The sequence below is a fragment of the Lutra lutra genome, chromosome 4 (genome assembly GCF_902655055.1).
Source record: "Lutra lutra chromosome 4, mLutLut1.2, whole genome shotgun sequence".
Lineage (NCBI taxonomy): Eukaryota > Metazoa > Chordata > Mammalia > Carnivora > Mustelidae > Lutra > Lutra lutra.
Genome location: NC_062281.1, coordinates 60,293,555 through 60,424,539, shown reverse-complemented (window position 1 = coordinate 60,424,539; position 130,985 = coordinate 60,293,555). Strand labels below are relative to the sequence as shown.

Genomic DNA, 130,985 nt, shown 5'->3' with positions numbered 1-130,985 from the left:
GCAGGTTTTTTTTTTTTTAAGATTTTATTTATTTATTTGACAGACAGAGATCACAAGTAGGCAGAGAGGCAGGCAGAAAGAGAGAGAGGGAAGCAGGCTCCCTGCCGAGCAGAGAGCCCGAAGTGGAACTCGATCCCAGGACCCTGAGATCATGACCTGAGCAGAAGGCAGAGGCTTAACCCACTGAGCCACCAAGGCCCCCCCTAAAGCAGGTTTTTATGGTTTTCCTCTTCCATTGTATTTCCTCTGCCTCCACTAAGGAAACATTCTGGCTGGAATTCTTTACCAAGTGGGGTGGCCTAAACTCCTGGTGATCCTGGTGATCTTGTCTTCATGGAGTTGCAGTAATCTTTCATTAACATTGATGCTGGATCTAAGGAATCTCCAAGGGATCAATTTATATTCCTTGTCTGAAACAATGATGTGTGAGGCAAGAATTAGCTCTCCCCAGAGTATATTTCCTAGGTATAAAGGAGTCCCTGCTTCAGAACATTGTGGTAGATTTAGTTGTCAAGAAGGGTCATGAGGGATTAGAAACTATCCCTATTTAATTTGGGGGGTTCCTACTCTTTTCTTAATCAATATCTTAAATTTTACATAGTAGACATGTAGCCACAGTGACCAACTCAACTGACATTTTATTTTTATTAAATTAAACTAATTATTTTTAGAGGGAGAGAGTTTGTAAGCTGGGGGTGGGGCAGAGGGGGAGAGGGATGGAGGGCTTGATCTCACAACCCTGAGCCAAAATCAAGAATTAAAGTCTTAACCGACTGAGCCACCCAGGCACCCTTCAACTAACATTTTATTTATTTTTTTTAAATTTTATTTATTTATTTGACAGGGACAGATCACAAGTAGGCAGAGAGGCAGGCAGACAGAGAGAGAGGGAAGCAGGCTCCCAGCTGAGCAGAGAGCCTGAGGCGGGACTTGATCCCAGGACCCTGAGATCATGACCTGAGCCGAAGGTAGCGGCCCAACCCACTGAGCCACCCAGGTGCCCTCAACTAACATTTTAATTCAGCAATTTATTGAGTCAATCTTCAAATTTAGTTTTACAAGGATCAAAAAGCTGCATGTGGCTGAAGAACAGAATACTAGAAATTTCCTAGAATTCTAACTGCCTTGAAACAAAACAGATTTGAGGTTATCCTCTTTTTTCAAGCTATTCATTACTATTAAAAGCGATCCTTCCACCTCTCAGGCTATACTTTCACACTGTTAATTCTTTATGTCTTCCATTTTCTTCTTTGATAAGCGCTTTGCGAGCATTCAAAGCCCTGTCCTCAATGGGCAAGAAATAACTTGAATAGCTATTTAACCTCCCTGGGCTCTTGATTTTCAGATTACCATTTATCAATACTATAGAATTGTCACTCCTTTGACCCTACCTAGCCAAGGTAATTTTTAAAAAAATCAGATTCCCCCATTTTTCCTAAGAGTTTATTACCCTTAACCTACCTTTAACATCAATTTCTGTAAGACACATAGTCTTCAACTGAAGCCAAGGTAGAAAATAAAAAGCAAGTATTGGAAGGATGAGGGTTCCTTGATCACATCCCATTGCATGGGTGGTCAGGAAGCTGGGAAGAAGTTTCTTTTTGGCTTCTCAAGTAGGACGTTGGGAGCTCCACTTTCACTTGTATTTAGATGATGGGTATTTTCCAAATCCAGGATGGGAACTTGTATGATATACAGCTAAAACAAAAGTAAACAAACAAAACATCCCACAAAAATGTCCATTGCATTTTCAACTTCTTTCTTCTAGACTTCAGAATTTTTCAGTTGACACTTTGAAGACTTTCTGTGAAACATCACATTGCCTACACACATTATTGTCTGTTTTTTTCTCCAGTATTTATACCTAATTAAAAAAATTACAACTTTCTGGAAATTTCCAAGAAATAGTAGTGTGTTGATAGCAAGTATTCTTATGTTGGTTCTCTCTCTCTCTCTCTTTTTTTTGAGTGATGCAATTGACATAAACACCATATTAGTTGGTTTCAGGTGTACAACATGACTTGATATTTGTATATATTGCAAAATGGTCATCACAATAAGTCCAGTTAATATCTGTCACATACATAGTTAGAAAAAAAACCTCTTACGATGAGAACTTTTAAAATCAACTCTCAGCAACTTTAAAATATGCAACACAGTATTATTAACTACAGTCGTCATACTGTATATTACCTTCCCATGACTTATTTAATCAGGAAATTTGTACCTTTTGATCTCTTTTACTTATTTCAGTCCCCCACCTTCCACCTCTGGCAATGACCATCTATCTGTTCTCTGTATCTATGAGCTTGATTTGTGTTGTTTTGGTTTGGTCTGTAGGTTCCACGTATAAGTGAGATTGTATGGTACTCGTCTTCCTCTTTCTGACTTATTACACTTAGCATAATGCTTTCAAGGTCCATCATGTTGTTGCAAATGGCAAAATTTCATTCTTTTTAATGGCTGAATAGTATTCCATTCTCTGTGTGTGTGTTTAAGTGTATATACATATGTGTGTGTATATATGTATATATATGGCATTTTCTTCATTCATTCACTGATGAATACTTAGATTATTTGCATATCTTAGCTATTGTAAATAATGCTACAATGAACATGGGCAGAGTGGGAGGTGGCATATATCTTTTCAAGTTAGTGCTTTTGTTTTCTTCGGATAAATATCCAGAAGTGTGATGGTTGAATCATATGATAGTTTTATTTTTAATTTTGTAAGGAAACTCCATACTGCTTTCCATGGTGACCACACCAATTTACATTCCCACCAACAGTGCACAAGAGCTCCCTTTTCTCCAAACACTCACCAACACTTGTTATTTTGTCCTCTTTTTTAATGAAAAGTCCTCTGATGAATATTTTAAGTTCAGTGTGATAACTATTGGCTTGATATTGTTTTAAAATAATGTATGATATATTCTGTTCCTAGTGCATTAGGTTAAAATCAGGAGTAGAAATAGTATTTTACCAAATGACTTTTAAATGTCTATTGAGATGATCTTTTTTCTTACTTTTTTCCTTTGGTAAATTTATATCAATACATTTTCTTCCCTTCATCTATCTTTGCTTAGAATAAATCTCAATTATGGTGTAGTATTCTTTGACTATAGTCTGGATTTGATCTGCTATTATTTCATTTAGAATTTTTGCCTCTATATGCCTGTGGAAGAGGCTTCTGTGAATATCTTTCTTTTTTTTTTTTCCTTTTCTTTCTTTTTTTAGGAGGGGATGTTTGGTCAGAGATTGATTTCAAGATACAGTTTTATAAGAGTTACTTGGAAATTTGCCATCTTTTTCTATATGCTAAAATAATTTTCTAAGGGAATTATGTTTCTTAAATATTAAAAAACCAAACATTTAACTGTAAAAATAATCTAGTCTTATACCTCTTTGGGAGAAATACCTTGACAATTACTTCATTTTCTTCCATGGTTCATTGGCCAACTTAGATTTTACCTTGGTTTAGTTTTCATAATTTATATTTGCCTAAAAAGTCAATCACAATTCAAAAAATTATTGGAATCATTTTTTGTGTATAACTTTTCTCATAACAAATAATGGGCATTGTTTTTTCATTTGATTTTATCTGTGCATTTTTGCCTTCCCATTTTTCTCTCCGTATGTCCCATAAATTTGTCTATTTTGAATCATCTCATATTTATAAATGTCCTTATAATCTACTAATTCCTATTTTCTGTTTCTAGTTTTGTTAATTCTTTTTTTTTAAGGTTTTATTTACTTATTTGTCAGAGAGTGAGAGAGAGCACAAGCAGGCAGAGTGGCATGCAGAGGCAGAGGGAGAAGCAGGCTCCCCGCCAAGCAAGGAGCCGAATGCGGGACTCGATCCCGGGACTCCAGGATCATGACCTGAGCCAAGGCAGCCACTCAACCAACTGAGCCACCCAGGCATCCCATAGTTTTGCTAATTCTTTCATCCTACTTTCCTTGGCATTTTTTTCAAATGTTTTAAATTTAATGCTTTATTTGTTTTCTCATTCTGTCATATATAATAGAGACTATGAATTTCCTTAAGATAGATAGTTGCCCCTCAAAAAATTTTACTCTTTTTTGGAAGAGTATCTTGTAACCATAACTATTTTTTCCCCCTTCAGCTAGCTATTTTGATGTTTAAAATTTCATTAGGAATTTTGAGTATTTATCTAGGAATGTAAATGCTGAGTCATATGATAATTCTGTTTAACTTTTTAAACAGTTTTTAAAATTTAAATATAGTTGACACAAAATGTTACATTAGTTTCAGGTGTACAGCTTAGTGATTTGGCAAGTTTATACATTATGCTTTGTTCACCACAAGTATAGTTACCATCTGTCCTATTATATCACCATTATAACATCATTGACTATATTCCTTATGCTGTGCTTTTTATTCTGATAACTTATATATCCCATAAATGGAGGCCTGTATCTCTTTCTGCTCTTCACCCATTTTACCCAACCTCCTACCCGCCTTCCTTCTGGCAACCATCAATTTGTTCTCTGTATTTATAGTTCTGATTTGTTTATTCCTCTTTTAAAGTTCCATTTATGAGTGGAGTCATATGGTAGGTATTTGTCTTTCTCAGTCTTATTTCACCTAGCATAATAGCCTCTAGGTCCATCAGTGTTGTCTCAAATGACATGATCTCAACCTTTTTATAGCTGAGTAATATTCCGTTGTGTGTGTGTACCACATTTTCCTTATCCATCTATCTATTGATGAACACAGATTGTTTCCATTTCTTGGATATTATAAATAATGCTGCAATAAACAGGGGTAGGTATAACTTCTGTTTTTTTTTTCCCCTGGGTAAATAACCAATAGTGCAATTACTAGATCATATGGTATTTCTATTTTTATTTTTTAGAGTTTATATATATATATTTTGGAGGGGGAGGTGCAGAGGGAGAGAAAAAGAGAATCCCAAGCAAACTCCACACTGAGCACAGAACCTGATGTGGAGCTCTGTCTCACAACTCTGAGATCACAATCTGAGCCAAAACCAAGAGTTGGACACTCAAATGACTGCACTACCCAGATGCTTCTCATATTTCTATTTTTAATTTTTTGAGGAAACTCTGATTCTGTTTCTCACAGTGGCTATAGCAATTTACATTCCCACCAACAATGCACAAAGTTTCCTTTTTCTCCACATCCTTGCCAACATTTGTTGTTTCTTGTCTTCTTGATTTTAGTTATTCTAACAGGTGTGGAGTGGTATCTCATTGTGGTTTTGATTTGCATTTCCCTAATGCTTAGTGGTATTGAGCATTTTTCATATGTCTGTTGGCCATCTGTATGTCTATGTGTCTACTCAGGTCCCCTGACCAGTTTTTAATTGGATTGTTTGCAGTTTTGATGTTGTTCGGCTTCTTTAGAATTGTATACATTTTTTTAAAAGATTTTCTTCAGTTATTTATCTGAGAATAGAGAGTGAGCAGGGGGAGAAACAGAGAGAGAGGGATAAGAAGTGACAATTTAACTTTTTCTTTACCAATATGGATGCCTCTTATTTCTTTTTCTTGTCTAATTACTATGGCTAGGATATCTAGTACTATGTTGAATCAAAGTGGTAAGAATAGACATTCTTGTCTTGTTCCTTACCTCAGAGGGAAAGCTCTCAATATTCCCCCATTGAGTATCATGTTCACTGTGGGGTTTTCATATATGACCTTTATTATGTTGAAGTGTGTTCCTTCTAACTTTATTTTGTTGTTTTTGTCATGAGTGGATGTTGAATCTTGTTAACTGTTTTTTTGTTTGTTTGTTTGTTTGTTTTGTTTTGTTTTGTTTTGCATTTATTGAGATCATAAGATTTTATCCTTTTGTTGATGTGGTATATGACATTGATTTGCAACCTTCCTTATATCCCAAGAATAAGTTTCACCAATCATGGTGAATAATCTTTTTAATATATTATTATATGTGGTTAGCTAATATTTTGTTGAGGAGTTTTGCATGTACATCAGGGATTTTGGCCTATAGTTTTTTTGTGAGTGTGTGTCTTTGTCTGGTTTTGCTATAAGGGTAATTCTGGTCTTATGGAATGCATTTGGAAGCTTCCCTTCCTCTTCTCTTTTGGAATAGTTTGAAGAAAATAGTTGTTTTTTTTGTTGTTGTTTATGTTTTAAGATTTATTTATTTATTTGATAGAGATATAGACAGAGCCAGAGAGCACAAGTGTGGAGGGAATGTCAGAAGGAGGGGGGAGAAGCAGGCTCTGCGCTCAGCAGGGAGGTCAATGTGGGGCTCAACCCCAGGACCCTGGGATCATGACCTGAGCTGAAGTCAGACGCTTAACCAACCATCTGAGCCACCCAGCCGCCCCTAAAGAGAGTAAATTTTAACTCTTCTTTAAATGTCTGGTAGAATTCACTTGAGAATCTGTGTGGTCCTGGACTTCTATTTTTTTGATAGTTTTTTGATGATCAATTCAATTTCATTACTCGTAATTTGTTGTTAAGATTTTCTATTTCCTTTAAAAATAGAGCTTCCCTGTGATCCTGCAATTGCACTGCTGGGTATTTACCCCAAAGATATAGATGTAGTGAAAAGAAGGGCCATCTGTACCCTAATGTTCATAGCAGCAACGGCTACAGTCGCCAAACTGTGGAAAGAACCAAGATGCCCTTCAACGGACGAATGGATAAGGAAGATATGGTCATATACACTATGGAGTATTATGCCTCCATCAGAAAGGATGAATACCCAACTTTTGTATCAACAAGGACGGGACTGGAAGAGATTATGCTGAGTGAAATAAGTCAAGCAGAGAGAGTCAATTATCATATGGTTTCGCTTATTTGTGGAGCATAAGAAATAACACGGAGGACATGGGGAGATGGAGAGGAGAAGGGAGTTGGGGGACATTGGAGGGGAAGACGAATCATGAGAGACTCTGAAAAACAATCTGAGGGTTTTGGAGGGGTGCGGTGGGGGAGGTTGGGTGAGTCTGGTGGTGGGTATTATGGAGGGCACATATTGCATGGAGCACTGGGTGTGGTGCATAAACAATGAATTCTGGAACAGTTAAAAGAAATTCAAAAATAAATAAAACCTTTTAAAAAGATTTTCTATTTCTTCCTGTTTCAGTTTTGAAAGATTGTGTTTCTAGGAATTTATCCATTTAAAAATTTTTTTTTTCATAGTATTCTCTTATAATCCTTTGTATTTTTGTTAGTTGTTACTTCTCTCTCTTTCCTGATTTTATTTATTTAAATCCTTTCTCTTTTTTCTTTTTTTTTATTTTAAAGATTTTATTTATTCATTTGAGAGAGAAAGAGCACAAGCACACACGAACATGAGCAGAGGGGAGAGGAAGAGGGAGAGGAAGCAGACTCCCCACTGAGCAGGGAGCCTGACACAGAGCTGTTCCCAGGACCCTAAGATCATGACCTGAGCTGAAGGCAGATGCTTAACCATCTGAGCCACCCACATGCCCCCTCTCTTTTTTCCTGATGAGTCCTAGCTAAGGGTTAGTCAATTTTATTTTTTTCTATTTTATCTTTATTTTTCTATGCTTTTCTAGTCTCTATATTATTTATTTCTGTCCTGACCTTTGTTCTTTCCTTTCTTCTACTTACCTTGGGTTTCTGTTTATTCTTTTTCTAGTTCCTTTAGGCACAGTTGAGATTGAGCTTATCTTTTTTTTTTTTTTTTAAGATACTAATTTTAAGTAATCTCTACACCCAACACAGGGCTGGAACCCACAACCTCAAGATCAATAGTTGCGTGCCTCTGATGACATGGCCAGCCAGGCACACCTGTTTGAGTTTTTTCTATTTCTTGAGGCAGACCTGAACTGCTGCAAACTTCCCTCTTAGAACTGCTTTTCACTGTGTCCCAGAGATTTTGGACCATTTTGTTTTTTTTCATTTGTGTCCATGTATTATTATTTTTTTTATTTCTTTGATTGCTTCATTGACCTGTTGGTTGTTTAGTATCATTTTTAGTCTCCATGTGTTTGTGTTTTTTCCAATGTTTTTCTTGTGAATTATTTCTAGTTTCATACTATTTTCATTGGAAGAGAAGCCTGGTATGATTCAGTCTTCTTAAATTTATTGAATCTTGTTTTATGGCCTAATATGTGATCTATTCTGGAGAATGTCCCATGTGCCCTTGAAAGAATGTGTATTCTTTTGTTTTTGGATGTAATGTTTTCTATATATCTGTTTTGTCCATCTGATCCAATGTGTCATTTAAAGACATTGTTTCCTTATTGATTTTCTGTCTGGATGACCTATCATTGATGTGAGTGGAGTAGTAAAGTCCCCTACTATTATTGCATTACTATCAGTTTCTCTATGTTTATTAATATTTGCCTTGTGTATTTAGGTGCTCCCAGTGTTGGTTGTGTAGATATTTACAATTGTTATATCCTCTTGTTGGATTGATTCCTTTACCATAATGGAATGCCCTTCTTTGTCTCTTGTTACAGTCTTTATTTTAAAGTCTATTTTGTCTGATAAAGGTATTGCTGCCCTGGCTTTTTTTGTTTCCATTTGCATAGTGAATGTTTTTCCATCCCTTCACCTTTATTTTTTTTTATTTTTTTTAAAGATATTTATTTATTTATTTATTTATTTATTTGACAGAGAGATAACAAGTAGGCAGAGAGGCAGGCAGAAAGAGAGAGAGGGAAGCAGGCTCCCTGCTAAGCAGAGAGCCCGACGCGGGGCTCGATCCCAGGACCCTAGGATCATCACCTGAGCCGAAGACAGAGGCTTTAACCCACTGAGCCACCAGGCACCGCCATCCCTTCACCTTTAGTCTGTGTGCAACTTTAGGTCTGAAGGGAGTCTCTTCTAGGAACATGCAGATAGGTGTTGTTTTTTTTTAGCCTTTCTGCCATTCTGTGTCTTTTGATTGTATCATTTAGGTCATTTACATTTAGGCCATTTACATTTAGGCATGTACTTATTGCTATTTTAAAAACTTGTTTTCTGGTTGTTTTTGTAGTTCTTTGTTCTCTTCTGTTCTCTGTGATTGAGGAGTATCTGCAGTGTTTTGTTTGGCTTTCTTTTTATTTTTTGTGTATCTATCATAGGTTTGTGGTTATCATGAGGTCCATATTAATTCAATGGTCATTGAAGTCCAAACACATTTTTTTTAAAAAGGGAAAAAATATTCTTTCCCCCTCTATCTTCCCTTTTTACCTCTTTCCCCACACTTTATGTATATTTTATCATATTTTACATTTAAAAAAAAATTTTATTTATTTGACAGACAGCAATCATGAGTAGGCAGAGAGACAGGCAGAGAGAGCGGGGAAGCAGGCTCCCAGCTGAGCAGACAGCCTGATGTGGGGCTCGATCCCAGGACCCTGGGATCATGACCTGAGCCAAAGACAGAGGTTTTAACTTACTGAGTCACCCAGGCACCCCTAATTATGGCCATTTCTTTTCCACTTAAAGAAGTCCCATTTTTTTGTTAGTTTTTTTTGTAAGGTTAGTTTTATGGTGATAAACTCCTTTATCTTTTGTTTGTCTGGGAAAATCTTTATCTTTCCTTCGTATTTGAATGACAACCTTATTGAGTATTTTTGTTGTTAATTTTTTCCTTCTGGCACTTTGAATATATCATGTCCCTCTCTTATGGCTTGCCGTTTCTGCTAAAAAAAATCAACTGATAGTCTTATAAGTTTTCCCTTGTAGGTAACTTTTTTCTTGCTTTTGATTCTTTTTGTTTTCTTTTTCTTTCTTTCTTTCTTTTTTTTTTTTTTTAAGATTTTATTTATTTGACAGACAGAGATCACAAGTAGGCAGAGAGGCAGGCAAAGAGAGAGGAGGAAGCAGGCTCACCACTGAGCAGAGACCCCAGCATGGGCCTTGATCCCAGGACCCTGGGATCATGACCAGAGCTGAAGGCAGAGGCTTTAACCCACTGAGCCACGCATGTGCCCCCTTTTTTTGTTTTCTTTCTGCTTTTAGGAGTCTCTATATCTTGTTTGAACTTTCTGTGCTTCTTGGACTTGGATGTCTTTTTCCTACTCTAAGTTAGGAAATTTTACAGTTATTTGTTCAAATAAATTTTCTACACCTTTTTCTCTCTCTTCTTCTGGGACCCCTATAATACAAATATTTGTTTGATTGATGTTGTCCAAGAGATCGCTTAAGTTATTCTCATTTTTTTCTCTTTTTCCTGTTCAGTTTGTATGCTATTATTCTTTCAGATCCTGATATGTTCTTTTGCATCTTCTGATCTAGGGTTGATTCTCTCTAGTGTGTTTTTTACTTATTGTATTCTTCAACTTTGATTCTGTTTAATATTTTCTATCTCTTTATTGAAGGTCTCACTGAGTTCTCCAATTATTTTCTCCAACTCAGTATCTTTGTGATCATTACTTTAAATTCCTTATCAGGCATTTTGCTTGTCTGTTCCATTTTCTTTTTCTTAGTTTTTGTTCTTTCTCTTGGAACGTGTTCCTATCTCTCCATTTGCTTGATTTTCTTTTTATTTCTGTCAATTAGGTGAAATGGCTACTTCTAAAGTTGAAGCGATGGTCTTGTGTATGGTGTCCCCTATGCAGATTATGTGTGTTTAGTGACTTTTGCTGGCTACCTGGATATACCAGTTACTCTTTCGAACTGTGGCGTGTCTCCATTTCTCTTGCTATTCTTTGTTTTCAGTAGCTGTTCAGTCAGTCTGTTATTCCTCAGGAGCAATTGTTCTGTTAATAGACGTAATCTGGCATGCTCTCTGGAGGAGGTGAGTTCAATCTTCCACATCACCATCTTGAACTGGAACCCCTCCTTTTAATTTTTTGAAGTGCCAAACTGTTGTCTATAGCAGCTGTTACATTTTATGTTCACACCTGCAACTTTTAAGTTGCAAGTTTTTACACATCTGGGCCAACATTTATTTTTGTTCTTTAAAAAAATAGCTATCATAAATATCTTATTGTGGTTTCTTATTTCCCTAAAGACTTATGACATGAGGTTTGCACTTATTGTTGGTTACTTCTGTATCTTCTTTAGAATAATGTTTATTTAGAGATTACTATTTTTCGAGAACATCAAGAAGCTGGATCATTAACAATGTTCTTGAACCAAGCTTTCCTGCCTTTCCATTCAGTACTCCTCCCTCCAAGTGGCAGACTAGATGATGTGCAGATATCTCCAGTTGGCTTCAGACTAATCTTTTATTTCAATAATTATGTATCAGTAATTAAGACATAAAACTTAAGGTTGCAGTGGAACATGACTGAGACACTACCTTTACACACCAGCGGGTTTGCTTCAACTCAACATTTACTGAATGCTTGCAATGTAAAGGTACTGTGCTGGGTACCAGGAAAGATAACAGAGCAACACCCCTAAAAAATAAAAATAAATAAATAAATAAATAAATAATAAAAAATAAAATAAATAATAAAACAAAACAAAATAAATAAATAAATAAATAATAAAATAATAATAAAAAATAAAATAATTCTACCCCTTCATTCCTACTGTCTTACAATCTAGTTTTTAGAAGATGTGCATAAGGCAAAAATTGCCACTAGGAAAAGAATGGTAATAATTGCATTAAAAAACAAATAACATAAATTGTTTTAGTTTCACAAGCTTTTGGCCTTTTATAACTTTCGTACAGCCATTTCACTAGTCAGTGAAACTTCCTGGATTCAAATCTTTAGGAATAGGTTTTCATTAGAGTAACTTCAGTGTTAAAAAATGGTATGGTGGGGTGCCCGGGTGGCTCAGTGGGTTAAGCCTCTGCCTTCGGCTCAGGTCATGATCCCAGGGTTCTGGGATTGAGCCCCGCATCGGGCTCTCTGCTCAGCGGGCAGCCTGCTTCCTCCTCTCTCTCTCTCTGCCTGCCTCTGTGCCTGCTTGTGATCTCTGTCTGTCAAATAAATAAATAAATTCTTTAAAAAAAAAATGGCATGGTACTTTACCAGATAGAGCCTGTTCTTGCCTAGAACAGGAATAGTCTTTCATTGTGATGTTGGAAAAAACCAACATTAAAAAATGTTGGAAGCACAATGCTTAAACCCTGTCTACTTTGAGCAAAGTAACGGAGATGTGCTACATTGTAAGAGAGCAATTTCATAAAACCCATTTGAATTACAACTTTGATGCTGCTACATTCTTCTTTTTGGTTTTTGTGACATGCCATGATACCTAAACTAGATTAGTGGCTACATGAGAAAGCTACTCTAATTCTTTAGTTATACACCTTCTTCCAGAACGAGCCTGGCCATTTACCTTTATTCAGTAGGTTTAGATTAAAAAAACAAAACAAAACAAAACAAAACAAAAACACACCAAAAAACATTTACTGGTTATTGCAAAACATTTAAAGAAAAGCATCTCACACTAATGAGGCTATTCAAAAGAACACTTATTATAAGCTCTAAAGTCTGGAAACATTTTGAGCAACAATAGCCCTAAGTGAAGGATAATGTTCATTTGGATAGCAATGTTATATATTTAAGCATTTACTATTTCATAGGCACACCTCATGCATTACCTCCCTATCTCAATGCTGCCATTTCAATATTCTGTATATTGTTTATGTCAATATTCTAACAAACATGACTTCCTTTTCTGGATGTAGCTGTCATAGTTCATGTCTAGAATCTAAGCACCTTGTTTATTCTAATTTGAACTATAATCTGAATCTAGAACCTCACCATAAATTAGCTTGTGACTTTCTTGGACTATAGACTTAAATCTTCATCAAAATAAAAACCAAATGGCAAAAGGCAACATATTGGTTGATCCAAATGATGGCTATAAGAAACTAAAGAAACATGCATTTTCAAAAGTGGATGAATTATGGAAAGACAAAAAAAAATCTTTAATAGTCTGAAGAAAATGTACTTTCCAATTCAAAATTATACTTGACATGGGATTCACAGAAATGACACTACACTGACTCTAAAAGCAAAATATATTTGATAAATCTGCACCAAAACTTAACATGCCTTATAGTTAAAAATCCTAGTGATATATTACAAAAAATCCAACAGTGGAACTAGAGCAGTTGATATGCATAGATATAATTAATCACAAGCCTTACTTCATGATGTAAAAGGCTGATTAAAAGATTTTAGACCATTCTGATTGAATAAAGTCATGAAATTTGAATTTTTCATATCCTAAGCTATCATCATATACATGCTTCTCTAAATAATGAAGCAATAGATCTTACCACAAATAAAGGCCTTAACATATAAACTTATATCTAGGTAAATATTGTAAGACACTTTTATATTAAAAATGACTCTAAGCATCTAGTACTACAGAAGGGTAAAAAAAATCTAATTCTGATGGCCCTGGTCCTATATAAGAGTAACAACAAACATAAAACTTATTGAACAATTTGATGATTAAGATGAAAGTTCTATCTTAAAGCAACTTTAAAATTTTCAACAAGGGTACCAAGGCCATTAAATGGGGGAAAAGAATAGTCTCTTTAAACAAATGGTACTGGGATGCCCACACAAGAAAGAATGAGGCTGGATCATTACCTCACACCATATACAAAATTTAACTTAAAATCAAAGGCCTAAATGCAAAAGCTAAAATCATAAACTGTTAAAAGAAAATATTTGCAAATGACTTGGGGGCATGGAGGGACCAATTAAGGGAAACAATATTCCAACAGGGCATTGGAGGGGGGAAACTTGTTTTAATCTAGAAATACACGAAGTAAGCAATTTACACATGTATCTGTTTCAGCGTAAATTACTGATTTAGGGTATGAATGAAAAATGAGTTTTGGGTTGAGCTTGCATTACATAACACTGGTTTGAAAACAGTCAATATTCCCTTTATATTAATAATTATTGATAACCAAAACTAAAATTGGATTTTCTTTATGTAGCAGGCAATAGAAAACTACAAGGATTCTAAATTAATTCTAATTGTTAATATATGTAGTACTGATGTATGGTATTTAATAATCAAAAGCAGCAAAACTAAAAAAAAAAACAGCAAAACTGAAATTTAGTTTTGGTTTTTTTTTTTAAAGATTTTATTTATTTGACAGAGAGAGATCACAAGTAGACAGAGAGGCAGGCAGAGAGAGAGGGAGGGAAGCAGGCTCCCTGCTGAGCAGAGAGCCCGATGCGGGACTCGATCCCAGGACCCTGAGATCATGACCTGAGCCGAAGGCAGCGGCTTAACCCACTGAGCCACCCAGGCGCCCCCTGAAATTTAGTTTTAAGAGATGTAACAACAAAGCCATTTTCTCTCACTTGTAATCCTAATCTTATCATCTGTATTGTTTGCAATCTTGGATTTAAGCAATATCCACAATCTTGTTTGTTCATTAAAAAAATTAATGTGGTAAACATTATCACCCTATTAATGTGTAGTCTCCTAATTTTCTAAATATGAAATTAAGGCCCAGTAATTTGTTCAAGATCACACGGCTAATTAACACAAGATTCCAGACTTTAACTCCCAGTTTTCTGCTCTACCATACCAAAAATACTTCTGAGTTAATAAATATTTGCTTAAACCAAGAAATCATTAGGTACAATATTTAAGAGTTTAACTTAATAGAAATGTAAAATCTTGGCACATATATGATTGGAATTAAAACATTTATATATTGCAAATAAAATGCGATATAAAAATCAATGGCATTTACTGATTTCCAGATCTTAAATGTTTTATCAAACTCAGAGATAACCAATCAAAAGCTCAACTTAGCACTACTAAGTCTGGATACATCCAAATTTCGTTAAGTTGTATGAAATTTATTTATAGAAAATTATATAGACAGGAATTTCTAGGGTTAAATACCCGTCAGTCTTTAACAGCAGTTTTTTTTTTTTTAAGATTTTATTTATTTATTTGACAGAGAGAGATCACAAGTAGGCAGAGAGGCAGGCAGAGAGAGAGGAGGAAGCAGGCTCTCTGTCAAGCAGAGAGCCCAGTGCGGAACTCGATCCCAGGACCCTGAGATCATGACCTAAGCCGAAGGCAGAGGCTTAACCTACTGAACCACTCAGGCACCCATAACAGCAGTTTTATATTATTTCTCAGAATATTTGAACTATTTTGAAAGAACTGGTAAATTTAGCAATACGGCTCACACTAAGATGACCATTCCATGCACAGCAAGATGTCTCTAAATGTATTTCTCTTTTAACATGAGCTGAATTTGTATTTCTTGGTATCAAGAAGACTTTAAAAGTAAGGAGACTGTCATTTGTCAATTACATGAAAGATAACCAACCTAAAAATCATAAAGTAATCTTAGTATAGAAACAAAATATTAACTGAATTAAACAGAATTTTGTGGTAATAGTTTGTGTGTAGAAAAAAAAAGGGTTGGGCAGATTTGCCCATAATTTGGCAAGAAAACTAATTACCAAGTGTCAGAAAACTGTTTTCAATGCTATATAAAAGGATCTCTTTGATTTAACCAAATAAAAATTCTTGCTATTAAATCATATGGCAAGATGTCCTTAAGCAAGTAGTTTCATGAATTCTCAGGAGAACGAGAAAATTAAAGTTAAAAAGATCAAACACCAAGTGTTCATCAAACCTTTCAGTCAAGAGCCTTTATTAACATGCAAGTATCATTTGCCGCAAGATATACAGTTTTTCCTAATCTTTCAGTTCTATTTCAGTATTTTAAACTTAAGGCTACTTCTGGATCTCATACATAAAGTAACCTACTAAAATTGGTCAAAGTCAAATTTTTTTCTAGTTGTCACTTTGACCTTTAAGATCATCATTTAGGTTTTTGACATTATTTGTCAGCAAGTAGCAGAATATAATTCTTGTACTTGATAATCTATACTAAAATATGTACCAGTATGTCTTGAGAAGTTACTAAAATATATGCAATTAACATATTTAATTGCTTTCAGTAAGCTGGAAAGTACAATGTTAGGTCTTCTATGAGGAAAAATTACTTTTATAGATCTTGGTTGCTTATGTTCTTGGCAGGTTCCAGAAAAACTGGTCCATATTAAACCAGTCTCAAAGACCTAAGCTGAAGGCTTAACTATGTATCTCCTATAATGACAGCATTATTGAACTACTAAGATAGAGATAATAATAAACCCTACTCCAGTGCTCCTTTTCCCATGCCTAAGCAGAGGTGCTCTGTCAAGTTTTTCAAATTTCTTGTGTGTTTAGTATAAAAGCTGAATGACCTAAGTCTGATTTAAGTAGAAGACCCACAGATTATGGGTATCATACTTATTGGGACATATTTTAATTAACAGAAGATAATTCATATACTATATCAAAGTGCATCATAAGATTTGCACTGCATCTCTCAATGTTTTAAAATTTTTTATAACATTTCAGTTGGTTGGAGGAAGACTGGAATAGTTCAGAAAAGTCTAGCTTTTAAGAGGTAAATAAAGTCTGTAATGAATCCTTTAAAACATATTTAAATAATCAAAAGTGCAGTCACAACAAGGGACTATGTAAGAATGAATATTGCGAAGGAAGCTTTATAGTCAGTGAAATACAGTACTTTGGATTGGCCAAAATGCACAATGCACATGAAATCAGTCATGTAGTTTACTTGTTGACCATGTGGCTACAGTTCAAAAAGTGATTGCTCCAAAAGCTATTCCTAGTAATCTTCCAAAATTGCTTTTTTAAATAAAGTTCTTAAATTGTAGCAATAAACAAAAAGACAAGATACACTTAATACTGCAGTTTATCAAAAGACACCTAAGAAATGTCAACTCTTATGTCTTTGACAATTATAAAAATCAATGTTCTGGCTAAGTTATAAACATGTTTATAATGCAATTATTTGCATATCTCTAGTAATGCTAACAACAGTTATAAGATCAGAATAGGTTTAAAAAAAAACACTAAAAACACAAAAATACGTAGCCCCATTATTTACCTGTAGAATGTGTTCATTTATGCTTAAATTTCAGTATTTACTATTTCACCACTGCTCTAATTTTAAAAATCACATCCAAAGGATAAGGCAAAACCACCTACGAATTGGCATATTTGTTTATTTCTCAATTTGTGAAAATGTCCTTAATTTGTTGATGTAGCAAACAAATTCAACTCTGATTGCTATGCAAAAGAACAGAAGATAATCTGCTTTGCAATGAACTTTAAAGTTCAACTGCACACAGGCAACATGCTAAATATGAAAAAATTACTAACTGAACTACAGGTATTAAATACTGAAAAAAGTTAACAGTTTATTATAATTTATTTTATTTAACAATCTAGGAAGTTCGCAGCCATCAGCAGTTCCAGTGCAATTTCAGGTGCAATTGGGAATTCAGGAATCTCTGTGGAGCTGTTAGTGTAGCGAACCTTGTAGGTAAAATACATGCATACTTTTGATAGCACGTGTGAAGGTATCTCTCTAAAATTGACTTCATTAGTTTCGTTCTCAGCAAACTGACCTGTAAAAGAAAAGGAGTATGTTTGTTACAGGATGAATGAATTCACATGTTGGGAAGTCCTAACTCTCAGTACTTCCAAAAGTGACCATATTTGGAGATAGGCGCTTCCTCCTCCCTGCCTTTTATTTTCTGTTCAGAAAACATTTTAAAAATACAGAATGTTTCACAAATTTGTGTATCATCCTTGCATAGGGGCAATACTAATCTTCTCTATATTATTCCAGTTTATAGTATAGATGCTGCTTAATGATTCATGGATGGGGTCTTTGAAGAGGTAATTAAGACAAAAAACAGGATTATTAGAATGGACCCTAATCTACTACGACTGGTATCCTTGTAAGAACAGGAGGTTAAGTCAAAGCCATACAGAGGGAAAACAGTGTGAAGAACACAGGGAGAAGTCAGCCATCAGAGCAAGAAAGAGAGGCCTCGGAAGAAACCCTACCAATACCCTGATCTCAAATTCCTACCCTTCAGAATTATGAGAAAGTAAACTTCTATTGTTTAAATCACTCAGTCCAAGGTACTTTGTTACAGCAGTCTTAGTAAACTAATACAATGTGAAAAGAATGAACTCAACTAGCATCAAAAGAAAGACGTAATTGATTTGAGTATAAATATAAAAAAAACTTTATTAAGATTGCAAATGAGATTAATCAAGACTGAATTTTAAAAATTCTAATGTTCTTCCAGGACTTTGGACACTTTAGCTTTTCCTAAGAATCATGGTGGCATGATTAAGTGAGGGTGAACAGGATACAAAAAAGGACAAATCTTTTAGAAGATTCAGTTTAAGGAATCAAATCTTTATGGATCATTAGGAGCCCTATGCTTTATGGAGTTGCCATGTAAAAACAGATAATAAATGTAATACTATTTAAAAAAAAAATAAAAGCATTTTTTAAAAGATTTTATTTATTTATTTGACAGACAGCGATCGCAAGTAGGCAGAGGGGCAGATAGAAAGAAAGGGAGAAGCAGGCTCCCTGCTGAGCAGAGAGCACCGATGTGGGACTCGATCCCAGGACCCTGGGATCATGACCTGAACCGAAGGCAGAGGCTTTAACCCACTGAGCCACCCAGGCGCCCCTAAAAGCATTTTCTTAAGAAAGCAAACCTACTGTGTCCCCTTTTAGTTTTCAAAATTTTGATTATTTTAGTGAGAGCTCCTCATAAGCTACTTCTCTTTTAGTAACACTTTATAAACTCTTTTAATGATCTCAAAATTTCTTTAGCTATATAGAGATTATAGCATTTAGCATTTACAGGAATAAAACAATTTCTTAGCAGTCTAGGACTAGCATTGTGTAGTCAATATAAAAGGGAAAAAATGCTTTCTGAGAATGTAGTTTTTTTTTTTTTTAAAGTTTTCTAATAACGGTCTACTGGTTGGGGGGTGGGGTGAGAAGAAAGGAGAGCAAGACTGAATGAAGAATTCATAGCAATGAGGTAAATTTTGGTTTGTCAATGACCAAAACTCTCTTTCTTGAATACGTGCATGAAATATTACCAACAAACAGTTAGTAAGCTTTTATTATTTTTAATTTTTAAAATTTATTTGAGGAAGAGAGAGATTTCAGAGGGAGAGGGAGAAGTAGACTTGCCACTGAGCAGAGAACCTGATGTGGGATCTCGATCCCAGGACTCTGAGATTATGACCTGAGCCGAAGGCAGACGCTTAACTGACTGAGCCATCCAGGAGCCCAGTAAGCTTTTTTTTTTTTCTTTTTTCTTTTTTTAAAATATTTTATTTTATTCATTTGACAGAGAGAGAGAGAGATCATAAGTAGGCAGAGCAGCAGGCAGAGAGGGGGAAGCAGGCTCCCTGCTGAGCAGAGAGCCCAATGTGGGGCTTGATCCCAGGACCCTGAGATCACGACCTGAGCTGAAGGCAGAGGCTTAACCCACTGAGCCATCCAGGTGCCCTGTAAGCTTTTGATATTAAATAAACATTAGGGTTTTTTGAGGTGAAATTCATATAACATAAAAATCATTTTAGAGTATACAATTCAGTGTACGTTCATGATACTGTGCAACCACCACTGCTATCCAGTTTCAAAACATTCTCATCATCCCAACATAAAACCCCATACCCTCTAAGCAGTTCCTGTCCATTTTCCCATCCCCAGCCTCTGGCAAATGCCAATCTTTCTGTCTCTATGGATTTGTTCTGGATATTTTATACAAGTGGAATCATATAAATGCAACCTTTTATATCTGGCTCCTTTCACTTATATTTTGAAGGTTGCATGTATCAGTACTTCATTCCTTTTTATGTAAGCATTAGTTTTGGGCTGCAGATAAACTAAAGGAGATCAAGCTTACAAAAAGCAAATATCTTTTAATTTTATTATTAACTAAAATTTATTGACATCCATGACCTTGGTTTTCTAAGTACATCCAAGCTCTATCCAGTATAGAAGTCCAAAAGTAATTCAACCTATGAGCAATGAGTACTGCTAGCAACCAAACTGGCGTTCCTAAGTACTATTTTCCACTACAAGAAAACAGCTCTTTGGAAAAAAGTCTGTTTTCAGGATTAGAGAATAATTTTTTTAAAAAAGATTTTATTTATTCATTTGACAGAGATCAAAGGTAGGCAGAGAGACAGGCAGAGAGAGAGGAAGGGAAGCAGGCTCCCCGCTGAGCAGAGAGCCCGATGCGGGGCTCGATCCCAGGACCCTGGGATCGCGACCTGAGCCGAAGGCAGAGGCTTTTTTTTTTTTTTTTTTTTTTTAAAGATTTTATTTATTTATTTGAGAGAGAGACAGTGAGAGAGAGCATGAGCGAGGAGAAGGTCAGAGGGAGAAGCAGACTCCCCATGGAGCTGGGAGCCCGATGCGGGACTCGATCCCGGGACTCCAGGATCATGACCTGAGCCGAAGGCAGTCGTCCAACCAACTGAGCCACCCAGGCGTCCCACGAAGGCAGAGGCTTTAACCCACTGAGCCACTCAGGTGCCCCAGGATTAGAGAATAATCTATCAAATGAGCTTGACAGGGGTGTCTGGGTGGCTCTGACCATTTAGCAGCTGCCTTTGGCTCAGGTCATGATCCCAGAGTTCTGGGATGGAGCCCCATGTCAGGCTCCCTGCTCCACGGGGAGCCTGCTTTTTCCTCTCCCTCTGCCTGCTGCTACACCTGCTTGTATTCTCTCTCTCTCTTTCAAATAAATAAAATCTTTAAAAAAAATAAAAACAAAAAAAAAAATGAGCCTGAGAAATCTTGTTATTATAGAAAGTAGTACAGCTATCTAAGACTACCAGAGCCATGTCAAAAGGACACGAGAGCCAACCTGATGTGGCTCCTTCTGGCATAAAAATGGAGCAAACGGTACAATTTGAACACCAGTGAGAAGGACTGCACTAGATTAAAAAACATCAAATAATAAAAAGTCACAAGTTGAAAATGATACACAAAAAAATCCAAACAAAAACCAAAATACTCTTTGCTACTACAGGATGCTGAAGAATCATTTCATTACACTGAAAAATTATATGTAAAGGGAAAAAAAAAAGCATTTATCTTTTCTTTGCTATACAGAGTTATATTTCAGGATAACCAAATAGTTCTTTATAATAAGAATTCTAATTAATAAATGCAGAAGAAATTATAAGAATTAGAAAAGCACTGTTTTGGGCACCTGGGTGGCTCAGTGGGTTAAGCCGCTGCCTTCGGCTCAGGTCATGATCTCAGGGTCCTGGGATCGAGTCCTGCATCGGGCTCTTTGCTCAGCAGGGAGCCTGCTTCCCTCTCTCCCTCTCTGCCTGCCTCTCTGTCTACTTGTGATCTCTCTCTGTCAAATAAATAAATAAAATCTTAAAAAAAAAAAAAAAGAAAAAGAAAAGCACTGTTTTCTAATTCCAAATGAAGTAAATCTCAGCAATAATTACAATGAACACTAAAAGCATTATATGGAAATCTGACTGCAGATTGTTCATAGATGAATCAGCTTGCTAACCCTGGAACTCACATATCAGTCTCAACATCACTAAAAGATTGAGACAACAGGAATAGAGTGGTACCACCTATAAAGTATTTGCCTAGAAAAATGAACTGGATTCTAATCAAGCCTCTAGAGTTGTAATTATAAGCTTACAAGATGAAATATTAAGTCTAATTTAAATGTGGACAATTTACAAATAACCGTGTTTCTCCATAAAATTCATGGTCTGAAAAAAAGGGAGAGTAAGGGGAACTATCATAGATTTTGCAAGTCAAATGACACTAGCAGGGAATAATCAGCCTGAAATACTCATAAAAAAATGATAATAGATGAAATAAGATTGGCAAAACATTGATAAAATTGAAGGTGGATGATGGGTACATGGAAATGTATTATACTATTCTACTTTTGTGTGTGTTTTAAAATCTCCATAGTAGGGGCGCCTGGGTGGCTCAGTGGGTTAAGCCGCTGCCTTCGGCTCAGGTCATGATCCCAGGGTCCTGGGATCGAGTCCCGCATCGGGCTAGCTGCTCAGCAGGAAGCCTGCTTCCCTTCCTCTCTCTCTGCCTGCCTCTCTGCCTACTTGTGATCTCTCTCTGTCAAATAAATAAATAAAATCTTTAAAATAAAATAAAATAAAATAAAATCTCCATAGTAAAAAATACAGACAAGGAATTACAAGTGACCTCAAATAAAAACAACCAACAAAACTAAAAGGCAACATATGGAATAGAAGATACTTGTAAATGACATACCTGACAAAGGTGAGTAACCAAAATATATAAAGGACTTATAAAACTCAACACCCAAAAAACTGAATAATCTAATTAAAAAATGGACAGAAGACATGAATAGACATTTTCCCAAAGAAGACACAGATGGGGGCGTCTGGGTGGCTCAGTGGGTTATGCCTCTGCCTTTGGCTCAGGTCATGATACCAGGGTTTTGGATCAAGCCCTGCGTCAGGCTCTCTGCTCTGTGGGGAGCCTGCTTCCTCCTCTCTCTGCCTGCATCTCTGCCTACTTGTGATCTCTCTGTCAAATAAATAAATAAGAATCTTAAAAAAAAAAAAAAAGACATAGATGGACAACAGACACATGAAAAGATACTCAGTATCTCTCATTATAAGGGAAATGCAAATCAAAACTATGATGAAGTATCACATCTGTCAGAATGGCTAAATTCTGGGTGGCTCAGTCAGTTAAGCATCTGCCTTCAGCTCAGGTCATGATCTTAGGGTCCTGAGATCAAGCCCCCACTGGGCTCTCTGCTCAGCGGGGAGCTTGCATTTCCCTCTACCTCTGCCTGCCATTCTGCTTATTTGTGCTCACATACTCCCTCTCTCCCTAAAAAAAAAAAAAAAAAAAAAAAAAAGAGTGGCTAAAGTCAACAACATAAGAAACAACAGGTGTTGGCAAGGATGTGGAGAAAGGGGACTCCTCTTGCACTGTCGGTGGGAACGCAAACTGGTGCAGCCACTCTGGAAAACAGTATGGAGGTTCCTCAAAAAGTTAAAAATAGAACTACCTTATGATCCAGCAATTGCACTACTATGTTTTTACCCAAAGAATACAAAAATACCAACTCAAAGGGATACATGCACCCCGATATTTAGAGCAACATTATTTACCATAGCCAAACTATGGAAAGAGTCCAAGTATCCACCAACTAATAAATGGATAAAGATGTGGTATGTGGTGTGTATTCGTGTATGTGTACACACACACACACTGGACTATTACTCAGCCATAAAAAATTAAATCCTGCCATCTGCAACAACATGGATGAAGTTGGGAGTATTATGCTAAGCAAAATAAGTTAGAGAAAGAAAATACCATACTATCACTCTTGTATGGAATTTAAGGAAAAAACCAACGAGCAAAGTTGGGGGGGGGGAAGTAGAGGGGCAAAGCAAGAAACAGACTCTTAATTTCAGAGAACAAACTGATGGTGACTAGAAGGGAGGTGGGTGGGTGGATGGGTTAAACAGGTGATGGGAACTAGGGCATGTACTTGTGATGAGCACTAGGTGTTGTATGGAAGTGCTGAATCACTGTATTATACACCTGAAACTAGTATTATGCTGTACAGTAACTAACTTGAATTTAAATCAAAACTAAAAAAAAAAAAAAAAAAAAAAAAAAAAAAACAAACCCAAAACAAGGGACCTCAAATAGCCAAAACAATCTTGAAAAAGTAAAATAAAATTAGAGGCCTCACACTTCCCCATTTCATAGCTTACTCCAAAGCTATAGTAATTGAAATACTGTGGCATTAGCACAAGAATAGATCAATGGAATGGGGCACCTGATTGGCTCAGTGGGTAGAGCATGCAACTCTTGATGTCAGGGTTTTGAGTTCAAGCTCCACACTAAGTGTAGAAATTACTTAAAAAAAAAAAAAGAAAAAAAAAAAAAGGACTCTCAATGCAAGAGAGTTGAGAACACATAAATAAACCCATATAGCTATGATTAACTTATTTTCAACAAGGTGCCAAGACCCTTAAATGGGGGAAAGAATAGTCTCTTTAACAAATGGTACTGGGAAGCCCATGTAAGAGGGAATGAGGCTGAGTCATTACCTCACACCATATACAAAAATTAACTTAAAATCAAAGACCTAAATCTAACAGCTTAAATCACAGAACTGGGGAAGCCTGGGTGGCTGAGTTGGTTAAGGTCTGCCTCTGGCTCATGGCATGATCCCAGGGTCCTGGAACTGAGCTCTACATAGGGCTCCTTGCTCAGCAGGGAGCCTGCTTCTCCCTCTCCCTCTGCCTGCTGCTCCCCCTGCCTGTGCTCTCTCTGTCAAATAAATAGGTAAAATCTTTAAAAATAAATAAAATCATAGAACTGTTATAAGAAAATATTTGCAAATGATGCCTGATAAGGGGTTAGGGTCCAGAATTTATGAAAAACTCTATGACTCAGTAACAAAAAGACTTAACAACGGAACTGAAAAATATTTAACAGATTTGAATAAACATTTCTCCAAAGATGATATGCAAATATATAGCAAACACCAGAAGCGATGTTCAGCATTTCCTTAACAAGTCCTTAGGGAAATGTTAATCCAAAATACAATAAAGAGTGCCTGGATGGTTCAGTCAGTTAGGCATCTGACTCTTGGTTTCCGCTCAGGTCATGATCTCAGGGTCTTGAGACTGAGCCCTGCATTGGGCTCCATGCATAGCGGGGAGCCTGCTTGAGATTCTCTCTCTTCCTTTCCCTCTGCCCCTTCCCTTGCTCATGTTCTCTCTTAAATAAATCAATCTTGAAACAAAATACTAGGAGAGGGGTGCCTGGGTGGCTCAGTGGGTTAAGCCTCTGCCTTCAGTTCAGGTCATGATCTCAGGGTCCTGGGATCAAGCCCTGCATCAGGCTCTCTGCTTAGCAAGGAGCCTGCTTTGCACTCCTCCCCCTCTGTCTGCCTCTTTGCCTACTTGTGATCTCTCTCCCTCTGTCAAATAAATAAATAAATAAAAATCTGAAGAAAAAAAAAAAACAGGAGAAACCACTTCACACCTGTTCGGATGGCTAGAATCAAAAAATAGGAACATAAATGTCAGTGAAAATGTGGAGAAACTAGAATACTCATACAATGGTGGTAGGAATGTAAGATGGTGCATCTACTGTGCATTTTGGTAGTTCCTTCAAAAGCTGAACATAGTATTGTTCATGCTCTAGAAAATCCCAAGCCTCGAAAAAAAAATTTCTTTGAGGTAAAAAAAAATTATTTGAACAAAGAAAGAAAGAAAGAAAGAAAGAAAGAAAGAAAGAGAATATTAAGAATAGATGTTTGGGAAGTGGTAACTTCTAAAAAAATAAACTGTATATGTAATTATGAGCACAAATCACCAATAGTGTTCTCCTGTGGTGAGGAAATTAACGATGGCAACTAACGTAGGGAAAAGAGCCCTTCCTAGGAGGGTAAATAACTGAAAACAGGAACTGGCAGAAATCAGTTTTTCCAAAGCAACACAATCATGCAATAATGTCAGAACAGTTATTGTCTCATTTAATGTTATGAGTCAATTCAAGTAAAAACACATTAATAGTGAAGATTTATTAACAGAAAATAAAGAAATGTACCTACCTGGGCCACTCAACATGGCTTTTATTGTTCCGGATGTTAGTGCATGTTCTCTTTTTACAATAAATTCATGACCATCCGAAGATATCAATTTGACATACATGGCATCAGGGCCTTCACACCCACCATAGGTTTTCTCTTCTCCATCTAAAGTAAATGATTTTTCAATCACAAAATTAAAAACAAACAGGTTTACCAAGGTTAGTATTTGACTAACTCAAAAGTGAAACATTTCTGGATGGTAACATCTCCCAAGATTTTAAGATTTTTTAACTCTTTGTTTTATTATTACCTGACATTTTCCAATGTCAGAATAAATTACATTCAAGGATATTACTTTGGGTAAAAATTTACCAATATTCTTCAAGGAAGTATTAACAATTTTTTTTTTCTTTTTGTGAACAGAGCAACATGTCCAAATTTGAAAGCTTAAACAAATTTTCAAACAGTAAAACTTCAAATTAAATCATGGGGAATACTCATGTTTAACATAAGATGCATTGTGTGCATTTACGAAAGAATGTTTGTATGTCATATGATTTCAACTTCTCTGACAAAGCTCCTAATTCTTAAAGTTAGGGCTTCTCTTTAATCAGAATCTTTACTCTTGATCCATAAAAATAATGATCAAAAGCTTTTATTACTGATTTTAAATTATTACATGACTGAAGTAAGGAATATAGACAAATACCAGTCTTTGAAATTCAAAGTAGAGGTGAGGAGATAGTGTAGATGTTACTCTACTGCCAGCTACCCTCACTGCCACCACGCTAGCTTCAGCCATAGTAGCTAGCTCAATATAACTTTTTTGGGAATATGTATTTTTTGTATATCCTTTTAAGAGGTTTCTAACACCTATAACTTTCACAGAAAATTTTAATTTTTATGATTACAAATATCTGAAAGAAAGTATCTTAAGGCTTATTCTAAAAAATTTAGGAAGCCCTAACAAAAGAAGTACAGAGGATAAAGATATTCAAGCTACAAAGATCCATTTATTTATTCATTTGTTAATAGTTAATTTAAAAATCCCTCAAATTAAGATTAATAAATATAAAAATCATTTATGTACTACTGCTGCCCAAAATGTCTAATCTGAATCTAATCTGGAGTAAACATTCAGATAAATCTAAATCTTAAAGTGTCATGAAAGACTTCACTCCTCATGCCCCCATAAGTAGGGAACTACTTAAAAGAGACTAAAGAAACAACACAGTAAGTGATCCTTGATTGGATCCTGGATATAAAACACCGGGATACCTTGGAGATACTCAGTTCTAGACCACACAATAAAGCAACTAATTCAAAGATGTGTCAAATGAATTTTCCAGTTTCCCAGTGGATATAAAAAAGTTATGTTTACGGCATACTATAGTCTATTAAGTGTGCAGTATCATTATGTCTAAAACAAAAATGTTTATACCTTAATTTAAAAATACTTTATTGCTGGGGTGCCTGGGTGGCTCAGTGGGTTAAAGCCTCTGCCTTTGGCTCAGGTCATGATCCCGGGGTCCTAGGATCAGCGTCCTAGGATCGAGCCTCGCATTAGGCGCTCTGCTCAGCAGGGAGTCTGCTTCCTCCTCTCTCTCTGCCTGCCTCTCTGCCTACTTGTGATCTCTTATTGTCAAAAAATAAATCTGGGGCGCCTGGGTGGCTCAGTGGGTTAAGCTGCTGCCTTCGGCTCAGGTCATGATCTCGGAGTCCTGGGATCGAGCCCCGCATCGGGCTCTCTGCTCAGCAGGGAGCCTGCTTCCTCCTCTCTCTCTGCCTGCCTCTCTGCCTACTTCTGATCTCTCTCTGTGTCAAATAAATAAAATCTTTAAAAAAAATAAATAAATAAATCTAATCGTAAAAAAAAATTCTTTATTGCTAAAAAATGCTCACCACTGTCTGAGTTTTCAGTGAGTAGTAACCTTTTTGCCAGTGGAGGGTCCTGCCTTGATGTTGATGGTCACTGATCAGGGATGTGGTTGCCGAAGGCTAGGGTGGGTGTGGCAATTTCTTAAAATAAGACAAAAGTGAAGTCTGCTGCATCAATTAACTCTTTTAGGAACGATTTCTCTGTGGCATGTGATGCTGTTTGACAGCATTTGATCCACAGAACCTCTTCAAAATCAGAGTAAATCCTCTCGAACCCTGCCATTGCTTTATCGACTAAGTTAATATTCTAATTCCTTTGTTGTCATTTCAACAGTCATCACAGCATCTTTACTAGTAGATTCCACCTCAAGAAACCACCTTCTTTGCTCTTCCATTCGATGCAACTCATCCATTCGAGTTTGACCATGAAGCTGCAGCAATTCAGTCATATCTTCAGGCTCCACTACTGATTCTAGTTGTTGCTGTTTCTACTACATCTGCAGTTACTTCCTCCACTGAAGTCCTGAACCTCTCAGAGTCATCCATGAGGGCTGGAATCAACTCCTTCCACATCCTGTTGATATGCTGACCTCTTTCCATGAATCACATGTATTCTTTTTTTTTTTTTAAGATTTTATTTTTATTTATTTGACAGAGATACAGTGAGAGAAGGAATGCAGGCAGTGGGAGTGGGAGAGGGAGAAGCAGGTTCCCCACCCAGCAGGGAGCCTGATGGCTTGATCCCAGGAATGACCTGAGCTGAAGGCAGAAGCTTGAGGACTGAGCCATCCAGGCACTCCAGGTTCACATGTATTCTTAATGGCATCTAGAACGGATGAATCTTTTCCAGGTTTTCAGTTTACTTTGCCCAGATGCAGCAGAAGAATCACCAACTGTGGCAGCTATACCTTACGAGATAGATTGCTTAAGTAATAAGAGCAGGCTTAAAATATTCAGTAAACCATGCTGTAAACAGATGTGCTATCATCCAGGCTTTGTTGTTCCATTTATAAAGCACAGGCAGAGTAGATTTAACATAATTCTGGGCTCTAGAATTTTTGGAATGGTCAGTGAGCACTGGCTTCTACTGAAAATCACCAGCTGCATTAGTCCCTGACAAGAGTCAGCCGGTCCTCTGAAGATGTGAAGCCAGGGACTGAATTTTCTCTCTAGCTGTGAAAGTTCCAGATGGCATCTTTTTCCAATACGAGGTGTTCCATCTCCATTGAAGATCTGCTGTTTAGCACAGCCACCCTCATTAATTACCTTAGCTGGATCTGGGAAACTTGCTGTAGATTCTGCATCAGCACTTGCTGCTTTACCTTCAGTTTTATGTCACAGAGACAGCTTTTGTCCTTAAACCTCATGAGCCAGGTTTTGCTAGCTTCAGACTTTTCTTTTACAGCTTCCTCAACCTCTCTCAGCCTTCACAGAATTGAAGAGTCAGGGCCTTGCTATGGATTAGGCTTTGGTTTAAGGAACTGTTGTGGCTGCTTTGATCTTCTATACAGACCACTCAGACTTTCTCCATCAGTGATAACTCTGTTTTACTTTTTTATTATTCACCTGTCCACCAGAGTAGCACTTTTTATTTCCTTCAAGAACTTTTCTTTTGCATTCACACCTTGGCCAACTGTTTGGCACAAACGGCATAGCTTTCAGCCTGTCTCAGCTTTTGACATGCTTTCCTCACTAAGTTTAACCATCTCTTGCTTTTGACTGAAAGTGAGAGAAGTATTTCACTTGAATACTTAAAGGCCATTAATTAGCCTACTAATTTATTAATTAACCCAATTTCAATTTTCCTGTCTTAGGGAATAGGGTGATCTGAAGAGATAAGGGAAGACCTGGCTGGTACAGCAGTCAGCATACAGCATGTATCGATTAAGTTCCCCATCTCTGTGGGCACGGTTCATGGGATGTCACAACAACTACTACAGTAACATCAAAGATCACTGACCACCATAACAAATATAATAATAGTGAAAAAGTGAAATACTATGAGAATTACCAAAATGTGAGAGACATGAAATGAGCAACTGCTGTTGGAAAAATGGCACCAATAGATGTGGTCCACACAGGGTGGCCACAAGCCTTCAATTTGTAAAAAAAAAAAAAAAAACCATGCAGTATCTGCAAAATGCAATATGAAGCACAATAAAACAAGGTATGTCTATAATATACTTGCTATAAAGAACAATACTGACACAACTGGGAAATTCTGAATATGGACCTAATTATGAGAAGCCTACTCCAGTATTTAGGTGTGAAGTGATATGGTACAGAAAAATATGCATGTGTGTGTATATGGGTATATAAATATAACACACACAAGGAAAGCAAATGTGGCAAAGCATTAACAATCACTGAAGGCTACACATATCATTTCTGCAATTTTTCATAATAAAAAGCTGGGAGACTCATAAGGATGCAAGTAACTTGTAAATTATAGACTACTCAAGCATACAAATATTTAGCAGGTTTTGCCCATCTCTTAGAAAATAAAAACAATTTTCAATTAAATTTATATTCTTGCATTTTTGGCAAGAATTTAAAGCACTTTTTATGTTTGTTGGGAAAGTTTCTAATTTAAGTTGCTATTACTTACTAGGAATCACAAATTATACTTGGCACAAAATATTACTTATCTGCCTTTCAAAAATAAATATAGGCATACCTTTATTGTGCTTTGTTTTATTGTGTGTCTGCACTTTTTACAAACTGAAGGTATGTGGCAACCCTGCACTGAACAAGTCTGTTGGTGCCACTTTCCAACAGCACTTCTCACTTTGTGTCTGTGTCATGTTTTTGTAATTCTGGCAATACTTCAAACTTTTCAATACTGTTTTTGTTATGGTGATCTGTGATCAGTGATGACTCACTAAAAGCTCAGATGATTAGCATTTTTTGGCAATAAAGTTAAATAAAATAAATAAATAAAATAAATAAAAATTAAATAAATTTAAATAAAAATTTAATTAAGGTACTATATATCTATTTTTACACATAATGCTACTAGACTATAGCACAGTGTAAACCTAATTTTTACAAACAGGAAACCAAAAAATTCATTTGACTTGCTTTACTGCTGTGGCCTGGAATCAAACCCACAGTATTGCTGAGGTATGCCTGTGGTAAACAAATGCTGTGGATTTAACTAATTTTAATCTACTCTGATCATTTTTTTACTTGCATTCACCAATGTAAAAGGTCTATCTTTGAGGAAAAAAAAACCCAGCTTCTACTAGTTGAAATATAAAATTACTTTATATAACTTACCCATTATGTTCTTATGAAATTCTACTTTACTTCCACAGGAACTCTGGTAGTTTCCTGAAAATATAACAATGCTATTTTAAGATTAATCCTGGAGTAATATGTTTTCACCCATTACTATTTAACGTCCTTGGTATTACAAATTCAAGGACTCTCTGTGCTATGCAAGAGTTTCCCAGCCACCATAATATGGAACAGTATCAGGTTTCTGAACATCTGAGAAAAGATGATCACCTTCAGAGTAGTAGTCTAAACACAGATTGGTTTTTTCGCCCCTTTAAGGGAACTATTGTGAAAATTATTTAAAAATACAGATGTTGTTCCTTAAGAGCGAAGTGAACTTGAAGGAGACTGCTGGCCTTAATCATCTCTTTGTATACTTATATCTACTAGATACTAGGGGAAACTAAAGCACGTATTTGCTGAATGAATGACAATACGATAAATCCAAGGACATGATGTAGCCTTCATAAAAGGGCTCGCCCTCGTCTTATGTAAGTGTGGCATTTATAATGCATTTTACTGGGCCATCCTTGCTGCAAAAGGCTATCAAAGTTCTGAAATTTAACAGTGAAGTGGTAGCAAATCTTTTCTATTTTAAGAAATCTTAAAAGTTTTTAGAAGTTTTTATTTATTTGAGAGAGAGAGAGAGCACAAGCGGGGAGGAGGATCCAGAGGAAGAGGGTGTACGAGACTCCCCACTGAGCAGGGAGCCCAGTGTGGGGCTCAATACCAGGACCCTGAAATCATGACCTGAGTTGAAGGTAGATGCTTAACTTAATGAACCACCCAGGTATCCCGAGAAATCTTAAATCTTACAAAATAAGATGAATGCTAAAGAGAAAGGGCTCATGTTGAGTACTTTTAATTTTCATATCATTTCTTCAAGGAGCATTTCACTTAAACCAATATATTTATGTTATTAACAGGAAAACATCCTGTTCTGTGAGAAATTCCCTAACCAGAATTTTATTCTAGCCTTAAAGGAAGGGCCAAGAAAATGAACCATAACATTTTAGAGCAGGAAAGAAACCTGGAGATAAACTATGTAATCCCTCATCTTAAAGATGGTAGCATCACTGATGTATACGGGGGCTGAATGATTTGTTCCAGGTAATGACAGAGTGAAAGTAGGAATCAAATCTATTAGGGGAATAGATTTGGAGGGGAATATTTAAAGTGCCATATCTAATAGGACGTAAGGGCAACAGTGGCAATGTTACATCATTACCAACAATTTGAGGGGCTAATGAGTGGTAAACATCGCCTTACATGACTTACATACATTATTTTAAAATAACACTTACACAAGGGAATTATTATTCCCACTTTAGAGGTGAAGAAACACTAAGAGGTTGCCACTTGCTTAAAGCTTCTACAGCTTAAGTGGCAGCATAAGGATTTAAAGCTAGTTGGTTTGCTTTAGAGCAAACACCACTTTCCATTATTCCATACTACCATGGTAAACAATTCTGGCTCCCATTAAAACTTTTCTACTACTGTTAAGAACTGCTCATATAAATCCTTAGATACTTATCTAAAATTTAAACAGTACTGCGTCACTTTGTAAGAAGAATAATAAAAATTCATTGGTCATAATTTATTCTGTTCACTGCTTTGTAATCTTTCTTCTAAAAAAAATGAAAAAGGAAAAAAAGTGCTAGAAGAACTTCGAGTGCCAAGTTTCTATCTGGAAAATCTCTAGAGCAAAACATCTAGGATGTTTATTTAACTAGCAGTAGCTAAGCAACCATGCAAAGTCACATCTTAGAAGCCCTCTGGGTAGCAACAGCTTCTCTACAGACTTCTTAATATAGTAAGTCAATCTCACCATTTATACAACAAAGGTGGAGAAGGGACTCGCCATCACTAATAAGAAAACAGTAAATTAACATTAACAGTTAAAAGTAAATCCTCATTCTTATGTAGAAGTTAAAAATATTTAAAATATGATTAAATCTGGATTACCTATAGACATCCAAGTTTGGGGTTAGAAAAATCCCAGTGTAAGCATTTGATCTCTTCTATACCTGAGGTCTGGAAATTTGAATTAGTAGGTAGAGGCAGTGTTTGAACAGTAAACTGAAAATAGTTCTAGGCAGAAGATAAAGCATGAACAAAAAGTCCTCAGATGTTATTATGCTTTTATAGTGTTATATATGAACATTACTCTTTTAGAGTTTTTTATTTTTTAGTAACAAATAGAAATTCTAGATGAGCCTAGCAGCTACACTGAAATCAGTTTTGAATCTAGTATCACTGAACACTGAAAAGATCTTTGAACAGTCCATCCTTTGAATCTGAAATGCTACCATTATCATTTACTATATTATCACAGGAATTTCTAGACTATATTCTGTCTCACTAATCTTTTTATATCTGACCAAAATATCCACTATTTTCACTATAACAGTGTGATAAACATATTTGCTAAATATCTCATGTTTCGCTAAAGTCTCATTTTATCATTACACATTTCCTGTTTGGTGGACTTTTTGGTACTTTACAGTTTTTATTATGAATGCCCTCTGTTTTCCTATTATACTTTCTGAAAGATTATTGCTGGTGTTTTAAAAAAAAGCTTTTAAATCCATTAAAAGATGGGGCACCTGGGTGGCTCAGTGGGTTAAAGCCTCTGCCTTCGGCTCAGGTCATGGTCTCAGGGTCCTGGGATTGAGCCCCGAATCGGGTTCTCTCTGCTCAGCAGGGAGCCTGCTTCCCCCTCTCTCTCTGCCTGCCTCTCTACTTGTGATCTCTCTCTGTCAAATAAATAAATAAAATCTTTAAAAAAAAAAAAAATAAATCCATTAAAAGTTGATTTTGTATCCCATCATCTTTGCAAAACTCTCTTATTAGTACTAACAGTTTTTCAATTGATTTGCTTGGATTATTAAGCAGATGATAGCAACAGCTGCAAGTCTATTCTTGTTATCTTTCTTTTACATTGGCTATTTACTTAGAAAAAGTAATAAGGTTAGGTGTCTGACATTACTCACAAAAGTATGCTACGGATTAAAGAACCAAATATAGAAAAATAGAAGAAAAAATGCAAATAACTCATAGACCTGTACAAAAATGCTTGATCCCAACAGTAATCATGGAACATGCAAACTAAAACATTAAACTGTGCTAGGAATCAAGTGTTGGAGGAGAGGGAAAAAGGGAAATACTAAATAAATAGCACAACAGTTTTTTGGAGGGCAAGAGCAGAATCATCAGAAGGCTAGCGATTATGGTATCACTTTAAAGAAACCTAGCCTTGTGTGCAAAGGCAAGTAAAAGGATACGACTTTAATAGTATACAAATGAAAAACTGAAATACGCTAAAAAGTTAATCAATTAGGGAACGAGCTAAATAGAAATAGTGTCTATAATTATTAATATTTACTAGGAGTGGTGAAAAGGAAAAAATTAAATCTATGGGTTGTAACAACATGGAATTACCACCAGGATAAAACTTAATTTTTAAAAGCAGAATTAGAATGATAGGTATAGTTTGGTGTTATTTATGTACGATAAGTGGTTTCTTACCTATTAATCATATTTCTGCAGATACATAAAATGCCATCAAAATACATGTTTGAAAATGTAAATTATTAGAAAACGATTTTTTCGGAAAACTATGATTTTAAATTAGATTTTACTTACATATTTACTTATGAAAGATTTTTATTTATTGGGACAGAGAGAGACACAGTGAGAGAGGAATACAAGCAGGGGAGTGGGGAGAGGGAGAAGCAGGCTTCCCGTGGAGCAGGCACAAGATGGGGGTCTGATCACAGGACCCGGGATCATGACCTGAGCGAAGGCAGACGCTTAACGAATGAGCCACCCAGGCGCCCCTATTATTTATTTTTAAAGATTTATATGAAAGAGAGCAAAGTGAGCGAGCACAAGTGAGGGGAAGGGACAGAAAAAGAGGGAGGAAGCAGACTTGCAGCTAGCAGAGAGCCCACAACAGGCTCAATGACCTGAGCCAAAGGCAGACACTTGACTGAGCGCCCAGGTATCCCTAAATTTCATTTTTTTAAAAAAAGATTTTATTTAAATTGTCAGAGAGAGAGAGAGAGAGAGAGAGTGCAAGCAGGGGGGAGCAGCAGTCAGAGGGAGAAGCAGGGTACTTCTTACCGATGTGGGACTCGATCCTAGGACCTGGCCGAAGGCAGATGGTTAACCCAACGAGCACCCAGGCATCCCCCTAAATTTGATTTTTAACAAAAACAAATAGGGACACCTGGCTGGCTCAGTTAGAAAAGCATGTGACTCTTGATCTCTGGGTTGTGAGTCTGAGCCGTTTGGTGTGGAGATTACTACATAATAAATATTTAAAAAAGGGGGGCACTTGGGCGGCTGTCAGGTGTGATCTTGGGATCGAGCCCTGCATGGGGCTCTGTGCTTGGGATTCTCTCTCCCCCACACCCCCCCTCCCCCCAACTCACTCTTGTGAGCAGCTGCGTGCTCTCTCTCTCTAAATAAATCTTTTTTTAAAAAGACCATTATGAATTTTTTTTTCTTTTAAAGATTTTATTTATTTACTTATTTGATAGAGAGCTTGGTGGGGGGAGAGACAGCACAATCAGGCTGAGCAGCAGGGAGAGGGAGAAGCAGGCTTCCTGCTGAGCAGAGACAGCCTCATGGGGCTTTATCTCACAACCCTGGGATTGTGACCTAAGTAGAAGGCAGGCACTTTAACCAACTGAGCCACCCAGGTGCTCCATAAATAAAATCTTAAAAACAAAACAAATAACAAGAAGTGTAATAGAACCAAGCAGCTCATAAGGGAACAATGGTCAGCCTGATGATTAGTTTCTTAACTCTGTAAAAACCAGGATTAATTGGAAAACCAAAGTAATACAAATGGACAGAAGTTAGAAGGTAATTCAGTTTGTCAGAAGACATAATTCCAGTTTGTCAGAAGACATCAAACTATCCTGCCCAGAATGTCCTTATAGTGTCACTGGATTTATGGCTCTCAAGAGGAGTTAAAATTCTCATTCTGGCCTCTTTTAACACAATAATATCCCTATATTTAGTTCTTGTGTAAGCAGTCTTAATACTTTTAGCAAATGGTACCCCTCCCCCATTTTTCCTCCATTGTGGAATTCATAGTTTTTTTCACTATTAGATGTAAATGCTTGTAACTTTCTCTTTTTAGATATATTTTGTCTTGCTTACTAGCTTGATGTTTCCACAAGGCAAGGAGGTCCTTTCTCTTTGTGACCAAGATAATCAATACAATGGTAATTATGTAGTAATGTTAACAATGTGAAGCTTCGTACAATAATGTTATCTGCCACTGACAAAGTACTATTCTGAGCTTTCTAAGAGAATAAAGTTATTCAATGATACACTGTTTTTTACCAAGATTGATTATGTTTTTGTTTTCCCATGATGCTGGCATTCTTTCTAGGAAAGAAATATTTAAGTTGATGGAAATATTTTGGGCTATACTGAAGGGAGGGAGTGACTAAAGAAGGAGACAGTATTCTACCTTTCACAATACATTTAGTCAATATGAATTCTTAATTCTGAAGACCATTTTTATTTTATTATTTATTTATTATTTTTATTTTTTTAAATTTATTTATTTGACAGAGAGACAGCAAGAGAGAGCATGAGCGAGGAGAAGGTTAGAGGGAGAAGCAGACTCCCCATGGAGCTGGGAGCCCGAAGTGGGATTCGATCCCAGGACCCTGGGGCCATGACCTGAGCGAAGGCAGTCGTCCAACCAACTGAGCCACCCAGGCATCCCGACAATTTTTATTTTAAAGACTTCGAGGACACAGGCACATTTTATGAAATTATTTTAACTAAAACATCAGTCTTCACAATTTTGCACCACCATAAACTGCGAATTAAATGCAAGAAGCATGTGTTCCTGTACATGACTTCTGGAATTTTATGTTTCCTAGAACTAATTCAGTTATCTGAAATGTTTGTTTGATAATGTCCTCAAATCTCCTAGGGTTAAAACTTGTTCCCAAACGCCCAAGTTGAAGAACAAGTTTTGTTCTCTGTGGCAGTCTACAGTACATCAAAGAGGGCAGTTCTTCGCTTTTACTAAGGGAGTCTATCAGGTCCTTTAAAGTAAAAGCACTGACCACAATTTCCGATCTGTTTTTGATGGTTAACAATTAGTCATGGTCTAATCGTCCTAAATGATCAAGTTTTTATTACTAGAATAATGACTCAACTAGGAATACTCAGTAATCAACTATATTATAATATTTCATTAGCAGGGCTTGGTTTCTAAAAACAAGCCCTCTGCCTGTCATCAACTGTGGGGTTTTAGGGATCTTGATTAGCAGAGATCTGATATTTGAGAACTCTATTTTAGACTGGCCATAAACGATCAATCAAAAATATTTTTATACAGGGTGGTGCAGACCACAACAATCATTAATGTTAAGTGGTCTGATGTTAAGTAGTCTCCAGATCACTGGAAATGAAGGTTCTTGATTATTTATGTTTTGGTAAGTTATAGCTGTTTCATGTCAATTTACAAGTGGCAAAATGATAAACAAGACTTTCGTAAATCCTTATACTGGATTCCTAAGTATTAATCCAAGAAATAATCTGCCCACAAAATACCTTTTACAAAAATGTTCACAGAGAAGCTTTACTCAAAATAAATGAGAAGCCACCCTGACGACACAAAGGCTGTGATCTATCTGTGCAGAGGAATACCATTCACAACAAAAGGAATGATCTACTGATACACAAGACATTAGGTGAATACCAGTGAATACCAAAAACATTATACTGAATGGAAAAACAAAAAAGTACATACTATATTATTCCATTTATATGAAATTCCAGAACAGGCAAAATGAACTTATGGTGAACTTATGGCTGCTTCTGGAGGAATGATTAGGAAGAAGATGAGGCAACTTTCTGGAAAATTAAATGGTACACTGAGCATTTCAAGATACGTTAATCATATCTCAGTTAAAAAGAATAAGGTTAGAGTAAGATTTTTAAGAAATTTACTATTTTTCTTAAATTTAGATATCTTTCATTGTAGAGATGTTATCAATTCCAGTTTTCTTGTTCATTAACCTTTCAAAGATACTTATGCTAATAATTAAACTGACCCAATTCTCTAGGTTGGGGAAGCTAATAGATCGGGAGTCAGATTTGGGGAGTCCTAAAGAAGTAAATCTGGAACTATGAAACTTTTAAGTGAACAGCCACAAAAGGAAAGTAGCTTTTGATCTGGGACTCAATGGATGGAGGTGTTTTTACCAAGCAGAACTGGAAGGAGAGGGAGATCCAGGCAAAATAAACAGTATGAGCCAAATGAGGAGAGGGGCGGGGAAGGCATGTACACAAAGTCACAGTGTCACTGCAAGTCCACATCTGAATTTCTACTCTCCAAATTTCTATTTTGAGACCCTGATAGGTTAAAGTGATAAGACTCCTGTTTATCTCTCAAACACAATGGACTAAACTGTCTAAAAGTTCCTTCCAGCACCACCATTTCATGTTAATACTCATCTGAAATTCCCCCTCCCTCTACCAATGCCTGTAATTCCCAATTTCCCATCTTTATTAAACAGAGTTGTTGCCCTCAAACAGCACAGGGCTCCAGACTGCTACGTGCTTCCATGGAGTCTGTCTGCTTCAACCCTGTAAACTACCTAACCTCCCTCTTAGACAATGATCTTCAAACTCCTTTGTTTTGGCTTAAAAAGGTTTGAACAAATATTCCCACTATGTAATATCTAATTATAGATTCTAAATACTATAAAATCCTAGTAAACAATCCTCCTAGTAAACTAGTTTTTCTACTCTGAAAAAATCCTAGCTTCTCCTAAACCTCCAATACCTTCTCCTCCTCCTTGCCCGACAACTTTATTTTATCAAGAAAACAGAAAGATTATCACTGCAATTGCCTTGTTTTTCCATCTTCGTCCTACCTGCATCTATATACCATACACTCTGTCTACCCTCCTGTTTCAAAAGTTGAATAAAAAAGGGGTGCCTGGGTGGCTCAGTGGGTTAAGCCTCTGCCTTCAATTTGGGTCATAATCTCAGGGTCCTGGGATTGAGCCCCGCATCGGGCTCTCTGCTCAGTGGGGAAAAATTGTTTCCTCCTCTCTCTCTCTGCCTGCCTCTCTGCCTACTTGTGATCTCTATCAAGTGAATAAATAAAACCTTAAAAAAAAAAAAAAAGATGAATAAAAACCATCCTTCCGGGGCGCCTGGGTGGTTCAGTTGTTAAGTGTCTGCATGCGGCTCAGGTCATGATCCCAGGGTCCTGGGATCAAGCCCTGCATCGGGCTCTCTGCTCAGCAGGAAGCCTACTTCTCCTTCTCCCACTCCCCCTGCTTGTGTTCCTCTCTCCCTTGTGCATCTCTCTGTCAAATAAATAAAAAATCTTTAAAAACCAACCAACCAACCAAAACCATCCTTCCTATTCAAGGCCAACCTTTCCACTTAAGCACACCTCTCTGAGGACTTTGTGCTGTTATTATTCCCATCAGCACATCAAAATGCTATATAATCACTACCCTTCACTTCTTAACCCACTCTGATCAGACTTCTGGCCCACTAGTACATTAAAGGGCTCATCTTATTTCTATTAGTTTACTTGCTTTCATGGTGAATTTTTAATCCTTATCTAACTCTTAGTAGGGTTTTATAGATGACTACTCCCCTCCTTCCCAGAACAGCTTCTTCCCTTAGTATTACAGATGCCATACCCTCCTGGCTTTTCTGTTCCATCCCTGTTTGCTCCTCTTTCGACCAGAGTGCTCCCAGTCATCTGCCTTCTTCTCCATTAATACTCTCCACTTGATGTCCTCTAGTCCACAGGTTTAAATATTACCCATTAAAAATGACCCGCAGGGGCACCTGGCTGGCTCAGATGGTTAAGCGTCTGCCTTCAACTCAGGTCATGATCTCCATGTCTTGGGATTGAGCCCCAAAATGGGCTCCCTGCTCACTGGGAGTCTGCTTCTCCCTCTCCCTCTGCCTGTGCTCTCTCTCAAATGAATAAATAAAATCTTAAAAAAAAAAATATATGACCCCCAAATAATCTTCCTTCCTAGCTTGACTTTGCCCCGAGCAACAGTTGTGGATATCCAACTTGCCTACTTGCTACTTGCCTATTTGATAATAATTATGAAAGTCCTCATTTATTCCTATGCAAAACTCTCAATTTATTCCTCAGAAATCAGTGTACCCTCCTGTGTTCCTTATTTCAGTAAATGGCACTACTGTTCACCCAGATGCTCAGGCAAAATAGTTGATTTCTCAATTTTTTTTCCATCCCAGGGGAGAAGGCAAGACCTACCAGGCTCCATCTTTAATTATATTCCAGATCACACCATTCCTCACAAACTTTTACCTTACATCTCTAGTTCAAGCTACCACTTCTCAATTGGACTACTACAAGCCTCCTTAGGAACTCGTTTCCTTACTTTCCTCCAACTGTTCTATTTGCCACCTAGTAACTTGTCATCAAAAACAGAAGTCAGGTATCATTCCCCTGCACAAAATCCTCTAATGCCCTCTCATTACAAACAGAAAAAGGACTATAAAGTTGTAATTATTTAGACTTAGCTAAGTACTCTGATTTTATTTCTCATAATTCTTATTTAACTATGCTCCACCTATACTGTATATTGGCCATTTTAGTATCTTAATAGGTTAAGTTCATTTGTTTCTTAAAGTCTTTACATTTATAGTTACTGCTATCTTAAAAGCTCTTCCATATTATTTAGGTCTGCAAGCAAAACACCACCCCTGAGAGAGGCAGGTCTTCCTTGCTCACTCCTCTATCAAAATTAGACACCCCTACCCTACTCACCTAATTTGACTCGACGTAACTCTAATCTTGACCTAATTTCTTCACATTTATCACCACTTGAAACTATATTTGCTTATATATACACTTATTGCATCTCCTCTCTTTCCCCAAGCTCCATGAAGGCAGGCCTGGTAAAACAGCTAGCCTATAGCAGGTGCTCAACAAGTATTTCTTGAGTGAATGGTACTATTATTTTCTTAGTCACCAAGGCTTGAAATTTCAGGCATCACTCGATGGGCTTTTCCTGATCTTATTTAATAATGGAAGAGTAAATCCTTATTAACAACTAAAATCCTAAAATAACTGTACACTTATCAGTATAAATGCAAATAACTGTACACTTATCAGTATAAATGCAAAAAGCTTCCAGATTACTTCATAGTACTGAAAAATCTGTATTTAAACGAACAAACAAACAAATACCCAAAAAGCACTTTATAAGGTACACTCAAATGTTACTTTAGAGCTTGATATACAAGGCTCACTATAACTTCTGCTACTGTCTAATTACATTACAGAATTATTATAAAGGTAATGAAACTGGCATCTACAAGTTGAAATAAACATACTTATAAAAATATATATATTTTGAAATGGTAGTTACTAGTTAAATTTCATACTTAGGGGAAAAAAAAATAGCCATTAAAAATTAAACATTAACTCCAGATCACCACTGGCAATAAATAAATATCCACCATGACAGGGCTCAGAGCTGTTCCTTACCATTGTATCTCCAGAATGAATGAATCCATGTGTGAACAGTAATCTTTCAACATCATGAATTACAAATATAATGTAAACGAGATCAAAGATTTATCATCTTAGTCTACTAAACAGAAAAGGAAACAACTATTTGAGGATCAAAAGCAACTGAGCAGTTTGAAAAAAAGGATTTAAAACTCAAACTAAAGGATTTCGGTTGTTTTCTACACAAACGTGAAAAAGTAAAATGCAAAGTAGAAATGCTCGCACTAATGGCATGAACTTTACAACTCTATGTTACGAAAAGAGATTTTAGTTCCGTAAGATAAACTCAATGGCCACTGTACTAGATACCTTTCAGACAAAACTGGAAAGCAGATGCACGACAGTCCCAAACTATCTAGTCGGGCACAGATCGTCCGACAAGTTGCCCAGAAGGTAAACGTCCCGGGGTCCTGCAGCTGGAAAAAGAGGGCTGTGACTGTGAGAGTCACTCCTCTGACTGGGGACCGACTCCAAAAAAAGGACGTATCTGAGTGCACACGGGGAAAGCAGAAAGGAAAAGCGACAGGGCTGCCATGCTCCTAACTCCACCCTCCCGGGGCTCAGCCCGGGGAAGGCCCAGACTCGCTGGCCGTCGCCCCTCCTTTCGCCCTCTCCGGAGCCCACCAAGCGGCGCCTAGAAAGGTCTCGCCGCCCTCTTCTCCCCTCCCCCAAACCAGGAGCTGAGAAGGCCGGGGGAGGTTAAGAGCTTCCGTTCCTTCCCCGCCCAAATGGGAAGGGGTGGGAAGTGGGATCGCGAGGGCGCCCAGTACGAGCCTTCCTTGTCTCCCACGCGGATCCGGAGTTCCGTTCCCACCCCAGCCCGAGACTCACTCGTCAGTCCTGCAGCCACCACAGCCACCGCGCCGGGTCCCCGCGCAACCGCCACAGCCCCTACTCCAGGGCCACCCCCCCACCCCAGCTGCCTGCCGCCGTGGGTTCCGGGGCAGTTAGAGGAATCACTTCCGTCGGGTCACTGACGCTTTCCGCGACGCGCGGGAGAATGGTACCTGGTGAGGCGGGGACGCCGTCTGTTGCCCGCTTCCGTCTACAGGAAGTGCGCAGCGCCCCCCTCCCTTCTCCTACAGTACCACTGGCCAACCTCGGAGGACCGCGGTCATTTGCCAATCCCAACCAATCCAGTTCTGGGTCTTCTGATTCCCAGCATGCAGCACCGACTCTGATACTATTTCTACCGGGACATCATTCTCAAAGAGGTGCTCGGGGGTTCCGAGGCAGCACTGCATCCTGGGATTTGTAGTTTCTCTGAAGGCCACTGTTGCTCCGCGGCCGCACTACATCCTGGGACTTGTAGTTTCTCACGTTGAATGTTAAGCCTTTGGTAATTTTAGAGGTTGTCCAGGGGTCCTTCTGCGGGTCGGAGATAATCTGCAGAGAAAAGATTGAAAATTGGGAGTACGGTTTCTATGCTAACAAGATCGTGCTCTTTAAGAAACACCATCTGTCTTTTAGTGAAAACTTGCAAGAGCATCTTTACGGCTGGCGCAATCGGCTGGCCTCATTTCCTTTTTTCCCGACACCTATTACTGAAAACTAACCACGCCCCCACCCCAGAGGGTTGGGGCCTTTCTCCATCCTTACTAACTCCTCCCAGCACCGGGTTGCTCAAACTTTCCTAGATTCAGAGATCACGCCCTGAAATTCCAGGCGTTTGCCGCGGATGCTGAATTCTGAGACCATCTTTGACATTCCACGCCCCAGCACTCTGGCTCTTTGAGCCCCTCTCTCGCTTGTCGATCGGCCTGTCCTTTTCACTTGCTTTGCCGTGGTTAAATTCAGGTACCCTTCCAGAAAAGCTGAAACAGCTAAATAAAGTTTGCCCTCTGTTTACGGGCCCGTGGCAAGAAGGTAATGTAGGGCCAAGACACCATTTCAAATTGCTCAACTAGGCGCTGTTGTGTTAACGATGTCCAAAAAGGAAAAATAAATACAGGGGAAACAAAATTTGTTGACCTAATTAATAACTTTTGCTTGAAGGACATGTTTTGTTGATTTGACAGATAGAAGTCATTGCTTTTAACGGACAGATTGCTCTGGGTTAACTTTTCAAAGCCTTTGCAAAAAAAAAAAATTTTTTTTTAAGTTTTTGGTTTTAACGACATCTTGGAGTAGAGTTTGGTAGGGAGGAGAGACAGTGGGATGAGGAGAGGAGGCGTGGGCTCATTTTCAATCATATTTTTCCTCCTTTACTTCAAAAGTATTGTTTTCTTCCCTTCTCTTCCTCTTTTCCTCATTGTATCATCACCCTCTAAAGGATGACTATATTAGTTGCCTAGAGAATGATAGAATTTTCCAGATGAGAATACTGAAGCTAGCTAATAACAGATTTAGGGCTAGGATCTAGTCTAGAACTGTCGTGTGTGTGTGTGTGTGTGTGCGCAAAATTTTACTGTATTTTAAAAATTTATTTATGTAGTCAATATAATATATGCCTATTACAAAAAAATACAGATTGCAGATGTTTTTTTCATGCACTTTTACATCATCATACTGTGTGTATATGATTTTGAATACTGTTAACTTTCCAATTTAACTTCTCTGTAACCAAAATCTCAACAAGCATCATGTTTAATGTCTGTATAGAATTGCATCATATAAACATACCATGATTCACTTAAGTATTTCCCTAATGTTAGACATTTACCCATTTGCCTTGCTTCCATTATTAAAATTTTTTTTCAAGAGAGATGGAGGGTGGGGGATGGGAAGAGAAAGACTCAAGCAGGCGCCACATTCAGCACACAGAACTGGATGTAGGGCTTGATCTCTCATACCATGAGATCATGACCTAAGCCAAAATCAAGAATCAGATACTTGTGGGCGCCTGGGTGGCTCAGTGGGTTGAGCCACTGCCTTCGGCTTGGGTCGTGATCTCAGGGTCCTGGGATCGAGTCCCTTGTCAGGCTCTCTGCTCAGCGGGGAGCCTGCTTCCTCCTCTCTCTCTGCCTGCCTCTCTGCCTGTTTGTGATCTCTCTGTCAAATAAATAAAAATAAATAATCTTTAAAAAAAATAAAATAAAATAAAAATAAAAAAAAAATCAGATACTTGGATTGAGCCATCCAGGTGCCCCTACCTCATTTCTATTTTTTAAATCATTTTAAGTAATGCTATGTTTAGTATCTCCGCAATAATCTTTGACTATGTTTCTGATTATTTCTTTAGGATATGAACATTTTATTTATTTTTTTATTTTTTTTCAAAGATTCTATTTATTTATTTGACAGAGAGACCACAAGCAGGCAGAAAGGCAGGCAGAGAGAGAGGAGGAAGCAGGCTCCCTGCTGAGCAGAGAGCCGGATGCGGGGCTTGATCCCAGGACTCTGAGATCATGACCTGAGCCGAAGGCAGCGGCTTAACCCACTGAGCCACCCAGGCGCCCCAGGATATGAACGTTTTAAAAGATTTTGATAATCTGTTGACAGGGTCTTTTCAGGAAAGATTCTCCTAGCATATGCTTTAAACCAGTAATGTATGAAGAAATATTTAGGGTTTTTATCAATATACTAGCTTTACCAAAATTTTTCTTTTCTTTTTTCCATCATGCTATTCTGCCCTTAAGCTTACCTTAAAAAAAGGAAAGAGAGAGCTGGTGGATGGGGAGAAAAAACAGCTAAAATACAAATAGGATATACAATAACGGTGGTCATACATTCTAAAAGTGATAATTGGTTTTTAATTTTCCATCAGTCTCCATCTTTAAAGGGAAGCTCTTAGATTATATGAATGGAGTATCAAGTTTTATTTTTTAAAGTCTTAGTATCATTCCAAAGGTCCCACTCAAGTATTTTCAACAAATGTCTCTATATTACTAGAATTGGGAAAATCTATTTAAGCATAAATAACAATTCAATGTAATTCCATAGCACAGAATTCTCAGAATATGATCTCATTTTAGCTATTTAGAAACATTGAGAAGTAAACCAAATATTTTTTTCATTTGCTTACAGAATCTGTTGGAAAAAACTAAGCTTAACAGAAGTTAAAGTTCAGGTTCTCTCGGTATATTATTAAAGAAATCAATCAAGGAAGCCATTAGACTGAGATGGCTCTAAAACCTTGGTACCCTATAGAAGCAAACCAAAACCTGAGCCAGAGTCAATTCCTGTAAATGTCTAAGAACAACCAATCACAAATAGCTAAGTAGATTTTCCCAAATAATGCAAATGCTTAAACTATAGTCAAATAATTTCTTGCTTTGCTTCTTCATTTTCTCTGTAAAAACCTTGTCCTTAGCTCCTCTCAGTGGAGGACTCAATCACTTTCTGTTTGGTGCTGCCCAATTTGAATAAAGTTTTGCTCAAATAAACCAAAAATTGTTAATATCTCAATTTATCTTTTTAACAATATGAAAACACTATATTAACAGAACATTTTAAACATATCAGTAAAATGGATAGTTGATGTTTGTAGTGTCACACTAAACAGAAATTTTTAAAATGTAAGTGGAACATAAAGAAAATGAAGTCATTCATGAAGAAGCAGTATACTTTTATCCCTTTGAATGCCCAGAAAAAAAGTAGACAGGATTTGGAATTGTCAAGGTGATATTATTTTAGACTTTTAGTTTGATCTTCTATACCAAAAGCATCTAGAGTCAGAAACATTCTGAAATAGTAAACAGGGGCGTGTCAACCCATTGGCTGCCCATCCTTTAAGACTCAGGTAACCTGAAGGTTTTAGACGTTCTGAGGCCAAAATAATCATGCTATTTTTGGGCTTCTGAAGAATTTTGTAAGTTGGTATTTAATTTAATGATATTGCAGCATTATGTTATAGCTTATTTTTAGGTGTTTCCTCCATTGTGTTAGTACAATGGATTCCCGCTTTTATGCAGTATCTTTATATCCCCTGCTCCTTAGTCTTGGCAATAGGCTCTCAATACCTGTTTAACAAGTAATGAACAAACGTGTATATTGGTGTGAAGGATTCCAGAAGACAAATCTGTCAAGTATCAGCATCGCATGAACAAGCTCCATTTATTTTCTACCCAACGGTTGGATTAAATTACCATTCATTTTTGTCCAAGTCGCATAAAGTATTATTACTCTGTGTAATAGGCTAGAGTCATTTTTTTCAGAAAGAAAATAGATTTGGGGGGCCTAGAAAATGACGCCCACGAGAATAAAACACTTAACCCGGGCTTCCAGGCTTTGTCTTTTCGCTTAGGGTTCTCCTCTCTGTCCCTCCACATTCTCTACAAGAGCGCTCAAGCCTGGGAAAGGGAAGCCGCGCGCAGGCTGGGCGTTTGCGCGTCGCTGCAACTAGAGGCGGCCGTGCGGTGCTGAGTTCCGCCCGCAGGGAACGCGCGTGGCGGGGAAGGTTGCAGGCGGGCTACGTATTCTGCGCACGCGCGTGCGGCTAATCCGCCCCAGCGGGCCTCTAGGGGCGGGGCATGCGCGGCAGGTTCCAGCTGCGGTCGGATTGGGAACTGGGCCTCAGGGTTTCCTGTTGTTGCCGTAGTGCGGTGTGCCGCCCCTTCTCACACGCGGAATGTTGCTTCTGGCGCTGGGCAGCTCGTGGGAGGCCGGACTTCGGCTTGGCGGGAAGAGGACGGTGCCGTGGGCGACCGCCGCTCTTCGAGGCTTTAGGGCGGCCGCCTCGCGGGTGGCCCCTTGTAGCGGCTCCTCGGGGCTGGTTGGCTTCGGAAGCGCGGGGCTGCGGGGAGCTTCGCAGTTTCTCGGGCGGCGGGTGCGAACGCAGGTCGGCCTTCGGAAGGCTTGCGGACTCAGTGAGGGTCGGGGGTGGAGGGAGCGTCGGGCCCGGGGACTCTGGTGCGGAAGGAGCCCTCTTCGGGGCGCGCAGAGGCTGCCTTCCTCGGCCTCGGCCTCAGGCCAGGGGTCCCGGCGTTTACGGCACCCACGAGTCTAGGAGTGTCCGTTCGAAAGTGGTCATTTTCTGGGCGGTTCCAAGTCATTCACAGCTCGTTGCAAACCCAGCGGGTTTCTGTTGACTCTCAGCTATTTTGTCTTCTACCTCTGAGCGGAAGCTCGGAAGGGTTAATTTGCAAGGAAATTAGATGCCCCACCTGGTGACCGAACTAAAAGAACTCAAACTGACTTTTAAGTTTGTTCTATTTTCTATTAGATGAGGCTATTTTAAGGAATTCTTTTGCTCCCTGGAAAAGGGGATGGAGACGTTAATCTTCACATTTTAATCTAAGTAAATTGTCTCCTAGTCTTGCTCTGTAAAATATCAGAATTAGCAAACATGGTTGAAACTTGGAAGAAATGTCTAACATGGGAATTGGAATCTAATTACATTTCAGCATAAAGGGATTAGGTATACCTTTTGCATTTTGAAGGGTGTGTGCTGTGAAATTCATTTTTAGACGTTCGGGGACCTCTTGTTCCTGTGAAATTTGATGAAGATTTCAAGAGAAATATTTTCTTAAGAGGAAGGGATGCAATGATCAGGGAGCGTTACTCTTTCTTTTCAAATACTAGCTATAGTATAAACATTTTAGAGATCTTAAAAATGGTCTGGACTTGAAACAGTTTGCATTTGCAGTATTTTATTTATATTAGTAACATTTTTTTGAAAAGCCAATGCGTTTAAAATTTTGACAATGGAGCAAGAGTGATGTCTTCCTTAGCCGCAGGAGGAAGAAGTTATTCCACCAAAATTTTGTATTTGTTCAAGTCCACGCTTATCAAAAAAGCCTTGAGCTGGGATGCAGACCTAGGTTTTCAAACTCTAACTCAGCAGGTGAACTATGACTGGAGTTAAGGACAGCTATTTTTCTAGTTTGATTTCTTCAGCTCTGTAGATTATTTGGGGGTATTCCTTAAATCACCTTATGTGACAAGTTCTCTTTTACTCTTCATTATAATTTAAAAAAAACATAAAAGTTGGTCTAAAATGCACTTTGTTATGTACTCACATTACAATGGTCTCTGTTTCAATAGGTATCTCTTTGTTGGGAAGGATGCATTCGATGCTTACATACACAGCTTGAAAAATCAGAAGATGGAAGGCTGATTTATACTGGGAATCTGGCACGAACAGTATTTGGTGGGTAATCAAAAATGAGGTTAATTTCCTTTTTTACCCCTGTTCTTGGGATATGTTATTTCTTATTTTAACATCTCCTAATTGCAAGATATGAGGAAAAATTAGGTTATATATTTTTTCTTGTGGCGTGTTGAGACCTTTGCATTTTTAGGAGAGTTTAAACAGATTTTTAAGACTGTTATGACTTTGTGATCTTATGGCTGGGTACTAAAGCATCCATCCTTTGGTCACTTCCCAAGATGTTTAACAACAAAATAGAACAAGAAATGTATATTTGTGTAATGTTTGAATATGGAGAGAAAAAAAATATGGAAGTATACCCCCTAAGAGTAGTTATTTTGGGAGGGTACATATTTACTTTATATATTTTTAAATTTGGCAGTTAATATAAGCATACAATACTTTTATAATTAAAAAATATATTTCTTTTACATTTTTTGAGGTCACCTTAGCATTTTCAAGAAACATCTTTATTTAGTGCCTTTTCTAGGTGGTATAGAGTACTGGAGAAGACAAAGACAGTCTATTATTATTATTATTAAAGATTTTATTTATTTGCTTGAGAGAGGGAGTACAGAAGGAGGGAGAGAAACAGACCCCCTGCTGAGCAGCAAACCCACTGCCTGTGCCAGGCTCTATGCCGGGACCCCGGGATCATTACCCTAGCTGAAGGCAGATGCTTAACCAACTGAGCCACCCCAGCGCCCAAGACAATGTATTAAATAGCTACAAATTTAAAACTCTTTCCTTAGCTCTTAATTTGATATTTAGTCTGGAATAATTTATTAGGGAGGTCAGAAGAACTTGGGTATGTGTTTTGTTCAGGTTCCTGAGGTTGTATTTCATTTCAGTAATCTTAAAGTATAATGTGAATATCCGAAGGATTACTTTATAGCCAAGTCAGCCACAAGATTTCAGCACTGCAGTTGCATTCCTGTTTTTGATTATGCTGGTGTCACTCACCATCTAAAATGTACTCTGGAAATCTGTATGTTCTAAAATGTGTGGTATCAAAGTAGACTGTTTGGAATACAGTTTTAGCTATTTATAACTTTGGCATTAAGAACTGATTATAATTGGGGCGCCTGGGTGGCTCAGTGGGTAAAAACCTTTGACTTTGGCTCAGGTCATGATCCCAGCGTCCTGGGATCAGGCCCCGCATCGGGCTCTCTGCTCAGCAGGGAGCCTACTTCTCCCTCTCTCTCTGCCTGCCTCTCTCCCTACTTGTGATCTCTATCTGTCAAATAAATAAATAAAATCTTAAAAAAAACTGATTATAATCACTGTTTTTTAAGAAGATTTTATTTATTTTATTTGACAGAGATCACAAGTAGGCAGAGAGGCAGGCAGAGAGAGAGAGGAGGAAGCAGGCTTCCTACTGAGCAGAGAGCCCGATGCGGGGCTCAATCCCAGGACCCTGGGATCATGACCCGAGCCCAGGGTGGAGGCTTTAACCCACTGAGCCACCCAGGCGCCCCTGATTATAATCACTATTGAGAGGAGTTCTGAAGTTACTGAAAAATCCATTTTGGGTAATTAGAAATTTCTTCTGGAATCAGTACATGAGTAGGCCATTGAGCCTGTGTCCTATCTCTGGCCTGGGATACTTGGATTTATACTATTGAGAGGTGTTAACAGTGATACCCATGATATCCTTCCTTCTGAACAGACATGGTTCCTTCAAATTCAGGGAAGGCTTTTTAATTTATTTCCTATTTCCATTTAACTCCATTCTGTAAAGAAGAGAATATAAATACGGATTAGTTTTGGTGTGGGTAGGATGTTATATTTATAGAGGAGCATAGCTATCCATGGTATTTAAAGTTCTAGAATTATAACTTGTATAGGAATTTAATGTTTGAGTTCTTTCAATGTTATGATAATAGAAACTCACTCTATATCCTTTTCAGAGATTGCTATTTTTTCTATGTAGAAACTGAGGGAGAGGGACACCTGGGTGGCTCAGTTGGTTAAGCAGCTGCCTTCGGCTCAGGTCATGATCCCAGCGTCCTGGGATCAAGTCCCACATCGGGCTCCTTGCTTGGCGGGGAGCCTGCTTCTCCCTCTGCCTGCCATTCTGTCTGCCTGTGCTTGCTCTCTCTCCCTCTCTCTCTGACAAATAAATAAATTAAAAAAAAAAAACAACTTAAAAATAGGTTTTTAAAAAAAAAAAAAGAAACTGAGGGAGAAACAATTTTTCTATGTAAAACTGAGTAAGAGACATTAGGATAGAGGTTCCATTCTTGAAGATTCTTTAAACTGCCAAATGGAGCCTCATTTAAAGACCTTTTTTTTTTTTTTTTAAAGATTTTATTTATTTGATGGAGTTTGAGAGAGAGAGAGTACAAGCAAGGGGAGAAGCAGGCTCCCCTCTGAGCAGGGAGCCCAATGCGAGACTTGATCCCAGGACCTGAGATCAAGACCTGAGCTGAAGGCAGATGCTTAATGACTGAGCCACCCAGGCACCCCTCGTTTAAAGACATTTGAAGGGTCTTTTAGTTGGTAGTTCTTGCTAATTCATCAATAAATAATTACTGATGTCATAGTAGTCTTACTGTAGGATGAGTAGAACTTGAATATCAAGAGGTGTGTAAAAAGGGCCTCTCAGGCATGGAAGTAGTATGAGCAAAGACATGAAGATGGGAGAGCCCAGAATATGTTTAGGAATTAGTAAGTACTTCAGTCCAGGCAAAATAGAGTGTATGTGTGTATTAGTTTCTTCGGGCTTTTGTAATACATTACCACAAACTTGGTGACTTAAAGTAACGGATTTGTTCCCACAGTTCTGAGAGCTAGAATTCTGAAATCAGGGTGTTGATAAAGGCCATGCTGTCTCTGAAGGCTCTAGGGAAGAATTCCTTGCCTCTTCCAGCTTCTGGTGGCTCCCAGCAGTCCTTTGTGTTCCTTGGCTTATGGATGCATAACTGCATAATTCCAATTTTTGCTTCCTAATTCAGACAGCTCTCTCTCTGTCTGCCCTGTTCTGTCCTTACAAGGGTATTCTCATTGGATTTATGGCCCACCCTATTCCAGGATGATCTCATCTCATTTTTTATTATCTGCATAGACCCTATTTCCAAATGAAGTCACATTTGGAGGTTCTGGGTGGACATGAATTTTGGGGTACCCTCTTCAACCCTACTAGTGTGACAAAGTCATGGAGGAAAAAAGAGGTAGTTGGAAGGAGTAAGGAGGCTTTTATATAGGAGGCATCTTGGTCCCCATTGTATTCATGTTGTATTGTATGTGTACTGGTGTCATAGCAACTACCTGTGGGAGGAAGGAAGGAATTATTTTTAAATTACTAATAAGATTATTAAGCCTTCAACCAATAGCAATGAAGAAGAGTGTTGTCAGAGTATGTTGTCAGACTTCTGGTTTTTGGCAGTTTTGGGGAAAAATACCTCACTGTGCTTTTAATTTCACGTACTTAGGATCGAAGTGTATTAACATTTCATCTGTTGAAAGGCCATGTACATTTTTGGTTCAGTGAACTGTCTGCTTATATTTCTTGCATGAGTGTGGATAGGGCTTTAATCTTTTTCTTATATACTAGAAACCTTCTGTATGTTGGGGATATTAATCCTCTGCGATAGAGGTTGCAGATATTTTTCTCATTTGTCTCTACTTTGTTTATGTCCATGTACATTTATAATGTAATCAGATTTACCTGTCTTTCTCCTGGATTGCTTCTGTGTTTTGAGTCATAATTTTTTTTTTAAAGATTTTTATTTATTTATTTGACACAGAGAGACACAGCGAGAGAGGGAACACAAGCAGGGGGAGTGGGAGAGGGAGAAGCAGGCTTTCTGCTGAGCACGGAGCCTGATGTAGGGCTCGATTCCAGGACCCTGGGATCATGACCTGAGTGGAAAGCAGATGGTTAACAACTGAGCCACCCAGGTGCTCCTTGAATCATAATTAGAAAAGTTTTCCCATTCTCAGATTATAAAGGACTTCATGGATGTTTTCTTATATATCTGATTTTATTTTTTACATTTAAACCTCAGGATTATTTGGAATTTTCCTAGTAGATGCTATAAGGGATGGATTGAATTTTATTTTTTTCTAACTATCCAGTTGTCCAACACCACTTTGGCCCACATATTTGAGATTTTTTTTTCAAGGTTTTATTTATTTATTAGAGAAAGTGCCTGTGGAGGAGTGGAAGGAGAGGGACAGACAGACTCCAAACTGAGCACAGAGTCCTGTGCTGGGCTCAGTCTTACCACCCTGATACTGTGACCTGAGCCGAAATCAAGATTCAGACACTGAACTGACTGAACCATCCAGGTGCCCCGAGACTATATCTTTATACTACATTTTCATATGCAGTTAGGTTTATTTCTGGATTTCCTATTTTGTTCTATTGATCTATTTATTTGTGCACCAGCACCACACCATTTTAGTATATGTGCTGCCGAAGCAAGCACCAGCACCACACCATTTTAATTATAGTCTTAGTTTTAGTATCTAATTCCTCCCCCACCTTTCTCTTCTTTTTTTGTTTTTCCAAATTAACTTTATAATCAACTTGTCTAGGATCTCAACTTGTCTGTTTTCTAAACAGATGGTGTTTTTGTTGGGATCATGTTAAAATTATACAATCAAACTAAGAAATTTACATTTTAAGTCTTTTATTTAGTGTGGTAAAATATACATAACATAAAATTGATCATTTTAACCATATTTATTTATTTATTTTTTAAAAGGATTTTATTTATTTATTTGACAGAGATCACAAGTAGGCAGAGAGGCAGGCAGAGAGAGAGGAAGGGAAGCAGGCTCCCCGCTGAGCAGAGAGTCCAATGTGGGGCTCGATCCCAGGACCCCGGAATCATGACCTGAGCCGGAGGCAGAGGCTTTAACCCACTGAGCCACCCAGGCGCCCTATTTTAACCATTTTAAAATATGCATTTCAGAAGTCATTGATTTTTAATCTTTTTAATATGACAGGTAAAAATATCCCACTATTTTAATTTGAATGTCTTTTCTTGGTAAAGAAGTTGAATATATTCATTTCCCACATATTTACTAACCACTGGTGGTATGTTTTTTGGTAATTTGCTGTTTTAATCCTGGGCACTTAGTCTAATAATGTTAGTCTCATATTTATTTAAACATTTAATGTTAGGTATGTGGAAGTGCTTGTTAATAGAGAGTTTTATTTAATATTCTGCTAACTGAATTAATGTTTATAGTATTCATAAGGATCTTTGAGTAGTATTAAATTTTTACTGGGGAACTGAGGTGGAGGCCAGTTAACCCTAAAGCAGGTTTCCTACTGGAGAGGCAGTGTAGTGTATTGGTGAAAGGCCTGGACACTAGAGTCAAACTGCCTGGGTTTGAATCCCAGTACTGCCTGCTTCTAGGTAGCTTTGTGACCTGGAGCAAGTGCTTTGTTTTTCTCGTGTTGTAAATGGGAGTGAGGATGATAATTACACATCTGTTTCATAGTGCCTTTTTGAAGATGTCATGAATAAAATACATAAAATATGTAAAGTACTTAAAACAGCTTGGAAAATAATAATCATTATATATGTGTTTTGACTTTGTTGTTTTGATGATGTAAGAAGAAAGGTAGAAGATTAAATAGGATTGATTGATGCTTTTATAAAATCTATAAATATTAATGTTATCCCTTTTTTTTCCTGTTTAGGTGTGAAATGTTTCTCTTATTCTACAAGTGTCATCAGCCTTGCATTACTACCATACATTTTTGCACAAAACAATATTATATTTGGAAGTCTGCCTTTGCAAATATTATTTTATGGCATCATAGGAAGCTTTACAGTGATCACTCCAGCACTGCTTCACTTTATTACAAAAGGCTATGTTGTTCGGTTGTACCATGAAGCTACAACAGACACTTACAAAGCCATTACTTACAATGTTGTGCTTTTAGAAACGAGTACCGTGTTTCACCAGAATGACGTGAAGATTCCAGACAGCACACATGTGTTTACCACATTTTATGCTAAAACGAAATCGCTGTTAGTTAATCCAAGGCTCTTTCCAAACCCTGAAGATTATAACCATCTAATGGGTTATGACAAACCATTTACTTTTGATATGAAAGAAGACAGTGAGAAGAAACAGGTTAAAGATGAGAAATGAGTCTATTGTTTTTTACATTTGTGCTTAAATGTGATTTATGTTCCAATGTATATTAATAAAATTGCCTTTACTTTTGTTTTCTGTTAGTGATTGATTGAAAATAATTTGAAACTGTATCAAACAACTTTTAATTTTTACGGAATTATATTCCTATATAATAATTATGCTATGTTTGAAAAATGAATCATGTAATATTCTACCACTTGTGTTTTTAAAAAAGTGAAAATACATTTTCATGCTGGCGTATGCATGGATAATTTTTTTTAAAAGATTTTATTTATTTACTTGACAGAGATCACAAGCAGGCAGAGAGGCAGAGAGAGAAAGGGGGAAGCAGGCTCCCCGCTGAGCAGAGAGCCCAATGCGGGTCTCCGTCCCAGGACCCTGAGATCATGACCTGAGCCGAAGGCAGAGGCTTAACCCACTGAGCCACCCAGGCGCTCCTGCCTGGATACTTTTATATAATGTTGTCTCTAGGCCGGGGATCGGTGTCAGACGCAAATGGGAGAGTTCTTTTTCCTTTACGTTTGGATTTTTCTAGGTGCATAGATACTAATTTCGTATGAATAAAAACTATTTTTAAAAATTTTAAAATTACGGGAAGCAGTGTTATTTTCCCTTTGATTCTAGCACAGGTTTTTGCTTATCTTTTCAGGCATAGTTGCCCATAATAGGAATCTGTGTCCAGTTGAGTGTGGTAGCTACAGGAGAAATGGTGACCCAAGTAGTGATGTCTTTGGTGGCACACTTCTCCTTTGGTATATCCTATCAGAGTTGGAAAATCATAGGTACTAAATAGATGTACAGTAGCTTTTATAAAGTCACAACCTGTATGCTAATTTTATAAAGTATTGGCATTTTCAGATTTTTAAAACTGTAAAATGAAAATTGGTTCTTGTGATGGATTTTCAGCAAGGAGCAAAAGGCCCTAAGTCATGCTCTTAGATCAGTAGATAACTTATTAAGTGCCCAGTGTGTGCCAGATACTGTGCTAGTTGTCAAAGTCATAGTTAAGAACAAAACACCCAGGGGTGCCTGGGTGGCTCAGTTGATTAAGCCTCTGCTTTCAGCTCAGGTCATGATCCCAGGGCCCTAGGGATTGGGATCCGTGTCAGGCTCCCTGCTCAGAGGGGAGCCTGCTTCTCCCTCTCCCTTTACCCTACCCCCTGCTCATTCTCTCTCTCTCTCTCTCACACTCCATCTCAAAATCTTGAAAGAAAAAAGAACAAAATACCCAATCTCTGTGGAGCTGCCTAATGTCTTCTATTGTCTGTCATGATGGTAAACCTAATTTTTATGGCTTACCTGTGTATGAGGAAGGTTGATGGGGAAGCACCAGAAACCTCATACATTCATAGACAAAGATCAGGTCTGCAGCTGCTAGAAGCTTATAGGAGACAGCATAACATAGAAAAGTACTCCCCTTTCTGAGTCTAGAGCCTGCCCTCTTGTAGGATCAGCCAGTTTGTGATCTAGCAGAAGGCAGACTCTAGGTCTCAGAAAGATGAACAAGCTGGTGCCATCCCCATCTCTGTTTGGGCCTCTGCCTGCCTGTTCCTCTGTCCTGTCACCCAGATACATACTTGTTGCTATCTTGGCAGTTAATGTATCTTACTATAAAATTTTCCATGATCAAATGTTGATCAAATATTAGTAGAGGCAAGAAAAAAAAAACCACTTAGTTCCATTCCTAGAAGAAAAAACAGCATTACTAATATCTTAATGTTTTCTCCAGTTTCTTCATAACTTGTTCTGAGTGTACCGTATCTCTTTAAGTGTCCTGTATCCTTATAACCATTCGGTCACCTGCGGAGTGGAGTGAAAAACCTGTTTGTATTAGTATCAGAATAATTCAGAAGACAACTTGGTTGTTCAGGGAAAAGAAAAAAAAGCTTAAAATACTGAGTGAGAAAGATGACTTCTCAAGTGCATGGTCTGGAGCCACACCAAGAAGAAGAAAAGGAACAGTATGTGTAGAATATGATTCATCACTGAAATAATCAGAAACGATTCAGGCCAAGGTGAGGAGGAAACATTTACCCACACCTCTCTATCCACTTTACTACATTCACCACAGATGGAGTAAAATCTTGGAGAGGCTGGGGAGGTGAGGAGTCCCACTATCTAAAGGAAGGGCATTGAGTTGGGTTTTGAGTCTCAAAAGGCAGGGTGATCCTGGCTTAACATTGGGGTTGTATCAGGTAATATGCCTGTTGATAATAAAATGTCTTGTAATCCCTTTTCTAAACATTAGTTTCATTATTCTGAAATAATAATTTTAGAAGCAAAAGTAATAAAGTGGCCATTAGGTCTCAATGTTTTAGAGATGGTATTCTGATTTTTTCAGGTAATTTTGTTGTTGACTTCCCTTTCGTTGAGAATTTCAATCATTCAAAAGTTAGAAGAGTATAATGAATCAACATAACTGTCATTCAGATTCAACATTTACCAATTTGTTGTCAATGTTGTTTGACTTATATCCCAACCACTTGCCCTCTACTTTTATTTGGAAGCAAAACCCAGTCACCGTAACATCTCTTTCTTGAATAGTTTTTAACTCTAAAATATTTACATAAAGATGTAAAAATTATAATACCATTATAATACCCAAATCACTCCCCTCTTTCCAAGTCACTCCCTTCTCCCCAAAGTTATCAAATATCCAGTTTGTTCAAATGCCAATTTCCTCTCCACATTTTGTTTGGATTAAGATCTTAGTAAAGTTCGTGCCTTATTCACACCAATTTATTAAATGTCTTTCAAGACTCATCTAATCTATGGACCCCTCCATTTCTTTCACTTTTTTTTCTCCCTTGTAAATTACCTGTTAAGAAGCGGTGTTCTTTGTCCTTTACATCTTTTCGTGGTCTAGATTTTCTGATTGTATCCCTGACATGTAGATTAACATGTTTCTCTTTCTTCTGTATCTCCTATAAATTGGTAGTAGGACTTGAGACTTCATCAGATCGAGATTTGATTATTTTGGATAATTCATAGATGATGTTGCTTTTTTTTTTAAAGATTTTTTTTTAAAAATTTATTTGGCACAGAGAGAGAGAGATCTCAAATAAGCAGAGAGGCAGGCAGAGGGAGAGGGGGAAGCAGGCTCCCTACTGAGCAGAGAGCCTCATGCGGGGCTCCATCCCAGGACCCTGAGATCATGACCTGAGTTGAAGGCAGAGGCTTAACCCACTGAGCCACCCAGGTGCCCGATGATGTTGCTTTTATTAACTATTTTACATTAACAAATTGCCCCCCAAATTTAGAGTTTTTGTTTTTTTTTTAAATTTTTAAGACTTCTTATTTAAGAGAGTGTGTGTGTGAGCGAGCAGGGGGAAGAGCAGAGGGAGAGGCAGAGATGCAAACTCCCCACTGAGCAGGGAGCCTGAGGCAGGGCTGGATCCTAGGACCCTGAGATCATGAGCCAAAATCTACAGCTGGATGCTCAACTGTCTGAGCCACCTAGGTGTCTCAAAAACTGGAGGTTTAAAATGGAATACTGCATGGTGCCTCTTCGTCCAGTATCTGAGAGTGGCTTAGGTGAATGCTTCTGGCTCAGGTTCTGTCGTGGGGGTTGGAGTCAAGCTCTCAGCTGGTGCTGCTGTCATCTGAAGGGTGAACTGGGGCAGGAGGGATTGTTTCCAAGGTGGCTCACTCGCATGACTGACAAATTGGTGCTGGCTTTTGGTAGGAGGCCTCAGTTTCTCACCACATGGTTCTCTCTTTAGGGCTACTTGCTGCCCCCAGAGCAACTGATCCAGAAGAGTAGAGTGGAAGCTGCAAGGATGTGTATGATCTACCTTGAAAGTTGCACACTTTTATTATGCAATATTTTATTAGTTACAGAATCAGCTTCATTCATTGGTGGAGGAGATTACACAGGGATTTGAATACTAAGAAGGATCATTGGGAGCCATCTTGGAAGCGGGCTACCCCAGTGTTCATTCATCAGGAAGTTCACAAATCCTTTCTGTCTCTCACTCTTCGTGAAGCTAGCAACCACTGATGCTCGGTGCCCAAGCTCAATAATTCATTAGGTGTTGCAAAATGGTTATATTATATTTTTCCTTTTTTAATATATTAGCTGAGTACTTCTAAAAACAGAGAAAAGAATAAAAGGAAGCAAGGGAAAATTGTCCCAAATCTACTCTCTGGTTACCAGTATTTCAGTTTCATTAAATCAGGACAAATGTTTGATTCTTTCCCTTTGTTTATCAGTTTTCAAAAGAGTTGACTTCCTAGCATCATCTAATGATTAATTATACTTTTAAAAAATTATGAGCTCAGGGCACCTGGGTGGCTCAGTTGGTTGAGCATCTGACTCTTGGTTTTCGGCTCAGTTTCTGATCTCAGCATTGTGAGATCAAGCCCCACGTTGGGCTCTGCATTCAGTGCAGGGTCTGCTGGAGATTCTCTCTCTCTTCTCCCTCTGTCCCTCCCCTCTGCTCATGCTTGCTCTCTCTCTTTCTCTCAAATAAGTAAAATCTTTTAAAAAATTATGAGTTCTTAGTTTTAAATACATTTGGTGTATTTCAGTTCATTGTAGTTACTATCTTAATGTTTGTATAGTCTATAGGTAGGTTGAATAATGGTCCCCCAAGATGTTCATGTCTGGAAACTGAATATTACATTTTATGGCAAAAGGGATTTTATAGATAGATCTTGGGGAGATTACCCTGGATTATCCAAATGGTTCTAGTATAATCACAGGGTTCTTATAAGAAGGAAGCAGGAGGTCAGAGGAGGTGATGTGAAGATGGAAGCAGAGGTGGGAGTGCTAAACTTTGAAGATGGAGGAATACATGGGTTGCAGCTCTCCAAGATGAGAAAGTAAGGAAACAGGCTGTTCCACCAGAGTCTCCAGAAGGAACCACCTCTGCTGACACCTTGACCTTGGCCCAGTGAAACTGATTTCAGACTTCTGACCCCCAGAACTGTAAGAGAATACACTTGTGTTGTTTTAAGCCACCAAGTCAGTAGTTAGTTATTACAGCAGCAGTAGGAAACCTATCTTTGGTCAGTGGGGTCTGTTTTCATATTGGTTATCTAATATGCTAAGATGTTCCGGGCTCCATCTTGAACATTTCCTGCCCTATATCTGGAATCAGCAATGTCTTCAGAGTCTTTGTTCCTTTTAGTGGGAAATGGTATTTTCGAGACCACTAGGGGCATTCATAGGTTTTTCTTCTTCTTCTTTTTTCCCCCCACTTTTTAATGTAGTAAAAAATAAAATATAAAATTCACCATCTTAACCAATTTAAAGCACAAGTTCAGTAGGGTTAACTATAGTTACACTGATGTGCAACATATCTCTAGAACTTCTCATCTTCCAATCCTGAAGCTCAGTATCCAGTAACAACTTCCATTTCCCATCTTCCCTCAGATTTTTGCCTTTCTAAAAATGAGAAAGTAGCATAGTTCTTTAGTGGAAACTTTTACCAGCATATGATTATTTTCCTTTGAACCTGTAGACTTTTAGGCCCTGACTCCATGCTATTTTTATTTTTGTCTACTAATCCCAAACTATGTCCTACAAAGGATTTTATGTAGCTAAGTATCTAAACAATGAGCTATTTTTATAGAACAGTGAGAATTTTGAAATACATGCTACCTCGCAATAATGACCATTTCATTATCAGGGCCCAAAATATTCCCTGGAGCTGTACTTTGCTTAAGTAAGTGCATTCTGAAGCCTGGTGTGGTCCCCACCCAAAATGCAGAACTATAGCTAATATCCCATGTCTGTGGTCTCATCTAGTCTGGCTCAGCCTTGTGGCTGTACCTGTTGTAGAACAGAAATAATTTGCATCAGACTATTCAGTTCAGATCTATAGGTCCAGCTCCCTGAGCCATGAGAAATTGTGGTACAAAAAATTGCATAAAAAAAAAAATTAAAAAAAAATAGCAACACAATTGGAAAAGGAGTGGCTGTCTCTTGGGATTCTAAAGGAGACCTACAGACTGGTTTTGTTACTATTGACCAGGAAGTACCTTGTTTTGTTTCATAAGCTCTGTGTTCTCATTTGCATTATGTGTTCTCAAAGAGTATATTCTAAATCATTTTCCTTTCTCCCCTTGCCGGAAGTGCTTGAATATTAAACACATACACTCAAAAGAGGAAACTCAGGAACTCAGAAATCATGTGACCGATGACTAAGTTAAACCTTTTCTGCTTACTGAAAGGGAAGAGTCCGATGATTAGTTGCCCATCCCCCTTGTATTTGTAAAGTTTTGGAGATACTGAATCATGTTTTCATTTATGCTTTTTTCCACTCTGTTTTCTTCCATATTCGCTGAACCTGGGGAGCAACGCTGGGTCTGCAACTCCTCTGATGTCTCTGTTTGGTATACCTATTGTGGTAAGTAAAACAGCAGCAAGCGGTTCAGGGTAGGTTTTCCCAAGAGCTTCACACTGCTGTTGGGGGGAACTCAGGAAATGACAGTGTGTTCCAGCTGCTGCTGTGGGCAGCAAAGGTGATGGCTGGTTGCTGTCCTGTGTGGATTTTCTCGATCCTTCACAGACCTCACAAGTCTCTAAACTGTGCTGTACTTCCCCTCCAAGGGCTTCTCCTGTTCCCTGTCGTCCTCTCTCTCCACCTTGAGCCCAGTGTCAGATTCTTCCCAGTTTTGGCAGAACTCTTTGCTTCTGAGCTTTTGCCTCAGCCCTAAGACTTACTGGTTCTTCTTGAGAAGGTGGACCAGTCCTAGCTGCCTTTTGGAATAGATTATTGCTCTGGTATGTGTCCTTTTTTTTTTTCCCTTCAGCACAGCAGTGGGCATATAACAGGCGCTTCATAAGTGTTTGAGGCTGTGACTTTTCTTTTCTTTTTTTTTTTTTAAAGATTTTATTTAGTTATTTGACAGACAGAAATCACAAGTAGGCAGAGAGGCAGGCAGAGAGAGAGAGGAAGGGAAGCAGGCACCCTGCTGAGCAGAGAGCCCGATGACGACGCGGGGCTTGATCCCAGGACCCTGAGACCATGACCTGAGCCGAAGGCAGAGGCTTAACCCACTGAGCCACCCAGGCGCCCCGAGGCTGTGACTTTTGAGGAGCCTGGGAAACACCTCTCTAATAGGATGTTAGCCTGGTTCTGTCAGTTACTAGCTGTGTGACCTTGAGCAGAAAGTACTTAGCCTCTCTGTGTCCCAGTTTTTTGGTCTGTAAAATGAAAGTGATTTTATAAGTTTTACCTATTTATTTAAAGAAAGTGGGGGTGAAGGGGCAGTGGGAAAGAGTGAGAGAGAATCTCAAGCAGGCTCCATGGCCAGCATGGAGCTGAGGCAGGCCTTGATCTCATGACCCTGAGATAATGAATGACCTGAGCCAAAATTAAGGGTCGGACACTTAAACTGACTGAGCCACCCAGGTGCCCCCAAAAGTGATTTTAAAGCTATTTTACAAGGGTCGTTGTAGGTTGTTTTTAGCATGTAGCCACATAGAAACAACAGTATTGATGAGATCAGTCATACCCTAATGCTATTAACTAGCTCTATCACTATTTTTTGGTTTTCCTCCCTATTTCTCTACAAATGTCTGCAGTCTGAAAGCACAGCTTTAGGGCTAGACTGCAGTTTTGATTTGGTATTTTCCACTGGTTTGCTCAGCATGGGTTGACTGGTCTTTTCTACCCATTAGTAATATCAGGAAGGTTTGATGCTTCCAAAAATGCTAGCTCCTTGAGATTCTGTTGGGAAAATGGGTCAATGGTGTAATACTTGGGGGAGATTTATAAATGTACTTTGAGTTCTGAGAAGTTCTGTAAGAAAGAAACCTATTTAATCCCCCGACTTTCAATTTTATTTTATTTTATTTTTTGAGTGTGTGTTGACTATCTTGAGAAACATTCTGGCAAATGCTAATAGAAATTTACTTCCAGGGAATTAGCGTAATTGCCAGGTGTGAAAACAAGATTTAGCTTGTGACCCATCTTACCTTCATGGTTTTTTCCTGTGTGTGGATTGTACTGAATTCCCTTGCAACTAACCTCTGGAATTTTTCCATCCTATAAGGTCAGTATAGCTCTCCCCCACCAGAAAGCCTCGCTAGTCTACTCTGCTGCCACGTCTCTCCTTTCCTTCGGCTTCTATGTACCACACATTGATTATATTATCTTCTATTTAAAAGAAACAAAAGCTGTTATTTTAAAGTAATCTTTACACCCAACATGGGGCTTGAATTTACAATCTCGAGATCAAGAGTCACATGCTAGGGCACCTGGGTGGCTCAGTCAGTTGAGTGTCTGACTCTTGATTTTGGCTCAGGTCATGATCTCATGGGTGGTGGGCTCAAGCCCCACATCTGGGTTCTGCGCTCAGCGGAAGTCTGTTTGAAGGTTTTCTCCCTCTGCCCTACCCGCGCATGCGCTGTCTCTCTCAAATAAATAGAGAAAGTCACATGCTCAACTGACTGAGCCAGCCAGGTGCCTCAATTATGTTACCTTCTCTGTGCCATGTTTCACATGGCCTTTATTTGTATTACACTTCCTGTTATTATTCAAGCTTTTGATCTTTTAGTAATAATAATTGATTTGTCTTTTGATTTTTGATGGAGGACCTTACTCTTTTCTGTCTAATGCTGAGAAATCCTGTGGTCCTTTGCTGCTGCGCTTTTGCTCTGGGGACTGAGGGGAGCAAGCAGAGTACATAGCTACAGCACAACCCTGCTTGGGACCATGGCCACTGCCATGTCATTATCTTCCTTCCCTACCTTACAGAATCTATCTGGTGAGTCCAACAAGCATGTGTGGGAAGCTCTGATTCCTGTAGGTATTCCTGTGAGGAGAGTGGTAACAACGACACTTGATTGAGTCTTTCTGTGAGGATGATTTCCATTTGGTGAAGCTGTGGGGTATTAATAGTGGATTGGTTTGCTAGGACTCCCACAATAAAACACCAAAGATTGGGTGACTTGACAGAAATTTATTTCTCACAGTTCTGAGAGCTGGAAGTCCAAGACCAAGGGTAAACAGATTTGTTTCCTTCTTGCTTTCAGATGACTGCCTTCTTGCCATGCCATGTCATTATTTGGTCTTTTCCCTGTGTGCACTTATGCCTGGCACTCCCTGTGTGTCTAAATCTCCTCTTCTTTTTTTTTTTTTTTTAAAGATTTTATTTATTTATTTGACAGAGAGAAATCACAAGTAAGCAGAGAGGCAGGCAGAGAGAGAGGAGGAAGCAGGCTCCCCGCTGAGCAGAAAGCCCGATGTGGGGCTCGAACCCAGGACCTGGGATCATGACCTGAGCTGAAGGCAGCGGCTCAACCCACTGAGCCACCCAGGCGCCCCTAAACCTCCTCTTCTTATAGGGACACCAATCATATTGGTGTGGGACTTTACTGTAGGAGGTTCTTTTGAACTTAATCTCTTGTTTAAAGACGTAATCTCTGCATATAGTTACACTGTAAGGGACTGGGAGGTTAAAATTTCAACATATGAATTTGGTGGGGGGGAAGGGGACACACAATTCAGCTTATAATATACAGAAATGTCAAGAATTAGCTATGTGTTCCTCAACTTTGGAAAAGGCAGAAAATGTGGGTGTGTGTGTCAGTCCATAAGACCCTGGACACATACCCTCTTGTAACCTAGAATCATCAGACTCAGATTAGGTTCTAGACTTTTTTTTTTTTTTTTGCTATAGGTAATCCAGAAACCCAAGAATTAATAGATCATTTAGTTAAACCAATATTCACTGAGCATCTAGCATGTCTATTCTAAGCACTGAGGATATTATACAGCAGTGAACAACAAAGACAAAGTTCCTGCCCTAGCAAAGTTTTTTTTTTAAAGATTTTATTTATTTATTTGAGAGAAAGAGAGAAAGAGAATGAATGGAAGGAGGTGTAGAGGGAGAAGAACAAGCCGATTCTGTCCTGAACACAGAGCAGGACATGGGGCTTGATTCTGTGACCACCGGAGGTCACTACCGGAGCCTAATCAAGAGTCTGATGCTTAACGGACTGAGCCACCAAGATGCCTCCTCGTGGAGTTTTTATCAGTAAAATAAAATATTCAGCATGTTAAATGGTGGTAATTTCTCTGAGAAAAAAGTAGAGCAGGAGAGGGGACAGAGAGCAGAAATGGGGAAAGGGGTTGCATTATAAAGTGGAATGACCAAGGAAAGCATCCCTGGGAAGATGACATTTAGTAAAGACCTGGAATAGTTGAGGGAGTGGGCGGTGCAAAGGCCTGATGTGGGACATGTCCGGTGTGTTGGAAGGATAGTAAGGCCAGTGTGGCTGCAATGGAGTGAGGGCGGGGGAGGGAAAGCAGTAGAAGATGAGGTCAGAGAGGATATGGGGAGGAGATGAGGGCCTTGTAGGTCAGGGGGATGGCTCATCTTTTACTGCAAACAAAGATTGGTCTGGCTCTTGTGCTGATGATAATCCATAGGGGGGCACAGGTGGGAGCAAGAGAGGTGTTGGAAGGCTGTTGCATAATACTCCAGGTGAGAGAGATAATGGTGACTTGGACCAAAGGAGCTGCGGTGGAGGTGATGAGAAGGGATCAAATTCTGGAAAGAATCTGAAGGTGGAGCTGACAGGACCAGCTGACTGGGTGTGAGCTTGCAGCATGGCCCTCCCAGCTAAGCAGGTATATCCCCATATCTTGTGTATCCACTCCCACCACCCGCCCCCAGTGGGCCAGCCCCTTCCCTGGCCTTGAGTTGTACTTCTTCTGTTCTCTAACTCAAAATATCCTTGTCTGTTTCATGCCAACCGTTTGTGGTCCATCAAAAGTCCTACAGAGCATGTCAAGTCAGCTGAATTTAATTCAGTTTAACAAGCTTTATTTAATAGGCACTGAGTTTAGTTATTATGCTAGGGAATACTGAGAATGTAAAGTTTATGTGCGATATAGCTGGAACATCAAGGAGCTTCTGGGTTTTGTCTCATGTGTAGTAGGAGGAGTAACTGTAACATGAGGATTCATTCATTTATTCTATGAGCTCAGCATGCCCCCTGGGAAGCCCAGTAGCTATTTGGAGCTAGAACTCCTGACTTAGGGCAAGCTGAGCCTCCTTCTTCCTATCTATTCCATTGCATCATCCATCTAATTCCTTAGGCCCCCAACCAGGGGTATCCTTTATTTCTTTTCCTTATTCCCCATATTCAGCGTGTTGCTGAGTCCCATTTTCACTATCTCCAGAGTATGTTCTCAAGCTAATTACTTTTTACTGTCCGCTGCTCACCACTCATACCCCCATCTCTCCTCTGGACTGATGATGACAAGGGCATTCCTGTCAAAAGGGACCACATATTTATGTATCAGAAATTCCATTAAAGAGGTAAAACGAAGTGCCGTGAAGGTTCAACTCCAGCTAACATTTCCTCCCTAGACCTCCAAGAATACTTAATGCCAACACTCAGAGGGACACTGTTTCGTTTCCAGTGCCAACTGCAGTTGAAATTGCAGTTAAGAAAGATTCTGAGGCAGAGCTCAGTGGGAGAAAGTGCTATGATGGATTAACAATGCTGACCTTTATGGTTGCAGTGGAAATCGGAGCCTCTTGTACTGTGCACTTGTTAAAACAGGTCATTACTTTCTGTAACAACCCAAATAGAGGATTTTGTCACATACATGGTGCCACCCAGGCGCCCCTACATGCTGACTTTAAAGTAATGAAGCTACCCTCCAGTAGGTCCTTGTAAATAATAAAATTATATTCCATACAATGCTATGTGATCTTTTGCTTCTTACATCTATTATTTTTTGTATGTTGGTCTTGTCTTCCCAGAAAAATCATAGACCTCCTGATGTAAAGACTAAACCTCAGATCTCTGTTCTCCACTCTCTAACACCCTGCCCCCTGCCCACCCTGCTCTGATGCCTGGCCCAACACTGAGCACCCACAGGAGCTCTCTAAACATTTGTCTGATTGAATTGAGTTCTTGATGTTGTCATCATAATCAGACAATTTCAGAAACATGGGAAACTTAATTGGAAGGAGAGAATCACCCTTAGTAACACAACTCTGGTGATTCACTGCTTTTAACTTGTTCTCAGCTTCTGCTCCGGAGTCTTTGGTCGGCTTACTCAGGATTTTCTATAAGGATATGGATGGGAAAGAAGGTGCACATTACACTATGCTTCTTAATGCATATGAAAGGGCCCAGATTTCAATACCCTAACAACCTTTTTCTTCCTAAGAAAGGTAATAATGGGTATTCTTTATGCAAATCTTTTAAAATATAAGTGAAAAGGAAGCCATAAGGTACCCTAGGCCTGTCACAATTCAGTTGGCCACTGTCAATATTCTAATTTTGGTGAATATCCTTTTGGATATATAAAGGTGAATATTAAAAACCATAAAATACCAGAATCATACTGTATATAATATTGGGTAAACAGGTTTTTTAAAACTTGATAATATATGATAAACATCTATGTCATTAAATATTCTAAAAATTCATTTTAATGACAGCATATTAATTTAATATATAGGTATACATATTTACTTATTCAACCACTTCTGTATATTTTATTTTTTAAAGATTATTTATTTATTTATTTCACAGACAGAGATCACAAGTAAGCAGAAAGGCAGGCAGAGAGAGAGGAAGGGAAGCAGGCTCCCTGCTGAGCAGAGAGCCCAACGTGGAGCTCGATCCCAGGACCCTGAGATCATGACCTGAGCCGAAGGCAGCGGCTTAACCCGCTGAGCCACCCAGGTGCCCCTGTACAATACAGTTTTATTAACTATAATCACCATGCCTTATACATCCCAGGACTTATTTATTTTATAACTGGAAGTTTCTACCTTTGGACCACCTTCACCTGTTTTGTCCATGCTCATTCCTCACCTCTGGCAACCACCAATCTCTTCTCTGTATCTATAAATTTAGTGTTTTGTAGATTCTTTATACCAGAGAGATCACATGGTATTTGTCTTTCTCTGTCTGACTTAGTATAATGCCCTCAGAGTCCATCTGTGTTGCAAATTGGGTATTTTTTCTTTGGGATAAATAAACCTTTTAGGGATGAACATCTTTTGGGGATAAAAAGTGATAAACCTTTTAGGGATGAATACCTTTTGGTCAAATATTTGTGAACATCCATGATTAGGTGAGATGACAATATAATTCATTCTATGAGGATTTTGTTGCAGATAAACTCAACTGATTGAATGAGAGATATTAACATTGATTTTTTTTTCAAAAATTTTTTATTTAGAGAGTGTGAGCAGGGGTAGGGGCAGAGGGAAAGGAAGAGAGAGACTCTCCAGAACATTCTGCACTGAGCACAGAGCCCTTTGTGGGCTGGATCCCATGGCCCTGAGGTGATGACCTGAACTGAAACCATTAGAGTCTAATGTTTAACCAACTGAGCCACCCAGGAGCCCCTAACATTAATTTTAAGGCTTGTATTCAGGGGCAAATCCACACAAACCTGGTATCGTCTCTCCTCCTCCTCAGTGCTTTTATGAACTCTTCTTCTACACCTTTCTTGAAACTCCTTCTTCAGAAAGACTGTTCACTAATTTATCTATTCATTTATTCACTTGCTTAACATTTCCTAGATCTCTAATTACTTGACGTTTATTTTCTATCTTGAACCACTATAACATACACAACGTGAAGAGAGTGTATAAAAGGAGAGTAATGTTGATGGGAAAAGATTAAAAAGTTCCAAGATGGAACAAGTAATTTTATGAAAATATCTTTTGGGAAGTTTTTTTCTCCACACCGTTTAAAGTAATTCAGTATCTTCAACTTCCACCTTAACAGTATTAGGGGATTAGAATAGTAATCTATTTATGTTATAGGGAGGTTTCTTTTCTGTATTTATATAATATTTTAAAATCGATCTTACTGTAGTAAGAACACCTTACATGAGATCTACCCTCTTCAGTATTTTAGTGTACCACACAATATTGTTGACCATAGGCACAATGTCATACAGCAGAGCTCTAGAACTTATCTTGCTTGACTAAAACTTTATGCCTGTCGGTTAGTCATTCCCCATTTCCCCCTCCCCTTCAGCCCCTAGCAACCACGATTTCACTCTTTGCTTCTTTGAATTTGACTGTTTTAGATACTTCATGTAAGTAGAATCATGTAATATTTGTCCTTATAAGACCAGCTTATTTCCCTTAGAATAATGTTCATAGGATTCATCCACGTTGTAGCATATTGCAAAATTTCTTTCTTTCTCTTAAGACTGAGTAGTATTCCACTGTATGTATAGGCCAAATTTTATTTATTTATTTATTTAAATATTTAATTTATTTATTTGACAGAGTGCACGTGAACAAGGACGGGGAGAGGCAGGCAGAGGGAGAGAGATAATCAGGCTCCCTGTGGAGCAGGAAGCCCAACGCGGGGCTCTATCTCAGGACCCTAGTGGTTTAACCAACTGAACCACCCAGGTGCCCCCAAAATAAAATCTTAAAAAAAAAAAAAATGAAATCGTGTTTGCATGCAAGGAAAATTTTACTTCTTCCTTTCCAATTTGGATGCTTTTCATTTATTTTTGTGGTCTAATTGATCTGACAGATGGGGTCCGTTATCTAAGGAACGAGACTGAGACAAAGTGAAAGTTATGCAAAGCTTTATTCTATGCCAAGCATTAGAAGTCAGACTGACCAGCCAGGGCCGCCTCCGAAGAGAGCGACCCCGTCCCGATCTCACAGGCTGGTTTTATAGAACATAACCACAGACCTCAAGGTACGTGGCTTCTATTGTTAGGGCATTTACTCCTGGAACCGATACCCGGAACCAATACCAGGAACTACTGGGATGTTTGGAACTGCTGGGGCGTGCTGGGGCATTTAGAACTGCTGGGGCGTTTAATTCCCGGAATGAAGTCTATGGATGTACCAACAATATGGCTACCTAGGCAATATGGAGTCGTTCTAGCTAAGCAGGCCCTAATAGTTAAACAGGTTTCAACATTAAATCGGCCCTAACACTGACTAGGTCTTCGGGTGCTATGTAAGGAGTGGGTATCCTTGCTTTCTTTCTAATCTTAGAGGAAAAACTTTCAGTTTTTTACCATTGAGTGTAACATTAGCTATGGACTTTCGTATATGGTTTTTATTATTTTGAGGCCATTTCCTCTAATCCTAGTTTGTTGAGAGTTTTTATCACAAAAATGAATAAATCTTGTCAAATGCATTTTCTGTAGCTGTTGAGATAATCATGTGATTTTTATCCTTCATTCTATGGAATTTTGCATCTATATTTATTAGAGATCTATGGAAATTTGCATCTATATTTATTAGAGATTTATTAGAGATGGCCTATAGTTGTCTTTCCTTGTGGCATCTTTGTCTGGTTTTTAGTGTCAGGGTAATGCTGGGCTCATAAAATAAGTTTGGAAATGGTCCCTTTCAATTTTTTTTTTTTTTAAAGATTTTATTTATTTATTTGACAGAGAGAGATCACAAGTAGACAGAGAGGCAGGCAGAGAGAGAGAGGGAAGCAGGCCTCCTGCTGAGCAGAGAGCCCGATGCGGGACTCGATCCCAGGACCCTGAGACCATGACCCGAGCCGAAGGCAGCGGCCCAACCACTGAGCCACCCAGGCGCCCCATCCCTTTCAATTTTTTGAAAGATTTTGAGGATTGGAATTAATTCTTAATTTAAATGTTTGGTGGTAGAATTTACCTGTGAGGCCATCTGGTCCTAGGCTTTTTTTTTTTTTTTTTTGGTTGGGATATTTTTGATTACTTATTCAATCTCCTTATTAGTTATAGGTCTGTTCAGACTTTCTAATTTGTCATTCCTTTGGGTATTATTCTTGGGAAACTTGGGGATCTGGATACTGAACCAACCTCTTGCTTCTTGAGTGAAGCTGGTGGCTAGGGGATCTTTTCCTGATTTTGCTCTGCCACATGCAGAGTTTCTGGTGAAAGGATATCCCCTGCTGACTTTGATGAGTCTGATTTCACATTCTCCTGTGATAGAGGAAACTTTCAATTAGTTTCTGATTATTCAAAAGGGAATTTGTCCTTGAGTTGTTGCTGAATTGGTATGTTTGTGAGAAGAATGGGGGTCTTGGACTCCTTGCTCTGCCATTTTGTTGATGTCACTCCTCCAGTGAGGGAGATGTTTTTAACCACCCTCAATTTTTCTCATTACATGATTTTAATGGCATCTTTTGGGGGAATGATATTCAGAATACTCTATTTACTAGAAATGATTTATAATAATTTATTGACATTACCTTTATTCTTCCATTTAGATGACATGAAAGTCCCTATTTCAATAGAACCTAAACCTTGTATAACACTGAAGGGAAGCAAGGGATATTTGCATCTTTCCTACATTCCAAGTAAGTTCAATGTTTTGTTTTTGTAATTCAACAGAAAGCTTCAAGAAGTATGAATGATAAATGACTGTGTTCCAAATGTAATGTATTAGTTTTCTCTTTCAGTGTAACACATTACAATTTTAGCGGCTTAAAATGGTACACATCTGTTATCTTGCCATCCTTGTGTGTCAGTAGTCTAGGCATGGCTTAGTTGTGTCTGCTTCAGGAGGTTTCAGTTAAGGTATCAGCCAGGACTGGGGTCTCTTCTGAATGTTCAAGTAGGGAAGAATCCACTCCTAACTCATGTGGTTGTTGACAGTATTCCGTTCCTGTCTGGCTGTTGGATAGCACTCAGTTCCTTGCCACCAGGGCCTTTTTGACATGGCTTCTTGTTTCATCAAAGCCAGCAGGAGGGACAAGCTAACAAGATAGAAGCCATAATCTTATGTAGGCTACCTTTACTGTACACTATTTGTTAGAAGCAAGCCACTAGGCTAGCTCACACTCATGGGGGAGGGAATTCCATATGGCATGGGGATAAAATGGAAATAACTCGAGACTTCCAATAATCTGATAGGTATATCCTTTGTCAATCATTAACTATTCAGTTCATAAGTAAAGCTGGGTTTCCGCTAACCAAAGATCTGCATATGAGCAAGCCATAACTTTTTTTTTTTTTAAAATAAAGACCTTTCTAGAAAAAACTATGAAGATGATGGGATGAAAGAAGGCAATTTTTTGGTTTGTTTTGCACTGTATCTTGTTTTTCCTCTTTATGATTTTACTTGTAATCATCAGCTTAGTAAAAATGAATTTGGGTAGTGGTGATGGATGCCTGAGTGTCTGTGAAAACGTACAAAATGTCCTTCCTCTCCTAGTCAGCTCTGTTGCCCGTAAGTCCTAGGAAACTTCAGTTCTAGTCATCACCATTATCATTTTTGTTTTCATCATTACCAACATCATTTACATCCTAACTTATGTTTGGAGCTTATACTTTACAAAGTGCTTTCTCATAAATAAACTTGAACATTTCCCCCCCCCCTGATTTTAGTTCTTCAGTTTACAAGACAAAAGACAACTGAAAACCCAGAAATATGGACAATAAACTTATGTTTTAATTTTCTGAATCTAATTGTTTAAACTGTATTTTGAAACTGTCTTCATTTAAAAATAATTAGAAAGGCATATTATATTTCAGGTATTGTGATAGGTCTTATGAATTCATTGATAAATAAGATGTTCTCTTGACCTTCAAAAATAAGTGCAATAGGAGAGAGATCTATAGATAATATGGTAAGATAAATGAAATGATAGCATTAAGGCTTGGTGGTAGCAGAGAGGAAAGAATAATCAGCTATGTTCACTCCACTTTCTTGGCCAAAGGTGAAAGAAATACTCCTTTTCTTGGCTAAAGTTCTGCAATTTTTTCCTCTTTTCTCAGGTTTTGTTTTCTATTTTATGTTTTGGACTTTATCTGTCCTCCCACCCCCCATGTTTGGCAGGAGTGATTATTTACATAACAAATGACCTCATTTTCAAACGAACCTCTTGCCCTTACACACAGGGAGTGGAATGTATCCTTCTAGGCTGAAGTAATAATATAATACAGTGTACTTGGGGTTGCCTGAAAAGCAGATACTAAAAAAAGGAATTAGACATGCAAGAGATTCATTGGGGGAAGTGCTGGAAAAATTTAAGTAAAGAGGAAGCTAGAGTAGGCAAGGAGAGAATTCAGATTAACCTGCAGGTCTGATACCTTTGAAATGAAAGAGAAAGGAAGGAGTATTTGGTAAGATGGTCATCAGACCAAAATGAATCCCTGAGATACTCTGAGACAGGTCAGTGGGGAGCCTTGGAGCAAAGATTGCCTGTCACATCACAAGTGTCCTATGACAGGCAGGGGTAGGCTATCGTGTCCTTGTGGAGTTCAGTTATTATAGGAGCATCCTTGGTCATTATAGAAGCATTATAGGAGTTTGGCTTCTGGATGATTTTGGAGATAGATCTGAAGGTGCAGCAGCTAAAGGCTATCTGCCAACTACCTTTCCTTCTCCCAGCAGTTCTTTGAAAGGGAGGTTTGAGTACCTCACTAATGTGACCACCACAAATACCTTAATCATTCACTAAATGCTACATTTATATACCTTGTATTAATTCAGTAACAAAAGAATTTAGTCATATTTTATTTTTTAAATTTTTAAAAATTTTATCTATTTTATTTTAAGAAGAAATGAGATTAAATTTTATTTTGGATAATTTTCAAACATTGTTCCTATATAGTTTTTTATTTTATTAACATATAATGCATTATTTGCTTCAGGGATATCATCAGTCTTACACATTTGGAGTCTATTTTTGTGTGTGGTGTAAGGAAATGGCCCAGTTTCATTTCTCTGCATGTGGCTGTCCAATTTTTCCAACACCATTTGTTGAAAAGACTGTCTTTTTTCCATTGGACATTCTTTCCTGCTTTGTCGAAGATTAGTTGACTGTAGAGTTGAGGGTCCATTTCTGGGCTCTTTGTTCTGTTCCACTGATCTATGTGTCTGTTTTTGTGCCAGTACCATGCTGTCTTGATGATGACAGCTTTGTAATAGAGCTTCAAGTTTGGAATTGTGATGCAACCAACTTTGGCTTGCTTTTTCAACATTCCTCTGGCTATTTGGGGTCTTTTCTGGTTCCACATAAATTTTACGATTATTTGTTCTATTTCCTTGAAAAAAACTGATGGTATTTTGATAGGGATTGCATTAAATGTGTAGATTGCTTTAGGCAGCATAGTCATTTTCACAATATTTGTTCTTCCAATCCACCAGCATGGAACATTTTCCCATTTCTTTGTTTCTTCCTCAATTTCTTACATGAGTACTTTGTAGTTTCCTGAGTACAGATTCCTTGCCTCTTTGGTTAGGCTTATTCCTAGGTATCTTGTGGTTTTGGGTGCAATTGTAAATGAGAATGATCCCTTAATTTCTCTTTCTTCTGTCTTGCTGTTGGTGTATAGAAATTCAATGGATTTCTGAGAATTGATTTTATATCCTGACACTTTACTGAATTCCTGTTATGAGTCCTAGCAGTTTTGGAGTGGAGTCCTTTGGGTTTTCCCCATAAAGTAACATATCATTTGCAAAGAGTGAGAGTTTGACTTCTTTGCTGATTTGGATGCATTCTATTTCTTTTTGTTGTCTGATTGCTGAGGCTAGGACTTCTAGTACTATGTTGAATAGCAGTGGTGATAGTGGACAGCCCTACTGTGTTCTTGACCTTAAGGGAAAAGCTCACAGTTTTCCCTCATTGAGAATGATATTCGCTGTGGGTTTTTCATAGACGTCTTTGATGATATTGAGGTATGTACCTTCTATGCCTACACTGTGAAGAGTTTTGATCAAAAAAGGATGCTATACTTTGTCAAATGCTTTTCAGCATCTATTGAGAGTATCAAATGGTTTTGTTCTTTTATTAATGTGTTGTATCACATTGCTTTGTTTGCAGATGTTGAACCAACCTTGCAGCCCAGGAATAAATCCCACTTGGTTGTTGTGAATAATCCTTTTAATGCACTGTTGGATCCTATTGGCTAGTATTTTGGTGAGAATTTTAGCATCCATGTTCATCAGGGATATTGGTCTGATGGGGTCTTTGTCTGATTTGGGGATCAAGGTAATGCTGGCCTCATAACATGAGTTTGTAAGTTTTCCTTCCATTTCTATTTTTTGGAGCAGTTTCAGGAGAACAGGTATTAATTCTTCTTAAATGTTTGGGAGAATTCCCTTGGGAAGCCATCTGACACTGGGGTCTTGTTTGTTGGGAGATTTTTGATGACTGCTTCAATCTCCTTAGTGGTTATGGGTCTGTTCAGGTTTTCTGTTTCTTCCTGGTTCCATTTTGGTAGTTTATATGTCTCTAAGAATGCATCCATTTCTTCTGGATTGTCAAATTTGCTGGTTTATAGTTGCTCATAATATGTTCTTATAATTGTTTGTATTTCTTTGGTGCTGGTTGTGATCTCTCCTCTTTCTTAGGTGATTTTGTTAGTTTGGGTCCTTTCTCTTTTCTTTTTGATAAGTCTGGCCAGGGTTTTATTAATCTTATTAATTCTTTTGAAGAACCAGCTCCTAGTTTCTTTGATTTGTTCTACTGTTCTTTTGGTTTCTATTTCATTGATTTCTGCTCTAATCTTTATTATTTCTCTTCTCCTGCAGGGTTTAGGCTTTCTTCGCTGTTCTTTTTCCAGCTCCTTTAAGTGTAGGGTTAGGTTCTTGTTTCTTGAGAAAGGCCTGTTGCTATATACTTTCCTCTCAGGACCCCTTTTTCTGTGTCCCAAATACTTTGAACAGTTGTGTTTTCATTTTCATTTGTTTCCATGAATTTTTAAAATTCTTCTTTAGTTTCCTGGTTTACCCATTCATTCTTTCATAGGATGCTCTTTAGCCTCCATGTATTTGGGTTCTTTCCAACTTTCTTCTTATGATTGAGTTCTAGCTTCAGAGCCTTGTGGCCTGAAAATATGCAGGGAATGATCCCAATCTTTTGGTACCAGTTGAGACCTGATTTGTGACCCAGAATGTGATCTGAATGGGATCTATCTGGAAGAATATTCCATGTGCTCTAGAGAAGAATGTATAATCTGTTGCATTGGGATGGAATGTTCAGATATATCTGTGATGTCCATCTGGTCCAGTGTGTCATTTAAAGCCTTTAAGTCCTTGTTGATTTTTTGCTTAGATGATGCGTCCATTTCAGTGAGGGGGGTGTTAAAGTCCCCTACTATAATTGTATTACTGTTGATGTGTTTCTTTGATTTTGTTATTAATTGGTTTATATAATTGGCTGCTCCCATGTTAGGGGCATAGATATTTAAAATTGTTAGATTTTCTTGTTGGACAGACCCTTTGAGTTTGATATGGTGTCCTTCCTCATCGCTTATTATAGTCTTTGGTTTAAAATCTAATTTATCTGATATAAGGATTGCCACCTCAGGTTTCTTTTGATGTCCATTAGCATGGTAATTGTTTTTACCCCCTCACTTTAAATCTGGAGGTGTCTTTGAGTCTAAAATGAGTTTCTTGCAGACAGCATATTGATAGGTCTTTTTTTTTTTTTAATCCATTCTGATACCCTGTATCTTTTGATTAGGGTATTTAACCCATTTACATTCAGGTTAACTATTGAAAGATATGAATTTGGTGCTATTGTATTGCCTGTAAGGTGACTGTTACTGAATACTGTCTCTTTTCCTTTCTAGTCAGTTACTTTTAGGCTCTCTCTTTGCTTAGAGGACCCCTTTCAATATTTCCCGTAAGGCTGGTTTGGTGTTTGCAAATTCTTTTAGTTTTTGTTTGTCCTGGAAGCTTTTTATCTCTCTACTTTCAATGACAACCTAACTGGATATAGTATTCTTGGCTGCATATTTTTCTCTTTTAGTGCTCTGAATATCCTTTCTGGCCTGCCAGGTCTCTGTGGATAGGTCTGCTGCCAGTCTAATATTTCTACCATTGTATGTTATAGACCTCTTGTCCTGAGCTGCTTTCAGGATTTTCTCTTTGTCACTAGGACTTGTAAGTTTTACTATTAGATGATAGGGTGTGGACCTATTTTTATTGATTTTGAGGGGGGTTCTCTGTGCCTCCTGGATTTTGATGCTTGATCCCTTTGCCAAGTTAGGGAAATTCTCTGCTATAATTTGCTCCAATATACCTTCTGTCCCTCTCTTTCTTTTTCTTCTGGGATCCCAATTATTCTAATATTGTTTCATCTTGTATCACTTATCTCTCTGATTCTCCCCTTGTGGTCCAGTAGTTGTTTGTCTCTCTTTTTCTCAGCTTTATTCTCCATCATTTGGTCTTCTATATCACTAATTCTCTCTTCTGCCTTATTTATCCTAACAGTAAGAGCCTCCATTTTTGATTGCACCCCATTAATAGCTTTTTTGATTTCAACTTGGTAAGATTTTCATTGTTTTATTTTTCCAGATTGGGATTCTCTAGTATCTTCCATGCTTTTTTCAAGCCCAGCTAGCACCTTAATAATCATCATTCTGAACTCTAGGTCTGACATATTACTAATGTCTGTATGGATTACATCCCTAATCATTGGTAATGCCTCTTGTTCTTTTTCTTGAGGTGATTTTTTCCACCTTGTCATTTTATCCAGATAAGAATAGATGAATGAGAGAACAAAATACTAAATGGGTAGTAATGACCCTAGAAAAATATACACTAACCAAATTGGAAGAGACCTGAAACAAGGGGGAGATGAAAGGAAGAAAAAAAAGAAAAAAGATATATTAGACTGGTGAATAGGACAGAGCCACACACTTGATTTTGGGTGTATTTTGGTCTGTTAATAGAAACTGCCTCCCAAAATTTTAAAGAAAGAAAAACTTTATACACACACACACACACACACACACACACACACAAATAAGGGTAAACACAATGAAGGGATGCAATATCACTGTATAGATGAAAATTTAAAAAGATTCTAAGAAAAGCATTGATAATATAAGAAGTTGGTTGAAAAAAGAAAAAAAAAGAGTAAAGAATGTGATCAGGCTGGAGACTAGAACAAAGCCATGCACTAGATTTAGGGTATATTTTGATTAGAAGAAACTGTATCCCAAATTTTAAAAAAAGAAAAACCTATATGTATACAAAAAATAAGGTTAAATACAATGAAGAGGGGCACCTGAGTGGCGTAATAAGTTAAAGCCTCTGCCTTTGGCTCAGGTCCTAATCCCAGGGTCCTGGGATCGAGCCCCACATCGGGCTCTCTGCTCAGCAGGGAGCCTGCTTCCCTTACTCTCTCTCTGCCTGCCTTTCTGCCTACCTGTGATCTCTGTCTGTCAAATAAAAAAAAAAAATACAATGAAGAGATAGAATACGACTATAACAATAAAAATTTAAAATGATTTTTTAAAAAGGTATTGATAAGATAAAATAGCAAAAAACCCCACATGTTAAAATAGGAAAGAGGAAAAGTTTTTAAAAAAGAATAAAAAAAATTAAAAAAATTTAGCTTTGAAAGACTAAAGAATCATGGGAAAAAAGGCATGAATTCTATGTGCTGTATTCCCATAGCTCTGAAGTTTTGCAGTTCTCATTTATCAGTGAACTTGGTCTTGGATGGATGTTCTTATTGATCTTCTGGGGGATGGGCCTGTCATATTGATTCTGGAATGTCTTTGCCTGAGGAGGAATTGCATCACCAGGCTAAGTGGCCTTGTTCAGAGACTAAATCTGCTCGGCTTTGCTCTCGGTAGCTTTTGTTCCCTGAACACTTTCTGTATAGCTTTGGAGAATGAAGATGGTGGCCTCCCATCAGAGGTGAAGCAGTCAATCCCTCCTGTCTCCCTGATCTCTAGCTGCAGTCTGTGCTCACCCAGCATGTGACTGAGCATTTCTATCTCTGGCTCATGGTTCAGTCTCTGTAGCTGGCTTCCCTGGCTCCAATACCTGGGAGCTCTGCCACACTCACACACCCCTGGTCTTTCTGTGACCCTGAGGGACCTGAGCCTACACTGTCCCTGCGAGGGTTCCACGCCTGGCTTAGCCTTTGGAGCAACATCGCTCAGTAGAGCAGACTTCCAGAAGTTCCAATTTTGTGCTCTGCTGCTCTACCATTTGCCGGAAGGTTGCCCCTCCCACCATGGTCTCTCTTCCTATATATCACCTCTGATTCACTTCTCCACACGTCCTACCCTCCAGAAAGTGGTTGCTTTTCTGTTCCTGGAATTGCTGCTCTTTTTCTCTTTGATCTCCTGTTGAGTTCGTAAGCATTTAGAATGGTTTGATATCTAGCTAAACTCCTGAGACCTGATGATATTTAGGTCTCCTATTCCTCCACCATCTTGCTCCTCCCCCTATTTTATTTTTTAAAGACTTTATTTATTTATTTGACAGAGAGGGGAGAGGGAACATGAGTAGGGGGAGGGGCAGAGGGAGAGAGAGAAGCAGGCTTCCAAGAGAGCAGTGAGCCCCATGCAGGACTCAGTCCCAGGACCCTGGGATCAATATCTGAGCCAAAGGCACACGTTTAATGACTAAACCACCCAGGTGCCCCAATAGTCATATATATATATTTTTCCAATAGTCATATTTTAAACATTGGATTTATTTGTCGGTATTTTTGGTGTTGTTGTGTAAGTTCTTTATATATTTTGGATATTAATCCCTTATTTGAACCTATCATTTGCAAATATCTTCTCCCATTCAGCAGCTTATCTTTTTGTTTTGTTGATGGGTTCCTTTGTTGTGCAAAAGCTTTTTATTTTGGTACAGTCCCAGTAATTTAATTTTGCTTCTGTTTCCGTTGTCAAAATAAACATATCTAGAAAAATATTCTATGGCTGATGTCAAAGAGATTACTGCCTATTTTCTTCCAAGAATCTTATGGTTTCAAATCTTACATTTAGGTATTTTAATCCACTTTGAGTTTATTTTTGTGCTTTGTTATAAGACAGTGTTTCAGTTTCATTTTTTTTTTTTTTGCATGTGGCTATCTAATTTTTTCAATCCTATTTGTTGAAGAGACTGTTCTTTTTCCATTGTATATTCTTGCCTCCTTTGTCATAGATTAATGGACCATACAACTGTGGCTTCATATCTGGGCTCTCTGTTTTGTTCTATTGATCTATGTGTCTATTTTTGTGCCAGTACCATACTTTTTAAATTACTACAGCTTTGTGGTATATCTTGAAATCTACAATTGTGATATGTCCAGCTTTGTTCTTTTTCAAGATTGCTTTGGCTATTTGGGGTCTTTTGTGGTTGCACACAAATTTTAGGATTATTTGTTCTGTTTCTGTGAAAATAGCTTTAGTATTTTGATAGAGATTGCATTAAATCTGTAGGTTGCTTTGGATAGAATAGGTATTTTAGCAATTTTGTTCTCCCAATCCATGAGCATGGAATAAATTTCCATTTGTTTGTATCACCTTCAATTTCTTTCATCAGTGTTTTCTAGTTTTCAGCGTAAAGGTCTTTCAACTCCTTGGTAAAATTTAGTCCTAGGTATTTTATTCTTTTTGGTACAGCTGTAAATGGGATTGTTTTCTTAATTTCTCTTTTTGCTACTTTATTATTAGTGTATAGAAATGCAATAGATTTCTTAATATTATTTTTTTCCTGTGACTCTACTGAACTCATTTATCAATTCCAGTAATTTTTTGGTGGAGTCTTTAGGATTTTCTTTATATAGTATCATGTCATCTGCAAATAGTAAAAGTTTTACTTCTTCCTTACCAGTTTGGATCCCTTTTATTTCTTTTTGTTGTCTGACTGCTGTGGCTAGGACTTCTAAAACTAGGCTAAATAAAAGTGGTAAACATCCTTGTCTTGTTCCTGATCTTAGAGGAATAGTTTTCTTCCCTGGAGTTTGATATCAGGTGTGGGTTTTTCATATATAGCCTTTATTTTTTTTAATTTTTTTTCATTTTTAAAGATTTTATTTATTTATTTGTCAGAGAGAGAGAGAGAGAGAGATCGCGAGAGTGAGCACAAGCAGATAGGGTGGCAGGCAGAGGCAGAGGGAGAAGCAGGCTCCCTGCTGAGCAAGGAGCCCGACGTGGGACTCGATCCCAGGACGCTGGGATCATGACCTGAGCCGAAGGCAGCGGCTCAACCCACTGAGCCACCCAGGCGTCCCTATAGCCTTTATTATGTTGAGGTATGTTCCCTCTAAACTTTGTTAAGAGTTTTTACCATGAATGGATGTTGTATTTTGTCAAATGCTTTTTATGCATCTATTGAAATGATCGTATAGTTTTTATTCTTTCTCTTTTAATGTGATGTATCATGTTGATTGATTTGTGAATATTGAACCACCCTTGTATCCCTGGAATAAGTCCTACTTGATCATGGTGAATGATTTTTTAACGTGTTGCTAGATTTGGTCTGCCAATATTTTGTTAAGGTTGTTTGCATCTCTGTTCATCAGAGATATTGACCTGTAGATCTCTTTTTTGGGTAGTGTCTTTATCTGGTTTTGGTTTCAGAGTAGTGCTGGCCTTATAGAATGAATCTGGAAGCTTTTCTTCCTCTTCTATTTTTTTGGAATAGTTTTTTTTTTTTTTAAGATTTTTAATTTATTTATTTGACAGACAGAGATCACAAGTAGGCAGAGGCAGGCAGAGAGAGAGGAAGGGAAGCAGGCTCCCTGCTGAGTGGAGAGCCCGATGCAGGGCTCGATCCCAGGACCCTGGGACCATGACCTGAGCCGAAGGCAGAGGCTTTAACCCACTGAGTCACCCAGGCGCCCCAGTTTTTTTTTTTAAATTAAGATGTAATGTATTATTTATTTCAGGGGTACAGGTCTGTGATTTATCAGTCTTATATAATACCCAGTGCTCATTATAACACATACCTTCCCCAATGTCCATCACCCAGTTACCTCCTCCCCCCACCTCCCTTCCACTCAGCAACGCTGTTTGTTTCCTAAGATTAAGAGTCTCTTATGGTTTGTCTCCCTCTCTGGTTTTGTCTTGTTTCATTTTTTCCTCTCTTCCCATATGATCCTCTGCCTTGTTTCTTAAATTCCACATACCAGTGAGATCATATGATAATTGTCATTCTCTGATTGACTTATTTTGCTTAGCATAATACCCTCTAGTTCTATCCACACCATTGCAAATGGCAAGATTTCTTTTTCTTTTCTTTCTTTCTTTCTTTTTTTTTCTTTTTCTTTTCTTTTTCTTTTTTTTTTTTTTTTTTGGATGGCTGCTATTTTTTGGAATTGTTTGAGAAGAATAGGTAATAACTTTTTAAAAAATGTTTGCTAGTATTCACCTGTGAAACCATCTGACCCTGGACTTTTGTTTGTTGGGAGTTTTTTGATTGATTCATTTTCATTGGTCTGTTCAAATATTCTGTTTCTCTCTGATTCAGTTTTGAAGGTTATATGTTTCTGGAACTTATCCATCCCTCTAGGTTGTTCAATTTGTTGACATACAATTTTTTATAATGTTATCTTATAATCATTTGTATTTCTGTGGTCTTGGTTGTTATTTCTCCTCTTTCATTTCTGACTTTATTTGAGTCTCTTCTCTCTCTCTCTCTCTCACTCAATCTCTCCCCCTCTCTCTCTTTATTATTATTATTATTTTTGATGAGTCTGACTAAGGGTTTTTCAATCTTGTTGAACTTTTCAAAGATTCAGTTCCTGGTTTCATTGATTATTTAGTCATATTTTTGTAATGCTTTATAGTTATGACTCAAGTTTCCCTAGAATGTATTGGAATGTCTGGACAAGTGTGGGGCCATATTCCTGGAAATCAACCTGATTTTTATGGGCCTGTAGCTACTTAAATTCAATAAGAGCTATAAGAGGTTGAATCAAAAATAGATTGGGGGTGGAAATTATTTATTTGAGACTTCATAGCTTTGCTAGTAAATTATTTATATACTATTAACTGATTAATCATAAAATAAATGAAGTTGGACTTTAAGTATCCTTCAAAGTTCTATCTGAATGTTCTTGGAGTTGTCTTAGCTGAGCTCAAAAATGGTCTTCTTTGTTACTACATGAAGTTACCATATTTCCTGCCTCCCACTCTGACACCCACATTGGTATCTCTGGCCTACTCAGCCATTCAAGTGGTATCTCACTTTGCCCATTGTTCATGTGCCTAAAATGACCACAGTGGTGTCCAATGGCAAGAAGCTTCTCACAGTGTAAACTGTTGAGATATCAAAGCAGCACTTCCTTTCTTAGAGTCATTGAAGACTGGAACTGTGCTGTGTTCCATGCAGAAATGAAAGAAGTTTCATTGTACTGAATCATCATTGGTACCACAGCAGTACTGCCATATGTCCATGTCTCAAGGAATTCCCTGTGAAAACAGCTCTTCAACTTCCATACATATCCTTGCTTTGGGAATGGTGCAGGCTGAAGTTCATAGAGTGAACCATGGATCCACTGTTTGAAACGGACCCTATGATGTTCTTTTCTACTTTACCTTGAAAGGAGAGAAGAGACAAATTAAGAAGTTTGGTGGTATTTTAGGCTCAGTATTGAGGTCCTGCATTAAGAGAGTGGTGATGGAGATGAAAAGGAGGCTAGTAAGATTTACTGGGATTGTGAATTCTAATGCCTATATGGTGATGAAGATGAGAAGTCAATTTTGGATCTGTTGGGTGAGACAATGAGCAACATCTGAGTAGAGATATTGAATGCATATGTGGGACAGGTGCTCAGGAGAAAGGTTGAGACTAAAGATGATGATCTGGGAATTATGACCCTATGTGGTACTTAAAGCCAGGGAGTATGTGCAAGGTGAAAATTGAGAACTGAGGATACAACCCTAAGAAAGAGAAGCCAATGAGGAGAAGGAGTCAGAGATGCTGGAGAACAACCAGAAGAGAATGGGAGCACTAATGCCAAAAGAAGGTGTTTTAAGGAAGGAACTGGCATTTCTATTAAGCATACCAATTTCAAGTTAAAGATGGAAAATTTTTCTTTTGATTATGGCTACAATGAGTCATGATAACTTTATTAGGAAAATATTTTCAGTGAGGTTGTGGTTACAGTAATTTTCAAAGTAATCTACACCCAATATGGGGCTTGAACTCATGACCCTGCCTGCCTTCAAGAGTTACATGCTCTACCCACTGAGCCAGCCATGAGCCCCACAATAATTATTTTTAATATAAAAAAGATTGCACATATTTTCCAGTTGGGTCAACTGAATAAATTAGAAGAGTTGAGCAAAATGCAATGTTTACTGGAATTTTCCATGTTAAATGGTACTAGGGAGACTATAAAGAAATAACAAGATAACTCATGTAATTTTTAATCAAGAGGTTGTTCTATTCTCCAAGAACTCTTTCATCAAAACTCCTAAGAAAGTGGGCATGAGTTGATTATCCTCATTTCCTTTCCTTTCCATTTCTCTTTTCTTGAACTTCCTAGCAGAACTGTGATTAGAACTGGCAATTTTACATTTCCGTTTGATAGTTTTCTCAAAAACATAGGCTTCTCTCTTTTCAGGCACACGTAATTCTTACTGTGGAATATCCTGTTTGGTTACATTCTACTAATTATCCTCTTAGAACTTCAGTTTTCTCATCTGTTACACAGGGATAGCAATGCCCACATGGTAAGTTGTTGTGATGATTAAATGAAATAATATAGGAAAAGTGCTGGGCATGTTTTAAGTATACAGTACATCTTAATTATTATTTATGAAAGAACCTATTATTTGGAAGACTAATGGGATTTTTTTTCTTTTTAAGGAAGAGATATTAAAAAACTATATTTCAATATCTATTTATCTTTCAACTCCATGGATTTTCCAATGCGCAAAGAAGTTGTTTGCAGAGGATCTGATGATCTTTATTCTTTCTGCAGAGCTCTGAAGGGAGGTAAGCATTGAATTCATATTATTTTCAGAATAGAACAGAATAGTTTATGAGAATGTTCTGAATATTAAATGTACTGAAAATGTGCAATTCCTTTTCTAATAATTTTTTTCATCCAAAGTTTTTACTTTTAGCAGCTTAAACAACATTTAACAATTATGTCATTGAATTATTATGAAGATGGTACTTACTTAAAGTGTGTTTGAAGGTATATTAAAATTTTTACCTTGTTCAGATTAATATTGTACATTTACCATCGGTTATGGATCCCTTTTTCTAAACATTACAGTTATTATTTTTTATAGAAACTCACTGAACCACAGCCAAGGGAACAGGATTGATGGAATCAGAGGGGAAAGAAAAAAAAAGGAATTAAAAAAATTTACTAAAAAAGAACACCTCAAGGGCACCTGGGTGGCTCAGTGGGTTAAAGCCTCTGCCTTCAGCTTGGGTCATGATCCCGGGGTCCTGGGATCGAGCCCCACATCGGGCTCTCTGCTCCATGGGGGAGCCTGCTTCCCTCTCTGCCTGCTTCTCTGCCTTCTTGTGATCTCTGTCTGTCAAATGAATAAATAAAATCTTTAAAAAAAAAGAAAAAAAAAGAACACCTCATTAGATTTTTCTTTGTTTTCTCCAATGTCTTCCCCCAATTTTTTCCACCCTGATGTTATTCACAGAATCACAAAATTTCAGAGCTTAGGACCTTAAAGGCTACTTATTGCAAACTCATGAATTTTTCCTTAATAATTTTTAAACTATTATTTTAAGTAGTTTAAATGTTTATAAATATTATACCATCACATTACCAAAAATTGCCAAGTATAAACAATAAAAATATCACAGAATCATATTTCTAAAAACATTTTGGAGTATTTCCTTCCAATTTTCTAATTTTGTGCATTGCATTGCTTATATACTTAAAAGTATAGTACGCTATAATATTTTTTTCTTTTTTTAAAAAAGATTTTATTTTTAAGTAATCTCTACACCTAACATGAGGCTTGAACTTAAAACCCCAAGATCAAGAGTCACATGCTCTACTAACTAAGGCAGCCAGGTGTCCCAATAACTTTCTGTTAAAAATTATTGTATAAATTTTTTGACTAGATGATCCATGTGGTTCAAAAAGCAAGATATAGGGACGCCTGGGTGGCTCAGTTGGTTGGACGACTGCCTTCGGCTCAGGTCATGATCCCGGAGTCCCGGGATCGAGTCCCGCATCGGGCTCCCAGCTCCATGGGGAGTCTGCTTCTCCCTCTGACCTTCTCCTCGCTCATGCTCTCTCTCACTGTCTCTCTCTCAAATAAATAAATAAAATCTTTAAAAAAAAAAAAACCAAGATATAAACATTACATAATGAAACATTTTCCTTAGTGGGTGTGCTCTGGTTTATTTAACCATTCTCCTGTTGGACATCACTTTCCTTATGATAGTTTTACTATTATAAATAATACTGCAATAAATATATTTCTGTACATAATTTTTCTCATATTTCATATTCGAATGTGTTTGCAAGGAATTACATATAACTCCCAGGGAAATATTTGAGCTTAATTGGGTTGACTATGTTTGTGGTTTTGTCTACATAGGCCAAATTGCTTTTCTAAAGGAATGTATCAATTTATACATTATATCATCACCAATGTGTAAGTACAGTAGTTTAATCTCTGTCTTAACAGTGGACACTATCATCTAAAAAAAAAGAAGTTTTAAAAAAACTATTAGGTTAAAAAAAAACAATTGTTTTATTAACATTTAAAAATTACTATTGTAGTCAAATATTTTCCTATACAATTGTTGCCATTAACCTGTGCCCTCTCTCTCTCTCTCTTTTTTTTTAAAGATTTTATTTATTTATTTGACAGAGATCACAAGTAGGCAGAGAGGCAGGCAGAGAGAGAGAGGAGGAAGCAGGCTCCCTGCTGAGCAGAGAGCCCGATGCGGGGCTCGATCCCAGGACCCTGGGATCATGACCTGAGCTGAAGGCAGAGGCTTTAACCCACTGAGCTACCCAGACACCCTGTGCCCTCTTTTTTTTTTTTTTTAAAAAGGTTTTAGGTAGGGGCATCCGGCTGGCTCAGTTGGTTAAGTGTCTGACTCTTGATTTCGGCTCAAGTCATGATCTCAGGGTTGTGAGATTGGGTCCTGCATTAGGCTCCCTGCTCACTGGGGAGTCTGCTTGGGATTCTCTCTCTCTCTCTCCCCTTCTAAATCCCCCTGCCCAGTTCTCTCTCTCTCTCTTAAAAAAAAAAAAAAGATTTTAGGTAGTTAACATGTATACATTAAATATAGCAACATAGCATAAATTAGATATAGATGGGATAAAAAATGGAAAATAAGGTCTGAGAATTAATGGAAGGAGAGTAGTATAAAAATTCATATCAGGCTTATACTGGCTTCGACATTTGTATCAATTTGATTATACATTTTCTAGCAGTCATTAAACAAATTGTTTCTAAGTACATCAGTTTTTTTGCTATGCAAGTGAAACTTTGAGATATGTCTCCTAGCCAACCATCTCTCCACAGCTCTGACTTGCCTGCCACTCCCAAACCATATGCAAATAATGGAGCTGGCATTGCTTCTAAGTCTGGGCTCAGATTTGGGAAGACCTGAGTCTGTCCCAGCTTTTCCTCCTACCAACAATGTGGCCTTGGGTATGTTGTTTAACCTCTATCCGCCTCATTTTCCTCATCTGTAAAATGGGACAGTGAAATCTATTGTACATGATCTTAAGGATATAATTAGAAAATGCATATAAAAAAGATTAGTACAGTGTTCAGAATAAGAATTCAAGAAGTATGGTTCTCGAATAATACTCATGTGGGTAATGGGAGTCCTTTTGTTCCTGGTTTTACAGTCCTGTCATTTTTACAAGTGGGGAGACTGATTCCTGGGGTGACTCAGTAATGTGTCTTTGGCCATTTGGAGAACTAGTGACAGAGTAACATCATGACTCTTAAAGCCCACTCTTCCACTGTACCATGCTTTCTCTTTGAAAAAAACAAAACAAAACAAAACAAAACAACAAAACCCTCTTGGAAGATCACTGTTTTTTAAAAAACTTTCAAAATCCCACCTAATCTCTGAGATTATGTTGACGTCTTATCTGAATTTTTAAAGTTTCACTTTCTTGATATCTAAGATGTGTCAGACTAAACCCAGTCTGCTGGCTTTTCCTTCCTTCCTCAGTTCCTTCCACAAACATCTGTTGAACCTAATTTGAGCAAGTCATGGTTTAGGCTCTGGTGATCCAAAGTTCAATGATAGGGTCTTCCTCATCAGAGAGTCCCTCTGTTCTGGGAAAGACAGTCATGGGAACATAAATTATAATGAAATGTCATAAATGCCAATAGAATTATATGCTCCTAGTTTTAACTAAATAGTTATCAATTTGCTGTGACAGAAATTAGATAAGGTTTCAGAGACTGTTACTAAAGTCTTGAATCTGGGAACATCAGAGAAGAGGAGGAAGGACATTCCTTGGAGAGGAAACAGCATATGCAAACACATCTAGCCATGAAAGAATATGGTTTATTTGGAGAGTAGGGTTTTTTTTTTTTTTTTTTTTTTTTTTTAGCTAGAGCAGAATTTGCTGAAGAAGCGCCTAGGAAAGGGGGCAGGAGCAAGCATGTAAACCATGCACAAAATATTGGCCTGCATCTTGTCATCACTGGGTACTGATGACCCACCGAGTTTATCAGTTTTGCAGATAACTGGTGTCCATATGGAAGGAGGCAGGGGTTGGCTGAGGCAGGAAACTGGGATAGAAGGAAGAGCAGCCAGGAGGCTGTGTAAGAGAACATGAGGGATGAACAAAGATGGCAGCCTGAGAGCAGAAGGGAGGAGAAGAGAGGGCATATTTGGAGACAGAATTGGCAGGATATGCTGATTGATTTGATGTGGCAGGCAAAGATTAGGGAAAATCAAGGGCTGGTAGAGGACCAGTGACTGGATTAGCAGAAGTACCATTATCTGAAATGATAGGTGCAGAAGAAGGGGCAGATTTTTAAAGAGAAAGCAATGGGTTCTGGTTTGGGCATATTGAGCTCAAGGTAATTTTGGAACACTCAAATAAACATGTCCATCTGGTAGCTGAGTATATGGGCTCAGAGCTCAGGGCATTCTGATTTAAGAAATACTGATGCCATCAAGAGACCCTTGAAAATTTAGGAATCAAATTAGTAAGTACCATACATATCTATTTTTAAAATAATTTTCTTTTTTGTATTTGTTACAAAAGTCATATATTTTTAGGGTATGATATTTAGAAAATCTAGGCAAGCAAAAATAAAATAAAAATTACCCATAATATTACCACTTCTTCCACATACGTACATAAACACACACTTCTTTGTTTCTTTTAAATACACATTTGAAGGACACCTGGGTGCCTCAGTGGGTAAAGTGTCTGCCTTTGGCTCAGGTCATGATCTCAGGGTCCTGGGATCCAGCCCCAGGTTAGGCTCCTTGCTCAGCAGGGAGTCTCCTTGTCCCTCTCCTCTGCCTCTAACCCCAGCTTGTAATCTCTTTCTCTCTCATAAATAAATAAATAAAAATCTTTTTAAAAAACCACATTTGAAAATAAATAAATGGATATTCCAAAGGCATCTTTAAAAAAAATATTTTATTTATTTGTCAGAGAGAGCGAGTGAGAGAGAGCACAAGTAGGGGGAGCAGCAGGCAGAGGGAGAAGCAGGCTCCCCACTGAGCAAGGAGCCTGATATGGGACTTGATCCCAGGACCCTGAGATCATGACCTGAGCTGAAGGTGGATGCTTAACCCACTGAGCCACCCATGTATCCCATAAAGGAATCTTAAACTTAATTTGTTAGCCCTGTTTCCAGAATCTTGGTAGCATTTCTGTAACAAAGTACCACAAACTGGCTGGCTTAGAACAGCAGATATTTATTGTTTGACAGTCCGGAAGCTAGAAGTCCAACATCCAAGTATTGACAAGGCTGTGCTCCCTCTGATGGGGTGAGGGAAGGATCTATTCTGGGCCTCTCTCCTAGCTTCTAAAGGTCCCAGGTGATTCTTGCCTTGTAGATGGCCATCTTCTTCCTGTGTCTCTTCACAGTTTTCTCTCTCTGCATGTCTGTGTGTGTGTCTAAATTTCCCCTTTTTATAAGGACACAGTCATATGAGATTAGGGCCCACCTTAATGACCTCATCTTCACCATCTTGCAAAGGTGTTATTTCCAAATAAGGCTATGTTCACAGGCACCGGGGGTTAGGACTTCAACATCTTTTTGAAAGACACAATTCAACCCATAACACCATCTGAGACTTGGGTCCTCCCATTCTGCATGGTTGCTAGGAACATTGTGCTGGACCGTAGGTGAGCTGCATGGGAAGTAGAGAGGCGCCTAAGCAGGGAAGGGCTCTATCTTCTTTTCCTCGGGCCCAGCTTTGGTTCTCTCCTTGCTTCTTGAATGTGGGCAAAAGTGTCGAGCTAACTTCCCATAGAATAGAATGGGATATGTAAGCAACATATGAGCTTTCTTAGAGAGACAAAACAATGGAAAAAGAAGATTACCCTACAGAAGAGGCTAGTAATACCCCTTCTTCCCTCCTGACCTGGTAAACATTTGGGCAATCTCCCCAGATAGAAATCTTGGAGTTACTCTTCATTTCTTTCTCAAATCCTCAAGTCTCATCCATCTCCTTTCTTTTCTCTCTCATACAAAGTTTTCAGGATTATCTTCACAACCAGGGCTTCGTGTTTAGAAAAGACTTCACATTTAGAGTTTAATATTCTGTGATCATAGTCTTGAGATTCTTAATAATTTTATCTTTGAGTATGTATTCTGTAAGTGAAGTCTGATGGGACATTGGGGCATGCATGCAATTCCCCTAGATTGGTTCTTGGCTTCCTGCTGCCCAATCCTCTGCTGGTACCCTCGACCCTGCTTGGTACTCTGCTCCCCAGTTACAGCCATTGATCCCTTCCACCTGGTGGGAGTCTGGATGCAGGGAGGGTCAGATGCCCTGCAGTGTCTGAAGTGGGGTGTGGCCATGGTCACCCTACTTGGGCAGCCCCATGGCACCTTTCACTCTGTGCCAAGAGAACATTCCCTTGGATCATTCCATGACTGGGGGTACCTTCTCTTCTTTCAAATTTCCTGAGCCAAGCAGGTGTTGGTTTTCTCTGGTCAGCTTGAGGTACATTCTGGGGGTGAGCCACTAAATACAAATTGTGTTATTTCAGTGGTTCTGCCTCAGAGTTAAAAGCTCTGATATTTGTGTTTAAAGCTGTCATCGCACAATGTAAAGGTGAATGGCAATTTAAAATTTTGTTTGACTTTAAATGATATTAAATAGCAAATAAAAAATATGATGGCAGGGGCACCTGGGTGGCTCAGAGGGTTGAGCCTCTGCCTTCGGCTCTGGTCGTGATCTCGGGGTCCTGGCATTGAGCTCCACATCGGGCTCTCTGCTCAGCAGGGAGCCTGCTTCCCCCTCCCCCTCTGTCTGCCTCTCTGCCTGCTTGTGATCTCTCTCTCTCTCTCTGTTGAATAGATAAATAAAATCTTTAAAAAAAATATGATGGCAAGTCTAGGGAGAGACTGTGGAAGAAAGGAAAAAGCTTTAATTTCCCTACCTTTAATAAGATGTCTCTCCTGCTTTTTGATCAAGGGGCCCCCATTTTCATTTTGCACTGGGCTTTTGAACCAGGGACTCAGGGACCACGTACTGGAAGCCAGAGATTCAGAAGTGACCAAAGCAAAGATCCTGTCCTCGTGGAGCTTATAAACTAGCAAACAAGGTCATAGCTACGTCCTGAAATATCATAAAAATGAAACAAGATTCACTTTATGAGAAGTCCTCCTAAGGAAAGCAGCAGGCTAATGAGATGGACAGGATCTGTCTATGCGGGAGGGCACCTGAGTTGGGGGGCACGGAAGGTATTTACCTCTCTTCTCACCACTGTCATGGCCTCCTGTCCTCTAAGTGGTCTGCCTGACTCTTAGTGTCCCCTTAAGTCCATTCATAATATGGCCATGAGATCCACCTTTCTAAACACAATCTGACCATTTCACACCCTCGGATGTTCATTCATTGCCTTCCTTCTCTCAAATGTGGAACCTGAGCATGTTATGTTTACTTCTTCTTTGCATTAATGATGCTGACCCACTAGCAGGTGTATGCATTAGTCATACTGATCTTTGTTTTCCTGCCTTTGCTCCCCTTTTTCCTGCCACCTGGAATGTCCTTCTTTTCCTTCCTTCTCATCCTTCATGACAGCTCAACTCACTTCCCTCTCTTTTCTAGGTTCCCTTCCCATAGCATCTTGTGAATAACAATAATTATGATACCGATGATAATATTAATGACATCATTATTTTTTATAAGACACCATGGGAAGTAGGTCTAGAAAGGAGAAGGAATAATATTTAATGTTCTAATAAATAACATTTTAATGTAAAGGTTTTATTTACTTATTTGAGAGAGAGAGAGAGAGAGCGCGCACAAGCCTGGGGGAGGGGCAGAGGGAGAAGTAGACTCCCCACTGAGCAGGGACTGATTGCAGAACCCCGAGATCATGACCTGAGCTGAAGGCAGCTGGCTAACCAACTGAGCCACCAGACGCCTGAAACATTAATTATATTTAATGAGTGCTACGTTCCAAGCATTATTCAGAGCACGTGCATGTGTTAGCTCACATAGCCTTCATGTTACTCCTCTGAGATAGGTGTTATTATCCATTGCCATTTTACCGAAGCACAGAGAAGGTAAGTGACTTGCCCAAGGTCACACTGCAAGTAAGTAGAGGAGCTGAGGTTCAGATCCAGAACCGTCACTCTTACCAAAAATGCTATATACTGCTTTTATCCTACATCTTTCCATTGCATTGTATTTGGAATGGTTTCTTTGCATGCCTATGTCCCCAATAGACGTTAACTATTTGAAGGAAGGAACAGTGTGTACTAGCCCGTGTCTCCTCAGTCCCTGGTAATATAGCTCTCAGTAAATACTTGTTGAACTATTAAATTTGCATTTGATTGGCCTTGAATGAAAAATCATAATATCATGAAGACATGATGACTTTACTAAGCTCAAGAACTAAGATCTCAGTGTATTAATACACCTAATAAGGATATACCCAGAAACTAACAGGTGCTTTTTTTATGAAAATAGAAGTATATATATGCAGACTTAATCCATTCATTTGCTATCAAGGATTGTCTTTAGCTAATTAGGAGAATAATCACCGTTATAGTTTGCATTTGACTATTCATATTATTTTAAAAGAGATTTTTGGCCACTATTGCTTTTGTTAGAGATTCAAAACATTTCTACTTTTCTGTCCTTATCCCGGAAGTTCATTCCTTTGGTGTATCTGATTAGGTTGATGGTTTTTCCTGCACTTCTGACTGTCTCCCACAGCTTTTGCAGGCCCAGGCCCATGGCCGTGCATCTCAACAGTACTACTTAGGCTTCTCAGTGGTGGGATTAGAAGGAAATTTGGTATCCTGGCTGCCTCCCAACTCTCTCCTCCACTTTTAGGAAGGTCTATTATACTCTGCTGAAGGAGCAACAGTATTAAATACGCACATATGAAATTTGGGATGAAGCCTATGAGCACTGGCTTGTTCATTCATTCACTATTGAGACTAGTAGGCCTAAAAATTTTGCATCCCCTGAGGGATGAAATAAGGGCTGATACTGAGAGATGCTTGGAGTGGCAGAGGATCATAGCCATGAGAGAATCAACCAGGATATAAAATTCATTACTTCTACAATTAGCTTGGGACTGCCTCTGCCAGCAGCACGGTAAAAAGGTAAACTCCATACTACATTAAAAAAAAAAAAATCGGGGCACCTGGGTGGCTCAGTGGGTTAAGCCTCTGCCTTCGGCTCAGGTCATCATCCCAGGGTCCTGGGATTGAGTCCCGCATCGGGCTCTCTGCTTGGCAGGGAGCCTGCTTCCTCCTCTCTCTCTCTCTCTCTGCTTGCCTCTGCCTACTTGTGATCTCAATCTATCAAATAAATAAATAAAATCTTTAAAAAAAAAACCACCTAATGATGACCAGTATAACTTCTTGTATTTTGTGTTTTGTTTGTAGAGACTGTGAATACAGCAGTATCCTTCTCCTTCAGGGGACTACGATTTTCTAAGGTATTTTTGCTCAAGAGTCATTTGTACTTTCTTAAGAATCTTTTGCAGTAACAAATGTGTTAGAAATTTGAAACAAGCCATTCACAACTTCAAAAATAGCTATTCAACATTAAGTGTTTTAAGACTGTGTTTTTCATTTTAGTTTTGGGTATTTTGCTGGTTCTTTTTTCTGTAGAATATGGAAATGTGGAAAAGTAACACAAAAGGAAGTTCTTTTTCACTTCGTGTTTTTCCTCTAACATATATGGCTAAAAGTAATATGAATGCTCATTATTAATATGGCAAATGATCTTTGGGTGAGAGCACTGCAATGACCCCTTGTCTGACTCAATAACTGCCTCCATGAATAGTAATAATGTAATTTTAGATATTTGTATTAGATACCTGGCAATGAAATTTTGCACATGTTTCACTTTGGGTGACTATTTTATTTTATTAAAAAAATTTAAAAAAGATTTTATTTATGTATTTGAAAGAGAAAGAGAACACAAGCAGGGGCCAAGGGAGAGGGAGAAGCTGACTTCCCTCTGAGCAAAGAGCCCAATGTAGGGCTTGATCCCAGGACCCTGGGATCATGACCTGAGTCAAAGGCAGACGCTTAACCAACTGAGCCACCCAGGTGCTGCTGGATGACTATTTTAAAGTAAATTTCAAGAGCGTGTATTACTTTCCTATTTTGTTCTAAAAGATATTGAATGTTTGAAAATCTCATAAGGTAGTTTCAAAAAATCGTTTAAAAAAATCCTCTTGTAATTGGGAAATAAATAGGTTTATGCTTGCCAAATTCAAGGCATACAAAATTTCATCTCATTAGAAAACCAAGATAATGGGGTGCCTGGGTGGCTCAGTGGGTTAAAGCCTCTGCCTTTGGCTCAGGTCATGATCTCAGAGTCCTGGGATCGAGCCCCACATCGGGCTCTCTGCTCAGCAGGGAGCCTGCTTTCTCCTCTCTCTCTCTGCCTGCCTCTCTGCCTACTTGTAATCTCTGTCTGTCAAATAAATAAATAAAATCTTTAAAAAAAATTAAAAAAAAAACCAAGATAATGATAACCAATTTCATTTAAATGGCTTCCTCCTACTAAGACAAAGTTCTTATAAAAGTCTTACAAAATAGAAGCATCTAACATTTTATTTGCTTGTATTTCTTACTCCTTGTTTTAGGGACGATATAAATGTGTTGCAGAAGCCATCTCTGGAGATCCCGAAGAAGTGCTCTTTTGTTTGAATTTTACCATCATACACCACCCTGATTTCAATTAGAATAAATAAAGTGTATTTTTATTTTTCAGAGGTCTTAGTCTTCACTTAAATCTTTTTTTCATAGTGTATTAGTGTCTGCCATAACAAATTTAGGGTGGCCTAAATAATTAGAAATTTGTTTTCTCACAGTTCTGGAGGATAGATAAAAGTGTGGACAGCGTTGGTTCCTCCTAGGGCCTCTCCCTTTGGCTTGTAGATGGCCACCTTCCCAGTGTCTTCACATGGTTTCCTCTGTGTGTGTGTGTCCTAATTTCTTGTTATAAGGACACCAGTCACAATGGCTTAGAGCCCACCCTAAGGACCTCATTTTTACCCAGCTACCTCTTTAAAGGTACTACCTACAAAAATCCAGCCATCTTCTGAGGGGTTAGGGGTGAGGGCTTAAGCATATGAATTTTGGAGGAACAAGATTCAGCCCATAAAAAAACAGGCAATGAAATCTCTTGAACTGGTTGATTTCTTCCCATTTCCTGCTTCTCTACTCTGGGGCAAGTTACCCGGATTACTCTCCTGGACTACTCTGCTGCCTCCTGACTGATCTTCTTGCGCCTGGCTAGCTGCCTCTGATCAAGTATTCCCCACAAAGACAGTTCCCCAAATACTTTCAAAATACCTGTCCAGTTACATATTGGCAGCAATGCCAATAGAACAAAATGAAGTGAAACCAAACAAGGTCCTTCCTGTGGCTTCTGATTCCTTTTAGGATAAAGTTAGAATCTTTTGGAGAGCCTGCCAGGCCTTGGCTACGCTTTCCCTCTCCAACCTATTCTCTCACCACCCTCCCCTTGCTTTCTGTGTTTCAGAATGTGCTAAAGTCCTTCCCCTCTAGAATCTTCTGTCACAGTTTCCTCTGCCTCTATTCCACTCCTCCACTCTGCCCTGCCCAACCCCTTCACCTCTGTAATGGGTATGGATCTTTCTTGGCTCAGGGGCTACTTCCTCAGGGAATCATCAGTAGGTAGTACGGAGTGCAACTCTTAACAATTTTGATGCTCAACAGAGGTAGTCCTGAGCAAAATCTTAGAGAAATCGTAGAACGTGGAGCTTAGTTACAGGTCCTTTTTACTCTACCCCCCTTTATCTGGTCTAGGCAGGGCAAGCTTTCTTTTTGATATGCTTTTGTAGACTTGTGTCCCCTTCTTCCAGTACTTAACACTCATTTTGTCATTATTTCGATCATCTATCACTAGACTAAGCTCCATGAGCCCAGGTAATGTAGTCAGCCCAGTATGCTCACCACTCTTTTTTTTTTTTTAAAGATTTTATTTATTTATTTGACACACAGAGATGACAGGTAGGCAGAGAGAGAGGGAGGAAGCAGGCTCCCTGCCGAGAAGAGAGCCCGATGTGGGGATTGATCCCAGGACCCTGAGATCATGACGTGAGCTGAAGGCAGAGGCTTTAACCCACTGAGCCACCCAGACACCCCTATACTCACCACTCTTGACTCAGCACCTAGCATAGTGCCTGGGCTTGGGTTTGTTCTGAGTCCATATTTGTTCAATGGATAAATGAATATTTTATTCTTGTAAAATATTCACAATCTGTAACTACAGAAAACAAAATATTCATACAATCATTTGACTGATAGTTACTGAGCACCTGTCATATGTCAGGCCCAGTTCTAGATGCTGGGGATACAGCATTTCTCCACCCAACCCCCCCCACCCAAAAAAAAAAATCCCTGCCCTCATGGAGCTTATATTTTTATGGGATAAAACTGACAAATAAGTAAATGATAGAGTACTGTAGAAGCAAACAGGGTGTGTACTGTGAAGAACAATAAAACAGGGAAGGGGGGCAGGGCCATGGGGAGTTGGTGAGGATTACAGTTTTAAATGAGGTGGTCAGAAACAGCTTCATTGAGAAGATGTTATTTGAAAGAGTTGAGGGAACAAGCCATGTGGCTTGCTGGGATTAAAGGATTGGGGTTTGAGAGAAGAGCTCTTGTCAAGGTCCTGGAGCCAGAGTGTATCTGGCATATTTGAGGAACATGTTGCTGTTCAAATGAAGAAAGTGAGGGGAGATGTGGTCATGGAGGTATATGTTTGCTCTGGGGGTTAAGTAGGCATGTGCCGAAGAATATGATAGGCCATTATTAGGACTTTGGCTTTTGCTTTGAATGAAATGGAGGGTTCTATGTAGGACAATGACACCAGCTCGCATTTAAAAATGTTTTAGTAGCCAACTCTTCACACATGGCAAAAAACAGGGGTCATCTTGTGGTAATAGAGGTAGAAAAGAAAGGAGAAAGTTGGGAGGCATTTGAAGTAATCCAGGTAAAAGATGATGGATGAAATGGTGAGAAGTAATGTATTCTGGATATACTTTGAAAGCAGAGACAATGGCAAAAATACTTTTGCAGATAGGTTGCATGTAGAATACGAGACAGAGAGAGGCGTCAGGGATGATTCCAACTTTTTCACTTGAGCACATGGAAGGGTGGAGTTGCCATTGCATAAGATGGGAAAGTCAAGCAGCAGTAGGTTTATAGGGAAAAATCAGGAACTTGTATTTGCACATGTTCAGATATCTATTAAATATCCAAGTGGAGACTTTGAAAAGGCAATGGATATAGGAGTCTGAAGGGAGTTCTGGTTTGGAGGTGAACATTTGGAAGTTGTTAACATATAGGGAGAACAAGCGTAGGCAGAAAAAAATGAGAGGTTCAAGGTCGGAGCCTTGGAGTGCTCTGTCAGCGAGTGGTTGGGGGTGAGGAGGAGCTAGGGAAAAAGGAGGGACCATGAAGGTAGGCAGAAAACCTGGGATGTTGGTCTATGAGAAGCCAGACGAAGAAACTGTTTCAACTGTTTTGTTCTGCTGATATGTTAAATAAGATGAAGACCGAGTCTTGAAGTTTCATGAGTGGAGGTCATTTGTGATTTGATATTGTTACCAATAAAAAGCCTTCTAAATTTTGTAAGCATCATTTCCAACTGTGGGCCACCCAAATGTAGAGGTCATATATTAAGCTCCTTTAGGCCTATGGAATGCCCCCTCACTAAGTTTTGAAGTAGGAGGACAGCTCCATTTCACCCTTTAAGGAGAGGGGCTTGGGGAGGCAGCTCACAGCACAGCTTTCTCCAAAAGCATCCTCCACAAATATCTTTAAAAAAAAAAAAGATTTTATTTATTTATTTGAGAGAGTGACAGTGAGAGAGATCACGAGAGGGGAGAAGGTCAGAGGGAGAAGCAGACTCCCCGTGGAGCTGGGGTTCTACTTTTACTTCTACTTTTACTTCTCATTCCCCAAACCCTCCACTGGCCTGAGAAATCATCCTTAGAATGAAATCCCTCAATCTGGACAATCTAGTCCCAGAAGAACCTTTCAACTCCATGAGCTATTTCTCTTGGCATTTTTCACTTGGTTCCAACCACATGACCTCCTTTCTCTTTCATCCTACTTGATCCTGGGACTCTGGGATCATGACCCAAGCCGAAGGCAGCTGCCCAACCAACTGAGCCACCCAGGTGCCCCACAAATCTCCTTTAAGATCTTCCCTTAGATTAAATGGTTTCTTGACCTTTTTATTTACTTGATGCAGATACTTTTTACTACTTGTTGTAAACACTTTATATGTCTAATGTAAATGGTTTTTATGTACTTGATATCTGATAACCCATTCCACATCTCTTGAAATCTTGAGGGGTTTCCTATTTCCTACTTCCTGATTTTGTTCTGGTGTATGCCACATCCCTAGCTCTAGGAAAGGATCCTGACTTGCTCTATCAGCCAGTGTGAGGTATTCCCTAGGGCATTGTTACTGGTCCAGACTGGATGCATGACTAGTGTTGGCTTAATCAGACTACAGTGAAGACTGAAATTTCTTGTCTGTCTCACTGGATGTAAACAAAGAGGAATGTTGCCTCCATTTCTGCTGATAGTCTTCTGATGACCATAAGGGGAACTGGATTTGGGATGAATCTGATGCCATGGTGAATTAGAAAGAACCCGAAACTTTGCAGACACTATTGAGTCACTGAATCAACTAAGCCCAGACCTTGCCATACATCAGAGCTTTCCCGTTACTGGTTTAGTGAATTGGAATCAGGACTCTGTTACTTGCAGATAAAAACACTGTAGTTGATTCGCAGTTACACAGTCTACCACATCTCAGAAGTCGGGCTAATTTCTGATTCTGGCCCTCCCTCTATTCCCCTCTGACTTTTTCCATTGTTTTTAACTCCTCTGTTGCTGATGTTTGTGGGCCCAACTTATCTATTGGGCACAGTAGGCACAGTGCTTATATTTATAAATATCTAATTTTATGCAGATGGGGCCCATGAAAGTCATAATGTGGTCCTGAGTGTTTGGTTACTACATTCTCTGATTTTTGTTAATATTATAAGTTTGCCCCGTGAATTGATTTCTTCAGTATCTATTTAATGCCTACTGTTTTTCAGGCACTGTGCGAGGCCTTGAGGATACAGGGGTGAACAAAACAAACAACAATAGTTCTTTCCTTTACAGAGTTTTTGATCTAGTAGGAAAATAAAACAAAAAAATAGTTATTGGAAAATATGATGGGGGTAACTATTGGAGGGTAAGTATGGATGGTGAGGCAAGAGACAAAAAGAGAATTGAATCTCATCTATGGGATCAGAAAAGGCCCCCTAGAAGCAGTGATATTAAGGTTGGGAGTTGGCGGATGAGTCTGGAATTAATTAATCCACCCTCTTTTCCTGGACCACCATAGTTGCTCTCTAATTGACATCTACTCTTCTACTTTTACATCTCATTCCCCAAACCCTCCACTGGCCTGAGAAATCATCCTTAGAATGAAATCCCTCAATCTGGACAATCTAGTCCCAGAAGAACCTTTCAACTCCATGAGCTATTTCTCTTGGCATCTTTCACTTGGTTCCAACCACATGACCTCCTTTCTCTTTCATCAATATGTTTAGCACATTCTTTTTTTTTTTTAAGACTTTATTTATTTATTTGACAGAGAGCATGAATTGGGGGCAGAGGCAGAGGGAGAAGGAGAAGCAGACTCCCCGCTGATACAGGGCTCAATCCCAGGACCCTGAGATCATGACTTGAGCCAAAGGCAGAAGCTTAACTGACTGAGCCACCCTGTTTAATACATTCTTATCTCAGATTCTTGAGTCATCCTTCCTTGAGCATAGAAGGTATATCTTCCATATATTTACATTATTTATTCCTTTTTTCCTTAAAGTTTCTGCTCAAATATAACCTCTTCAGAAAGTCCTTCCCTGACAGTCTATGTAAAATAGTATTATTACTTTATGTCACTTTCTCTAATATATATATATATGTCACTTTCTCTAATATATACATATATGTGTCACTTTCTCTAATATATATATATGTTTATTTTCTAATTCCCTCATTAAAATGTATTCTCTGAGAGCAGGGGCTTTGCTTTGTTTACTGTTCTATGTCCTGGGATTATAGCACTCAATAAAGCATTAGCACTTCTACCTTGCTTCAGGCTCTATATAAGTAATATACATATTATACATATAATGTGCTATTGCACATTATCATATATATGCATATAAATGAGCTATTTCTCATTAGCTGTATTTAAGTTTAAATTTTTTTCAGAGTAAGAAATGAGATTTTAATTCTACTTTCAAGACGTTTACCAGGGGAAAGCATGATTTTTGAGTGCTGGGATCTGTTCTGATTTCGTCTGACAGCACACTTACAAGCATTTCTTGCAGGAGAAGACTTTGGAGAGAAACATCCAAGCAGAAGGCCACCTGACTGGATTGTAATGTCTTGATGAGATCACCACATTCTGGGGGTATTATCTTTCATTTAGTAGATAACAAAACAAAACAAAACAAAACACAAAATAAACCAAACCAACCAACCAAACAAACAAAAACCTCAATTTTTTTTTTTTTATTTCAATCAGACTTCATCAATATTTGTCAATACAAATTTGGCTCACGGGACAAAGACCCTATATAGCAGGGAATTAAATAAAGTAGAAGCTTATTTCTCTCTCATCTGGGACTGATATGATACCTTGAAGACCCGGGAACCTTTAATCTGGCCTTGGTCTGAATGGTCCAAAATGGATCTTCACTGTATCTGCGACCCAGATAGCGCCTTTCCATTAATAACACCACTTAAGAGATAATTTTATGAAATTATAAGATTCAACTCTTTTTGTTCTTATTTATTACTGATCTTTCCATGTTCATAAAGAGTTAATGACTTGTAAAACTATTGCTTAGTTGTTATTTATATTCTTTCTCTTAGAGTCATTTTAGGATTTTTCAGCATAATTGCACATTGAATTTCTTTACTGTATATTATAATATTCTAACTGGCTTAGTTCATCCTAGTATCAACTCATCCCATAATGTCCCAGTATTAAGGAAAAAAAAGTTTATGGAGCTGGACTTTTCCTTGTGCCTGAGCTTTTTTATGATCTCGTATTTCTCCCATCAATCTCTTTCCCTGCCCCCACCCCTCAAACAATTGGTTTTGCTGTTCAGTGAATTCCTCACCTGCGCTTTATGAGAATTGTTCCTAAGGATTTCCACATTGCGCAGGAAGAGTAAATTTCATTTGTGGAGGCATGAAGTAAATGGCTATCACATTATGCTAGCTTTCTGAAGCTATTTTAAGATTACATTATTTGTTCTTGGTTCTCATCTCTTGCCAATATGTTTATAGAAATTAATATAGTAAATATGTTTTTAGAAAGTTCTCCTTGATCTACAAATATAACTCAAGGATATCCTGAAAATTGCAAATCTATATTTTGATTAGTTTATGGTACCATCATAAGCATATCATGGAAACCCCCACAGTTTATGGAAAGAGCCTTTTCCCTCACTGTTGATTTCCTTTAGGAATTAAGAAAAGACCATGGTTATAATGGTTTAGCTGTATGACCCTGGGTAGCTGAGGCTAAAAGATTTATATGGATTGCTGTTTGGTGTAAAGAAAGCTGGTGTGGAAAATTTTCGAATGAGCTAGGAGATTAATAAAAGCCAGGGGAGATCTAGAAGATGTTTATTTTATCCCAGAACGATCCTTTGAGGCCAGAAGGTTCAAATTGATCTCGCGAGTCCTCCTGCAGAACTGCACTGATGGAAACCCTTCCTGATATGATTTCAAGAGAAACATAGAAGGAAAGTTTTAGGTGACCTATTTGCTTTTGTTATTTTTATTTTTATTTATTTTTAAAGATTTTATTTATTTATTTATTTGAGAGAGACAGAGATAGTGAGAGAGAACATGAGTAGGGGCGAGAGAGAGAAGCAGGCTCCTCCCTGAGCAAGGAGCCTGATGCAGGGCTCTATCCCAGGACCCTGGAATCATGACCTGTGCTGAAGGCAGTTGCTTAACTGACTGAGCCATCCAGGTGCCCCACTTTTGCTATTTTTAATTAGAAATTGTTCTTCATAAGGTGTTAAGTTTGAAAAATAAAACAACAGGTGGAAGGTTCTGTAGTGTAGTTCTGTAATTTAGTTATTTTTCCTTTCGAAAATAGAATTTCTCTTTAGACTGGGATGCTTGGGTGGCTCAGCAAGTTGAGCCTCTGCCTTCAGCTTGGACCATAGTCTTGGGGTCCTGGGATCAAGCCCCGCATCGGGCTCTCTGCTCAGCAGGGAGCCTGCTTCCCCACCCCCCCGCCTGCCTCTCTACCTACTTGTGATCTCTGTCTGTCAAATAAGTAAATAAAATCTTAAAAAAAAAAAAAAAAGAATTTCTTTTTAGACTAAAAAAAATCTTTGCTAGCCTCTTAATTACAAAACAATGCATTTCATTTTAATGATCTCACACAATGATTATGTGTAAAAACCAAATGAAATCATTTTCATTTCTTTTTCTGCCCTGCTTCCTTTTAAGACTTTGGTATGTGACTGTTCAGACTTTTGTTTCGTATGTATGTCATGCTATACATGTTATTTTTATGCACATGTATAGGCAAATGCACATGAACATTTTATTTTATTTAATTTTTAAAGATTTTATTTATTTATTTGACAGACAGAGATCACAAGTAGGCAGAGAAGCAGGCAGAGAGAGAGAGAAGGAAGCAGGCTCCCTGCTGAGCAGAGAGTCCTATCATGACCTGAGCCAAAGGCAGAGGCTTTAACCCACTGAGCCACCCAGGCGCCCCAGCACATGCACATTTTAAAATATGAAGTTACTTTTTTTACTTTTTAATTTAAATCTGAGAAATATTTCCAAGTGAGTACATATAGATCTACCTCATAATTTTTAATAGCTATATAAATTTTTATTGTTTGGCTATACTATAATTTAGTTACCCATTTCCCTATAGAATCTGTAGCATAGGTATAGAATATAGTGCTATGCGTGATCCTAAGTATTTTTTAAAAGCTTTCATTTATTAGAGAATGAGAGAGAACGTGAGTGGGGGCAGGGGTAGGGAGAGAGTGAGGCAGACTCCTCACTGAGCAAGGAGCCTGATGGGGGGCATCCCAGAACTTTGGGATCATGACATAAGCTGAAGGCAGAGGCTTAACCGACTGAACCACCCAGATGTCCCACATCTTCCTAAGTATTACTTCATTTAATTCTCACAAAACCTCCAAAAGGTAGACATTATTGTCTTCATTTTATATGTGAGAAAAGTGGGGTTAGTGAAATTAAGTCACTTTCCCAGGGTCATACATTTAGTGGAGGATCTAGGATTTAATTTCTGTACTATAAATCCCCCGAATCTGTATATGTTGCCTATCATTTTGGTAGGATTATAAATGTTTTAGGTTTAGTCCTTGTATTTTTCTGCATTGACTTTTTTACAGTGCCTATGTATTGATTTTTATATTCAGCTAAAATAACGTTAAAAAGACTGCTTTCATTATTAATCGCTTAAGCCCATTGACTTAAAGTTAATGGAACATTTAAGCAATCCCAGGCAAGATCAGTGAAAATTGGAAACAATGTAAGTGATAATCATTTTGGATAAAGGTCACAGGAAATTGTCGTACTGTTAATACACATTATACAGTGGTTTAAAAGAATGAGGTAAATATAGATGTATTTGTATTAATATGGATAAATTAAGCAATATTGCTGAGTTAAAAAGTTAAGCTGCAAGTTGCAAAATTCATCCTGAAATTAAAATGGCATCTCAAGGGACCTTGAATTACCAAAACAATTTTGAGAAATAACAAAATTGAAAAACTCACAGTTCCTGATTTCAAAATATAATACAAAGCTACAGTAATCAAAGCTGTGAGGTATTGGCATAAAGAGAAACAAATAAAACAATGGAATAAGATAGAGAACCTAGGAATAAATCTTTGTGTATATGGTCAAATGATCTGCAACAAGGGTATAAGACCACTCAAAGGGGAAAGAACAATATTTTTAACAAATAGTGCTGGGAAAATTGGATGTCCACATGCAAAAGAATTAAATCAGATACTTACTTTATACTATTCAAAATATATTAACTCAAAATATATTAAAGATTTAAATGTAAGATCTAAAACTATAAAGCTATAAAGCTTCTAGAAGCTTCTAAAACTATAAAGCTCCTTAAAAAAAAACATATAGGAAAAGCTTCGTGACAATGAACTTGGGAATGATTTATTTGGAATGATGTCAAAAAATGGAGGCAACAAAAGCAAAAATAGACAAATGAAACTATATCAAACTTAAAACTTTCTTCCATTAAAGGATACAATGCACAGAGTGAAAAAGCAACCTAAGGAATGGCAGAAATTATTTATAAATCACTTATTAGTTAAAAGGTTAACATCTGGAATATATAAAGAACTCCTACATCTCAATAACAAAAACAACCAATAATCCAATTAAAAAATGGGCAAAGGAGGGGTGCCTGGGGGGCTCAGTCAGTTAGGAGTCTGCCTTAGGCTCTGGTCCAGATCTCAAGGTCCTGGGATGGAGCCTGCCATCGCTTGGGTCTCCCTGCTCAGCTGGAAGCCAGCTCCTCCCTCTCCCTCTGCTGCTCCCCCTGCTTGTGTTCTCTTGCATTCTCTCTCTATCAAATAAATAAATAAAACCTTAAAAAATGAGTGAAGTATTTAAATAGACATTTCTCCAATGATGATATATAAATGGTCAATAAGCATATGAAAAGATTCTCAACATCACTAATCATTAGGGAAATGCAAATCAAAAACATCATGAGATATCTCTTTCCCATTAGAATGGCTACTATCAAAAAAACAAGAGCTATTTGTGGATGAGGAGAAATTGGAACCCTTGTGCACTGTTTGGGGGATTGTAAAATGGTGCAGCTGTTATGGAAAACAGGAGTTTCCTCAAAAAGTTTTTAGTAAAACTACCATATAATCTAGTAACCCTACTTCTGGGTATTTATCCAAAAGAACTGAAAGCAAGGTTTCAAAGAGACGTTTGCATACCATATTTATAGCGGCATTATTCAGAATAGTCAATAGGTGGAAGCAATCCAAATGTCCATCAACAGACGAATGGATAAACAAAATGTGATATACACATACAGCGGCTTATTATTCAGCCTCAAAAATGAAAGGAATTCTTCCAAATACTACATTGATGAAACTTGAGGACATGTTATATGAAATAAGCTGCTTACAAAAAGACAAATACTGTATGATTCTACTATATGAGGTATCTAAAGTAGTCAAGAAACAGAAAGTAGAATGGTGGTTACCAGGAGCCCGATTGGGGAAAACGAGAATTGCTTAATGCATAGAGTTTCAGAGTTGTAAAATGAAAGTTCTGGAGATCTGTTTCATAACAGTGTAAATATACTTAACTTTACTCTTTTTTTTTTTAAGATTTTTATTTATTTATTTGACAGAGAGAGACACAGTGAGAGAGGGAACACAAGCAGGGGGAATGGGAGAGGGAGAAGCAGGCCTCCCGATGACCAGGGAGCCTGAAGCGGAACTCGACCCCTGAGTCGAGCCGGAGCCCAAGCCCAAGCCGGAGGTAGACGCTTAATGACTGAGCCTCCCAAGGGGCCCCAAGTTTACTCTTAAAAATGGTTAAAATGATAAATTTTATGTGAGTTTTGCCACAATAAAATTTTTTTAATCGAAACATTAAAAACTCTATTGATAATAAGTGTACGGGGAAATGGAAAAATATTAAAACTAATATTTATTTAGTGCACTGTAATTTAAAACATTGAGGCATTAAAGTGTTTTACTTTTACAAAAATAAAAGAAAAAACAAATGTTAAGCCATAGATAGACATGTATACTATGATACACTGAAAAAAATAAAAGTCAAAAGTCAAAACACATCAAAGTATACAGTATACTTTCTACAAGAATGTATTTTCATATACAAAGACCTTAGAGAAGAACTGGAAGGATACACACCAAATTGATCACAGTAGTTATCCCTGGGTATGGGGAAAGGGGACCAGATGGTGGGTGATGGTTAAAAAGAACTTATCCATAGTGCTTCGAGTTTTTATGAAGGGAATCAATTTATATATTATTTATATAAAATAGCCTCTAAACAAATAAAAAGATGTTCAACCTCACTCATAAGAAAAATTCAATTTAAAACTGCAATGAAATTCAATTTCTCTTCTTTCAGACTAGCAAAGAGTTGTAAGCTTGATGATACATTCTTTTGGCAAGGCTATGAGGAAATATTGCTACTGGGAAGGAAAATGATACCACGCCTGCAAAGGGGAATTTAGCAATATCTAACAAGCCCAGCACTCTACTTCGAGAAATTCACCAGGAACATACGCCTCTAACAATACAGAAATAAACACCCAAGGTGATTCACTGCACCATTACTTACAATTGCAAAATATTGGTAAGTATCTTAATGGCCAAACATAGAAGACTGACTTTTGTCACATATATACAATCAGGTTCTAGGTAGGATGATGTCTATGAACTGGTAGGGAGTGATTTCCAGAATATGGTAAATGATAAAGGGGGGTTGCAAAAGTATATGTGTAGTGTGCTACCTTTGTATAAGAGAGAAGGAGAAAAAAAATGCATATATGTTCATAAACCAAAATTTAATGTACTTAGTGGCCTATACAGAGTGTTAATATAGAGGAGACATGGAAACTGTGGAGGTAGGAATAACAATTCTCTGACCATTCATTTTTATATAAGGTTGATGTCATTGTATTAATGTTCTAAATTTTTTTTAAAGATTTTATTAATTTATTTGACAGAGAGAGATCACAAGTAGGCAGAGAGGCAGGCAGAGAGAGAGAGAGAGAGGAGGAAGCAGGCTCCCCAGGAAGTAGAGAGTCCAATGCGGGGCTTGATTCCAGGACACTGGGATCATGACCTGAGCCAAAGGCAAAGGCTTTATTTAACCCACTAAGCCACCCAGGCGCCCCCTAAATATTTTTAAATAAAATAAATCAACATAGATCAAAAAATTCCAAAAATGGAATATAAATAGAGACACTTAAACCCAATGATATTTAAAAAAAATTTTTTTTTTAAGATTTTATTTATTTATTTGACAGAGAGAGAGATCACAAGTAGACAGAGAGGCAGGCAGAGAGAGGGGAAGGGAAGCAGGCTCCCTGCTGAGCAGAGAGCCCGATGCGGGACTCGATCCCAGGACCCTGAGATCATGACCTGAGCCGAAGGCAGCGGCTTAACCCACTGAGCCACCCAGGCGCCCCCAATGATATTTTTAAATGAACATAATGTTAACATTGAAGGGGGAAGAAACTAATTCAAGTAACTTTCGACTATATAATAATGTGACTATATCTACTGCCTAAAGGAAAAAAGGAGTGTGAACAAATTCTGACTTCTTCATAGTAGTTTTTTTTTCTCATTAGTAGTGTGGGAATAGCAATTCTAAAGCTACTTTATGTGTATTGTAGGATTGACCAGAGGAAAAATATATTGATTTTTTTGGGATTTAGGGTCCCCATTATATAAGAAAGGAGATACAAATATGGGAAGTGGGGATGAGAAGTGGGAAGGAGAACTTTCTGAGATTTGCTAGAATTGGTATTAGTTAAACTTACAATTTCTAATATTTTTACTAACTCTTTTTATTTGAGGCACTAGGAACAATGACACCCCCCAAAAATTAAATACACAAAATAAAATTCCACAATAATAGGAATTGGTACTTTTTTTTTTTTAACTCCTTTCACCCATTTCTCCTATCTCCCCAACCCCCAGCCTCTGACAACAACCAATATGTTTTCTGTATCAATGAACTAGTATTTTTTTGTTTGTTTGTTTGTTTAAAGATTTTATTTATTTATTTGACAGAGAGAGAGAGAGAGAGACACAGTGACAGAGGGAATACAAGCAGGGGGAGTGGGAGAGGGAGAAGCAGGCTTTAATGCTGAGCAGGGAGCCGGACGCAGGGCTTGATCCCAAGACCCTGGGATCACAACCTGAGTTGAAGGCAGATGCTTATCAACTGAGCCACCCTTCAATTCCCCTGTGTTCATCTGTTTTGTTTCTTAAATTCCACACATGAGTGAAATCATATGGTATTTTTCTTTCTCTAACTGGCTTATTTCACTTAGCATAATTCACTCTGGTTCCATCCACATTGTTGTAAATGGCAAGATTTCATTTTTTTGATGGCTGAGTAATATATATATATATATATATATATATATATATATATATATCCTACATATTCTTTATCTACTCTTCAGTTGATGGACATTTGGGTGTTTTACATAATTTGGATATTGTTGATAATGCTGCTATGAACATTGGGTGCATGTGCCCCTTCAAATTAGCATTTTTGTATTCTTTGGATAATACTTAGTAGTGCAATTGCTGGGATGTAGGGTAACTCTATTTTTAACTTTTTGAGGAACCTCCATACTGTTTTCTAAAGTGGCTTCACCAGTTTGCATCTCCACCAACAGTGTCGAAGGGTTCCCCTTTCTTTGCCTCCTCACCAACATCTGTTGTTTCCTGAGTTGTTAATATTAGCCATTCTAACAGGTATGAAGTGGTATTGCCTTCTCCATTTCTATTGGTTCTTTCCTTTGCTGTGCAGATGCTTTTTATCTTGATGAGACCCCAATAGTTCATTTTTACTTTTGTTTCTCTTGCCTCTGGAGATGTGCCTAGTGAGAAGTTGCTATGGCTGAGGTCAAAGAGGTTGCTGCCTGCTTTATCCTCAAGAGTTTTTGATGGTTTCTTGTCTTACATTTAGGTCTTTCATCCATTTTGAATTTGTTTTTGTGTATGTTCTAAGAAAGCGGTCCAGTTTCATTCTTCTGCATGTTGCTGTCCAGACTTTTTTCCATTGGATATTCTTTCCTGTTTCATTGAAGATTAGTTGACCACATTGTTATGGGCCCATTTCTGGATTCTTTATTTTGTTCTATTGATTTATGTGTCTGTTTTTGTGCCAGTACCATACTGTCTTGATGATGACAGCTTTTAAAAAAATCATTTATTTATTGGACAGAGAGAGAGAGCAGAAGCAGAGGAAGTGGCAGGAGAGGGAGAGGGAGAAGCAGGCTCCCTGCTGAGCCAGGAGCCCAATGTGGGGCTCCATCCCAGGACCCTGGGATCATGACCAGAGCCAAAGACAGATGCTTAACCAACTGAGCCACCCAGGTGTCTCTGAATATAGCTGAATATAGCTTTGTAATACAGCTTGGTTCCCTCCCACTTTGCTTTTCTTTTTTAAGATGCTTTGACTATTCAGGGTCTTTTCTGGTTCCGTACAAATTTTAGGATTGTTTGTTTTAGTTCTGTGAAAAATGCTGGTGTTATTTTGATTGGGGTTGGATTGAATGTGTAGATTGCTTTGGGTACCATAGACATTTTAACAATATTTGTTCTTCTGATCCATGAGGATAGAATGTTTTTCTATTTCTTTGTGTCATCTTCAATTTCTTTCATAAGTGTTCTATAGTTTTTAGCATGCAGATCTTTTACTTCTTTGGTTAGGTTTATTTCTAGGTAGCTAATGGTTTTTTGGTGCAATTGTAAATGGGATTGATTCCTTGATTTCTCTTTCTGCTGCTTCATTATTGGCATACCTTGTACATTGATTTTCTTTTATTTATTTATTTAATTTATTTTTTATTAATTACTCTTATTAACATATAATGTATTATTTGCCCCAGGGGTGCAGGTTTCTGAATCATCAGACTTACACACTTCACAGCACTCACCATATCTGTACATTGATTTTCTTTCTTTCTTTCTTTCTTTTTAAATTTTATTTATTTGACAGAGATCACAAGCAGGCAGAGAAGCAGGCAGAGAGAGAGAGGAGGAAGCAGGCTCCCCGCCAAGCGGAGAGCCTGGTGCGGGGCTCGATCCCAGGACCCTGGGACCATGACCTGAGCTGAAGGCAGAGGCCTTAACCCACTGAGCCACCCAGGCGCCCCTGTACATTAATTTTCTATCCTGGGACTTTGCTGAACCAGTTCTGACAAATTTTTGGTGGAGTTTTCAGAGGGTTCTTTCTTATATGCCAACTAATAATGGAGTTAGAAGAACAATTGAGTTACAATACCACCCCTTTAAAACCATAATAGTCAAATTTTACTTAAGCAAGAATCATAACCAGATACTAAATCTAAGAAGGGAAAATTTGAAAAGAAATGAGTAATTACAACAGGAAAACCAGTAACTATCCAATAGAGAAGTTGGACAACACCTTAACCAAGTGATCACAATTAATATCACCAATGAAGTGTAAAGGGACATCACCTTTCATCCTTGAAAAGGATGCAATGCCATTTAGGTAGCACTGCGGCCAAAATGCACCAAACTTATCAGGAGGATGCATTAAAGAAACAGAAATGAAGATCATTATACCAAACAACTGGCTTGTGTTCTTCAAAAATACCCATGTCATGAAAAGCAAAGAAAGGCTGAGACACAGCAGCTAAATGAAATAAGTGATCCTGGCCTAAACAAAAATTGCTTAAAAAAAATTATTAGGACCATTAATGAGATTGAAAAGTGGGCTAAAGATTTAATTCAAATTCCTTATTAAATTTTCTAAATTCAGTAACTATACTGTAGTTATGTAAGAGCATATCCTTATTTATAAGGGCTAAGGGGGCATGGTGTATGCAATCTACTCTTGAATGGCTTAGAAGAAAGAAAAGTACATATTTTATATAAATATATATACATATATATACATATATGCAAGGATAGTTATAAAGCAAAGGTGGTAAATGTTAAAAATTGGCTAACCTATGTATATGAGACATTATTCTTGCAACTTTCTGTAACTTTGAAAACTATTTAAAATCTGAACTTATTTAAATATTTATTTAAAATTATCTAAAAATAAAAATTAAAAAATTAATTTATCTTTTATTATTATTTTTTTTTTAGAGAGAGAAAAGGAGTGCCTGTGCAGGGGGCTGGGGGGAGGGGCAGAGGGAGAAGGAGAGAGAGAATCTTAAGCAGGCTTTATGCTCAGTGTGGAGCCTGATGTGGGGTTCCCTTTCACAATCCTGAGATCATGACCTGAATTGAAATCAAAAGTTGGGTGCTTAACCAACTGAATCACCCAGGCACCCCTAAAAATTAACTTAAAAAAATAAAAAAGCACAGACATTACACATTTTAGTCACACTAACAGAATTTGAAATGCAGACTCACTAAAAAAAATTTTTTTTTAGGGGCGCCCTGGTGGCTCATTTGGTTGAGCGGCTGCCTTCGGCTCGGGTCATGGTTCCAGGGTCCTGGGATCAAGCCCCGCATCAGGCTCCCTGCTCAGCAGAGAGCCTGCTTCTCTCTCTCCCCCTCTCCCTGCAGCTCTGCTTACTTGTGCTCTCTCTCTAGCTCTCTGTCAAACAAACAAATAAAATATAAAAAAAAAATTTTTTTTAAAGATTTTATTTATTTATTTGAGAGGGAGACAAAGAGCATGAGGTGGGGGAAGGGGTAAAAAGGGAGAAAACAGGCTCCTTGCTGAACAGGAAGGCTCAATCCCAGGACCCTGGGATCATGACCTGAACTGAAAACTGACACTTAGCTGACTGAGTCATCCAAGTACCCTCAAAATTCTGTTCCTTTACACAAGAGCACTGATATATTCCAACAGGAGTGTAGCACTTAGGTAGGAGGTTACATTAGGAATGAGTGAGTGCTAGAATCTTGCAGAGGCAAAAATTTAGTTGTAGAGAAAGTCTAGGTTCTAGTCTTTTGCAGTCCTTAACAGTGTTGAACCTTTAGGATCTGGAGATCTTTTGGCTTATTTCCTTTTAAAGAGGAAATGGCTGATTGGAAAGGTTATTGCAGAAATCAAAATAGTCTCATTCATCAGTCCCTAATGTCTGGCACACAGTAGGTGTGCCAGTAAATATTTATAGTGGCCCATTAGGATCACTAATAAAAAAAGACTACAGGGGAACTCAGAGTTATGGTTGCCATGAAGGGAGAGTGATGCGAGGTGGTGAGTTGGGGGAGGGATGCTGAATGGAATGACTGCGAATGAGGTGATTGTCAATGAAGCTAATGACCACATCTCGTATTACCACAATTGTGTCAGTGTTGGATTCTGGCTGTCAGAGTTTGGGAGGGTTTTATGCAGGGCTTTGGAGAGGTAGGAGGCAAGCTTAGACACAAAACAGTTAAATGAGATACTTAACGAGTGTGGCTAGGTAGAAGGTATGTGGCAGCAGTGGGGCACTGCCATTGTTAGCAACTTTTTTCCAGTTGAGGTTGACTGGAATTTGCTCATGTTGGTTGTCACTGGTTGACACACATATATTTGTCATTTCTAAATGGCCCAATGTGCTTCATTTTACTTCTCTGCTTCTTATTGTTGGGAAGATGAATTATTTATAATGCTTACAATTATAAACAATACTATGAAGATTTTGAGATGTTATTATTATTATTATTTTTTTTTTTTGGTGTGGTTTACTTTCTTGGTATGTTTTCTTCCAAAAACGGACAAAGGACATCCATAGTTTAATAGGTTTTTTTTTTTTTAAATACTACCAGATTTCTTTCTAGAAAGATGAACTAATTCACATTGTTTCTTGTAACATATAAATACACCTGCTTTCTTGTAGCACAGCCAACTCTGGGATACTTGTAAATACTTTTACACATTCCACATCTTAAACTGTCACGAGCAAAGTTTAATTGAGATGATAAAAATGGATGAATTCCCAACTATGATTCTAATTAGAAGAGGATGATTAAGCATGTAAGATTAAAAACTAAAGTTTTGACATTCTAAAGGTTAAAACAATGGCGAAATGTCAGGTATAGTTTAGTAGAAAGCAAATAATAAGAATATAATATATATGAACAAAGATGTTCTGAAGATTTAACTTGCCAGGATTTTAGGAGATGAAACTCATTATAGGTACTTGTCTGGAGACTTTGACTTTGGCATTCAACAGATCTTAGTTGAATTCTTGTTCTGCCATTAACTAGCTTTATGACCTTAGACATGTTCCTTAATTTAAGAAGGTGAATAGTTTATAGTTATTTAAAATAACTTATTTATTTATTAAAGGGAGAGAGAGAGAGAGAGAGTGAAAGCACATATGAGTACAAGTCGGGGAAAGGGCAGGGGGACAGAGCATGGAGCCTGATGTGGGGATTGACCTCATGATACTTAGATCATGGCCAGAGCTGAAATCAAGAGTTGGTTGCTCAACTGACTGAACCATCCAGACACCCCATTTTTACTATAAATAATTTAATGTAAAACTTGCACAATGAAAAAAAAATCCACAGCATAAAAGGAAATTTGGGGTAGAACTATTTACCTCACAAAACTGGTGCAAAGGTAAGAAAAGGAATGTAGTAGGTCTGTCACAAATGATATTTATCTCCCCTGACCTTGCTTTTTTCCATATTTTCCTTTCATACTAAACTTCAAAGATGGAAATGTCAAATGTTTTTGAATAAATACCAGGGCCTGGACCTCCAGGCCTCTTTTGTGTCTTGGTGAACTTTGGCTGTCACCAATCACAGCTGTTTCTTTTGTGGCAGCTTTACCTGCCATTCTCCAGAGTCTGGTTAGTTTCTGTGAGCCAGTGGGTGGGTTTTAAGAAAAGATGACTAGATGGTGCCGAAGTGGGCCAAATTCTGTATCACAGGACTAGTCCAGGGGTCCAGAGCCCTCCCTTTGTAGTTGTTTTTCCAGTGGGAAGCCAGGGAACATTGGTCTCAGACCTGGATTGACCACTGATCTGACCTCAGGTTTTACTCTCCTCATCCGTCCAGAGAAGGGTCTGGATCATTTCTAATGGCCATGGCTTGATGGAACAGGAAAACCTACACATAACTTACTCTGTAAAAGGATTCTATTATTTTCTAATTTTGCCTTGAATGTCATAAACCCTTACAGCTTAGTTAGAGCTAGGTTGTATAATGTGAGTCAAAAATTAGGGATGAACCCAAACTCTTGCTTTCCATTTTGAAGTAAATTTTTCTTCATAGAGAATAGCATATTATTAGGAATGTAAAAAGAATTCTTTCAACTTGACAACTCCTGAGTACAAGATAGCTGAAATTTATGAGACAGAAACCATTACTTCTTTTTGTTAGAAGTAAGTTACTGTGGTTAATTCATGAATGTGTAAATGGGATAATTTGCTCAGAGAAAAAGAATTGGTCATCTCCGAATTTTTGAAGAAGAGAATATAAGACAGTGTAAGTCTGTGAGCTACCTTAGCTTCTGATTACCTGCCCCAACTAAGCTCTCCATGTGCTTTGCCCTCACTGCAGACACACTTCTCTGACTTGATTACTAAGTGTTGTTTACTTTTCTCATGTACGCTGTCCAAGGAGACTCCTGTCTGATGATTTTGGTTCCCTAATAACTGATATCCAGAATAGATATCATTCTCCATTCATTCAAAATGTCTGTCCTGGGCTCCATTCCATGCCAGGCTCTGTGATTGATGCAGAGGATACAAATAGAAAAAACTTCCCTGTCTTTGAGGCCTTCACAGGCTTTGGAGTCCAGAGGTTAGAGGATAAAAAGCGAATCAAGGAATGATCAAATGGGAGGGAACAGTTTCATGCCTTGACATTATGTAAGTATAAAGACTTCTCAGGGAACAACAGATGGAAATAAAAACACAAAGGCTATAAATGCCTGTGACAAGAACAAAGAGATCGTTCAGTTCTACTTACAGCACAGTGACTAAGAATCAAACATGGATGCTTGCATTTCTAGGTCTGTTGTTTAAAAAAACTTGAAAAAAAAAAAAAAAACTTGAGAAAGTGTTATCCAAGTACAAATAAATTAATGAGAAACTGTAAAAGCTTTTGGCTATAAGGCATTATTACTGTGTCAGTCAGGGTCTCAGCAGAAAACAGATGACACATTTAAAGTAGGATAATTTAAGGAGAGTTTAATAAAGAGCTATTTACAGAGAATCAAATGTAGGGAAACCATGCAGAATGGTGGAGTACCAAGGGCTGGTATCAGTGGACTCCATTATTGCTCTAGGTCAAGGTTAAGGAACCACATACAGGATCTGGAGACAGAGAGGATCTATCTGAGAGACACTAAGGCCCCCTACCTCCTTTGTGCAACTAAACCAGCTGGAAGTAACTGCAAGGGGGTGGGAGGATAAAGGCAGAATCCCACTCTGCTACTTCCCTCAGATCTCCTGCTGGGCTCCTCACTGGCTGAATCCAATGAACCAAAACGTGAGGGAGCTAGCTGTCCTAGTCTTCACTGTTCAACCTCCCAGGGCACAAAGCAGGGTAGAGAAGACAGGGATGAATGGAAGATGTCCAGAAGAGCTATATAAACAAGAACCTGAATGTCAGTGTTCACAATGATGCTGGTATCATCTTCCCAGCCAATATTTGACAAACATCCTACAACTGGTCACTTAGTAGTTACACTGTGGATGACAAACCTTGACAGCAAATCCACAAAAACATTTGCAATTTATGAGGGGCACATTTTCCAACTTGGTTAGGCAGTGTAATTTGAAGAAAAAGGAGCTTCTGTATATGGGAAAAAACACTTCCATACTATCAACAAACAGAAAGCTGACCTGACATGTATTTTTTGGTAATATATGGTCAAGAATATAGACCAAGAAAGTTTACCAAGAATGTCAGGCTATTCTTATAGTAGGCTCTGTGAAACTGCAAAGGGTAAGTTATGAATTTGTCTTCATAATCCTTCACCTTTTCTTCCAGCAATCCCCTTTCTCCTTCTTACATACCTGTTTTTGTTTGTTTGCCATTTATTAGAATTTATCTCTTAAGGCTTTGTTGGGGGAGATGAGAATGTTTCCTGATCCACTCATCCTATATGGATTTTCTACAGGAAAGCTTTGGTTCTCATTTCATGGAGGAACCAATTCCTTGCTCCATTCCCATTCTAATGAAACTCCTAGAACAATAGCACAGAATCAGAGAGTTCAACACCATTTGGCTTCTTCGTGTAAACAAGGAGATATGGTGGACCTATCCCTCACACTGTGTTTTGGGGCCCATGACTTATGGGAAGTCACAGAGGCTGACTGTTAAGGAGCATTTCTCCACCAGAAATAGGTAGAAAGAAGGGTAGAGTGACTGAAGGAAAGAGGATCTCAGAGGATCAGGTTGCTTGCTTCACTTTGAAAGTTGGGTAAAACGTGGCGCCCAGTAACACAATCTTCATGCACATGACACAAGCTACTCTGCTACTTGAATCTAATGATAGGGAACTGGTAAATACATGGTGGGAGTGCTGGTCACACCTGGCTTTGTATCCTGACTCAACCACGAACTGTGTGACTTAAGCCTCAGTTTTCATCTGTCAAATACTGTGGACAGTAATATTTAACCCTTCAGATGGTTATGAAGATTAACAACACAACACGTGCAAAATGCCAACGCTGAAATGGAGAAATCTCTCCTCAAATGATGGTATGAAGATTATGTCAGTGTAGCCATAATCCAATCAACCAATATGTCTAGTCAGATCCAAGACCATGTTATTTTAAATTTCAACCATCTTTCCCATTTATTCACTTTCTTCTATACTCATGCTGCTACCTAGGTCAGGCTCACATACCTCTTGACTGGTTTTCATGCTTGCAGTCTTGTTCTTGCTTCCCCGTCCTTCATTTGGCAGCCTCAGTCCTTTCCTCTCACACCCTCCCTTAGCCCGTCTGAATCAGCCAGCCCCTCACAGTCCTCAGTATGACTTGCAGAAAAGTGTACAAAACCTGCACACACAATTTGACTAATCATCATAAACTACTCTCTAGGTTAAGAAATTAAACCCTGCTGTACTCTGGAAACCTCCCCACTCCTGTGTGCCTGTTCTTAATTACACAACCAGTCCTCTCTCCAAGAAGTAACCACTCTCCTGATTTCTGTGATAGTGTTTTTGCTTTTAAATTTTACCTATATACGAATCGCTAAACCATATGCCTCATTGTAACAAATCCAAGAATATTCTGTTTCATATTTTAGCATATGTGAAGTTGAGATATGCTTCTGATGATGGCTTGTCATGGTTTAATTTGCAGCATTTTTTCCTTTATTAGAAAAAATAGAAAATGTAAATCAGAAATATAAAATAAGGTGTGTTTTACAATCAAGAGCAATCAATGGCACCTTAGATTTGATGCAGGTTAGTTTTGATTGTTTCTGAAAAACATGAATAGAATTATACTATATGTGCTCTGTTACCTCTGTCTTCTTTCTGGTCAACACAATGTGAGACTCATACATTTTGTAGTCGCCTGTAATTGTTTCTGTTGTCTACTACAAACAGTGTTGCCATGAAAAATATTTTATGTGTACTCTGTGCTCACAAGGCCTACAACAGTAGATTAAGGCACCATAATTTCTCTGGACTCCTACAATATTATCCAAATACCAACCCTAACCCTAATCCCAGCTAGAGCAATGTATTTGAAACACAGACCTAGTCCTCTCATTTCCCTGTGTCAAACGTTTGAATGGTTTCCTGTGGTTCTTAGAGTGAAGATCCACATCGATGCAAATGTTGGGTATTCATATTCTGATGGCTGAGTAATATTCCATTGTATACAGGTACCACATCTTCTTTAACCATGCGTCCACCGAAGGGCATCTTGGCTCCTTCTACAGTTTGGCTTTTTTGGACATTGCTGCTATGAACATTGGGTGTATGTACCCCTTCTTCTCACTACATCTGTATCTTTGGGGTAAATACCTAGTAGTGCAATTGCTGGACTCCTGGAAACAAACTGAGGGTTTCAGAGGAGAGGGGGTGGGGGGATAGGGTAGCTGGGTGATGGGTATTTAGGAGGGCATGTGTGGTGATGGGCATGGCATGTTATACACAACTAATGAATCATTGAACACTACCTCAAGAACTAATGATGTACTATATGCTGGCTAACTGAACATAATTAAAACTTGACCATGCCATTGTATTAACTGGCCTGATAAATCAGTCACCAATAAAAGCATTCTTGGGGTTTCTGAGTGATTATTTTACAGTTTGGGGGAAATTTCTAGAGAGAAATGCCAAAGAATAGGAATATATGGATTCAGGATTTAGAATCAATGATGACCCTAATCATTGCAGGGTCTTGGGTCCTACTCCCTTTTAGGTGATAAATATGGTGATCATGATGAAGAAGCATTTGTTGGGGCGCGTGGGTGGCTCAGTGGGTTAAGCCGCTGCCTTCTGCTCAGGTCATGATCCCAGGTCCTGGGTTCAAGCCCCGCATCGGGCTTTCTGCTCAGCGGGGAGCCTGCTTTCTCCTCTCTCTCTGCCTGCCTCTCTGCCTACTTGTGATTTCTCTCTGTCAAATAAATAAATAAAATCTTTAAAAAAAAAAAAGAAGCATTTGTTACATTGACTGGTGATGATTACATATATGGCTTTTTGACATAATGATGATGTCATTTAGTTTTCCATAATTAAACATCTCTACTTATATCTGTTATGCCCCAATAATGGGTCCGTGATTAAAGGAGCGAGACTGATACAAAGCGAAGGTCAAGCAAAGCTTTATTCGCGCCAAGCATCAAGAATCTAACCGAACTTCGGGGCCGCACCTCTTGCAAGAGAGAGCGACCCTTTTCCGTTTCACAGACTAGCTTTTAAGGGCAAAGGCCATGCGGTCGGGCCTGGCCACGCACAGGTGGCCAATGAGATTGTAACACACACAGGAAACTCCATAGTGATGCTAGGTGACCAACTGAGTTACAATTTACCTTAGTAGACATTTGAACCAGCCTATTACACCTTGATTGGGATTGGCGCCAAAAAGGTTCCCAAAGGGTGGGGGCCCCTACTCCTTGGTAGCTAGGGAGACAGTATGCAACCCCCTACTGATTGGATGTCTCCACGTGGCCTGACCCACCCTTGTGTCTGGGCTTTGTTACCTGAAGCTGGTTTTCAGGACTGGTCTCCAAGTAAATCCCCTGAGGGAAGGGGAGCAGGGACAGTTTCTAAATAGGTCCTTACAATGTCCAGAAAACAAAAACAAAAAATGAAGATCCACATCTCTGCTACAGGCTTTGAGCTCTTCAAACCCAGCCATCACCTCCATTATTCTTACACTTTCTCTAGGCTGAATAGCCACGGTGGCCTTCTTTTCAGTTCTGTGAATTAACTTCCCTCCAGTACTCATATCCACACACCTCAGCCTCTAGCCTGGTAAAATCTACCCACCCATCAATTCAAGCTCTAGCCTCAACTCCTCAGATAAGCCTACCTTCTTGCAGGCATAGGTCATGACCCTTTGCTGTGTCTTCTCAAAGAATGCTCTTCTTTTTAGAACACAGATCTGCTGCTGAAACAGAGACCCTGGTGGTTTAATAAGATAGAAGTTTATCTTTTGCTTACAATACAATGTTGGCCTAAGCAGCCCAGGACTTGTCTGGAGTCTCTCTTGATGCTGGGAGCCCCGAATCCTTCTACCTTGTTATGTGGACATCTCTAAGTTGTTGCCCTCACCAGTATGCCCTGATGCAATTCACCAACATATTCCCCTTATAGTCAGTAGAAGGAAGAGAGAGGAAAGTGAGGGCATAACCACTCTTTCTAATGGCATGACTCAGGAATTGCATTGATTACTTTTATTCACCTCTCACTGATCAGAACTTGGTCACGTGGCTATATCTTACTGCAAAGGAGGCTGAGAGAAAAGTATTCTCTGTTTTGGGTGCCATATACCTAGCTTTGAACCTGATCTGTCACTATAGATGGAGTGAATGGATATGGGGACATCTAGTGGTCTCTGTAGCAGTAAATCCAACCCAGATTGCAATGATAACATTAAGTGGTATGATTATTTGGTTGATATTTATCTACCCCGCTAGACTGTAATCTCTACAAGAGCAGATACTACATCTGTTTTCACTCACCATTATGTCTTCATCATCTGTCCCAGTGCCTGGTATATAGTATGAATGCATGAATATTTGTTGAATGCATGAATGAATAGATTGGGTCTCTAACTACCTCATGTTATCCCATCTCATGCTTGACACTCCACTTAGACCAAATATCTTGTGGTTACCTAGTAATGTATTTATTATGCATTAAAGAAAATCTCTACTAATCTGATAAGCATAAACAGTCATCTCACTGTTTAAATTTCTTTGATAACTTTTGAGATTACACAAATTTTCACATATTTCCATTTATATTTCTTGTTTTGAGATTTAATATGACCAATTCTATCAACATCCCCTGAGGTACACTAATAATCTAACACGGTAGATTTCAGTCAAAGTCCAAATTAAGCAGCACACTCAGGGACTTGCTTGATGGAGGAAAAGAATGTAAAATAATGCTGGAATTAGGGCATTCATGCAATTTTATGTCAATGCTATTTCTCAGACTTGAACTTTCCATAAGGCTTGGGAAGCAAAGAGTTAAAGGTTATATGCTCTCTTTAGAATCTACAGAGATGGTGTGATATTGTGATTTATCATAAGAAATGTATATTTGGTCTCTGTCCCTATTTCTGGTGCAGAACTCCTAAAACCCTTGGAACTTCCTAAGTGAAAAGAACAGTAAAGTTTCTTGATTTCCTAACGAGCACCTTTCAACCACACTTGAGATTATGTAATAAGATGACTTTGGGAAGCACTTAAGGATGGGGCTGGTTGCCAGGGGAACCAAACTTGTGACTGGTTCAGTCCCACCCTCTGACCTCTGAGGAGGACAAAGGGTCTTGAGGTCAAATCAATTGCCGATGGCTGATAATTTAACCAAGCACACCTGTGTAATGAAGCCTCCGTAAAACCCCAAAAGGACAGGGTTCCAGGAGCTTCTAGGTTGGTAAACCAAAACACATCTACGTCTCAGGTCCCAAACTCCACAGGGGAAGAAGCTCCTGCATTTGGGACTTCTTGCTATATATCTCTTCATCTGGCTGTTCATTTGTATCCTTTGTATTAAACCAACAATCTCGTAAGTAAAGGGTTTTCCTGAGTTCTGTGAGCTGTTTTAGCAAATTAGTTGAAGAGGGGGTTGTAGAACTTCTGATTTATAGCCAGTGGGTCAGGAGCACAGGAGATAACTTAGGTTTTTGACCGGCATCGGAAGGGAGGGTGCAGTCTTGGGGGACTGAGATATTAACCTGTGGGAACTGATATTATCTCCATGTAGATAGTCCCAGAATTGAGTCAAATCTGTGGGATACCAGTCAGTGTCCTTGGAAAATTGGATTAATTGCTTGGTGGTGTGGAAAAACACATCTGAGAAGTTTTGTTTAACTGCTATTTAAGGAAATATCCATGAGTTTTAGTAGCCAGTAAAGGTTAATGTTGTATTGATAAATGAGTGAGTATAGTTGAGACTTGGTGAGAATGATGGCCAGCTTACCCATAATCACACACACCCATACTACCACCACCTTGCTTACTGTATACTAAATGATAAGACTACAAAAAGCATAAAATATTTCATATGGACACAGTGAAGCTTTATGAAAAATGGAAATATGTGAGGGTGCTGGCAGTTAGATTTTATTACTATTTTAACGTTTTTCTTTAATACCGTTGCTAAGGAAGCCAATTCACAGCACCTGCACCATCACCAGAACATAATCACCACCAATAATTCTGTTAGCAATGCCCTTTTAAAAATACGTAGGACCTATAAGATGTAATTGGTAATGGAGAAAAGTGGTGGGGGCTGTTCTAAATATAAGCAAGCATGTGGCCAGTGTGCGGAAGACCCATTTTCCTGTATAAGATTGAATTTGCAATTCTGAAAGCCAAGAGAGGAAGCAATAATTCAAGGCAAAGGAAGTGAAGAGCTTCTATTTCCTTAGTGTTCTTGAGCAGGCCTGATGTGGACATTACTGCTATGAGAACAGCATGCTTTCAGACAAAGAGTACATGCCAGGTTTCCGTGTGCAAAAAACCCAGGATCAGCAGAACACTAGCAAACGAGAACTCAGCTGTTTTTTCTCTGTAAGTTGGACATGGCTACGAGTAGCTTCTGTATTCTCTTGACTATAGTTCATCCAATGTGTATAATGTCCTATGAATCATCTAGGTTAGGAGCTTCTTTCCTAATGCCAGAATCCTCAGCAGTGTTCAATTTCACCCACTTCTTAATTCAAATTAGTGAACTTTCAAGTTCAACATTACTTGTATCCTGTTTAGAGATGCTGAATGTGCATAAAAGAAAAAGGCAAAAGAGGGGTGCCTGGGTGGCTCAGTCTAGGCGTTTGCCTTCAGCTCAGGTCATGATCCAGGGTTCCTGGGATCGAGCCCTGCCTTGGCCTTTCCCAGCTCTGCAGGAGGCCAGTTCCTCCCTCTCCCGCTCCCCCTGCTTGTGTTCCCTCTCTCGCTGTGTCTCTATCAAATAAATAAAATCTTTAAAAAAGAAAAAGAACAGAAAAAGGAAAAAGCACTTGACAATATGGTTGAGTAGAGAAGAGGTTATTTTGGAGAAAGGGAGGAGATTTTGGTGGATGGGTACTTTTGGCTACAGGAGGGTACCACGTGAGCACATTCATGTGAGTGTGTATGAGGGTGCAGGAAACAGGGCTAGGAAAAAGTAGAAGCGTGACTCATCTGTCGCCATTGCAATTTCAGTTAAAGTGGCAGCCCTGGGTAATCTTACGAACCTGGAAGGCTGTAACATTTACCTTCTTCCAGTTTAGCCCTGTGTGTCCTCACCAGGCTGGTCCATTTCTGAGTCTTCCTTTTCTGTTCTGACAGAGGTCTATTCCTCTGGTATTAGAAGGAAGAAGAGCTAAAAAGACAAAAAAAAAGGGGGGGGGTAAATGCTAGATGGGAGCTTAGAGCTTATGGGCCATGGCACCTGGGAAACAGACACTCTTTTTGGGACAGAGCTATATCAGCAAACCCAACTATAGAAGAAGGTAATGGAGTGTGGTAACTGGAGAGTTTGTTGCTAGAAAGGCTTCAGGTGCTACTAAAAATGCTCCCAGAATGTGGGGTACATAGGAGTGATGGGAACTTGATTCAGGGGGTGATACTCACTCCCATGACATCAGTTGTATCAGTATGTGGGGTTGCAAATTCAGATCCCTGTGGGGGCCAGATAGAGCAGGCCGGGTGTAAGACAATGGGGAAAGTGTGCTATTATAATATTCCCAGTACTTTTTTTTTTTTTAGGCTTGACATTTTAGAATTATTTTTTTGATGTACAATTGAATTACATTATTTTAGGTGTACGATAGAATGATTCATATTTGCATACATTGCAAAATGATCACAGTCATTCTTGTTAACATCTATCATCATATTTATTTTTTTTTTGTGATGAGAACTTTAAAGACTTACTCTTAGCAACTTTCAAATATGTAACATAGTAGTGTTATTTTTTCCCCAAATAATAAAAGCTGATATTTATTGAACAAATGCTATATTCCAGACATTATACTAGGTACCTTATTTTATTTTATGTTTATTATATTTAAAGTCAAGTTAGTTAACATAGTGTAGTATTGGTTGCAGTATTGGAGCAGAATTTAGTCATTCATCACCTACATATAATAGCCAGTGCTCATTCTAATAATTGCTTTCCCTAATGCCCATTACCCATTTAGCCCATCCCCCACCAGCCTCCCTTCCAGCAACCCTCAGTTTATTCTCTGTAGTTAAGAGTCCTTTATGGTTTTCTTCCTTCTCTGTTTTTATCTTTTATTTTTTTTCCTTCTCTTTCCCTATGTTCATCTGCTTTGTTTCTTAAATTCCACATATGAGTAAAATCATATGATATTTGTCTTTCTCTGACTTATCTCACTTAGCATAATACACTCTAGTTCCACTCACATCATTGTAAGTGGCAAGATTTCATTCTTTTTGATGGCTAAAGGTCCATTGCATATATATATATATATATATATATACACACACCACATCTTTATTCATTAATCAGTTGATGGTATAATGTAGTATTACTGACTATAGTCACTATTTTGTACATTACATCCCAGGACTTATTTTATAATTGCAAGTTTATAATTATTGACTCCTTTCACCTATTTTGCCCACCCCGCCCCCCACCTCGGACAACTATCAATTTGTTCTCTGTATCTATGAGCTAGACATTTTCTTTTTCTAGATTCCACATTTAAGTGACATGATATGCTATTTGTCTTTCTCTGTCTGGTTTATTTCACTTAGCATAATACCCTGAAGTTCTACCCATTTTCTTTCTTTTTTTTTTTTTTTAAGATTTTATTTATTTATTTGTCAGAGGGAGAGAGTACAGGCAGGCAGAGTGGCAGGCAGAGGTAGAGGGAGAAGCAGGCTCCCTGCGGAGCAAGGAGCCAGATGTGGGACTTGATCCCAGGACGCTGGGATCATGATCTGAGCCAAAGGCAGCCGCTTAACCGACTGAGCCACCCAGGCATCCCTCTACCCATTTTCTTACAAATGGCAGAATTTTCTTTTTTTTATGGCTGAAAAAACAATATATACACACACATATATATGTATGTGTGTGTATATATATATGTATGCATGTATATACATATACACACATATATACATGTATGTACATATATATGTATGTATACATGTGTATGTGTATATATATAATTATATATATTTTATATATAAAAATATATATATGGTATATATACACCATATATACACACCACATCTTCTTTACCCATTGATGCTGCATTGAACATGGGATGTGCATATGTTTTCAAATTAGTGTTTTCATTTTCTTCTTTTTTAAAAGATTTATTTATTTATTTGAGAGAGAGAGAGCGTGCAAGTGAGCATGAGTGGCCTGGGGGGGAAGGGCGGAGGGAGAAGCAGGCTCCCTGCTGAGCTTGGAACCCAACGCAGAGCTGGATCCCAGGATCCTGGGATCATGACCTGAGTTGAAGGCAAGTGCTTAATTGACTGAGCCACCCAGATGCTTCTGTGTTTTCATTTTCTTCAGATGAATCCCCGGAAGTGGAATTGCTGTATCATATGGTAGTTCTATTTTTAATTTTTGGAGGAAACTCCATACTGTTTTCCATAGTAGCTTTGCCAATTGGTATTACCACTCACAAGGCACAAATTTCCCTTTTCTCCACATCCTCATGAATGCTTGTTATTTCTAGGCTTTTTGATGGCAACCATTTTAAGACATGTGAGGTGGAATCCTGTTATGGTTTTGATTTGCATTTTCCTGATGATGAGTGGGGCTTAGTATCTTTTCATATAATCAGTATGTCTTTTTAATTTTCTTTTATTTTACAAATGTTTATTGAGCACCTACTATGTGTCAGGCACTCTTTCTAGGTACTTGAGATTCAACATTGAACACAACAAAAAACTTGCTTTTACTGAGAACGGGTAGAAATTAAACAAATAAATTAATTTATAAGTAAGATAACCTGAGTTTGAAGGGAGGAGTTTATAGACTAGTAGATTTAAGACCTGTTATGAGTGAGATGTATTGAGGTTCCCTAGGCAGCAAGTTTATGACTCAGTAGGGATGAGCAAACTGTTCATTTTGCTGAGTAACGTTTGATTATTATCAAACCTTATTATCTATTATCTTGTAGAGCAGGAACGGAGGGATTTTTTTTAGTGGAAGTGTGAGGGTGAAGTTGAGAAGATTTTATATTTAGTTTTATCTTTATGTGAAGATAGGAGAGAAGAAAAATATGAAGTAACTGTCATGAGAAGAAAAAAAGATGTTTAGGAAGGAATTTTTTGGGGGGAGGGTTTACCTTATGTTACATAGTAGAGCCTACACCTTTACTTCTTTATTTTTTATTTCTTTATTTTTAAAGATTTAATTTATTCTAGAGAGCGAGTGTGTGTGTGTGTGAACAGGGGGAGGGGCAGATGGAGAGATAGAATCACAGGCAGACTCTGTGTGAGCATAAACATGAACATGAGTGTGAGGTTTGATCTTACAGCCCTGAGATGGTGATCTGAGCCGAAGCCAAGAGTCAGACGTTTCATCAGCTGAGCCACTCAGGTGAGCTACTTTTATTTCTTTAAAAAAGCTTGGGTAAACTCTATATTCCATGAACAGGCACTTCACAAAAGAGCATAACTTAATGGTAACATGAAACACAAAAAAGTGCTCTATATCATCAGGAAAATGGAAATTAAAACCAGAATGAGGCACTACAGTACCTCCACCAGAATGGTTAATATGAAAAGACTGATATAACAAGTGTTGGGGGAAGATGTGGAGCAATTGGAATTCTCTTGAATTACTGGTGAGAGTGTTAATTAGTAGAACACATTTATAGCTTACCATGTGTCATTATGACACAGCAATTCTACTCCTGGGTATATACCCAACAAGAATAAACATATAATGTATACCAAAAGACATGTGAAAGAATGTTCATTGCAAATTATAATAGTCCCAAACTGGAAATAATCCAAATATTCATCAACAGCTGAATGGAAAAATTAATTATAACATATTAATATTATAAACACATATATTCATACACTGGAGTACCTTACAGCAATAAAAACTGCTTATAACAACATAGGTGAATCTCACAGACATAAACATGAGTGAAAGAAGGCATACAAGTTATATGACCTTCAAGAATAAAAAAGAAATCTCATCTGTGATGGTATAAGTCAGAGTATTGGGTTTCTTTGAGGGGGGAAAGGGTTAACTAGGGTGTATGAAGGTGCATTTTTGGGGTGTTGAAATTGTTCTGTATTTCGATCTGGGTAGTAATTATAAGGGAGTAAATATACAAAGTCTTTTGAGCCATAAAATTAAGATATATGTCCTTTATAATATTTAAGTCATAATAGTAAAGTCATTTCTGAAAGTTCAATCATTTCTGAAAATCAATACCTTCTTAATTAAATTTGTGTCTGTGCTTTTGATTAGATACTTCTGAGACTAAGCAGATGTAGCCTAATAAGGCAAAGCCACATGTGTGTTTTATACATAATTATAATAAAATTACCTTTCCAGGTTTATCTCTAGCACTCCCCGACATATACTACATTCCACGCAAATTGGATTATTCATTCTTCCTTGAACACCCTATCCTTTCCACTTTGTCTTTGCTCATGTTCTCTGTATATTAATTTTTCATAAGTTAAATCACATTTTAAATGAACCAAAAGAGCTTTCTTTTGAAATGAATCAAATCTTGCTAGACCTCTTGCAAAATGAAGAATCTCAGAATCTTATTATTCCATTTATTTTTTTGGAAAAACTCATATTTTCATATATTGAGCTTATATAAAATATAAATCACATGATCCAGAAATATTCACTAATAATAGCTAGTAAGAGTTATTAGCATAATGAAAATAGCTAAAAACAATACTTCTGTGAGGCAGTGTAAGGTAGAGGAATGAACATAGCCTTTGATGTCAGATGGATAAGATTTTGATTTTTTTTTTTTTTTTTTTTTTTGCTACTTGTTAGATGTGAACTCACCTAGGTCAGTTAGGTTCTTTTTGATAAATAGCAATGCTAAAAATTAATGAGAGTAATGGTTCTATGTCTCCTATCAACTTTTCTGTCAGTTTACAATTATAGCAAGTTTTAGACCAATTTCAGTCACACACGCAGAAGCCAGTTACTATGTTGTAAATATTCCCAAGCAGCTCTGTGGAGAGGCCTATATGGTGAGGAACAGAGGCATCCCACAACAGCCTCGTGAATGAGCCATCTTGGAAAATGCTCCCAGAGGGTCAAGCCTTCAGATAACTGAAGCCCAGGCTGTCCTCTTAATACCAACCTCATGAGAAACTGAGCAGAACCACCCAGCTAAACCTCTCCTGGATTCATGACCCATAGAAAAAATAAATATACATAAATACATACAATATAAGTATATAATAAATATATATTATACACACACACACACACACACTAAGTTTTGGGGTCATTTGTTATTCAGTAATAAACTAATACAGCTAGACTAATACTCTACCCAAAAGACCTCTAGTAATCTTTTGACCATAAATGAGACTGGGACACTAGAAACAGATTCCTTAACTTTTGGGGAGTCATATTATACATGATAGATATAACATTTTTTTTTTTAAATTTATTTGACAGAGATCACAGGTAGGTAGAGAGGCAGGCAGAGAGAGAGGAGGAAGCAGGCTCCCCACGGAGCAGAGAGCCCAATGCGGGGCTCGATCCCAGGACCCTGGGATCATGACCTGAGCTGAAAGCAGAGGCTTTAACCCACTGAGCCACCCAGGGGCCCCTAGATATAACATTTTAAAAGCCAAATTTTAGAATCTCTTTATAATCAACATGTTGAAATATAGTTCTTAGGAAATTGCTTTTTTATTTAAGTAAATGATAGACTTTAATTTTGAATGAAAATTAATTTTATTTAATAAAAGCCTTCCTGAGCAAATGGTTTGCAAATGTGAGGTTGATATAGGTTTAGTTAAACAACTATTAGGAAGAATTTTAGGGAAAATGTAGTTTTGTTGAATATAAGAAGAAAAAACAGTCAAGCCTTTATATTGGCTGAGCCTGGGATAATTTTGGCAATCTGAAACATCCATGTGGTCTTCTGACACTTCGTGACAACACATACTCCTAGTTACAGAAACTGTCCTTTGGAGGGAGTGTAGTGTACTGGTGAAGAGCGCCGATGTGGGAGCCAGAGGCCCTGGGTTTAAAGCTCACCGGCACCACTTCCGAGCTATGTAACTTTGGGACGTTTATTTCATCTTCTTTGCTTTGGTCCCCATCTGTAAAAAAGGTATGATGTTCGAGGTACCAAATCTTCAGATTTTTGGTAAAATTAAATAAGATGCTGTATGTAAAGCACGCAGGACAGTGTGTTTCATGAGTATAAAAAACACCATATAGGGGCACCTGGGTGGCTCAGTGGGTTAAAGCCTCTGCTTTCGGCTCAGGTCATGATCCCAGGGTCCTGGGATCAAGCCCCTTATCGGGCTCTCTGCTCAGCGGGGAGCCTGCTTCCTCCTCTGTCTCTGCCTGCCTCTCTGCCTACTTGTGATCTCTGTCAAATAAATAAATAAAATCTTTAAAAAAAAACAAAAAACACCATATATAATAGGCAGATGACCCCCATCCCCCAAAGATACTCATATCCTAATTGCTGGAACGTATGAATAAGTTATATTACATGGCAAAAAGGGCTTTAAAGGTATAATCAAGGTGTCAGACCATAAAATAGGGGAAATTAACCTGGATTGTCCATGTGGGTCCACACTAATTACATGAGACCTTAAAAGCAAAGAACTTTCTCTTTTTGGAAGCAGAAGAGATGCAGAATGAGATGTCAGAGCATTTCCAAGCATAAGAAGGACTAGTGCTACTGCATTGTTGATCCTGAGAAGTAAGGGGCCATGTGACCATGTAAACTGGAGAGCGGTCCCGAGAAGCTAAAAGGCAACACTGGCTGATAGCTGGAAAGGAAACAGTGACCTGAGGAAGCTTGGAAGCAGATTTGTCCCCAGAATTTACAGATGAGAGCACAGGCTGGTTGATTACTTGATTTTAATCTTTCGAGACCAGAGGAAGGGAACAGTTGAGCTTCTGACTTCCAGAAGCGAGAGGGGATAAATTTGTGCTATGTGAGCAGTGGGCTTTTTATATTAAGGAACTGAAATGTGGGGATTGTTTGTAACCACAGTCTAGCTTACCATAATTAATATAGCAGTTTTGTAAATATAAATAGTTACAAATTGGGAGAAAAATAGTGCATGCCCCAAAATGCCATCTACTTTTTTCTTCCTATGAAAACCTACCCACAGGGAGAAAAAAAAACAAATGAAAATGAAAGTGTATGAGAAAGGTTCTTGGCAGAAATACATAGAAATCAGTCCATATGTGTCCATCATTTCAATTCTTTGAACATATATTGAATATCTGAAAAAAATGTGTTGAGCAGGACTGGATAGAGAAGTACATTGTGTAGTCCCGACTCTTTTCTTTTTTTAAAAAAATATTTATTTATTTGAGAGGTGGGGGGGGGGAGAGGGAGAGAGTAGTAGACTCCTGGCTGAGCCTGGAGCATGAGATCATGACCTGAGCCAAAATCAAGAGATGGACACTTAACTGACAGAGCCATCCAGGGCCCCAGGTAGTCTCTACTCTTTTTTTTTTTTTTTTTTTTTAAAGATTCCATTCATTTCATTTGACAGAAAGAGAGATCACAAGTAGGTATATAGGCAGGCAGAGAGAGAGGGGGAAGCAGGCTCCCTGCCAAACAGAGAGCCTGATGCGGGGCTCGATCCCAGGACCCTGAGATCATGACCCAAGCGGATGGCAGAGGCTCAACCCACTGAGCCACCCAGGTGCCCCAGTAGTCTCTACTCTTGATGAGCCTGTGCCAGTGGGGAGGCATAAAGGCAAGGGTAAACTGACATCTGGGCTATGTTTAGAGAAGAGAGTGGCATAAATCCTATATTGGAGTGCTGGATTTTGTGATACCAGTCACTTGTGCTATCAGTATTTAGAGAACAGAAGCTATTCAGGGCTGGTGGTGTTGCAAAGATTCATGGAGAAAGTACAGAGGCATATACATGAGGAATGTGCTCTTGGCTCCTCCTTGGCATTTCTACTTATCTCTCTTCCCTGTTTTTATTTCTGGGTTTAATATTCATATCATCACAGAATTATGAAATCATAAATAAACTTAGAGATTATCTAGTTTCAGATAAGGAAACAAGTTAAGTGTATTATTATAGCTAACTTCTGTAGGCACATAGTGAAAAGTATTGATCATTTGGTGGTCAATAATGTGATAATATAGGGGCACCTGGGTGGCTTAGTTGATTAAGCATCTGACTTTTTTTTTTTTTTTAAAGATTTTATTTATTTATTTGAAACAGAGAGAGAGATCACAAGTATGCAGAGAGGCAGGCATAGAGAGAGAGGAGAAAGCAGGCTCCCCGCTGAGCAGAGAGCCCGATGCGGGCCTCGATCCCAGGACCCTGAGATCATGACCTGAGCTGAAGGCAGAGGCTTAACCCACTGAGCCACCCAGGCGCCCAGCATCTGACTCTTGATCTCAGCTCTGGTCTTGACCTCAGGGTTGTGAGTTCAAGGTCTGCAATGGACTCTACGTTGGGCATGGAGTCTACTTAAAAAATGTGATAATTATATGTTAATAATAATGTATTTATTGATCAATAATTATAAAAAGTTATTATTGATTGGTGGTTTCAGTCCAATAGATCATCAGTTTCTTAAATATTTCCTGTCCCAAAAGATGTACGGGATGATGAAGTCATGTATGTCATTCATTCATGGGCTTGCCTGGTAAACACCTATAACACTTTCATTTGATCACGTCAAAACTTTCTATTTTCCACCAGCCTGACCCAAATCCCATACTGTGACTCAAAATCACTGGAGGTCACAGCAGGAAACAAATGGCACTCTGAAACTGACTAATTTGTGGAGAGTTTAATAAGAGGATTATTTACAAGGATATGTGCAAGATTTAA

General features: G+C 38.4%; 3 protein-coding genes and 1 non-coding gene across 6 annotated transcripts; 2 read left to right on the top strand and 2 right to left on the bottom strand.

Moving 5' to 3' along the window:
• Positions 1-16,633: 16,633 nt before the first annotated feature.
• ELOC (elongin C) lies at positions 16,634-42,085 on the bottom strand. 2 transcript variants are annotated; one of them, XM_047724130.1, is made up of 4 exons: positions 41,935-42,085; positions 30,546-30,599; positions 25,410-25,553; positions 16,634-17,369 (listed from the first exon to the last, which is right to left on the bottom strand). In XM_047724130.1, the coding sequence occupies exons 2-4, from the start codon at positions 30,547-30,549 to the stop codon at positions 17,179-17,181; spliced, it is 339 nt and encodes a 112-aa protein (XP_047580086.1). In that variant the 5' UTR covers positions 30,550-30,599; positions 41,935-42,085; the 3' UTR covers positions 16,634-17,178. The 2 variants fall into 2 exon arrangements, with proteins under 2 accessions (XP_047580086.1, XP_047580087.1); XM_047724131.1 differs by lacking the exon at positions 41,935-42,085 and adding an exon at positions 41,413-41,771.
• LOC125099486 (U6 spliceosomal RNA) lies at positions 17,517-17,624 on the bottom strand. The gene has a single exon (XR_007127211.1). It is a non-coding gene; the product is annotated as a U6 spliceosomal RNA (small nuclear RNA).
• A 4,411-nt stretch (positions 42,086-46,496) lies between the features above and the next one.
• Positions 46,497-54,325, top strand: TMEM70 (transmembrane protein 70). Its single transcript, XM_047727889.1, has 3 exons — positions 46,497-46,822; positions 48,028-48,133; positions 53,793-54,325. Exons 1-3 carry the CDS (start codon positions 46,613-46,615, stop codon positions 54,248-54,250), a joined length of 774 nt encoding a protein of 257 aa, XP_047583845.1. The 5' UTR covers positions 46,497-46,612; the 3' UTR covers positions 54,251-54,325.
• A 4,901-nt stretch (positions 54,326-59,226) lies between these two features.
• Positions 59,227-94,271, top strand: LY96 (lymphocyte antigen 96). 2 transcript variants are annotated; one of them, XM_047728311.1, is made up of 5 exons: positions 59,247-60,609; positions 70,434-70,523; positions 83,732-83,860; positions 92,929-92,981; positions 94,143-94,271. In XM_047728311.1, the coding sequence occupies exons 1-5, from the start codon at positions 60,498-60,500 to the stop codon at positions 94,239-94,241; spliced, it is 483 nt and encodes a 160-aa protein (XP_047584267.1). In that variant the 5' UTR covers positions 59,247-60,497; the 3' UTR covers positions 94,242-94,271. The 2 variants fall into 2 exon arrangements, with proteins under 2 accessions (XP_047584268.1, XP_047584267.1); XM_047728312.1 differs by lacking the exons at positions 92,929-92,981; positions 94,143-94,271 and adding an exon at positions 85,447-85,568 and having other exon boundaries at positions 59,227-60,609.
• The last annotated feature ends 36,714 nt before the right edge of the window (positions 94,272-130,985 follow it).

Excerpts from the sequence above, each read along its gene's own strand:
- LY96 (XM_047728311.1), top strand. The coding sequence starts at position 60,498 with ATGTTTTCATTTATGCTTTTTTCCACTCTGTTTTCTTCCATATTCGCT. Across the intron at positions 60,610-70,433 it reads TGTTTGGTATACCTATTGTG|ATGACATGAAAGTCCCTATT; the intron begins GTAAGTAAAACA and ends TCTTCCATTTAG. Across the intron at positions 70,524-83,731 it reads GCATCTTTCCTACATTCCAA|GAAGAGATATTAAAAAACTA; the intron begins GTAAGTTCAATG and ends TTTCTTTTTAAG.
- ELOC (XM_047724130.1), bottom strand. Across the intron at positions 17,370-25,409 it reads AGCCATGTTGAGTGGCCCAG|GTCAGTTTGCTGAGAACGAA; the intron begins GTAGGTACATTT and ends TTTCTTTTACAG.
- TMEM70 (XM_047727889.1), top strand. The coding sequence starts at position 46,613 with ATGTTGCTTCTGGCGCTGGGCAGCTCGTGGGAGGCCGGACTTCGGCTT. Across the intron at positions 46,823-48,027 it reads GGCGGCGGGTGCGAACGCAG|GTATCTCTTTGTTGGGAAGG; the intron begins GTCGGCCTTCGG and ends CTGTTTCAATAG. Across the intron at positions 48,134-53,792 it reads TCTGGCACGAACAGTATTTG|GTGTGAAATGTTTCTCTTAT; the intron begins GTGGGTAATCAA and ends TTTCCTGTTTAG.